Here is a 144179-nt window from a genome sequence, read left to right on the forward strand (position 1 = left end):
ATAGTATAAATGTCAGGAAATCAAAAGTTCCGTATTCTTGGAACAAAAAACAACAGTAAGCATCAATGAATTTGTGTACTGTGATCTTTGTTGTCTAATACCCGATGAATTTGTACGTGCATACACACATACATATATAGAAATATAGATATATGTCCATGAAATTTTAATTAATCTTTTTGTGCAGCATTCACCAGTGTCAAGTTTTGTTCCACTTCAGGAGATCGGTTTGCAAAATTTGGTTTGACACAAATTTAATCCATAATTTAAGTATGTTTCACTATATTGTTCAAGGTAATAAGGAAAAATTAAATTAAGCTCCTCGTGCTGCAAATTTCACAAGCCGCAAGGATGGTGCTGCGTGCCCAAGCGCGAAGGAGCGATGCATGCAGACATCGCAAAGGTCGCACTGGGCAGTTTAAAAATGCAGTTTACCCTTTGCACTTAGCACGAGTATCATCGGTGCAAATCTGAAATTGTTGGTAAAAATTGTCACGTGGTATTGATCGAGCTTTTCTAACATAAATATTCATAACAATTAAATCTATCCAAGTTGTTCGATATTACCGCAAGTTTATGTGTCAAGTTTTAATATAGTGTAACATGTACGAGCATATTCATCCTACGTATATTGATACATGGCAAATTTACTTCAAACACAAAATCTTTAATGAACTTTAACGAAAAGCTGCAAATTTATTAAACTAGATTAAAATTCGAATAAAAAGATGGAACAAACTCAATATAAATAATTTAAATTCAAATGATAAATAAACCTTACGATTTCAGATCACTTATTTTTTAATGATCTCAGATGATTGAATTTCAATTCTAGTCATGTTTATCATGGAATTGCCTAATTTATCGATATACCTTGTCGAATTATATTAAACTAATTAAAGAAAATACGGTAACCAAGTATAATTGTGTTATTTAACAATTGCAATCAAGCACATTAACAAACTATGGATTTTTCTAGCTTTCGGTATATTGGACTATGACTATCGATATGTATATGCAAGTTGTAAATCCATGAATTATGTTACCTTATTATAAAATATCATGTTGATCTCAATTATAACACATAAAATCAATTAGAAATTTAACATGCCCCAAAGATACAATAAACACACTAACATAATCAAGGGAGCTCAAAATAAAATCCTATAATAAATTCAATTGCAACTGAAACATTAGTTGATCACTTTATTTTAAGTTTAACTTAAAAGACAACTCAAAACACATAATTATTCACATATAATCTAATATAAATAAAATTGATCTAATAATCTCTCACTTGGACTATATGTATAACTTTATAATTACGTTTGTGAAAATAATCTTATGAGCTAAAAGATGTTGTCATTCCGAAATATATCTATAACCAATATGGATCCATCAATCACATCAACATATAATCAAAGCAGTATTCGCTACACTCAAGGTAACTAGACCCATCAATGGTCATATATGCCGACACAATTGCATGAAATTGATCATGAAGTGGATGTGTGTAACAAGGAAATTTCATGCAATGCTATCATAACATGTCTATTTCCAACTGGTCATCACTCATGGATTTCCAATGTTCCACTCATGTAAACATGTAATATTTTGTTCTATGTAGGTACCGTAAAAACTCTTTTGATTGATTTCCAATGTTCCACTCATGGATTACTTAAATATCGTCCCAACATTCATGTCACGTACGCAATATCCGAACATGTACAAATATAAGCATATATCAGACTCCCCACTACAGATGCGTAGAGAATTTCTACAATTTTTTTTCCTCAAAATCATTCTTGGGACATTTTGTGAGACTAAATTTGTCTCCCTTAGCCATAGAGATATCTATTGGTTTACGGTCTTGCATCCCATATCGCTTGAGAACTTTCTCAATATAGCATTTGTGAGATAATCCAAGAATACCTCGAGAATGATCTCGATGTATCTGGATATCCAATACAAAATATGTATCACCAAGATCTTTCATCTCTAAATTCTTAGCTAGAAATCTCTTAGTGTCATGCAACAATTCTATATTGTTGCTAGCAAGTAAAAATGTCATCAACATAGAAAACCAGAAAAATATGATTACTCCTACTGAATTTATTGTACACACAAGGAACGACCAAATTTATCTCTAAACCAAACGAGATGATCATTTGATGAAATTTAAAATACCATTATGGAGATATCTGCTTGAGCTCATAGATGGATTTCTTTAATTTGCAAACCATATTATTTGTCTTTGGACACAATTTTATGAATGCATCATGTAAATTGTTTCATCAATGTCACCATTTATAACGCAATGATGAAACTCAAGATCGAAATGCGCCACCAAAGCCAATATAATCCTTAAAGAGTCTTTTGAAGAAATCGAAGAGAAAATATATTTATAATCAATGTATTCTTTATGTGTAAAGTCTTTAACGACAAGACGAGCCATATATCTTTCCACATTACCTTTCGAATCTATCTTGATTTTAAATATACATTTGCAACCAATGGGCTTCATACCTTTAGGAAATGAGACAAGATCTCATACGTCATTATTCATGGAATTTATCTCCTCATTCATGTCATCATTCCACTTTTGAGAGTTAGAACTTTCCAAGGCTTGACAGAAGTTGATAGGATCACCTCCATTGGTCCAATGTCTGTCTCATATTCTTGAAGACATATAATGTAATCATCTGACATTTCATTTCTCCGCTCTCTAGTGGATCTCCTTAATGGCATAGGTTCTGAAGGTTCTTGAGTTTGTTCATCTAGAATGGGAGGATCTCTAATATTTTATTTATCTATCGTGTCTTGGTCAAAATGAGATATGTGATCATGATCAATGTCCAAGACACATGTGAGAATATTTACATTTTTCTCTTCAAAAACAATATCCCTTGCTTTATCTCCCCCCGCAAACTCAACATCCTCAAAGAACTGGACATTTTCTAATTCAAAATTTGACTTTCCTTGTGAGACCATAAAACTTGTACCCCTGGATCTTTCACAATATCCAATAAAATAACAGTTAACCGTTCTTGAGTCAGTTTCTTTTCATTAGGCCTACAAGGCCTTGCCTCAACTGGACATCCCCAAACGTGCAGATGTTTAAGACTAGGCTTTTTGCTTGTCCAAAGTTCATAAGGGGTTTTGGTCGATTCCTTATTTGGAACCCTGTTAAGGATATATGTTGTGGTCTTTAATTCTTCTCCCTAGAGTGATTCTGGTAAGGTAGAATGACTAATCATACTCATCATCATGTTCTTAATCGTTCTGTTTCGTTTTTCATCAACAACATTCATAGTGGGCAAACCCGACATAGTGTATTGTTGGACGATACCGCATTCCTCTAGGAATTAAGCAAAAGGTCATGGACGTTGTTTACCTAAACCGTTATATCTACCATAGTATTCACCACCCCAGTCAGATCTAATGCTTTTAATCTTTAAGCCAAGTTGATTTTCAACTTCAGCTTTTATAATTTTTGAATGCATCCAATGACTGTGCATTTTATGAATGAGATAAATAAAGTCATATTTGGAAAAATCATCTGTGAACGTTATAAAATATTGTTGACTATTCCAAGAAACCGAAGAGAATGATCCACAAATATCAGTATGTATGCATGAACACTTGTTGGCTTCAAATATCATTTTGCTGGTTTGTTTCCCCTTTCTACAATTATTAAAATCTTCTTCATTTAAAGGTTCGAGAATTTCCGTCTGCCAAAAATCTTCTTATTTTTTTTAGATATATGATCTCATCTCTTGTGCCATAACGCAACTGAATTTTCACTGATTAATTTTCTTTAAGTGTCTCTACTCGTTTTTAAGTAGTGTGGAGTGATTGTCGAACAATACATCTTGGCCCGGTGAAGTCTTCTACTTCTTGTCATTCTTCCAATCCTCACCACTTCACGCTACTCTTTCTTCTCGACTGTCCACATGTCAAACAAAGACATTACAATTTTTCTTATATTCACGCATATTTTCGAATACATGATGCATAAAAATTTGAGGAAGGGTTGACCACCCTATTCGCTCATCTAACTCCCACAATTGAAAACGACGGCTCAATATCCACAGGTGCTTGTGCCTAGAAAGATGGAGAAACATTACGCCAGTGCAGAACCTTTCGAATTTAGTATCTTGGTCTTTCAGATTGTCCCAGCTCATTTGTAAGGAGTTCTTTTTGTTGGAACAATATGTGTCAAAGTAACAGTGTGGGCGATGAAGAAGATGTGGGAGAGGCAGCAGAATAAGATGTGAGGGACTCAATGTCACTCTCGAACATATGATTGAAGTGCTCTTGAAATTTTTCGAAACTCGTCTTTCCATTATCTTATCAAACCATGTAATAGAAAATGAACATAACACCATGATTTAGCTAAGCAATTGATAAAATAAAGTATTTCCCGTTGGTAACCAAAACATTGTCGGAAAATTAATGCAGTGGTTGGGGGAAATCATTATTGTAATTGTTGGGGGGAAACGGTCTCTTCAACTCATATATCCCAATCGAATCTGCAATCATTGCTACATTAAAAGTTGCAAATGAATTTGATAACGATGTGATATATGCACTTTTGAGTAATAATAGTGAAATTGTATATGCATCTAGGAAAACAATTTTTCTTAAAACACATGTCATGCTCTGTCTAGAGACTCATTGCATTATTAACTCATCAGATTACATAGGATATCTTCACCTATAGATGAGCAATGAATCCCAGACCACAATGCATTGGCTCCTACGTATTTCAAAACTACATCCAACATCATTACCTGACGACCCTCAGTAGATTTTGTAAGCGAGTAAAAGTGTCCTGGGTCAAAAAACTAATAATGTACAACCATAACCACAGACTAATTCACTCGATAAGTTATAAACACTTGGAAAGTTTGAAGGAAGGTTGTTCAGTGTCTCATCAAATGAGTATCATCAGTATGAATGGACATTTACACGCTTTTACCAATTAAACGTAGAATTTACATTATATATTCTAGTCTCGAGCTCGAGTAACATTTATCCTTACTTTAGGCAGCTGAATCGAATAAAACTACTTTAGAATATACAGTACACTTCCTAATTGTAACGTCCGAAAAATCAGTTCACGTAAACCGCATGCATGCAAAATTATTTTAATTGCTTAATTGTTTTATTTAATTGCTTTTAAATGCTAGCATGATATTTATTACACGATTAAATGATTATATGACATGATTACATGAAATTAAGGATTTTACCCTGAATATTCTATAATAGGCAGGGGAAAGGAGACCGGGGACGACCAAGACAAGAATATTTATTTTTCATTAAATAACGGCAAGGCTTCCTAATATGATTAAAAATGATTTAATTTTACTAAAAATGTTGGAGTTCGAATTATTTTACTAGTCGAGCTCGATTTTTCCCCAGAAGCCGATTTTGGACAAACAAAGAGTTTTAAAAGATCAAAAATATTATTTTTGAGAGACTAATTTTATAAAATTTTATTATTTAATTAATTAAGTGTTATTGCGCTCAATTTAATTAATTTAAGTAGGCCCAATTATCCTTAAGCATGCAAGCCCAAAACCAAATCCCATTTAACTTGTTAATTTATTTATAAATAAGTTACTTAGGTCTTCTAAACCTCAAAAATCATCACCCATCAGCCGAAATACACCTCAAGCACACACATCAGATTTTCGAAATTTAGGAAGAAAGAAAAGCTTGTGTTCTTCGCCGTCCGGTCGTCCAACGTCGCACCCTCGCCGAAGATCGTATATTCGAGCGTTATAAACGCAAAGGCACGTTCCTAAACTTTTTTTAAACATAATAAGAATCATAATATGTGTGTACTAATTGATTATAAATGAAAAATAGGTGGTTTCTATTATTTTACGGTATGATACGTATTTTCAACGTTTTTACGATTTTACGCTTGTTTTAAAGAAATCGTTATGAACCCAACGGACACGCTGCCAAAACATGATAAAATATGATTGAATATGAACAAAACATGATATAATTAAAGGGAAAACCAAGCTGGACAAGCTTGGGAAACAAAGTAAGAACCGTAAGTTTGTGTTGGCTTGTGTGTTGTCTTCATGAGTTCGATTTTAATGCATGGGGCTTAGGGGCTTGACCAGGTCTTGAGGAGGGCTCGTTTGGGACGTGGCTAGGTCCTAGAAGAGTCCTAGCATGGCTAGGACTCGTGTGCCAGGCTAGAGAAGAGTCCACGCTGCATAGGACTCTTCCCGTAGGTTGTTTGTGATCGGCCGAGAATTTCAGGGGGGTGGCTCTGTTGAAAGCTGGGCTAGGTGGTCTGGACGGTGGCCAAGGACGGTCCAGTAAGGGTTAGGAAGGGCTGGGCTCGGTGGTGGCCTGGGTAGAAGCCTCCACGCCAAGTTGACAGCAGCAGCACGTGAGGAGAGGCGCGCAGCTTGCTCTGGCTTCAGGTGGTTCGCGCGCGGGTACCCTAGGTCCTAGCCACGTCCCAAACGAGCCCTCCTCAAGACCTGTAAGTTTGTGTTGGCTTGTGTGTTGTCTTCATGAGTTCGATTTTGATGCATGGGGCTTAGGGGCTCGACTAGGTCTGGAGGAGGGCTCGTTTGGGACGTGGCTAGGTCCTAGGAAGATTCCTAGCCATACCAGGCTAGGGAAGAGTCCACGCTTCATAGGACTCTTCTCGTAGGGCATTTGTGATTGGTTGAGAATTTCAGGGGGGTGGCTCAGTTGAGGGCTGGGCTAGGTGGTCTGGACGGTGGCCAAGGACGGTCCAGTAAGGGTTAGGAAGAGCTGGGCTCGGTGGTGGCCTGGGTAGAAGCCTCCACGCCAATTTGACAGCAGCAGCACGTGAGGAGAGGCGCGTAGCTTGTTCTGGCTTCAGGTGGTTCGCGCGTTGGTACCCTAGGACCTAGCCACGTCCCAAACGAGCCCCCCTCAAGACCTGTAAGTTTGTGTTGGCTTGTGTATTGTCTTCATGAGCTCGATTTTGATCCATGGGATTTAGGGGCTCGACTAGGTCTGGAGGAGGGCTCGTTTGGGACGTGGCTAGGTCCTAGAAAGAGTCCTAGCCATACTAGGCTAGGGAAGAGTCCACGCTGCATAGGACTCTTCTCGTAGGGTGTTTGTGATCGACCGAGAATTTCAGGGGGTGGCTCGGTTGAGGGCTGGGCTAGGTGGTCTGGACGGTGGCCAAGGACGGTCCAGTAAGGGTTAGGAAGGGCTGGGCTCGGTGGTGGCCTGGGTAGAAGCCTCCACGCCAAGTTGACAGCAGCAGCACGTGAGGAGAGGCGCGCAGCTTTTTCTGGCTTCAGGTGGTTCGCGCACGGGTACCCTAGGACCTAGCCACATCCCAAACGAGCCCTCCTCAAGACCTATAAGTTTGTGTTGGCTTGTGTGTTGTCTTCATGAGTTCGATTTTGATGCATGGGGCTTAGGGGCTCGACCAAGTCTTGAAGAGGGCTCGTTTGGGACGTGTCTAGGTCCTAGGAAGAGTCCTAGCCATACCAGGCTAGGGAAGAGTCCACGCTGCATATGACTCTTCTCATAGGGTGTTTGTGATCGGCCGAGAATTTCAAGGGGGTGGCTTGGTTGAGGGCTGGGCTAGGTGTTCTGGACGGTGGCCAAGGACGGTCCACTAAGGGTTATGGTGGCCTGGGTAGAAGCCTCCACGCCACCAAGTTGACAGTAGCAGCACGTGAGGAGAGGCGCGCAGCTTGTTCTGGCTTCAGGTGGTTCTTACGCGGGTTCAGGGGCTTGGGCTGGGTCTGGGCATGGTATAGGGATTGTTAGGGTCAGTTTGGTTGCGGGTGGCTCGGCTGGAAGAGTCCTAGTGGGCTAGGAGTTCATGGGTGTGAGTTTCCTTCCATGTACAGATTTTGTGTTCGGTTCCAACAGGGTTTGGGCGAGCTAGGGCTAGGTTCTATGGGCTGGGCTTGGTCAGGATGGTGACTAGATGGGTTGGTGGCTCGAGTTTGGCTCGAGGTGGCTCGGGTGTGGCTCGAGTAAATTGGGAGATGGCTCGGTATGTTCCTATAAGGGTGAATTTTGAATTAATAAGACTAAAATTGAATTCATGGGTCCACAGATGTGGCTCATAATTTGGAAGGGTAGAATAAATAATAAAAATGTTATGTTTAAAATTTGAAAGCAAAATATGGAGTTTTGGATTTATCCGGGATTTAATCGCCGCACGAAACGCTAATTAAAGAATTAATTGAAAAAAGCCTAGTTTTAAACTTCATAAAATTATATTTAAACTTAAATAATTATTTAGGATAAGCCCATGTCATTAAAATTGAGAAAAAGATAAATTCGAGAATTTTTACGTCCAGGGACAAAACGATAATTTTACACTTAAGAAAATATCTAAATGCTTGGCAGCGTCCCAAAGGATCATAATGCTTGTAAAATAATATTCTATGATTTAAAATGATGATTTTGATGATAATATGTATTTTTATGATTTATGGTAAAGCTTTGCAATTTTTACTGTCTAAAATGCTATTTTTGGAAAGTTATGCTATTTTATCATTTAAAGAAAAGGAAAAATATTTTGAGGGATGTAAATTGACTGCTGACAAAAGATATGATATATGATTTTGTAGGGATGACGTGAGGGCCAAGGCCCTAGAGGCACCCCGTTTACTGGCCAAGGCCCCAGAGGGACCCCGTGTATGGGAAAAAACCCTAGAGAGACCCCGACGATCATACTTCCACGGTGGAGACTAGTGCACACCCCCATGGGCTATGTGAAGCTAAGACTGCAGTCGACCAAAGGATAAAAGCTAGTCACTTTCAAGGATCAAACTTCACCCAAAAATGATATATGATTGAAAGCTTATGATAAAAATGATTCTTATGATATATGATTTATGATGATGATTAAATCTATTTTTAAAATGATTTATTTATGTTCAAAGCTTATTTTAAATGATTTTTAAAGGATTTATTTATGCTTAACATTATTTTAAAATGATTTTACGATTTATGATTTAATTTTGCTTAAATGATTTTAAATTGTTTATTTAAGTTCAAAACTTATTTTAAATAAAAATATGATTTTAATGCATGTGAATATATATGTATTATTTGTTATCCATGTTTAGAACGTGTTGAGTCTTTAGACTCACTAGGTTTGTATGATGGAGGATTGAATGATTTATGGGAGGTGCTGACACTCGAGTGGATCGAGTGCAGCAGTACACACCCGAGGACCTTTATGTTTTCGCACTAACTTGTTAGATAAAAGATTTAAAGATTTTGTTAATGATTTTATTAGAGATATTTTTATGCTTCATTTTATTGTTTGTTGATTTTTTCAAAGGTAAATTTAGGAAGTTTTGGTTAGTTGATGGTTTAGGATTTTATTTTATGCACTTGAGATTTAAATTGTTAAACTATTATGATTCATGATTATGTTAAATTATTTTATTTAGTAATTTATAATTTATGATTTAATATTAGAAAAAAAAATCGAGGTCGTTTCACTAATGAATTTCATTATCTACGTTGAGAGAGGAAGACCTTATGTACTTATTATATATTCAGGGATTTTATCTATACAGCTTGCATGGGTATACAACTAAAGTAAATATCATAATTTGATAAAATTGTAAAACATCATTAAAATAAAGATCGTTTTTACATAAGATTTAACAAAGCTCAAGTCACAAGTTAGATTGTTGGGCACCTTCTCTAATACCATTGGAATTTATGTGGAAGCATAAGCAAAAAAAATTCTAACCGCCTCAAAGAAAATTTGGAATTTTTGTAGAAGCATAAGCAAAAAAAAAATAATTAATTGCCTCAAACCTGGCTATTGGTGCAAATTTTTCATAAAAGCCTATGCCTTCTTCTTATCTAAATCCTTGTGCAACTAGTCTTGCTTTATTCATAATCATAATTTCATTTTCATTCAGTTTGTTTCTATAAACCCACTGAGTTCCTATGACTAATTGATGAGTTGGTCTAGGTACCAAGTACCAAACATTGTTTCTATCAAACTAATATCATTCTCCGTGCATAGGTTCTATCCAACTACTATTTAAGAGAGCTTCGTTTATCTTTTTAGGTTCTAATTGCAAAATAAAATCAACATGCAAGTATCCATTAAGCATTTGTTGTCTAGCTTTGAGGGGTGTTGAAGGGTTACCAATTACCCGCGAGGCTAGTTGAGTCTTAATCCATTTTTAGCATAGTCCAAAAATTGTTGTTATCAATGTTCGGAGTAGGAACAGTTTGGTTCTCTTCAGTTGGTTTCCCACCAGCTTGGATATTCATTAAAAATAAATTAAACATTTAGAAAAAAATATAATATTCTTATTAAAATTTGTCAATTTATTATAATAAATAAATTTAATAGATTTTTCTATATATTTCATAATTAATGTGTTAAATCAATAAATTAAATATCAAAATTATTATTTTTCATCTAAGATATTACTTATGAATTTACTAACGAACATGTTCACAAGCTAACGACCCGAATATTGTAGAGCTTGAACTTGGTTCGTTTATCTCAACGAGCCTCATTAAACAAGCTCAAACGAGCTTTTATCGAATCGAGCTTCGAATATCTCATAAATGGTTTGGTTCATTTACATCCCTAATCATATCATTGATTACTTCTGCCCAATTCTTTGGGAAACACCAGCATCAACAACCATTGTCCGAGTAGCTTCCCTCGGGGTTCTGTTTCTTCATTCAAAAACGCCATTTTGATGAGGTTTCCTAGCTTCAGAATACAAATTCTGAATTATCTGTTCTGATAAATATGCATCCATTGCTTTGTTAGTAACTTCAGTACAACTTGTTAGGATCAGGAGCTTAGTTTAGAGAGAGTAAATAAACAATCTCAACAAATTCGGAAATTGATTTGGTTGGGTTAACAACACTAAATTGTAATCATTGTTGGTTGGGTATCAATAAGTTAGTGGTTGTGTACTGCGCCAAGCCAAAAAAAGGCTTCACTGAACTTTCAAAAAAATGGCCAAGTAAAATAACACATAATCAACTGAAATTCAAAAGGTAAAATGCATGTGATTGTTTTTAGATGTTCAGATACTTAAATGACTCTTATGTCACACTTTCTTCTACTTAGGAAGGATTCTATTGAAGGCTTTGAAAATTACAAGCAATTTTCAACAATCAACTTCAACAGTGCTTATCTCTTGTCTACTGAAACTCCTAGAAATCTTACAACTTAAACAAGATTATTAGCAAGACTCTTGATATCAATTACAAGTATTTCTCAAAAGAATATACTAGCACGAATTGATCATCAATGATCAGATAAAAACTTTTAAGTGTGTGCTGTAAAAATACTTCGATCAGTTTGGCTATCAAGAACTTGATATTCAGAATAGTGCGCGAGAATTGTAGGAGGATTGAAAGTTCATCCATCTTATCTATTTATATGGTTCGATTACAACAGTCTTCTTTTTTAATATGATATCCTTTTTCCAAATAGAGATGTCTTTGTGCCACATCATCGTTCTTTCTGACGGATAGTATGCTTTGGTAGTTCATTTGGACTATGATATATTAACAATTCAATAAAGCTGTTAAGGTACAAAAGATTTTATCTGCTATGTCAGTTGTGCTAAGATCCTTAAAATGTATGATCTGCAGATGTTCAGAGACTAGTCCGTTGATGTGCATGATTGATTCAAAAGAATAATCGGTAGCGCTTTTACAGTGACACTTGATCTGTTATCTTCCATCAGTTGTGCTTTGAGACCGGTTGGATTAGGGAGATCAGTTTTGCTCGAGAAATCAGTTATGCATGATTGTTCAGTTTCTCTTATGAATTCAGTTCAACCAGGCTCTATAAAAAATTCACTTTAAATCATTAGCCTTGTTAATTCACCAACATTTAATTGATCCAACAAAGTTTCATGTTTTTTGGATATGAATTTTTAAAAGAGATAATTACATTTTTTTTCTTTGTAATATGCACTTTTTCTATCATACAACTTGCACCTATTTTTTTTTTTTTCATTTATAATCATGTCAACAAGAAATTGCACTCTTAGTTCTTAGTTCTACAACTTATATATTAAAATTGATTTGGTAGACACCGGTCGTAATAAATCAGTAGTAGTAACTCAAGTTACTACATTTCATTTATAACTTGTTTTAGATAAGCTTTTCAGGTTCTGTTGTGGATTCAACAAAGAACAGGAAATGGATAATTCGTTTGCTTCAGATCGTACGAGACCAGTTCCAGATTAACCATATCAATCGCTTCAAATTATTATCTGTTCAAGTTTAATCAGTTATGCCTTGATGAAAATATATAGAACAGATTAATTCAATCTCAACATAATATTTAATTACTATCGATCATGAAATCTATTCAAACTCCTTGATATGAATAAACAATTTCGGCTTGATCATCGGAAGAATTCCACAAGATCCGAACATAATGGGTAAGGAAGCTTATCGGAAATTATTAGTTCTGACAAAGCTGCTTCGGATCAGTTTCTACATCGAAGATATACGCAAAGAACTTATCAGTTTTGTCAAAGATGAAGAACATATCTTTGTTTATATTTTTTAAAAAATGGAAAAATGATAGGAAACTTGGTTTTGGTGTAAATAAAAGAAATTAAGTAAAACTTATTCATCTGTTATCAAGGGATATAATCGAGTCGAGCCGAGCCGAACTTTTGAATGTTTGAGCTTGGTTCGTTTATAATCGAGCCGAGCTCGAGCTTTATTTAACGAATATATGCATGGCTCACGAGCTTATTCAAGCTTTTATCGAGCCTAAACAAGCTTAATAAATATGAATTATTCATTTAAATTTTCATTAAATTAATTAAAAAGTAAATTATATATATAAAGAAAAATATATTATTCTTATTAAAATTTGTAAATTTATTATAATAAATAAATTTAATAGATTTTTCTATATATTTCACAAATAATATGCAAAATCAATAAATCAAATATCAAAATTATTTTTTTTTCATCTAAAAGATTACTCATGAACTTATCAACGAACATGTTCACGAGCTAACGAGCCGAATACTGTAAAACTTGAGTTTGGTTTGTTTATCTTAACGAGCCTCGTTAAACGAGCTCAAACGAGCTTTTATCGAATCAAGCTTCGAATAGCTCACAAACGGTTTGATTCGTTTATATCCCTACAGTTATCAAAAGATCTCATTCAAACCCAAATTCGAAACGACAAATTCATTTATTACAGTAAATGTCAAACCGACAAATTCATCCCCCAAAACTAATATTTTATAAATCGTTTAAATAAGAAATATTTTATTATGGGGAAAACCAAGTCAAACGTGTACACCTGCACACCACTTGGATATATACACATGTTTAAGCAACCATTACAAGTTCATTGTTTGGTGGATGGTAGATTCCCAGTTGTTAATTAATGGGGACCCTTCCCCCTCGCTCAAATCTTCGGCATGCCGCATGCAGTATAAATTAGCCTTTTACGCAATCTGGGCAATGGACATTAATGATCTGGCATTGAAAATATTAGATATTATTGACATGTTCGACATCATATTCTCTGTGTATAATATTTTTTTGGTGTTAAGTAAGTCTCTGTTAAAAGAAATTATATATTTTATCAAATTAAAAAATTTAATAATAATTTTTAATTTTAAAATTACTATGTTTTATAATTATTTTTTGGCCATTTTAGATAGGGTACGTAATAAACGTGTAATGCTCTGTATAAAAATTATATGGAAATATTATTTTACATTTCAATATTAATTCTCAGAACAACTATTTTCTTTGCATTACACTCCGAAAAATAATTTCTTATATTCACACTTTTGTATTATATATAATATCACACGCATCATTTGTTACATAAATTTATTTTAGAACACACATTCAAAATATATCTAAGATATCAAACTTATATGTATATAAATCAAAGATGACAGGCCGACTTCAATTATCATAATATCTATCATACATACCCCACATCTCATTATTGTTTTTAAAATAAAATAATGTAGTAAAGCAAAAATTTGTGTGAGACGGTCTCACGAGTCGTATTTTGTGAGACAGATCTCTTATTTGGGTCATCCATGAAAATGTATTACTTTTAATGTTAAGAGTTTTACTTTTTATTATGAATATCAGTAGGACTAACCCGTCTCACGGATAAAAATTCGTGAGACCGTCTCACAATAGATCTTGCCACCAGTAGTCATCGCTTGTTTCTTGAACGATCACTTACTTTATTTGAATCGCTTCAAAATTTAAAATAATAAATGACAGCATTTTAATCCTGTATCTAATTATTTATATCTCGATATATGAATAATATTAATATTAATAGTGATAATGTGGTATAAAAAAAAGACATTATATTGGATTTAATGGTTATGATAATATCTTTACAGTAGGTTGAACTCAACACGATTTAGAGTTGAGATGAAATTTATTACAATGAGTCTCAAATTCGATATTTAGTTTCAAATTTGAGATATTGATATCCGATAATCTTAGACATTATATCATATAAAAAAACTAAAATTAATTTTTAATTTTAGCTAAAACATATACGTTACTCTCTCCTCGAAAGTCATAGACATAATAATAATAATAATAATTATGATGGATCTAAATTTGGACACGACCAACTTGTCATGAATTATTTATTTACAACCCTTTGATTCTTCGATTCGAATTTACGCAACAAATGAGAAAACAAAAGGTCAGAAAACAAAAAAGACCACGTGGATAGAAGCAAAAGCCACGTGACATCGGCGACGTGGCGACATCCGATTAGTAAATGGCCAAAATCCCACGTGGTGAGACCTTGAATTTCACGTGGCCTTAGGTTAAGGGGGCCAGCACGTACGAGACAGATAAGATGAGAATAGTGGGCAAGTCATTAATTCAACAACTTTTATTTTATTTCCCCAATTTTTATATTAAATTAAAAGGAAATGGGTTTAAATATCTCGTGTTGTCGGGTTGTGATATTGTCCTATGTTTGGTGCCAGCGTTTCCCAATTCCCTCTCTTTTTCCATTCCACATTTCCACTCATGGATTCATGTGGAGCAACATCAACCGCATATACACACTTTAGCTATTCAAAATATTATTAAATTTTGGTTTTATATATTATTTTAGTTTTTTTTATAATTTTAGTTTTTTTCTCCGATGTGACGTTTATGCGTCAAACTATATAATATCTATGTGGTTGCCGAAACAACGTGTAAATGTCATATTTCGATGAGAATTAACCAAAATTGTCAAAAATTGAAAGATAAGTACATCACTAAACCTGAAATTAGAAAATATAGAATATCAAAATCGTAAAGCAACTTATATATATGACCAAAACTTCAGTTTTCACTGCTAACAAATTTTGATGTCATGTTTCGTTTCTATGCAATACTATATTTATCGCGAATTTCTTTTAAGTTTGTTATTCAAGGAAAAAGCCTGTCGGCTTAAATTTATCCACACACAAATCTATTTGAATCTTATGTACATATAGTCTAGTAGTATGTATATTACACATTTGAAAAGAAAATTAACTTGTTTCCCGAGGGGGAAACCTTCTTCTTCAATTCTAAAGTTTCCAGATGATTCTTATTTTGGCAAATTTACATTCCAAATACTAAGATCTTTCCTTTTCAATTCACTCATCTAACGTATAGGAAATATTCCATAAGACAACTTTCATTATTGAGGAAGAGTGGATCTTTGTCATCATACCACTTAATGTTGGAATATAACTGAATATGATTAGGCCAAGACCTCTCTAGACAAAATTAGGCATAAAAAGAATTCAAGAAGTTCAAACTTTGTACAACTAAAAAGCATGAACGAATATCCTATTTTATCGTCCGCGAAAAACCGCGAATATGCTTATCAAATCAATATTCTCGTAGTAACCGATCGACTTCTTTCAAAAAATATCATGTGTCACAACCGTAAATTACTTCAATATCATGATATGAATCATAGTTTGTTGGGTGCAATAGTTGTCTTTGTTGGAAGAGCGATCGAACCGTTGTTTGAGTTGATGTGCGGTTTAAAAGATTTGAGTTGCATCCATTACCACCAACTATAGTTTTTGGTTAAACGACAAACGCTCGGTCTTACATAATTAATAAAGTTATAAGTTTTTTTCCGTGGATGTCTTGGAATAGGGTTGGCCGGGTACGGATTCACTTTACACTAATTAATGGATTTCTTAGTTTGTGGATCTCCAAAAATTCAAAAATCATGCAAAGAAACACATCGTTTTCCATATTCGTACGTAGATGAATGCATATCTTTATAATAATAATGATAATAATAATTAAAATAATATTCATCTCCATGTATATTTAATTTAAAACAGAAAACATGAGATATTGAGAGAATCAAATACCCTGGTCTCCGATTTGGAGCCACATATCTTGATTTGCTCCGACTATATATTTTGGGTGAGTGATGGCAAACACAAGTCTTCTTTACATTCACATGCAAACCACTACGGAACTGCACCGAAATAACATACAGTTTGCTAGCTGAGTGAGGCGCCAATTATATGTAACGGAAAAGCCAAGATGTTGCTTTTATCTGCATTTGCACCTGCACCTTCTGTATCCCGATTTTCTTCATTCTTTTTCTTTAATTTCGTCACATACCCGTCATTCGTTCTATCATCCACGTATGAACGCGCATGGACGAGAAAGAAAGTGAATGTTAGGATTGATGGAAAAGAAGGTGCAGATGCAAATGCAGGTGAATGCCACTTTGGCAAATTTTTTCAGAGCTGGCTTGTAAGCTTTTACTTGATCTTGATTTCTCGTCTGATTTTCAACACACACGCATCACGTTATATTTAGTTGTTAATTGAGGTTGGTGTGAATGGCTGCTGTTAGATCTCTATATCTTCACCAGATCAGCAGAATTTAATGAAGATTACTTGGTCCACAGTAACTTCTGCTGATGACGAGTTTCTGAAGGTACCATCTTCCTGATCTACGCCTCATTCCCTTCTCATTGTATCAGATTTTGGGTTTATCAAGATTTTCTCAAACTTACCAATATTTAAAGATTTCAGCCCGAAGTCAGCTGCAGGTAACCTAAACAATGGAGCCCTAAGTTTTACCCTTTTGCTAGTTCAATAAATTCATGGAGATTTCGAGGAAAAAGGAACGGCCTTTTCTTGCCCTCGTACGTAGAAGATGCTTTAATGGGTATAGTCCATTTGGTTAATTTGATTTGATTACTAATTGGATGAAATATTTTGCAGTTTTAATCAGCTGGTTTCTTTATTATGTGATATTTTCTTTCTGAAATGGGAAAGGCTCCTTCAATTCCTTCCACTTACCCAAATGGCAATAATTCCCTCCTGATCTATGCATATTGTTGGTTGTATATATACACAATTTGAATGGGATTAAGATTTTCCATTTAATATGATCAAAGCAAAATAAGATTTTCCATTTAATTGGATCTGCCTGGAAACTTTTCTTTACAAAAATCTGAATGGGACTTGCCATTCTTGGCCCCAAGAATTTGAGGTCGTGCTCATATTTTATGGCGCCCCAAACCTCGCCACGTAATCATGCAACATGTGACGTCATATGCATAAAATTTTTTCTTTTCGACGACGTAATAATATAATGCATATAAAACAAAAAAGTGCAATCACCACACTATCTACGTCAGTGTAGCAGAAACAGTATAATAAATACACACATACAACTCAAATAAGACAATAAGCTATACTGTCTCTATCTACTATCAACTACAAGACTGTTTGACTAGACACACCTAGTCCTTCACCACTATCCTGTCTCACGCATAGTCCTGTAACATGCCTGAAAGTTCTGTTTCCACAGTGTATGTGTGAGTTGAGAGTGAGTGTTGTGTGTATCAGAATGTAGGTGTTGTGCGTAGGTGTTGTAACACCCACGACAACATGCAGCGGAAATTATGATTTTAACACACCTACATGTAGCTGGAATAATGATAATAATACTAGATACGAGATGTAAATTATGCACAAGTATAAAATACTTGTGCGCTGCCTCAGGGCAAAATAATTCACTAGAAAAACTTGTAAGTTTACAAAAACCAATACTAGTGAAAGAATAAAACAACTCCCTTATTAAGGCGAGTAACAAATTGCATCCTAAACCTCTAACAAACCTTATAACCAAAATACATAGGATGCATCAACTGAGAAGTGAAAAAAATCTTCAAAACTCCACACACTAATCAACACGGTGATTAGGTGTTGTCTTCGGATGTTGGCAACACTTCACAGCAACAAGTTATCAATCACGAGATGGCTTCAATCAGAAAACCTTTTCTTCGTACAAATGCATCTTTGTCTCTCCGAAAGTTTTTGCTCTGTATCGTCACTCTCTCACCCTTTTTTTTCTTCTCCTTTGAGTCCTATTTAACATAGAAAAATCAATTTCATTAGGAAACAAACTCTTTTTAAAACAAGGATAATATCTTAAAGATATTGTGATATCATATCTTAAAGATATTATGATATCATATCTTAAAGATATTACGAGTCATATCAAAATATAGTCTTATATCACATATTGAATTTATAAGAGATCATATCATCAATTTCGAGATTATCATCATGTCTAGAAAGGCAAAATATTAAAGATAAAAAAGGAAAATATATCAAGGAATAAAATTCCTTTCAATCTCCCCCTTTTTGCCTTTCTGGACAAAACAACCCAAAAATGGTTGTACATCTCAGCTCCCCCTGAGTTAGCAAATCAGTGACTCAGCCAACTTTAGTTGACTCCCCTTGAATTAGCAAATCAGTGACTCAACCAACTTTAGTTGACTCCCCATGAATTCTACCGTTAAGCCTTCCCCTGATGAAAAATACAGTTCACACAGGTGTTGTATGTTAGATGTTGCAACATTCAGATCATAACACCGAAATAGTTCATTAATCAGGAGGGACAAAGATCAGAGAGAATAAAAGGACAACTAAAATACTAAAACCATCAAGAGAGAAAAAAAAACTCAAAATCCCATTATCCTTCATTACTGCCATCATCATCAGCCATTTTTGCTCCACTGGTTCCAGCTATATCTGTATCTACTCCCCCTTTTTGTCCAGAGTGGACACTTTCACCCAGCAGAAGCTCATAGTCAGCCACTTGATTTTCATAATGTTCAATGGTTTTCTTGGCATTTTCAATCTGTTGTCGACCATAGGCAATCTGAGCTTGAATGTAGGAGATAGACAGTGTGACATAACCAGTAGGAGGAACATCTGTAGGTGGCTGTTCAGCTGTCTCAGGCACATGTTCAGATGTTGTATCATCAGTGTTGCCAACATCCGGAGCAACACTGGAAGTCACCCACGGCAGATCAATCTGTCTGTTGCCTTTAAAATACACAGGAGAAATTTTCAGGGAGTCTCTAACAAGGCAGAGATCTTCATCAATGTCCCTAATGAACCCTTGAGACTCCAAGATCCCATAGATCAGTGAGGGATATGGTAGCTTAGTCTTCTTGAAGTCCCCTTCAGCATATTGTAATGCTGTCCTGAACACCAACCTCCCAAAATTAAAGGCCCTTCCAGTGCCAATATTAAACAAAACCAGGGCTTGAGATCTGGTCACAGTGGTGGAATTTGTTGACGGGGTCCAATTCCAAATGGAGGTCTTATGTAGGACAGAGTAGAAGGACGTGAGATTAGCAGCGCTCAGCTTCTTGGGATAGTCGGGGAATACTTGGATCACACCTCCAGTGAGCACAGAGGTGACAGCATGTATGTCAAGATCCTCGTCAGCTTCCTCAAGATCCGGAGTGTTGTAGAATTCATTGATCACCGACGGGGAGAACTTGTAGATATGATCCCGAACAAACACTCTCCCATACTTCACCGATTCCTCATGTCCAACACTGCGCAGAAGATTACAGTAGAATTCTAACACCACACGGCGACAGTAGGGCATAACAATGGTGACTGTGGATAGCAACTTTCTGTTTTTGAGAAACTCAACCAAGTTGTATTTCCCATAGGCAGTGACATCAATATTTTTCTCCTCAACCAACTCTCTCTGAACAAACAGCGGCCATAATGCCAAGGCATCCTCAGAATAAAATTTGGGGGAAAAAGACTTACTCACATCATAGTCAGCAGAGTCAATGTTGTGCTCGGTGTTGTCAACATCCACCTCAACACCGACAGCAACATCAGTAGCATCATCTTCAGAAGACTCGCTAGATTCAGAGTCAATGTCCTCAGATGCATCATCACCTTGTTCCTCAGATTCAAAGTCAGATACAGACGATGAGGAGGAGTCATCAGAGGCATCAGGCCGGTTTTGCTCGAATTCCTTCATGATTTCTGAGTCAGGTTCATTCTCCTTAGCCATTTGTTTTCGGGCGGCCTTATCTTCTTTGAGCTGAGCAAGAAACTCTGCCAAAGATTGTTCATCATCTTCAGGTTCACCAGGAGATTGTTCTTCTGCAGCTTCATGAGAATCCGTGAATGGGTTTGGCTTTAGACTACCAGAAGTAGAACCAGATTCCTTAGCAGCAACAGTTGGTTTGGGGCGAGCCACCAACTCAAAATCGTCATCATTGGAGTCGTCTCCAGATGAGAAATCAGGGTCCAGAATAAATGGGACGGTGGATGCCCTTGGTTTCTTGGTATGGACAAAGTCAGGATCGAACCCTGCTTGACTCTTTGACTTACGGCGCATAGGAGCAGGGGGAAAGGCTCTATTCACGGCCTCAAAATTTGGGGGATTCTCGACAGTGATTTCGTTCCCAGGTTCACCAGGAGCGATCATTTCCAGCGGGATTGGTTCTTCTGGTACACCCACAATTTCCATGCCCACAACATCGGTTGCGGCTTTGGGTGTTGTGTCAGGTGATTTGTCGCCCATGCTCGCAGCCATTTCACTCCTAATGTCTTGAGGATCAAAGCCAGCCATCTGCGAAATAGAGAATAGAAAAGTAGGGAAGTTCGAAGAAGACAGAAATTTACGAAGAACACAGATACTTTTGCGTGAAAAAGAAAACAAATAGTTAGGGTAGGAGAGATTTTAGAATATGAGGGAAAATAGTAAGCCGTAAAGTTGTTCCTTATTTATCCCTAAATATTTAAGCACACCTCTCCAACGGTAACATTCTGTTGAGCCGCAACTTCAGCACCTTTTCAACTCAATTTTTACTCTCACCCAACGGTAACTTTCTGAAACAGTGCCATCATTATTTCAAGAAATCAGGCAGGATAAAACACCACGTCGAATTAACCCCACAAACAGTTAGAAATCAAGAAATTTCAAAATTAAGTCGGTTAGGGTTTTCTTCATATTTCATGAATTAAAAACTGATAGCCCACTGGTCATGATGAATTCACATAACAGCAGTATGAATGACTTAAATTTATGCCTAAAGTATGATCAAAAATGAAATGCACACGCATGTGATCAAACTGTGATCAGTCTGTACTTAGGTGTTGGCAACACCTCTTGGCAACACTCACAAGTTGGACTCAAATTTTCTTGAACATTTTTTAATTCAGACATGGTAGCTCCCACTCTAGAAGAACGGTCTTCATAGGACTCCTCTAGGTAGCTTTTTCCATCTGTATTTTGACTTAGAAGTGGTAGCTCCCACACTAGAAGAACGGTCTTCATTGGACTCCTCTAGGTAGCTTTTTCCATTTTTTTCTAAACATTTTTTTTGTTCTATTTTATTCTCTTTTCTATTTTTCACCATATTGCTCAAGAATTTTCTAAGTCATTATCTACATTGGACAAGATCATGTGGTACACGATCATCCTCAACAGCTTTATGACTTAGATTGAGCACACACCATTCTTTGGAGAATATTGATGGAAAGTTTGATTCACAACTGAGAGCACGCCATTCAGAATCCTACACTTGTACAGGCTTCACACAAAGCAGGATGTATGCAATATGTCTAGCATCCTAAAAATAAAATGCACATGCATGCTGGGTGTTGTCCACAGGTGTTGTAACACCGAGGACAACATCCGTGAGTGATCATTGTGTACACAAGCTGAGAGACTTCCTAAGATTGGAAAATCTCTCAAAATCCAATGGTTTTGTAAAGATATCAGCCAGTTGGTTCTCAGTTCCAACAAATTCCATTCGAATTGTACCATTATCAACCAAATCTCGAATAAAATGATGTCTAATGTCTATGTGTTTCGTTCGAGAGTGTTGTACTGGATTTTTTGAAATATCAATTGCACTTGAATTGTCACAGTATACAATTAAGGTGTCACTTTTGAAACCATAGTCTTTAATCATTTGATTCATCCACAAAAGTTGTGAACAACAGCTAGCAGCTGCAACATATTCAGATTCAGCAGTGGACAGAGATACACAATTTTGCTTTTTACTATACCATGACACCAAATTGTTACCAAGATAAAAACACCCACCCGTGGTACTTTTCCTATCATCTAAGTTTCCAGCCCAGTCAGCATCACTAAAGCCCACTAAATTGGTGTTTGTTTCTTTGGTGTACCATAAACCTAAGTCAACTGTTCCAGATATATATCGCAAAATTCTTTTGACAGCCTTTAGATGAGTGACTTTAGGATCAGCCTGGTACCTAGCACACAAACAAACACTAAACATGATGTCGGGACGACTTGCACTTAAGTAAAGAAGACTGCCTATGATGCTGCGATACTGGGTGTTGTCAACACCTGCCGCAACATCGTCTTTGGACAATTTTTCAGTCGACCCCATTGGTGTTTTCATGTGCTTAGTGTTCTCAGTAGAGAATTTCTTCACCAAATTCTTGGCATACTTGGATTGACATAGAAAGATATCATCATGCATTTGTTTAATTTGCAATCCAGGAAAGAAACTTAATTCTCCTACCATGCTCATTTCAAATGTGGTAGACATGCATTTAACAAATTCATCAACATGCTTTTGAGAAGAAGCACCAAAAATGATGTCATACACATAAATTTGACACACAAGAATATCATGCTTCGATTTTTGAATAAAAAGGGTTTTATCAACCTCACCTCTTTTGAAGCCTAAGTCAAGCAGATATTCAGTAAGCCTTCCATACCATGCTCTTGGAGCTTGTTTAAGTCCATAGAGTGCTTTCTTCAACTTGTAGACATGGTTCGGGTGGTGTGGATCTTCAAATCCTTTAGGTTGGCTTACATAAGCTTCTTCTTTCAAGATGCCATTCAAAAAGGCACTTTTCACATCCATTTGTTATAATTTTATGTCCATGTAACATGCAATAGCAAGTAAAAGTCTAACCGATTCAATCCGGGAAACAGGGGCAAACGTTTCATCAAAATAAATTCCTTCAATTTGAGTATACCCTTGAGCCACTAGCCTAGCTTTATTTCTCACAACAATTCCAGATTCATCAGTTTTGTTTTTAAAGATCCATTTGGTTCCAATAACATTCACATTATCGGGTCTGGGAACCAAATCTCACACATCATTCCTAACAAATTGTTCAAGTTCCTCATGCATTGCATCAACCCAAAATTCATCTTTTAAGGCTTCATTTATATTTTTGGGTTCCATGAGTGAAACAAAACAAGAGTGACTTACTTGAGAGTATACGGAAGTCATGCATACTAGTCCCATCATTTTGCGATAGTCTACCTTCTCCTTTCTTCTCGTTTGCATTCCTCCAAATGTTTCTCCAATGATCTGAGATGATTGATGATTTTTCTGAACCTTGCTGGGAATATCAATCTCTTCATTGGTTACACTGTCATCATTCTCAGTATACTTTCCTAGTTCATCATTTGATTCTGCCAGTGCAGGTGTTGTCTCCGGTGTTACAACACCGGGTGCAACATCTGTGTTAGGCAGTGTCTCACTTTCGTTCAACAGCCCATCAATATCATCCTCGATTGTTTTTCCCGTTAGATCTGCAAGATCATCAAAAACAACGTTAATAGACTCCATAGTCGTTCTTGTTCTCAGATTATACACGCGATAGACACGACTATTAGATGAATAACCAACGAATAAACATTTGCCACTTTTAGAGTCAAATTTTGCAAGATGGTCTCGGTCATTCAAAACATAACATACACATCCAAAGACATGAAAATACTTAAGGTTCGGCCTCTTTCCTATGATGATTTCATAGGATGTCATAGTAGAACCACTCCTTAAGTACACACGATTTGAAATATGACATGCTGTGTTCAAGGCCTCGGCCCAAAATCTCTTGGAAATATTCTTTCAACTTAACATGACCCTAGCCATTTCTTGCAGTGTCCTATTCTTCCTTTCGGCTATTTCATTTTGTTGAGGAGTCTTAGGGGCCGAAAATTCATGAGTTATCCCTCTCTTTTCACAAAATGATATAAAGTGTGAGTTTTCAAATTCTTTACCATGGTCAGTCCTTATCTTACCAACCCTCAGATTATGTAGATTAGTAATCTTAGCATGTAATTTCTTGAAAACATCAAATGTATCGGATTTTTCTCTAAGAAATCTTACCCAAGTAAAGCGAGAGAAATCATCCACACAAACGCATGAATACTTCTTACCTCCAAGACTTTCCACTTCCATTGGACCCATAAGATCCATGTGCAAGAGTTCAAGACACCGTGTTGTCCCAAAGTGTTGCAACACTTGATGGGGAACACGTGTTTGCTTACCCTTTTGACATGCACCACAAACATACGGAATTCCAGAGGATAAATTAGGCATACCTCTCACAGCATCGTACTTACCAAGGTTCTTTAATGTCTTGAAGTTTGCATGTCCCAATTTTTGATGCCACAAGTTTAATTCACTCACCTTTGAATGATTGCATACTAAGTCTTCTCCAAGTTGATAGCAATTATCAGCAGACCTTGTACCTGTCAAAATACGAGTATTAGAATTATCAAACACTTCACAATTGTCTTTATCAAACTTAACATGCAAACCGTCATCACAAAGTTGACTTATGCTTATTAAGTTTGAGTTAAGCCCTTCGACATAAAGCACATTGTGTAGATTAGGCAGTCCATCAACATTCAAGGTTCCTTTGCCAGCAATTCTTCCTTTAGCACCACCACCATATGTCACATGACCACTCCTCAGTTCAACATAGTCAATCAAATGGTCTTTAGAACCTGTCATGTGGCGCGAACAGCCACTGTCAAAGTACCATATTCCTGCAATGTTAGTCTTTAATGAAGTATAAATAACGGAACATTGAATCTTAGCCTTTGGTACCCAAACCCTTTTTACCGTCGGTTTTCTGTTGGCAGTGTTGCGTCGGGTGTTATACAACACCTGTGGCAACACCTGTTCTGATTCCCATCTCTTGTAATCATCTCTCAGTTTAAAGCAGTAGGGTTTGATATGACCAGGTCTAAAACAATAGTGGCAGATAAAGTGGCGTTTTCTGGATTTGGACTTCTTGGTAGATATTTGCCTTTTAGATGGAGCACCTTTTTCAGTTTGTGTAGCATTTGAGGTTTCAACACTTTCTTTGACAAAAACAGTTGGTTTTCTCTCAGTATTGGAAGATTCTCCAATTTCGAACAGACTGTTCGGATAACCAAGTCCAGCTTTGTCATTTTGTCCAATTATCAAAAGTGAATCAAGTTTGGATGAACTTGAATTCATCTTGGCAAGAATCTGAGTTGCTTCTCCAAGTTTCTCTTTGACTTTGCATAATTCCAAATCTTTCTTGCTTAAGATTACTTCAAGTCGTGAAATTTGTGACTTTAACTCAGCATTCTCTTTGGAGAGAATTGCATTTCCTTTAGTTCTTTTGATCCAGTCTTCATATAATTCTTCGTACATCGTCTGCACACTTTCTAGAGTGACTTCATCATCATCTACCTCTTGAGTTTCAGACTGACTTGCCTCCGCAAGGGTTGTAGATTTAAGACATACTGAATTCGAAGAGGTGTTGCGGCCAGGTATTGCAACACCTGTGGCAACACCCAAAGGATTGATTTGCATTGAGCGTTTTTCCTTGATCACAGAAGATAACGATGTGTGATTTTCAGATTCACTTGATCCTTGATCATCATCAGACTCTTCATCACTCAAAGTGACAGCCATGCCTTTGTTTCTTCGAAGTCGATTGGCACACTCATTGGCATAGTGTCCAAATCCAGAACACTCTCTGCATTGTACTGAGTCCAAATTTCTGACATTTGATTGGATTTGCAATTCAGTTTTTGGTCGAAATTGTCCTTTCATAGGAGTTAACTTTTGAGCTTTTGCAAAAGTGGTGATATTGGGCAACACAGATTTTTGTCCAATTTTCTTCTTTTCTCTCATTTTCTTCAAGTAATCACCGAATTTTTTAGTAATTAGAGAGATAGAATCTTCACCTAAATCAGATTCATTCAGTTCTTTAGATATTTGAAGGATTTCATCATAAGAGTCAGTTGAAACTTCAAGGGCTATTGTCTTCCCTTTATCCTTCTTTTGTAAATCAAGATTCATCTCAAAAGTTCTGAGGGAACTCATTAATTCATCCAGGTTGATTGTTGAAGTGTCTTTAGATTCTTCAATTGCACAAACTTTGACATTAAATTTCTCAGGTAGAGATCTTAAAACTTTGTTCACCAATCTTTCATTGGACATGGGATCTCCAAGACTGTGAGCTTCATTAGAAAGTTGTCTCAACCGGCTATCATACTCAAGAATAGACTCCTTGTCCTCCATTCTCAAACTTTCGAACTTTGATGTCACCATCCTTAGCCTAGTTTTACGCACACTTGCGGATCCTTCACAGTGCTTCTGGAGTATCTCCCAAGCATCTTTGGCGCATACACAAGTGGTGATTAAATTAAACATCCTTGTGTCAACAGATGAAAATATAGCATTGAGAGCCTTGGAATTAAAGTTTGAAGTTTGCACTTCATCGACAGTCCATGTACTTTCAGGTTTGAGCCGTGTGTCTCCATCAGCATCCTCGAGTTTTGGTGGACTCCAACCATCAAGTACACGTTGCCAAGCTCTTTCTTCAATGAATTTAATAAAAACCCTCATCTTTACTTTCCACAATGCATAGTTTGATCCATCCAACACGGGAGGCCTAAAAACAGTATTTGTTGATCCTTCCATAATTCCTTTTCACTCTGAATACAAAACAAAACAAAATCTCACTTAGTAGCGTCAAGTGGAAGCTCTGATACCAATTGAAAGTTCTGTTTCCACAGTGTATGTGTGAGTTGAGAGTGAGTGTTGTGTGTATCAGAATGTAGGTGTTGTGCGTAGGTGTTGTAACACCCACGACAACATGCAGCGGAAATTATGATTTTAACACACCTACACGTAGCTGGAATAATGATAATAATACGAGATACGAGATGTAAATTATGCACAAGTATAGAGGCTTGTGATGTATCTAAATAATTCAACAATAATTATCAGATCATTGTCTCTGTATCAACACAGTTATAACATCCTCAATATATAACATCAAATAGCCCAACAACAATTAATTCAACAAAATATAAAACTCGATTATAAATTTGTATTGTTCAACAATTTAATATTGTGGTGTATTTAAATCACAATACTATCATCAAATACACCCTAATTAATTTAACTTCAAATAATAGGCTATTTTATAACATCCGTCAAATTACGAAAACTTTATATCAGCGTGTAGCCTATACTTCGTAGATTCCGAATATATAATCAGAATTAATAACAACTGACAAACAACTCTCCAATCTCAATCCAATGATTAAAAATCCCTAATTATAATAAATTAGGAATAATTCAAAACAACAACACAATAATCTTCTCTACTTCGTTAAAATCATACACTACTCAACAATCTTCAATTTCAGTATGATTTAACAATTTATTGGATTTATTCCAGAAATCGACGAATTTCAAACATCACCAAAATATAAAATTTATACCTCAAATCGAAGACCTCGTGTCAACGATCCCAAAACTGAAGTCGGTTAGTCGATTAGATAAATCGATAAATCACAAGATCGAAAAGAAAATCTCAAAACCCTCTGTTATTATTTCTCTGGCTTCGTTGCTATCTCTGTTCCTTTATTTGGAACAGTTCGGTGGAATTCAATATGAATTCCACCGATTCAATGTTTTCTTTTTTTAAAAATTTTTTTTAAAATAAAATATTATATTATATTAATAAAATAATATAATATAATATAATATAATATTTAACATTTTAACACCGGTATATTTCTTTGGACCAGTCAAATGATCAAATTTTTCAAAACTCAAAACATGAAACTTCTATATCTTTCAGTGTTCTATGTTATATCCAAATTTCAAATCATTTGGACTTCATATGACCAAAATATGTCATATTTCCCTCTTTAAAAATCGTCAAGTATTTAGTAATATCACATTACTAAATCAACAAATTGTGATATTTACTTCAGGCATTACATTTCTACCCCCCTTAAGTGAATTTCGACCTCGAAATTAATCAACAACAGTAATAACATGCACAAATAAAAGATACGTCATACCATCAGAATAAGTAGGGGTAGAGCTCCCTCATATGCCGCTCTGTCTCCCAAGTGGCCTCTTCGACACCTCTATGTTCCCACTGAACCTTCACCATCGGTATAAGCTTACTACGAAGCTTCCGTTCAGATCGATCCAAAATACAAACTGGTCTCTCAACATAAGACACGTCAGGATCTAACTGAACCTCAGAAATATCCAACACGTGTGAAGGATCCGGCTCATACTTCCGCAACATCGATACATGAAACACATCATGAATACCAGATAAAGATGGAGGTAGAGCCAATCGGTAAGCCAAAGTGCCTATCCGCTGCAATATCTCATACGGACCAACATACCTCGGTGCCAACTTTCCTTTTATACCAAATCGCACAGTGCCACGAAAAGGTGAAACTTTCAAAAATACTCGATCTCCCTGCTGAAACTCTAAGGCTCTTCGTCTTTTATTGGCATAGGCGGCCTGTCTATCTTGAGCTGCTTTCAATCGTTGCTGTATCAACTTTACTTTCTGTTCCATCTCATGAATCATATAAGGACCGGTAACTGCAGCTCGATCAACATCATCCCAGTATAACGGAGATCTACAACGTCTCCCGTACAATGCCTCAAATGGAGCCATCTGAATACTACTCTGATAACTATTGTTATACGCAAACTCTACCAATGGAATAGATGACTGCCAAACAGATTTAAAATCCATAACATACGCACGCAACATATCCTCCAGCGTCTGAATAGTACGCTCAGTCTGACCATCTATCTAGGGATGATAAGCTGTACTCAATCTCAACTCTGTCCCCATCGCAGTCTGCAATCCTTCCCAAAAATGAGAAGTAAATCGAGGATCTCTATCAGAAATAATAGACACTGGAATCCCATGCAACCGTACAATCTCTCGTATATACAACTGTGCCATTGTCAAGTACGTACTACTCATGCTATAGGGTATAAAATGTGCAACTTTCATCAATCGATCAACAATCACCCAAATAGCATCAATAGTTCCAGTGCTTCTTGGCAAATGAGTCACAAAATCCATCGATATGTGCTCCCATTTCCAAGTCGGCACTTCTAAACTCCTCAATTCACCTCCCGGCCTTCTCCTCTCAGCTTTGATCTGTTGACAATTAAGACATCGACGTACAAAATCAATCACATCACGTTTCATTCCCTTCCACCAAAACTGAGAGCGTAGATCCTTATACATCTTCTTGCCACCAGGGTGGATAGAATATCGACTACAATGTGCACGCCGCAACAGGCCCTGGCGCAACTCAGATATATCAGGAACTATCATCTATCATTCATCCTCAAACTGCCATCATCAGCCACTCTAAAACGAGTATCTTGTTTCTGAGAAACTAACTCCCTCCATCGCTGAACTCTCTCGTCTGTCATCTGTGCATCACGAATACAACCATATATATCAGGTTCAGCTAATAAGGTAGATACCTGGATAGGAGTCGTCGAGATATCAAAATCATATCCCAAGGAACAACAAGACATCATCATAGCTGATAAACGACTCACATCCTTTGCAGTACAACTCACTTTACGGCTCAATGCATCAGCTGTAAGATTGGCTCGACCAGGATGATATTCAATCTCACAATCATAATCCTTCAGCAAATCTAACCATCGTCTCTGTCTCATATTCAACTCTGTCTGGGTAAACAAAAATCTCAAGCTCTTATGATCAGTATAAATCGTAAACGAGGTACCATATAAATAGTGTCGCCATATCTTCAAGGCAAAGATAATGGCTGCCAACTCCAAGTCATGCACAGGGTACCTTGTTTCGTGTGGTTTCAGCTGTCTCGAGGCATATGCCACAACATGTCGATCCTGCATCAAAACACATCCCAAACCATGTAATGATGCATCAGTATAAACAACAAACCTCTCATTTTCTGTAGGAATTGATAACACCAGTGCAGTCGTCAGTCGGTGCTTCAACTCCTGAAAACTCCTTTCACATGCTTCAGACCACTGAAATCGCACACCTTTCTGAGTCAACTGTGTCAAAGGCCTAGCAATCTTTGAAAATCCCTCGATAAATCGACGATAATAACCTGCTAAACCCAAGAAACTACGAATCTCAGGTACAGATGTAGGTGCAGACCACTGTAACACGGCTTCGACCTTCGTTGGATCAACAGAAATCCCATCTCTCGATATAACATGACCCAAGAAGACCACTCGATCCAACCAAAACTCACACTTACTGAGTTTGGCATACAACTGTCTATCTCGCAACACCTGTAACACTGAACGCAAATGCCCTGCATGCTCAGCCTCACTCCTGGAATATATCAATATATCATCAATAAACACAATAACAAATCGATCGAGATAAGGTTGAAATACCCTATTCATCAAACTCATGAACACAGCTGGAGCATTCGTCAACCCAAACGGCATAACCAAAAACTCATAATGCCCATATCTGGTCCTGAATGCTGTCTTCTGGATATCCTCCTCTCTAACTCGTATTTGATGATATCCTGATCTCAAATCAATCTTCGAATATACCGAGGTTCCCTGCAACAGATCAAACAAATCATCAATACGAGGGAGGGGATATTTATTCTTAATCGTTACCTTATTCAGCTGTCGATAGTCAATACAAAGCCGCATCGTTCCATCTTTCTTTCTCACAAATAAGACTGGTGCACCCCAAGGTGATACACTAGGGCGAATGTATCCCTTGTCCAGCAAGTCCTGCAACTGGGCTTTCAACTCTCTCAACTCTGCTGGTGCCATTCTGTAAGGAGTACGAGAAATAGGGGAAGTATCTGGCATCAACTCGATCCCAAACTCCACCTCACGGGCTGGTGGGAAGCCTGGAATCTAATCAGGAAATACATCGGCAAACTCAGCAACTATAGGTATCTCCTCTATTCCCACCTCCTTCTTCTTTTCTGTCACATCTACAGCATAAATAAGATAACCCTCATGCCCATGCTCCAATAACCGAGACATCCGGATGGCAGATACCAACGGAACACGGGGACGAGAACCCTTCCCATAAAATGTCCAACGCTCTTTCTCATCTGTATAAAAATATACCACCCGCTGATAACAATCAACTGTCGCACAATATCTCCTCAACACGTTAATTCCCACAATACAATCAAAATCAGTCATCTCTAGAATAATCATATCAGATCTCAGCTCATAGCCCTCATAAGAAATAATACCATCTGATATCATAGATACAACTGATATATCAACTCCAGAAGGTGTCGAAACAGAAAGAGGCATAGACAATGGAGACGAGCGCATATGAAGCTCAACCACAAACCTCTTCGATATAAAAGTATGCGAGGCACCAGTATCAACAAGAATATAAGCAGGATAAGAACATAAATAACACTTACCCGCTATCATCTCCTCTCGTGCCTCCTCTGCCTGCTCTCGTGTCAAAGCATACACCTGTGCTTGAGGCGGACCAGCTCCCTGCATACGTGACTGTCCTCCAGAAGGTCGTGGTGTAAACTGCTGAGGCTGTCGTCCTCCTCTCTCTGAGGATCTACCTCTAGCACTCCTAGGCTCTCGCTGTCCCTCACGACTAGGACACTGTCTCGCCAGATGACCAACACCGCCACACTCAAAACAGGTGATCTCGGTCTGTGTACACTCTCTGATCAGATGAGGTCCCCCACAACGATAACATCTCACTGCTCTGGACTCTCCTCTCTGCCCCTGAACAGACTGAGAACTGCCCCCACGACTCTCAACACGTCGTGAATCAAATCGACGCTTCCGAGATGATGCTGAAGAAGAAGATGAACCCTTCTGATATTTAAAAGACTGTCCCTGAGGTCGCAATGACTCCCTAGTCGGCTCTGATAATCGTCCCTGAGACCCATACTCCTGCATAACTAACTCAGCCATCTCAGCCCTCGTCACTGCATCCTCAAATGATACCGGGTTGTTTGATTGCACACGATCAAGTAACTCTAACTTCAACCCTTTCAAGAAATGCCTCATCTTAGCATGAACATTCGTAGCAATACGTGGCACATATTTCAACAATGCAGAATATCGAGTCTCATACTCAGCAACAGACATACTACCCTGTCTCAAATCCTCAAATTCTTTCTCTTTCTTTTGTCTGGCTGCTATAGAAAAATATTTATCAAGAAAACGAGACCGAAACACATCCCAATCAACAATACGGCCCTGAGCTCTCAATCCGACCTCAGTCATCTGCCACCACAATAGTACATTCCGCGAAAGCTGAAATGTAGCCAATCGTAACCAAGCAGACCTAGCACACGGTGCAGCCACAAATATCTGCTCTATCCTCTCAATCCACTCCTCTGCTCGCTCACCGGTCTCAGAACTATCAAATCTCGGAGGAAGATAACTGCTGAACTGTGCCAAAGTCAACTCACCAGGCAATAAAGGCTGATCTGCTGGTGCATGTCCCATAGGAGGAGGTGGCAATAGATTTATCTGTCCAAATCCACTGTCAACCTCGTCTGTTTCCTCGTGTGGATGTACCTGTTCTCTAGCTGCCATCACCGGAAATCAAATTGTTAATCATAACATTTAACAATTACAATCCAGCAATCATCATCACACCTTTCGCACGAAAGTACACGCAACTAAAGAACAATCAATCATATCGAGAAATCATCAATAACAAGTCAAATGCACAGACACACGCAGATAATATAGTCATCCAACTCCCTCATCACAAACCCAACTCTTAACCATCTCAGACATCTAACATATGCTCTGATACCACCAAATGTGGCGCCCCAAACCTCGCCACGTAATCATGCAACATGTGACGTCATATGCATAAAATTTTTTCTTTTCGACGACGTAATAATATAATGCATATAAAACAAAAAAGTGCAATCACCACACTATCTACGTCAGTGTAGCAGAAACAGTATAATAAATACACACATACAACTCAAATAAGACAATAAGCTATATTGTCTCTATCTACTATCAACTACAAGACTGTTTGACTAGACACACCTAGTCCTTCACCACTATCCTGTCTCACGCATAGTCCTGTAACATGCCCAACAGAAACAGCCCTCAAAGGGTGAGCATATACAACAATCATCATCGTAATACATAACAGTTATATTAACAACATAAAATATAACTGAAATCATAATAGAAATACCCCCTTTGCCGTTTCTGGACAATCAGCCAACAACAACCTCAACAACATCACAATGCAACAACATCGACGATACGTCGCACCCCAACACCGGCGACAGCAATATCGTCGAACGAACAACAACATCGACGATACGTCGCACCCCAACACCGGCGACAGCAATATCGTCAACGAATAACAACATCAACGATACGTCGCACCCCAACACCGGCGACAGAAATATCGTTGAACGAACAACATCAACGAGACGTCTCCCAACAACGATAACCAACAACATCAACAATAATAAACAACAAATATAATATCAAATCACCCAAATCCAGTGATTTATCGTCGTTCAACACAATAGTATTCATCAATACTAAACAATAACAACATATGCTCGTACGTCAACACGTACCTGATAATCGAGTATATATACAATCTAGCTATTTCTTTGATCCTGAGGCTTGTGATGTATCTAAATAATTCAACAATAATTATCAGATCATTGTCTCCGTATCAACACAGTTATAACAGCCTCAATATATAACATCAAATACCCCAACAACAATTAATTCAACAAAATATAAAACTCGATTATAAATTTGTATTGTTCAACAATTTAATATTGTGGTGTATTTAAATCACGATACTATTATCAAATACACCCTAATTAATTTAACTTCAAATAATAGGCTATTTTATAACATCCGTCAAATTACGAAAACTTTATATCAACGTGTAGCCTATACTTCGTAGATTCGAATATATAATCAGAATTAATAACAACTGACAAACAACTCTCCAATCTCAATCAATGATTAAAAATCCCTAATTATAATAAATTAGGAATAATTCAAAACAACAACACAATAATCTTCTCTACTTCGTTAAAATCATACACTACTCAACAGTCTTCAATTTCAGTATGATTTAACAATTTATTGGATTTATTCCAGAAATCGACGAATTTCAAACATCACCAAAATATAAAATTTATACCTCAAATCGAAGATCTCGTGTCAACGATCCCAAAACTGAAGTCGGTTAGTCGATTAGATAAATCGATAAATCACAAGATCGAAAAGAAAATCTCAAAACCCTCTGTTATTTCTCTGGCTTCGTTGCTATCTCTGTTCAATATGAATTCCACCGATTCATTGTTTTCTTTTTTTAAAAGTTTTTTAAAATCAAATATTATATTATATTAATAAAATAATATAATATAATATTTAACATTTTAGCACCGGTATATTTCTTTGGACCAGTCAAATGATCAAATTTTTCAAAACTCAAAACATGAAACTTCTATATCTTTCAGTGTTCTATGTTATATCCAAATTTCAAATCATTTGGACTTCATATGACCAAAATATGTCATATTTCCCTCTTTAAAAATCGTTAAGTATTTAGTAATATCAAATGATTACTAAATCAACAAATTGTGATATTTACTTCAGGCATTACATATTTGTAGGCAGATTTTATTGATTATGAACTGAAGAAATAAGAATAAAGATTAAAAGGGGCTCAAATTCTGTTGTTTTCGGGTAAAATATTATATATTTTTTATCCGATTTTCTATTCTTTTGCTTACTTTTCATAACTAGCTCAATTGAAAAATATAAAACCAAAAGAAAAAATAAGAACACTGACAATTTTAACGTGGTTCGGTCCAAAAGACCTATATCTATGGATCACGTCCAACTATCAAACAAATCCGCTAAATATAAACAATTACAATAATACAAGGACTTATAAAAAAATATACTATTTTCTTTTCTAATGACGTCTCTATGATGAATAGATTCAGTAGATTTCACTAATCGAACATCACTCGTCTTCAACTCCGTTTTGACCGAACTCTTTTCTAAATTGCGGATTGTTTTATCTCGATAATTTCATCTTCCTCTCCTGGGGAATGAATCACGAGGCTCAGAGTATATGTGTACTGTCAGCAATTGAAAAGCTCTCAAAACATAATGATAAATGTGGTACTGTCAGAAGCATGTCGCGGCATTAGAATGGACAGTTCCGTTTTGGCTAGCTCGTTAATTTAGCACCCAACCAACCTGAAAAATTCACAACATAAAGTATGATCTATGCAAAAAATATCAATGTCTCCCGATAACTCAGTTTCTTCTCCCGAAGAATATCTGAATGAATATAGTGCATAAAACAATAAGAAACAATCAACAAAATACTCTAAAATATATTCGACAATGAAAGCACATCAACCTCCCTTGGCACACATGGCCACCCTCGTCAATCTTCAAAATGAAATAAAACTCTTATTTTATTAAAGACATGATCATTTCCAAGATATACATTATATTTTTAAATCTTGCACTATATCTTTCATGATACTGTTATCCGATATCTTCAACATATCTTCAACACATCACTAAACATATTCAAATATTTATCCTCTGCAATTATCTTATTATCTCCAAAAGGCTCAATATTTAAATTTTCTTGACAAATAATCTAAAAAATAAAGATAACCAGAAATAACATCTAACATTATTCATATCCAACCCCTTCATATATGGGTTATATTCTATCTAACTTTGAATTAGACTCATTAGTAGATGTTCTCCTTACTTCAATAACGTGCTTACTTTAGTTCCCAATTTTAATCAATGAATTCTGGATTTTTCATCCATTAATTAAAATGCACGAGAGTGATCACTCGCCTAACAAAATTTCATTCAGCCCTTGTGCTCATTTACTGTTAAACTTCATTATTTTCCGACAACATTATTGGTGCTATTTTAAAGAGTACTACAAGAGGTGGTACGTAGGGAATGAAGGGCTAGTTTTAGGTTACTCTAGAATGGAATGATTTGGATTTGGTTGAAGAATTTGGTGTATGACTAATTGTATAACAATTTAAACTTCATCATATTCATATGTAAATAGGCTAGAATAGGATGAGACTGCTTCAAAATCCATGAAATCCAAGCGCATCCGATCAAATCTAACGGATTAATTAAGGTCATGGATTTGAAATATTTGGACAAGTGATTAAAGACGTTTTTAATGTTTTATAAGTGGAAAAAAAATTAGAAAAATATGTGTTTGGACAAGATTTTTGTATAAAATTTATGAAAAAAAATATTAAAAATTGTTCTCCAATTATTCTTTGTAAAGAATAACTAACATATGTTTTTTTTGTTTTCGAAAAAAAAAAAAAAAAAAATCGGTCAAACATGTAACAAATCGGAAACAAGAAAAAAATGATAAAAAATAAATTACAATTAAAAGTTTTTTGATAAAATAGTCGTAAAAACACGTTTTTGATTATTTTTAACTATAAAAGCATTTTTATAGATAATTAGTTGTCCAAAGCATATTAATTTAGTCTTAAAACAACTTTTAAAACATTTTTATAAAACTTTTGTAAAAAAATATTTTTATAAAAATGTTTTATAAGTACTTGTCCAAACCAAACATAAGATTTCTAACATTACAGTTCAAATAAATCATTAAGTTGTGAAAGGGTTGTTTAACATAAAAATTCAAAAACAAATTAATTTGCGTGTATCAAATTTTAGTGTTGTGCATCGGTATTGACAATACATGTTCACAACATGCAGGGGAATGTAGTATTTATTACAAGCATAAACTTTAATAACCAGAATAGGATGAAATAAATTATATACAAGTATTTACTTGTACAATGCCTCATGTCAAAATAATCACCAGAAAACTTGTAAATCATTTACAAAATCCAAAACTAGTAACACGTATAAAAACTGCATTCCTTGACAACCCAAGGAAACAAATTGCATCTAAAATAACCCAAATCAAATCACAGATGCAAGTTATTATGTTTCTTAATTAAAACAATAATCACAAAGAACTCTCAAACCAACACTTCACACAAGTGTTGTTCTTCGAGTGTCTTCAACACCAGTTGGCAACACAGGAAAACGATGAGTTTATCACCAAAATTCTTCTGCTCAAAAGCTTTTAGCACTTCGTTTTTCTTCTCACCAAAAACCACACACAGCGGCCGTCCATGTTCTCTATAGTTATACTCTTTACTTGACTTAGAGTTTATTCCATAAAAGAGTCCTACAATTGATGGAAACAAGAGTTTCATTTGTTTTATTAGGAATAAAACTCTTTTAATCAAAGATACAATATCTAGGAGATAAATACCAAATTAAAAACAAATATTGTTAGTACAGAAATGCAAAACTCTATATATAATATTTCCATACAACCGAAAAAATAAATAAATAATAAGATACTCCTTTCAATCTCTCTCTTTTTGTCTTTCTGGACTTAACATCAAGAAATGATTATCTTGATTATCTCAGCATTCAGTTAAGCTCTCCCTGAGTTAGAGTTTATCTCCTCCTGAATTAAAGTTCGTCTCCCCCTGAATTTACTACGTTGGCGCAGTGTTGTGAGGTTGGTGTTGTTGACAGTGTTGTCAACACGAACCTAGAACACTTGAAGACATAAGAAAAAAATTCATATTACTGGAATGCTAACAGATATTACACCCGCATTAAAACATCTAAAGCACATCAAGTATCACAGATGACGGAGCTTATTCATCTATTCTTGATCTTCATCTCTATCTGTAAGCTCGTCAGTATCGTCAGCTCTAGTCGCTTCAGCATCACCATTATCCATTTTCATTTTCATTTTCATTTTTGGAACTACTCCCTTTTTTTTACCAGAATGTATGCCGACTTCCAAAAGAAATTCGTAATCAGCCACTTGGGCTTCATAGAAGGCAATAGTCTCTCGAGCATTCCGAATCTGTTGGCTGCCAAAGTCGATTTGGGCTTGAATGTGGGTGGTATAAAGCATCATATACTCAGAGTGTGTCTCCTTCGAAACAGATTCAGCGACTCCTAGTGTGGTTCCAGATGTTGACGCACCCGTGTTGTCAACATCCTGGGTAATACCAGAGGTAATCCAGGCGAGATCGACCTTCCGGTTCCCCTTAAAGTATGGCGGTGCAATCTTCAGTTGGCCTTCTATCTCAGTGAATTCTTCATCAACGTCCTTCATAAAGCCTTGGGATTCCAATATCCCATAAATCAATGACGAAAACGGCAATTTAGTGGATTTAAATCAACAATCGGCAAACTGTAGCACAATACGAAGCAACAAACGACCAAAATTGAAAGTGGTACTCCCAGTACCAATCCTATAAAGAACTATATGGCCTGTGGTTTGGTAACCACCGTGGTGTTGGTCGAAGACATCCAATTCCGAATGGCATTCTTGTGCAACACAAAATAAAAAGAAGTCAGATTCGCCGCAGAAAACCTTTTAGGGTGGTCTGGGAAGACATTGATTAAACAGGCAGTGAGGATAGCAGCAATAAGGTTGAAGCCAGGTGTTGCTTCCTCGTCTTCATCTTCTGCAAGGGTATTGTAGAAAGCATTAATCACCTTGGGATTAAAGCTAAAAATCATGTCACGGACAGACACCCTACAAAACTTCACAGATCTTGCATTTACAACACCAGATAAAAGATTGCAGTAGAACTTCATAACAGGTCTTCTGGCATATGGAATTGCAGTGCTCACAGTGGCAAACATCTCTCGATCTCGGAAGAAGACATTCAGATTCTGTTGTCCATAAGCTCCACATCAATATTTATTTATTCTATAAATTCTCTATTGATGTATAGAGGCCATAAGGCTAAATCATCTTTAGAATATAACTTCTCTGAGAAGGACTGGCTCACTTCATAGTCCTCAGAGTCAATGTTGTCTTCAATATTGACAACATTGGATTCAACATCCACAGCAACATCAGCATTGGATTCTCTCTCATAACCATCAGTTCTTTCGGATTCATCATCATGATTGTGTTCTTCTTATTCAAAGTCAGATTCATAAGAGGAATTGTGATACGACTCTGGTCGCTTGTCATCAAACTCTCGTATCATCTCCTCATCAGGTTCATCGTCATCAGAGGTGACTTTTTTCCCTTTTTTCTTCTTTTAGGCGAGAAAGAAACTCAGCCAAGGATAGTTCATCATCAAAAGAGACAACATGATCACTAGGTCCTGAGACATCGTTTGGCTCTTTTGCGGAGAAAGATCAAACAACAGTGGAGGATGTTGTTGTGTTCTTTGCTGCAACAGTAGGTTTAGGTCTTGCGACCAATTCAAAGTCTTCATCATCGAAGTCATCTTCGGATAAGAAATCAGGATCCAAAAGATTTGAGGTAGAAGAGGAGGCTCGAAAATTCTCGGAGGGCACAAAATTTGGGTCACACCCCCCCTGTCTTTTTGAACGTCTGGGTTGTGGAGAAACAGGGAAATCACGATTCAGTTCTTCGAAATTTGGTGGATTATCAACATCTATTTCATTTCCCGGTTCTCTAGGGGCAATGGTTTCAAGAGGAATCATGTCCTATGTGACCGCAACTATCTGCCGTAGACTGTCAGTGGAATGTTCTGTAGGCGGTGTTGTCACACAGGGTGAAACACCAGCACTTGTAGCCATTTCGCTTCGAATATCCTGAGGGTCGTATCCGGTTTCAGCCATCCGAAAGATTTAAGCGAAAATTACAGATAATACCAACAATTAAACACAATATATCACCAGGAGAGAAAGGAGATCAAAGAAGATTTTTGAGAAAAATTTAAAGTAATTAACAGGTGATGAATCGAGCATTTAATGATAAAAACATATATATACTCTCAATCTTAACAAAAACAAAGTTCTCATCGATTTATCTCTTCTGTAACGGTAATAATTTTCTAGAACGGACTCAATTTGCTAAACACAATGTTCACCCTAATCCAATGGTAAAATAAATTTAAATTAATGCAGTGATATCCTACTAATTTAGTTATAATTCCACATCTAATATAACCCACTGATGTATACGCAACCACTCTAATTCAAAATCAAGAAAATCAAGGTTTTCTTCGAATGTCATGGGTTAGAAGTTGAGACTTTACTTACCACGATTAATTCACACAAAAAATGACGCATGTCTTAATTATGCCTTAAAATATGATGAATTATTATAAAAATCAGGCAGTGTACAAGTTGTGGTATATCTGAACTTGGTGTTGGTAACACTTAAATGGCAATACCTCTGAGTTTGAGTCAATCTTCCATGAAATTTCTTTGATTCAGAAATGGTAGCTCACACACTAGACGAACGGTCTTCAATAGACTACTTTAGGTAGCTTTTCTATTACCATTTTGACTTAGAATTGATAGCCCCACACTAGAAAAACGGTCTTCAATGGACTCCTCTAGGTAGCTTTTTCATTTTCTTCTAAGCTATATTTTTATTTTCCTCTTTTCTGTTTTTCTCCTTGTTGCTCACATTTTTCAAGTCACTTTTTCACATTACACGAGATCATGAATTCCATGAATATCCTCAACTATTCGATGATTTAGATTGAGCATAAATCACTCTTCAATACTCAATTGGAATTTTGAACACTTAGCAGAGAGTATCTTTCAGAAATTGTCATCACTGTTTAGAATTTACAAAAAAAAACAAGATGAATGTGAATATGCAATATATCTAGCATCCTATAAACGATCATGTACGCTTGGTGTTGTCACAGGTGTTGCAATGCCCAAGACAACATACGTTAGTGATCATTGAGCACACAAGCTGAGAGACTTCTGAAGGTTGAAAAATATCTCAAAATCTAAAGGTTTCGTCAATATATCAGTCAGTTGGTTCTCAGTCCCACCAAAATCCATCCGAATTATACCATTTTCAACCAAATCTCGAATAAAGTAGTGTCTTATGTCAATGTGTTTTGTTCGAAAGTGTTGGACTTGATTTTTTAAATATCAGTGGCACTAGAATCATCACAGTAAATAATCATGATATCGCTGCAAAAGCCATAGTCCTCAATCATTTGGTTCACCCACACAAGTTGGGAACAACAACTACCAGCTGCCATATATTCAGACTCAGTAGTGGTAGAGACACACAATTTTGCTTCCTATTGTACCATGACACTAGATTATTCCCTAGGTAAAAACAACCGACAATTGTACTCTTCCTATCATCTAGGTCCCAGTCAACATCAAAAAAGCCTACCAAATTTATGTTGGTCTCTTGCGTGTAAGTACAATCCTAAATCTACAGTACATGCAATATATATTAGAATGCGTTTAACATCTTTTAAGTGCGATATTTTAGAATTTTCTTGGTACCTGACACACAGACACACACTGAACATGATATCGGAGCGACTAGTAGTTAGATATAAATTACTACCAATGATGTTGCGGTAGAGAGTGTTGTCAACATCATTTCTAGACAGTTTCTGTAATGCCCGAGACTTAATTACTGGAATCAGACGTTGATTAATTGACAGAATTGAGATTAGAGAAATATAATGCCCGAGATTTTGATTCTGTTAATCTGAGATTATTGATTAAGAATTGAGGTGATTATAGCCGGGCCATTTTGAGACCAGATTGGGCAAAGCATATGAATGGTACAAGTTTTGGACAGAACTAGTGGCGCCCGAGCGGTAGAAAGTAACCGCCTGAGCGCCAATGTTCAACAAAGTGTGCTTCGGACAGAAGATGTGGCGCCCGGGCGGTAGTTTTTGACCGCCCGAGCGCCAATGGGTATTGTGGAGGACAGAACCTCCTGCGCCCGGGCGGTAAGTTTTAACCGCCCGAGCGCCGAGCAAGCGCCCGAGCGGTAATTCTCGACCGCCCGAGCGCGAGACGTGTTGCGTGAAGAATGTGCCATTTGCCTTCTTGCATGTTAGTGTATGTATATATATATATATATATATATATATGCACGAATTCTTCAGGAAAAAGGAGGAGTGAAGAATCGAGAAAGGGCCGAGGAAAGGGAAAGAAAATCCTTACGCCTTTTGTGAGAAATCCGTCCGTCCGATTTTGAATCCGACTTCGGTATTGAGTTCCTATCGACGTAGGCTACAACTAGGCGTAAGTTTTGCTACGTTTTAATATGTTCTGGAATTATGGTATTGTCAGAATCTGATATGATTCATATATGATGTTCTTGACATGTTAGACATCGTATAATCGAAACCGGACTGAAGAATAGATACCATATGGAATTGTTATGATTTTCAGAGTTGAGTTGATTGAGATTGGATATCAGAATTGAATTGTTATCGATTATGAGGTGTTAGAATTGATATCTGACTGATATGGTAGTGCTGGATATATTGAAATGATGACATCATATTGTTGAAACAGAATTTGATTGAATTCTGATTATATCCAGTATTGATTGAGTGGTGTATTGATACCGTACCCTCAATATTGTTATTGTCAGATTGAGTATTGACATGCTTTGAGTTCGAGACTTCGACAGAGTCAGAGTATCAGAAAGAAAGGTATAAACTAATGTTGAGTTGGGATTGCACAACTCGAGTGAGGTTTGACTCGAGTCTCCCTAAATCACATACTTAGTTTATTGCATTGATATTTGTAATTGATGAGATTGATGTTTGTAGTCTATTGATTTATAGCCACTGCATGTTTTGACTACTGATTCGTTTAGTCATAGACTGATTCGTCTAGCTATCGGCCGAGTTGCCTAGCTACTGGCTGATTCGCCTAGTCATCGGCTGATTCGCCTAGTCATCGGCTGATTCGCCTAATTATTGGCTGATTCGCTTAATCCTTGACTGATTCGTCAATTCTGTGGCTGTTTCGCCCAGACACTGGATATAGGAATTATATCGATGCCGTTTAGGGTTGAGTCATTTCTATCGACTGAGATTCGATATAATTCTCAATATTCAAAACCGGGATCCCTAGATTAGGAATGAGTCGAGTCTGAGACGACGCGTTGTTTGAGTCAAGTCTGATACGACTAGTTGATTTACAGTTTTGATATCATACATGTTTGTTGATTGGCTGCATGTGAATGATATTTGTTATATGCTTTTGTATATGTTTTTATATGATTGCATGTTTATATTGTTTATACTGGGATTTATTCTCATCGGAGTTATCCGGCTGTTGTCTTGTTTTGTATGTGTGCATGACAACAGATGGGACATGCTCAGGGTCGAGGAGATGAGGAAAGATCGTGATTAGAGTGGAGACTCCGGACTTGGATTAGAGATAGGGTTAGACACTTGATATTAGCTGTTAAACCTTAGTTGAATAAATGTATGTGGTACAGGATTCGTACTTTTATACTGAAATGTATATATGTTTTATGTCACTACGTTCCGCATTTTAAAAAAATTTTAGACCCTGTATTACTAATTGATTAATTAGTCCCAATGATGATTAAGAACTTGATTAGCGTCCGGGTCCCCACAGTTTCTCTGTAACGTCTCGCTCATTTTAAAAGTGCGGAAATATATATATTTTTTAAAGGCTAGCATTTATAAATCTACATTTAAAATAATCATATTTATTTGACCACAAAAATAGCGCGGTTTAAAATAACCAAACTCGTCCAAAACCACGTAAACGTAAACGTGTAAAAATCATAAAATCATCATCGTAAGAAAATGTGCATCTCCTCTCAATTGCATAAATCGTAATGCGGAAAACATGTGGTCCTCAGGTTGTGTCACCGCACCAGGTCTGCCTACTCAGAGTTCGGCACCTCCAGTCTCCTTAAAACTTTTAGCTCACCTGCATCACACACGCCTAGTGAGTCTAAAGACTCAACACACCTGTACCAGGAATAACAAGTACATATACATAGCACACAGCAGTGAAAAATATCATACTCAACATATCTTTCATGAACTTAAAAGCATAATGTAAACGTGTTCTGTAAAATCATATCATGTCAAAGCATGTCATATCATGTCATCATATACGTAAACGTGTCGTATCCTTTCAAAACATGATAATAATCATAGCATGTATCATCGTATCAACATATACGTGTTAAAGCATGTCAACTCATGTCATCACATACGTAAACATTTCTTTTTTAATTGAATTCAGTTCATTAGATGTGACTTTCGTAACAGCTCTATCGTATTAGCTCTATCGATGGATCCATCTACATGTAACCGTGGTACCCAGCGGCGAGGGACATCAGCGACAGTATTACCCGTCCACTGAGCCCGGGCCTCAGCTCATCATATCTCATATCATCGTATACATATACATCGTCAGTCATAACCAAATCCCATCATTCAAAATAGAATCATAATCATCACTTAATAAAAACATGTATATACATAACTTTTCCTTTAAACCAAACATGCAATGTATTTATCGTAATTCCATAAAATTCATGAACGTGATGCATAAACATTTAAAAACATGATAAAATGTGCTCAGAGCGCTGCCAGGACCAACATCTCACCCCGGGTGCAAAATGAGCATTTTGCTCCTGTAAACCCAAAAATTATCATTTCACCCCTGGACCTCTAAAATTGACCCGAAGCTTACCAAACTCCTTAAAATGTCCCAAGGCTTTTTTTTATAAATGTTTCTTAGACGTAAACTCTAGTCCGTTTCAAAACTTAATCGATTCATTTTAAAAGTTGGACCGGGGTCTAGATTTTAACCCGACTCGAAACTAAACCAAATTTTTCCCACATTTGTTACCACTCTTAAATCTCGCATTGCAGCCTTTAAATCCTTCATATTAAGCTCCTAATTCTCGGTCTATCCTACTGCCTTCCATAAATTCTCGGCCACCCCCACTTGCCACATCTTTATCCAACACATGACTCCACCCCTTCATTCCGTCGGTCCACTCTCCTACCACCATAATTAGCCTTTATGACTCACCAAGGACCTTCATGAACCTCCTAAACCAAGCCTAACCGATACATTTGCTGCTGCACAAAGCCATTTACAGAAAATTATCGAATATTGCCTACACAACTCGATCGAGCTACCCTCCCAATGATCGAGCTCCTCCCTCAACCACACACCCATGGCTCACTCCTAGCATCTTACTAGACCCTACTGGACCTACATGAATCACGGTTACAGCCCGCTGCAGCCTAGACTCTACCAACGGCCGCAAGTCTCCGAGGAAGCACTACCCGCGGCGGTTTTCTACGATACCCGATCGGTTGGCTTTGTGGGCAGTTCCAGCAACGTTTGAGTCGTCCTAAGCCATGTCTCATACCCACCAGGGTCTGGTCTAAGGCTCGGCGAAGTCCTTGAGTTGTTGGCCGACCCTTGCACGCTCAAAACCCAAAGAAACGAGCCACCCTAAAGGAAACTCTCCTCTCGTCTTTCCCTTGCAGCGTCCAGTAACCCCTCTAAACCTCAAGACAGCATCTTGACATCGCCAGCAGCCCCTAAACAATCCAGAGTCGCAGCCCTTTGCACCAAGATCCGAAAACGTGAGTGGTAAATGTGGAAATGCATGAAACAAAACAAAACCGACACATCCTCATGTACAGCTATTGGATCGAAAGTTTCTACATGTTACAACACACATTAAACATAAATATGGCGTGAATGATGCAGAAACGAAAGTACAATGCGTGCCTGGATGATTTGATGAACAAGAACGAGAAGAGGAGACGCCGGATGAATTTCTCCTTGCAAGAAAAGAGAAAACCGAAGCTTTCTTGATGAAAGCTCTGAAAACCGAGATGCTCAACAGCTGGGGTACGCTGAAAATGGAGAGAATAGTGATAATTGGAGGGGAGTGTCGGTTGCTTCCATTTATTAGGTGTCGGGTAGGTTTAGGTTTATTTTAAGTATAGTTTAGGTTAATTAAATTGTCAACTAACGGGCCTAAATTAAAATAAAAAGGGTTTTTAGCCCAATAAGATTAAAAGTAGGTCCATTAAATCCAAACACACTCCCGAAAAATATTTCACGTTGAAAAATTTTGAAAATATTAGCCGAACCCTCAAAAAGTCTCTCAATTCAATAAAATTTGCTGTACTGATAAAAATTAAAATCTTGCGGTTAAAAATACACAATAAATCTCAATTCTTGAAATTAAAAATACCTTTAAAACATCTTAAATTAATATTTAAAAACAAATCATGTAATTAAAATAATTTTCCTGAAAATTCTCCGGTCTCCGATCCTCGTTCGAGCGTGAAATGAAACTTAAAAATCTTTAATACATATACCTTTAAAATTTCGTGAAATAAATTCTATCATGCAATAGTAATGCATAAAAATAATTAAACACAAATTAATAAAATAAATATGCATTTTATGCTTTAAAAGAATTTAATAAAATACCAAAGAAATTTAATAACTTGCATGCATGTGGTTTACGTGAACCTTCAAATTTTTCGGGACGTTACATTCTCACTAGACTCCATGGGAGTTCTCATGTGCTTAGCATTTTCATTTGAAAATTTCTTGATCAAGTTCTTGGCATACTTGGATTGACATAAAAATATATCATCATGTAGTTGTTTGATTTGCAATCCAAGGAAGAAATTTAACTCGATTGTCATGCTCATTTCAAATTGCGATGACATGCATTCAACAAAGTTATCAACAAGCTTATGTGATGAAGCACCAAAGATAATGTCATCTGCATAAATTTGACAAATCAAAATATCATTATTTGATTTTTGAATAAATAGGGTTTTATCAACTCCACCTCTTTTAAAACCCAAGTTAATCAGGTCAATTAACCTATCATATCATGCTCGTGGAGCCTGTTTCAATGCATATAGATCTTTCTTCGGCTTGTAAACATGGTCCATGTGATGTAGATCTTCGAATCCTTTTTTTAACTTACATAAGCTTATTCATTTAAAATCTAATTTAAAAATGTACTATTTACGTCCATTTGATACAACTTAATATGCATGTGGCATGCTATGGAAAGCAGTAATCGGATAGACTCAATTCCGGCTACATGAGCAAATGTTTCATCAAAGTCCACCCCCTCAACCTATGTATATCATTGAACAACCAATCGTGTTTTGTATCTAATGATCCTACTAGATTCATCAGTCTTGTTTTTAAATATCCATTTAGTTCTGATTACATTTATATTTTTAGGTCTTGGAGCTAAATCTCACACATAATTGCGAACAAAATGTTCAAGTTCTTCATGCATAACATTGATCAAAATTCGTCTTTTAATGAATCACTTATATTTTTTGGTTCAACTTGTGACATGAAGCAAGAGTGACTTACCTGGGAGTATATAGAAGTTATGCATACTAACCCAATCATCTTTCGATAGTCGATTTTCTCATTTTTCCTTAGTTTGCACATCTTCATGTACTTCATCAATGATTTGTGACGTGGGTGATTCTTCTGAATTTTGCTGAGAATATCTTTCCACCATTGATTACCCCATCATCATCATCTTCATTTTCCAATGTTTCTGTGAAATTTAGTAGCAGTGTTATGCTGGGTGTTGCAGCACTTGGTTCAACACCGACCTCAACACCCGATCTGGTCAGTGGCTCGCACGTGTCCAGCAATATTTCTACATCATCCTCTATTGTTTTACTTGTCAGATATGCAAGATCATCAAACACAACGTTAATGGACTCAATAGTAGTCATGGTTCTCAGATTAAATACACAGTAAGCACGAATGTTTGTAGAATATCCAAGGAATAGACATTTGTGACTTTTGGAATAAAACTTTGCTAGATGATCTCGATCATTTAACACATAACATACACGTTCAAAGATATGAAAAAATTAAGGTTTGGCCTCCTTCTCATGATAATTTCATAGAAGGTCATTGTTGAACCATTCCTTAAATATACACGATTTGAGATATGGCATGTCGTGTTCAAGGACTCGACCCAAAAATGTTTTGAGATATTTTTAAAACTTAGCATTACTCGAGCCATTTCTTGCAAGGTTCGATTCTTCCTTTCAGCTATACTATTTTGTTGAGGGGTATTTGGGGCTAAAAATTAATGAATTATCCCCATCTTATCACACAAAGATGCAAATTGAAAATTTTCAAACCCCTTACCATGGTTGGTTCTGATCTTACGAATAGTCAGATTGTGAAAATTTGTAACCATAGCATGTAGTTTTTTAAAAGCATCAAATGTGTCTTATTTCTCTCTAAGAAAACTTACCCAAGTAAAATGTGAGAAATCGTCAACACAGAAAAATGAGTATTTCTTACCACTCTGGCTTTCCACTTGCATTGGACCCATGAGATCTATATACAAGAGTTAAAGACATCATGTTGTCCCAAAGTGTTGAAACACTTGGTGCAGAACACAGGTTTGCTTAACTTTTTGTCATGGTCCACAATCGTATGCAGTTCCTGAGCTTAAATTGGGCGTATCTCGTACAACATCATATTACTAAGGTTCTTCAAAGTCTTGAAGTTTTCATGTCCCAATTTTTGATGTCATAAGTCCAGTTCACTTATTTTTCTATTTCGGTAAGCATGATGTTCACCTAGTTGGTAGCAATTGTCAGCAGATCTGGATCCTGACATAATACAAACATTAGCTTTATCAAATACTTCACAGTTATTTTATTAAACTTAACATGTAAGTCATCGTCACATAGTTGACTAATGCTTATTAAATTTGAGTTAAGTTCCTCGACATGGAGCATATTGTGGAGTTTAGGAAGTCCATTCATATTTAAGGTTCATTTACCGATAATGCTCCCTTTTGCACCACCTGCATAAGTTACACGTCCATTTCTTACTTCAACATAGTCAGTGAGGTATTCCTTGGATCCAGTCATGTGGCATTAGTAACCACTATCGAAATACCATATACCTGCAATGTTAGTTTTGAATCACATATAAATGACATTGCATTGAATTACAACTTTGGGTACCCAAAATTTCTTCACGGGTGGTTTCTTGACTACTGTGTTGCTCTTGGTGTTGGGAAATACCCGATTTTTATGCCAGTTCATGTAGTCATCTCTCATTTTAAAACAAAAAGGTTTGATGTGACTTGACATATGACAATAATGACAAAAAAAACGACGCTTTCTTTGTTTCATTTTTTGCACTGAATATGTCCTCTTGGTTGGAAGAGTCTTCACCACAAGATCAATTTTCGAAGGGATCGGAGTGACTTTCCTTTCCTTTACAAAAATAGTTGATTGTAATCCAGAGTTGTAAGATTCTCATGTTCATATGTACTTTTTACGTATCCAAGACTAGCTCTACTGTCCTTTCTCATTATTAAAATTGAATCAAGTTTTGTTGAACTCGAGTTGAATTTTGAAAGTGTATTTGATGTCTTCTCGAGATTATTCTTGACTTTGCAAAGCTTAAGATATTTTTTAATTAGCACAACTTCAAGTCGAGACACACTCTTTTATATCTGCATTCTCTTTTGAGAGGATCGAATTTTTCTTATTTCTTTTGAAGATACATGGTCTGCACACTTTCTAAGGTAAGTTCTTCTTGGTCGACATCCTGCGTTTCTTGATTGCTCGAGTTACCATGAGTTTTACCAGTGAGTCGTCAAAAATACAACAATCTTCCATATGTCTCTTTTCTGTAAGTCTAGATTCACCTCGAATGTTCTAAGCGAGCTTATCAAATCCTCCAGGTTAAGCTAGAAGTGTCCTTAGACTCGTCAATAGCACATCTTTTAATGTTAAAGCGTTCTGGAAGAGATCTCAAGACTTTGCTAACCAGTCTTTCATTTGACATAGGATCATCGAGACTAAAAGCTTCATTTGTAATATTATCACGCAATCTTCGATCATATTCAACAATAGTCTCATTTTCTTCTATTCTCAAGCTTTTAAATTTGGAGGTCGACATCCTTAGTTTGGTTCTCTGTACACTCTCAAATTATCGCAGTGCTTCTGAAGGATATCACATGCCTCTTTGGCGGAGGTGCAATTGATTATTAGGCTGAACATGTTGACATCAACAGAAGTGAAAATAACATTAAGCGCTTTCGAGTTGAAATTTAAGGTTTGGACTTCATCGATTGTCCACGCAGTTTCTGGTTTGATGCGACTATCTCCGTCGGCGCCGACAATTCTAGGAGGAGACCAACCATCCAAAACTCGTTACCAAGCAAGCCCTTACTTCAATGGATTTAATGTAAACTCTAATCTTGACTTTTCAAAGCACATAGTTGGATCCATCTAGAATTGGTGGTAGAAAGGCAGAGTTAGCAGACAACACGTCCATTGCACTTTTGCATATATAAACATAAAAATAACTAGAATCAACACTTAGTATATCAAGAGTTGACTCTGATACCACTTGAAAATGTTTTTTAACATAAAAGTGCAAAAACAAAGTAATTTGTGTGTATCAGATTTTGGTGTTGTGTATCAGTGTTGACAACATATATTCATAACATGCAGTGGAATGTATTATTTATGATACCCATAGACTTTAATAACTAGAATAAGACGGATTATGTACAAATATAAATATTTGTACAATGTCTCATGACAAATAATCACTAGAAAAATTCTAAATCATTTACAAAACCCAAAAATTAAATAAGGAATAAGATATTTCTTTCAAATTGAATTTGGATTTGAGAAAAAGAATTTGTGAAATAGATTTTAAATTACTTCATTGTGCGAGAACGTGATATTGCGTCGTCCAAGCTAACGATACTAAAAAAGTTCAAAACAAATAAAATAAATTGAAATACTTACATTTCATATTTTCATCGGTAATGAACTTTGTAAAAAAAAAAAAAATTAGAGTAGATAGGGATCATAACTAACTCGAGAGGCATCTCCCACCTACAATATAAAGTTTTCTGATATTCCATCCAAATTATATCCATATTTGAATCTATTTGGACTTAATTTTCTTCCGATAAATAATCTTACTTTGTAAATTATTACTAAGAGTAAGGTTACCTTTGTTCAATTTCTTAAAAATAAATTTGAGAAATATGAAGAAACATATCCATATTAATTTTAAGCTCTTTAATAAAAAAAATGTTTTGATTAAACTTTCATTTTTCTCGATATAATTATTATTTACTTCAAATTTTCACAATTCTAAAAAATAATTATAGTATATAATATATAAAAAGTTAAAACATTTAGTATAATTGATTCTTTTAAAAAAATTAATAACCAAACAAATTCTATCATGACATGATATTTACAATAAAAAGGTAAAAACTTGTGTGAGACGTCTTATAATAAAAAAAGGTAAAAACTTGGGTCATCCATGAAAAAGTATTTTTTTATGGTAAAAGTATTACTTTTTATTGTGAATATCGGTAGGGTTGACCCTTTTCACAGATAAAGATTCATGAGACCGTCTCACAAGAGAACTATTCTAAAAAAAACTATTCTCAACAAAATATAGTTAAATATGCTTTGAGAAAATGATACATTCTTGCAATGTGATGCATCGTTATTATATTTACTCTCAAAAAGGTCCATTTTTATGAAAATATGAATAAAATGCATACAGTTTTAAAAAAAAATGAATAAAATGCATACAGAATAGTTTAAAACACGTGGAGACCAAAAAATTTCAAATATCAAAATATTGAAAAATAACCTGACACGTGTATTTGAATGTATTTAAATTAAAGTATAAACGAATTGAGTTGATTCACACATACTTTTCTAGCCGGCTCACAAAATATTTGATTTCTATTTGAATTTATCGAACTCGAATCGAATTCAAACATATTCAACATTTTTTTTAAACGAACTCGAACCAAATTTCAATTGAGTCAGCTCGAATCGAGCGAAAATTATTTATTTTGAGTCAGTTCGCAAATTTTAATATTTTATTAATAAAATTATATATTAAATATGTATATATTTTCAATTGAGATTTTGAACATTAAATTTCGAGCAATAGTTCAAAAAACTAACAGATAGATTTGAATATTTAGAGTTGAACTCGAGTTAAAAAAAATTAAAATTTGTTTGCTTCAAATGGAGCTCAAATTCAAATATACTTTATTTTAACCGAATTCTAGTCTGAAATTTTTACTAAAATTTATCTCGATTCGATTCGTTTGTACCCTAAATTCAAACACACATAAAAAGCTTAGTTTTTTTTAAAAAAAAAATGTTTGACCAAGATTATTTTTTTAATGCAAAACAAGTAATGGGGTTCCCAACCCTAATTAGCCACAAACACAACATTGTGTTCAAGAGAAAAAGACACAAGAAAAATAAAAAAGGGAAATATCCCATATATATTACAAAGGCATTGAACTTGAAAGAAAACAGAAGACCTTTTCAGAGGGCAAAGTTTATCAAGATTCAGAAATTAAAATACTCGTCCACTGTATAATTATTTTCAAGGTAATACAAACATTGATCCCAAACTCACTGAAATCGGATACATTACATTCAAGTAACAACGGGTTGAGCCACGACGAAGCACGCGTATCTAAGTTTGAATATGTGAGCAGGAAAAAATATGAAGAACCTATAGTTTTGATCGGACCTTCTCAATAAGTTGTCTTCTGAGGATTTTCCCAGATGCTGATTTCGGGACACTATTTACGAAACTGACTCTCTTCAATCTCTTAAACGGAGCAACCTGAAGTACGTAATTAAAAACGTGTTAGCTCTTCAAAGAAACGATGTTCAAACAGCACATTTGGTTTGGTTTCTTTCAGATCAATCGACTCCTAACCATAGCAATAACAAAAATGATCTGGGTTTCTGTTGTAATACCTGATCCGCTATGAATTTCTTGATATCTTCTTCGGACAGAGAGCTAGTAGCGGACCGGACAACGTACGCAATCGGGACTTCACCAGCTTCGGCATCGGGACACCTTAAAGGGGCATAAACTCGGTATGTGGTTAACAGAAACAAAAAAATGTTTAAATTTCAACTTGTAAAGATGAAACAAGCAGATAGTTTGTGTGAGTGGCATACGGGATGACAACTGCATCTAAAATCTCAGGGTGAGAAATGAGTAGCCCTTCGAGCTCGGCTGGAGCAACCTAGCATTAAGTTAAAATAAGTTATTACACGATAGACCCGTTACGTTTTGGCCAGGGAAAATATAACACCAACCCCGGCGATAGGAAACATAAACTGAACAAACTGTCGAAAGACTCCAAAGAATAAAAATTTAATGTGTTTCTTTGTTTCATTTGTGTTTTTGTTTCACTTCATTGATTCGAATAGTTCATTTTTAAGTAAGGGAATCGGAAAGCAAACGGATCGAACAGGTTTATAACCTTTTCAAGCAGGCTCAAATTTCTTTGATTCGTGTTCAAAACTATCAAAGTTGAACCGAACTTGAACACACTCTAATATATTAATAGCTCATTCTTAAAATTACACAAGTTCATAAACTCAAACTCGTATTTAAACCTTTCTCAACAGAGTTCGTTAACTAAGTTATAACATAGAAGCAAATAAATCAAGCCCAATCCAAACTCCTAGTTGAGCGAACTCGATGCAAAAATAGTTTACTTCACGTGCTTTGAATTGAGTTTCGAAAAAGTTAAAAAGTTGAGCCCCAACTCAAATTTGAAAAAATGAGTAGTATTCAACTGGATTCGTTTCTAATTTAAAGTTTAAACTCATCAATCTCAACACATCCCAAACAATGGCTCAAAAACTAAGCTTGAATATGAAATATTTGGTCATCAAATTCGAATCAAGCTTGAGCATGTTTAAAAATCTAACTCAGATGTCAACCCAGCTCAGTTCAATAGTCTTGTTTATATTCTGCTCCATTTAGTTAGTTTTAAACTCACTGACTTAATTCCAACATAACAAAGCCTTATTTCATACTTATCTTGTTGACCGCATGATCCTCGTTATTCCTTTCAACTCTATCTCTATCCAGCATCAGCCAAACGGTGAAATTATAAAAATCAAAATCCATCAAAATTAATGTCGTCAACTGTGTTGCTGACAAGATCCAAGTGACCAGTGCTAAATTACATAATTGCAATCCATAATCATCATCAACAAGTATCTGAAACATCATGCATTATTCAACATAAATTGCTTCATTACTAAACCTTCCAAGTCGGTCAGCAAGGCTAGCAAAATTGTGGACTACAATTGATCGCCTAAGTTGCTGCTTAAATTATCCAACTGGGTTCAAGAGATATTAAGCAAGTGCATCATCTAAACTTGGAGAATAAACCTATCGCCAAGAATGAATGGAGTGGGCCAAATTTGATGCAAAAGGAAGAGCCATGTACACATGATGAAAAATCAAGTTGACCGCCCAAAATTTATAGATTCTTCTTTTATATATGAAAATTCCCAACATAAATTTGGTATCAGAGCCACCCCTTGGCCTGATAATCCAATACACATACAAAGATGGCAGTCAACAAGTAGCATCGAACTTGCCTTCGTTTATTCCCAACAAGGCGCACCGATCTTTGTTGGTCAAGATTATGAGCTACGGAGCGTCGTTGTTCATGACCCATGAACTCTAAGATATCGTTTAAGAGGGGTATCAAATATATACTCCAGCAGAAGAAGCCGCATTGACAACAGCCAAAAGAAAAGAGCACAGGGAGAATAAGACCAAAGATGCAAGAGCCTTGTCCTTTATGCACCAAGAGATTAGCCGCTCTATAATTCCGAGTATCACGGCGGATAAAACATAAAAAAGCGCATGAGAAATTTTAAAGAATCAATTTGGAGGCTATGAGAAGGTGATTTCCATCAAATTGCAAAATTTACGATGAGAATTTAACAACTTAACCATGAAAGACAATGAAAAAGTCCAACAGTTCTCCTCCAGAGTGTCTATAATGGTAATCAGATTCGAGGATATGGTGCTACTGTTGAGGACAAAAAGATAATAGAAAATGAGTTGTGGAGCCTGCCAGCAAAATTTGTGCACATCATTGCAGCCATTGAAGAATCCAAAGATTTATCAAAATTGTCTTTGGATGAACTTTTGGGATCCTTGGAAGCACATGAGAAAAGAATGAGTCGCTTTAACACTCAAAATTTGGAGCAAGTTTTTCAAGTGAATGCTAGAATTTCATGGCAGAAGAATAAAAAAGATGAAGAGAACGAAAAAAAGAGCAATTATGTTCAATGAGGACCAACAGGAAGAGGTCATGGCAGAAATTCAAATTTTCGAGCATGAGGTCGAGGGAGTAGTAATTTTAATCAAAGAAACTTCAATTAAAATTCAGAATCCTACCGCCGAATTTGCAAAAGAAACGGTCATGACACCAAAGATTGCCACGATTAAAGCAAAAGATGCAGAAATGCAAATCATGCAGATAAAGATTGCTGGTACAAGGAAGAGAAGAACAAAGCAAACTTCTTAGAACAAGAAAAAGTCATGTATTTTATTCCTGCCTAAATTCTCAACAAAATTATCAGAACATTTGGCATGTGGACAGTGGGTGCAGCAACCACATTGGCAAGAATAAACACATGTTCGTGAAATTGGATGAGTCATACTAATCTGAAGTAAAGCTCGGGGATTGCAAAGCTCACAAAATTGATGGAAAAGGAGAAATTGCAGTCCAGACAAAAGATGGCCAAAGAAATATTATCTGCAACGTCCTATATATTCCAAATTTGGCTCAAAATCTTTTGAGCGTTGGCCAGTTGCTGGAGAAAAATTACAGAGTTGATTTCAATAATGATCATTGCAGCATTATTGACAAACAGAAGAATCTTGGAATGGCTAAAATTAAGATGAGTTCAAACAAAGTCTTTCAACTTAATTAATTTACCACTGTCCGAGAAAGTTGTACTGCAGAGCACAACAGATGAAGATCATGATCTCTGGCACTTAAGGTATGGACATCTGGGCTTTAAAGGTTTGAATTTATTAAAGAAAAAGAATATGGTTGTTGGCTTTCCTAATATTCCAGACAAAGATAAAGCCTGTGAAGGATGTATTTATGGCAAAATGCATCACCAACCATTCCCAAAAATAGCTTAGAAAGTCAAAGCACCTCTTCAAATAGTTCATGCAGATATTTGTGGACCAACACAACACCATCTCTCAACGACAACAGGTACCAGAATGATGTGGATCTATATATTGAAGCAAAAAATCAGAATCATTTGAAAAGTTCTTGGAGTTCAAAGCAAGAGCTGAAAATCAGAGTGAAAAGAATAAAGACTCTCAGAACAGACCGAGGTGAATTAATTGGAAAAGCCTTCATGAACTATCGCAAAGAAAAAGGAATCCATAGGCCGCTGACTGTTCGATATAATCCACAACAAAATGGAGTAGGAGAGCGAAAAAAATCGCACTATTCTTGAGATGGCTCGAAGTACGGTGATCGGAAAAGGACTACCAAAAAGTTTCTGGGCAAAAGCATTAAATGCACCAGTCTATATTGTGAATCGCTTACCAACGAAAGCGGTTCCAAATAGGACACCATGTGAAGCATTGCATCGTAGAAAGCCACAGGTAGCCAATCTTGAAGTATTTGGTTGCATTGGTTATTCTCAAATGCCTTCCCAAAAAAGAGATAAATTTGCTGACAAAGGAGAAAAACTTATTTTTGTTCGCTATATGACGAATCCAAGGGATATCGTTTACTAGAACCAAAAACAAATAAGCTTATTATATCTCGAGATGTTATATTTGATGAAAGTCAATCATGGAATTGGGTAGAAGAAAAGAAGGTGAAGACAAAGGTTAGACATGTGCCCAGTCCAACTGTGCCTAAAGTTGATTTAAGAGATCAGCCGAGCACGAGCACGAGTTCAAGTCCTAGCTCCAGCTCATTTTCATCATCAGAAGAATTCTATCCAGAATCAGAAATCCCAATAAGAAAAGTAAGAAGCCTCAGAGAAATATATGAGTCATGTGATATGGCATTCTTTGCCTGTGAGCCACAAAATTTTGAAGATGCTGAAAAAGAAGAAATCCAGATAAAAACAGTATGATTGACAAAAGCAGTCACTGCAGAAATATTTGAGCAGCTAAGAAATGAAGCGGATTACAAATTAAGAGGAGGTGTTAAATTAGATGATTTGAAATTCAAATCATCATCTACAAGCAGCTGAATCATCATGCATTAGGCAACATAAATTGCTTCATTACTATACCTTCCAAGTCGGTTGGCAAGGCTAGCAAAATTGTGGACTACAATTGATCGCCTAAGTTGTTCCTAAAATTATCTAATTGGGTTCAAGATATATCAGTGTTGTCAAAGGCGTGCCTCAGAGCTGCAGCGCCTTGTGGACAACCAGGCGACGTGTATGGCTGGGCGAGCGCCTTTATCGCCTTGAAGCCGCTTTTCTCCAGGCGATGGGCGTTCCAGGCGTTCCGCCTCTGTGCAGCGCGTTCCACCTCTTTGCCGCAGGTTTCTCCTTTATTTTTTAATGACCCAAAGCCCAACTAAATAAGCCCATAACTAATTTGAGCCCATAAGTAATTTATTTTTAACAAAAGCCTAGTTTTGCATGTCGATTTGTCGATACGTATTCTCCTCCCCTGCCGATTGAAGCTTCTGCCTTATCTGCGCACACCACTCTCCCCTACCGATTGAAGATTTCTTCTCTGCCGCAGGCTTCTTCTCTTTTGCCTTATCTGTTTTGCATTTATTTTAAAAAAATAGCCTAGTATGGCTTCTCATCCTCAATCAGAAAACACACAACCAGATGGGGATAATAAGAAAGACCCCGGTTAGAAGCATTGTTATTTGAAAAATCCAAATGATACTAATAGTGTGACGTGTAGGTTTTGTGGCTTCACGTTCAATGGAGGAATTTTTCGAGCCAAACAACATATTGCTGGGAATTCAAAAAATGTCAGAAAATGCAAAGAGTGTCCTCAAAGTGTCCGTGATGAGCTGTTGAATTATATGAATGAAAAAAATAGCAAACATTGAGAGCTTGCGGTGGAATGAAGCAAGATTTTTCCTTTCTTGATATCGATGAAGATGAAGACGATGAAGAAGATGTACAACCAAGCAAAAAGAGAAATTTGACTTCCATACACGAGACTGGAACTGGAAGTGGCAGTGGCAGTGGCAGTGTTAAAGGGCCGATGGATCTCTTTATCACGAAAAAGAAAACCAAAGGGGGGAAATTGAGGCAAACAAACATAAACGATGCTTGTGATAAAGAGCTTAGAGATCGAACAGTTCAAAAGATAGCTCGTTTCATGTATCAAGCTGCGATTTCTTTCAATGCTGCCCATTTAGATAGCTTCAAGGAAATGATTGAAGCCATAGGTCAGTACGGGCCGAATTTGAAACCACCAAGTTATCATGAATTGAGGGTACCACTTTTACAGAAAGAAATTGCCTACACAAATGAGTTGTTGAAAGAAAACAGAGATGAATGTGAGAAATATGGTTGCTCAATTATGTCTGATGGGTGGACTGATAGGAAGCATAGAACATTGATCAACTTTTTGGTCAATTCACCCAAAGGAACAATGTTCTTGGAATCTGTGGATGCATCCGCCCATGTCAAGACTGGAACCCTGTTATATGAGTTGCTTGATAGATTTGTAGAGTGTGTGGGAGAGAAAAATGTCGTGCAAGTGATTACAGACAATGGCAGCAATTATGTTTTAGCGGGTAAGTAAAGTATTGAAATCTTATTTCCTTGCATATTATATTACATATAACATAAATTGATTCTTTTTTGTTTTGTACTCTTTTTTTTGTAGGTAAACTTCTACAAGCAAAAAGATCGAATTTGTTTTGGACTCCATGTGCTGCTCATTGCATTGATTTGATGCTAGAGGATATTGGCAAAATTGAGGTGGTTCGGAAGACTATTTCGAGAGCAATTGCTCTTGTTGGTTACATTTAGAATCATGGAGGTGTTTTGCACATGAGAGAATTTACTGGAAACAAAGAGCTGGCAAGACATAGAGTCACCCGTTTTGCTACTACATTTCTCACTTTGCAAAGCCTCCACAAACGACAAAAGGCTTTGAAGAGAATGTTCATATCAACACAGTGGATAGAAAGTAAATGGTCAAATGATATAAAGGGTAAGAAGGCAAATGATACTGTTTTCAAGCCTTCATTTTGGAATAATGTGACATACACCCTTAAAGTGATGTGTCCTCTAGTGATGGTTCTTCGCATTGCCGATAATGAAACAAGGCCAGCGATGGGTTATATCTATGAAGCTGTGGACAGAGCAAAAGAAACAATTCTCAAGTCCTTTGATAACAACAGAGAGAAATGTAAAAAAGTGTTAGAATTTATTGATGCTAGATGGGATAATCAGCTTCATCATCCTTTGCACGCGGCAGGACACTACTTAAACCCATATTTTTACTATCACAATCCGAAAGTTGAGACGGATGCAGAAGTCACAAATGGGTTGTTTGCATGCATACAAAGATTGATTCCAAGCCATGACGTGAGGGATAAGATTATTATGGAGGAGTTGCCGGTATATAAGAACTCGGAGTCATTGTTCGGCAACGAATTTGCCATTAGAGCAAGGAATAATAAAGACCAACCAATGGCGCCTGGTATGTGTTTTTTTTTGCAAGAAGTTAAATAGTTAAATACTTAAATATCAAATGAAAATGATGAGATACATTTTTTTTTCAGCGGATTGGTGGAAAATGTTTGGCAATGGTACTCCAAATTTGAAATAATTTGCTATCAAAGTTCTTAGCCTCACATGTAGTGCTTCGGGTTGTGAAAGGAATTGGAGCATATTTGAGCATGTGAGTAAATACTATTACGGTATTACATGACTTCTTTCACTTTTCTTTTCAATTTATAGTTTATGATGGTTTCGTCATTCGTGTCACAGATACATTCAAAGAAAAGGAATAGACTAGATCACAAGAAACTAAGAGATTTGGTATATGTGAAGTACAATCAAACACTCAAGGCTCGTGCGGCTAAGAAGGATAAAAGAGATCCTATAGTTTTGAGGAATATTGATGATTGTAATAATGAGTGGTTGATTGGAATGATGGAAGCTGGAAAGGAACCTGTTTTTGATGATGATGATGATACTTTGACATGGAACGTTGTAGCAGAGGCTGCTGGACTAGAAGAAGAAACCAGACATACTAGACAACAACAGACCTCGAACCCTATTTATAGGGGAGCTTCAACTTCTAGAGGCAAAGGTAGGGGAGGACGAAGAGGTCGGGTGACAAGCCAAACTACTCATGCTCTACAATCACCAATGGATGTAGATGAAGAATCAACTGACGAGGGAGAGTTTGATGATGATGTGTTGAAAGATGATTATTCAGACATTGATGAAAATGTGGAGGATGGTGATGTGGATGAAATGATTGAACTAGAAAGTGATTGATCTGAGTCTAGATTGTTTTGGAAAAATTAAATTGTCTAGCATAAGATTTGAATGTGTTGATTTATCGACAATATTGAGATATTTTTGTTTTTTGTTACTTGAAGCTTTATATATTTAGGTTTTCATATAGTTCATTATTATTAATAGTTGATTTTTAGTAGAACATAAATATATAATACATTCTCTCTATATTATCGCCTCGTGGCTAGGCGATCGCCTTTTGTCGCCTAGGCGTTGGGGCGCTAAGCAGTGGCTCGTCGCCTTGACGTCGCCTAGCGCCTTGACAACTATGAGATATATTAAGCAAGTGCATCATCTAACCTTGGAGAAGAAATCCCACCGCCAAGAATGAATGGAGTCGCCCATATTTGATGCAAAAGGAAGAGCCACGTACACATGATGAAACAATCAAGTTGATCGCCTTATGTGCCACTTAAAGCATCCAAATATATCCTTTGTTATTTTGCTTTAATATTAAGTATTTCTATTATAAATGTCTCTAGTCATTTGTAAAAAAATAATAATATGTACATACTGTATGGTCATAGTAAGACTCTACTGCATGAGCATGGAGGGAGAGTTCGAGAGCACCTATTTAGAATAGTTGAGTGTATTTTAAAATCAATAGAATTGTAATGGAAGAATTCTATTGAAATAAATTGCATTTTAATATACATTAGCCTCCAAATTTATAGATTCTTCTTGTATATATTAAAACACCCAACAATCGGAACAGACAACTCTGTTAATCACAGCTTTGAAAAATGGCCTTGCCCAAAGAAAATCAAAAAAACAATCCATTACCGTACATACATTGATCTTTGAATCAAATGATGTTCAAAACTTGTAGGCATAACGGAATCTGTAATTTCTAGAGGGTAACTCACCTGAAAAGCTTTGTATTTGATGAGTTCTTTGATACGGTCAACCACATAAAGCTGTCCATTATCATCGAAGTATCCAAGATCTCCGGTATGCACCCAACCATGTTTATCTATTGTAAGCTTTGTGGCCTGTGGATTGTTGAAGTAACCTGAAATTGAAGTGTATACCTTTAAATAAAGGGAAATCCAAGATTCCATCTCCATGAATGTATGAATACAGCAGTGGCAAGAAATTTCTTTATTAAATAATAATTAGAACATCTTCATAAATATCTATTGAAGATTGATGAATATATAATTAGCTCGATTAAAAAAAGGCATATCTATTCATAAACAATAATTTATAATACTTGACTATGAGGCAATAGACATAAGTCATAACACAAGGCTCACTCAAGCCACTGATAAAATACAGAAATTTACAGCATGTAGAAAATTCATAGATTTTGTTGCAGAAAATTCTAAAGGGGAATTTTTCTTTCTGAATGTCAGGACAAAGACAAAACACAATGAAACAGATTATTAATCTAATTTGAACTGTAGATTAGGTTCAACCTCTTCTCAGTTGAAAACAATCACACTAAACTAAATTATACTTAAAGTTCAAAAAAATCAAACTAAAACTAAAATATACTAGAAGTTCAGAATAATCTAACACTCAAAGTCAAATTTAATCATGTATGGAGTGACCTAAAATGATATCATTTACGAAACACTTGAATGAGCAAAACATGTATGAAACATTTCTAGGAGATGAAAAACTTCAAATGGAGAACAAACCTCGCATCATGTTGGGTCCTCGTACCCATATTTCCCCCACCTGGCCTGGAGGAAGAGGCTTCAACTTATCTACAGTAACTATTTGGCACTCCACTCCCGAAACAAGAGTTCCAGCAGAACCAGAGTGTCGAGGCCCTGCATATGCATTCTCAAGCGACACAATTCCACAAGTTTCAGTCATACCATAGCCCTGAAAATGAGGATTCTGCCGTAAGTACTGGACAAACTTAATGGCAACTGTGACAGATGCAAAATTATTTGTAGTTAATCTACATTATGGTGCAGCTCAGACAATAGCTTTCAGAACTTGGCAAAAAATTATGAGTTTTTTGGCATCATGATCTCAAGATGAGCAGAAAAATTCATAATCATCCAAGTAGTTTGAGCCAAGAGCAAGGTCTTGTCTCCTTTCAGTTTATTATAAGCTCCCAAAAGATAAAATATGTTCTTTATATCTTAATGCTATTACGTGCGTTAAATCAGTTGTCCAACGCATCATCCTTCAGTTATTTTCTTCGAGTGCTATCAAGTGAGTGGAATTTCACCACTGTGAACAGATTTATTCTTCCAAATTAGTCCCATGAAAAACAGGCTTAGTAGAGTCGCCCAATTCTTAAGCTCTCCATCACAAAATCTACAAATGCTTTACAGATTTTACATAAAAGTAACAATGTTAACCAATTCTACTATAAATTCCACAGGGTAACAATAATTACCTGGCAAACAACAGCCTGAGGGAAGTTCTTTGCACATTCCTGCATCAGTTCCCTCCCTAAAGGAGCGGCCCCTGAACCAATCTGCTTCAAAGACGACAAATTATACTTCTTGATCGTACTATTTTTAGCCAACGCTAGTATAATCGGCGGCACAACCCACATATGCGTCACCCCATATTTCTCCACGAACCTCAAAATCATTTCCAAATCGAACTTGGACATGGAAACAATCGCACTACCACGCTGCAGCTGCGTGTACATGATCACAGCAAGGCCAAAAACATGGAACATAGGCAAAACACACAAATAAACATTGTGGATGTCACCGGCCAATTCTTGATCAGCAGAAATCATCAATGATGCACATATGAAATTCCTATGGGTAAGAACAACACCTTTGCTCGTACCGGTCGTACCCGAAGAGTACAATAACGCAGCAGTATCATTTTGCTTGACACCATTAACAATACCATCCAAATTCACAGACCCTTCATTATTTACTAGCTGGCTGAAAAGAGTAACCTTTTTAGGAAAATTAAAATTCTGTTCTTTCTCAATTTTTTCGTCCTCCAAGAGAATTACCGGCAAATCAAAATCTTTAACCTTAGGCAACAAATCTTGAATAGTAACAATAAGCTTGGGCTTTGAGTCTTTAACCTGTTTAGATAACTCTGAAACAGTGTACAGTGGGTTGACAGTCGTAGCAATGGCGCCTAAAGCCACGATCCCAAAGAAACAGAGAGGAAACTGAATGCTATTGGGGGAGTAGATGAGCACGACGTTGTTTTTCTTGATGCCCAGTTCGAGCAAACCATGAGAGACCTTGGAAACCATGGATTTGAACTGGCTGAAAGTCAAAATCTTTCCAGTGTGTGAATCTATAAGGGCTGGTTTATCCGCAAAAGATGAACAGTTTCTGAAGAGAAACGAGACCATGGAGAGGTTGGGATCTTTGGGAAGAAACATTGGTGGCCGCAAAGATCTGTAGATTCCATCGCGACCATACCCAGATTTCTCCATCTTTTCTTCTGTTGATGATTTTGCAATACCAAGGAAAGGGGTTCGAGTTAGTTCGGGATCGAATATTTAGATATTAATTAATTAATTAATAACAGCATATTTTTACATCATTTTTTTATAAACTTACAAAATTTATTGAAAAAAATTTGTTTTAATACACAAATTATTGAAAATTTTATATATATATTATTGTAAATAACTTAATACATCAATTTATAAATTAGCAAATTGATCTTGATCGAGTTAAAAAGTCAATTTTATTATTAATTTAAATTATTATTAATTTAAATTGTTTTTAAGTCCAATTATAAATTCAATTAAGTATGTATTTTGATTAATTTTTAAAAAAATATATTTATTTTAGAATTATATTATGATAAATAATTATCAACTCAAATCTACAACTATTTTTTTATAATATTAATAAAAATGTAATTAATAAAATAAGTGATTGGAACTTGAAGATACTGTGCCGGGATGAACAAAGAACCGATCACAGGTCTAGTTTGGACATCGCCCAAACACATTTTACCGGTCAAAACCTAATCGAGAATACCAGTCAAAAATCAATCAAGAATCGATCGGATCTGTATTGAACCAATGAACGAGTTCGCAATTTTTTTATTTAATTTTAAATTTTTATTTTTTGTTATCTATATATATATATATAATTATTTGGATTTTGAAATTTGTTAAAAATATTATTTTAATATTATTATAGCTTATCTGATTTTCTAAACTCCGGAAAATATATTTTTTTATTATTTATATACATGTTTAAAATATTTAGAATTTAAAATATATTATTTACTAAATTATATTACTATTTTATATGATATAACAGTGTTCTGGTGTCCGAGCGTTCGGTTGAATATGTCCGACCGGTTGAATTGCTATTTTAAGATAGATCGATTCGATTATAGGTCTCGTTATGAAAACATTATCGAAAACAAACCTCCAGACTCTAGTCACATATATTTATTTATTATATTTTTATCAATATGATAAAAATAAATAGTTGTATATTTGAGTTGATAATTATTTATCATAGTTTTTTTATTAAAAAAATAAATAAAATTAAATAATCTTAAAAATAAAAATATATACATAATTGAATTTATTAATAGTATTTTGACTTTGGCTTGAGGGTAAATTGACATTTTCAACTTGATCATATTAATGAATTTATATATTGTATTAAATATTTGAAAACAAATATGAAATAAATATATAATTGTTGGGATCGGGGATATGTTTAGAGTGAGTGAATAAACAATTTAAATTTTTTCTCTAAAATACAACCAAATAATGCGATCTGTCTTGATATGGTTAGTTATATAAGACCTGATTTTCTCAACTCTTAAGAAACGGTCGGACCACAAATATTGCGAAAAATTGTCTAATGATTCTTATGAATATTATATGACTTAATATAGAAAATAAACAAGATAAGTAAAAGCAGTAAATGAAATGACACAAGAATCTTATGATGTTCGGAGATTCAAGCTCATATATTACCCCTTCCTCCACTTACGAAGAATTTCATTAGAAGATTTTGGATGACTTTGGTTTTACAATTCTTTGTAACAACTCGATTCAACTTTAGGACTTATCAACTACCTAAGTCAAAACTCCTAGTTAACTCAAACGGTTGAGACACGCAGTCCGACAACCGATATAATACAAATGAAGTAAAAAAGTTAACCCTTATATTCAAATTATTGAACAACTCTTCAAACGTTGTAGATAGAAACGGTCGAGTAGTTTGACAGAAGCACTTGATTATATTTTATGATCTAATATATGATATTTGATGTGAGGGCTGATGAGTGATAGTTGATATCAGAGTTATGAGTGCTCATAAATCTCTTCAGAGAATGTTTCGAGTGCATAAATCTCGTAATGTTAAGGTTCAAGTCCTCAAAACTCTTCTTGACATTTTCCATTTATAGTACTTCTTGTATATTCTCATTCAACGTTCGACTGTAGCTCATTAAATGATCATTAATTCAGAAGCATTGTTGTCATCATCCTTTCTTGATTTATCGTACACCTCAATTAATGGGCAATTTGACATTTTCAAATGTGATAGGAAACGACCACTCACATAAAAAGGTAACTAACTTTGCGCATAAACTTTTTAAAGAAAACAATATGATCTTCTAATATTATGTTTGTCATGCATGATCAGGTCTACCAACTTTTCTGATAAAGTAGGTGATATACTTGTAAGACATATGGCTTGTATCTGAATATGACTGTACTCAATTGTTTGTATATGTACTTCAATACGGTGAACGGTCGAGTAATCTTTATGCTACAGACTTGAATGCTTAAGCGGTTGAGTAAATCAAAGACTCTAAGAGATCTAAAAATTTCCACTTTTTGTAGTGACAAAACCTAATCCCCAGAAACATAAGTTATAAGAAAAATGAATTTCATTGAGATAATGAATTTCACTGTTACAATGTAAGAGTGAAAACAGTAAATCTTAATACACCTACGTGCATAAAAATATAAACATCTATACTACCTCCTAAACTAGAAACTTCCACTACCTCCTAATCATCAACCTCTCTTGTGTTGTTCTCTATTTATCTTTTCCTCTTCTCCTATCTTCATCTTTTCTTCGTCTGACCTCTTCTTGCCGCTGATGTTCTTCTTCCCCATTTTTGGCATCACCTTTCAGAAAATGATCCAACATTTCTTGTAGTTGGGTGTCAAGGATAGCCTAAAGACCGTCAATACGAGCCCCAAGTCTTTGTTCGATTTGGGTTAACTATCAAGACAAAGTGATTGTGGCATCTTTGTGTGATTTTTTAAATTCTTGAACTCATTCATGCAAATGTTGATATCTAATTTGAGTTCAGACACATTTATCATAAGATCTTGGCGAATACTGTAGATACCGATATTGGAGGCCATCAGACAAGAATCAAAGTCGACCATGAGGCTTCGGACCTTTTCAAGATGGTAAGTGACCTATGCAAAGTGTGCATTGACCGCAATTTGATTAGTTGTGTGTGATGGGTCAGTCTCACTTCCATTAGGTTCCGACCAGTCGTCTTCATTATCAATACCCATCTCAACATTCTCCATCTTATCAGCTCCAGAGGTTACTTCGTGATTGGGAAGAATGGCAAAGACATATTTTGGTATGTCGGACTCTACCGATGGAGGACAAAGAGTTGGAGATTTAGCATTTTCAGCTATCTTCTGAGAGAGTGGGGACGTCAGAGGTTCTTCTTCAAATATAGTATTAGAAGATGCACTCTTAGAAGCGATGTCTTCAGTGTCCATGTGAGTGGATCGGTTACCGAAGAGATCGAAGTCTGACATAGACTTCACCATTTCATCCACTGAGGTCAGAGAAACCTCATGTAGTGGTGCACCCATCTCAGCAACTGTGGAAGGACTTGTTTCAGGGTTAGTAAAATTAGAGAAAGAGAGAGGTACATCCAATTGGGTTCCCCAATAGTTGAAGCAGGATCAGTGGTTGCATTGTCTGTAGCTGTTGAAGAGGGTTCTTCAACCGCCCCTTTCTCAGCTTCAGAGATTGTGGAAGGGCCACTCTCTGGTATGGGATCCGTTGTTGTTTGGGACAATTGTTTCATTCTTTTTTTTTCCTCTTCTTTTCTAACTTATTCTTCTTCTACGCCCATTTCATTTAGCGAAAATTCTGCAACAGTCACATCATTGAACCATTTCTTGGGATGCAGCAGCTCAGTAATACCAAACGTTACCTTCAACTGTCGAAGTAGATCTGCAGAGTGAACCCTTCACATTGACCTTTTCCCTTGGTCATTTCGTCAAGATTCCCGAACTGGATGTCCAACTAGTTGACACTAATCTTTGATGTAATCACCGCCATGCATTGGAACTTCTCCTGAGTGATATTTTCATAGGCCCTTGCTTTGTCCAGTAGGGCTTTGGAGACGATGGTGGCCAGAAAATTGAATTCGGCCTTCAGATTATGCTTCTCTGGGGATGACAAAGTGAAATGTCTCTTCTTTTTTAAACTTTAAAACACTACTAATTTTTTTCATAAATCATGAAATTCGAAATCCTTACTTAAAAGTAAACTCAACGTTTCAAAAAAAATCTTTAACTGCATAAAATCTCGTAAAACGTCAAGCGTAAAATCATATGTCCATTTAAAATAATCCAATAACTAAACTTCAAAACAAAACGTAAAATATTTAATAAAATAATCCTCAAAATCTTTATTTTAAAACTTTAAATCTTAAGCTAATGAAGAAACTAAAAGTCTCTCGGAGTCTACTGCCGGACCCGAGCCACTCAAACATCAACGTCTCCTTCAAAATCATCCTCACCTGCAACCATTCAAACCTAATAAGTTTAATGACTCAGCACGTTAACTATACATATCAAATAATATATATACAGGCACGTACAGCTTTAAAATAAATTTTGTAATAAAATAAGATGGTGTAAGAACTCGTAAACATATTTAAATATGTAATATCATTCAGCTTCCTCAGCGTAAATCATTTTAGCATATAACATCATAAATCATTTTCTCATATAACATCATAAATCATTTCCTCATCATATATCAATTTGGGTGAAGTTTGATACTTGAAAGTGACTATCATTTATCCTTTATCATTTATCATTCATCTTCTGATCGACTGATCAGTCTATATACACCAAATACCTGGGAGCGAGGCATCAGCAACTCTCAGTCACTGGGCCTTGGCCAAATATGAAAGTACGATTCGTCGGCTCCCTCTGGGCCTTCTCCCGTAAACGGGCTCCCTTTGAGGCATTTTTTCTCATGATATTCTCATTTTATCATCAGTATCATAGTCCATTCACATCCTTCAAAATATTTTTATTTCATTTATTATTAAATATCGTGTCCTTCAAAAATCGAAAAATATCATTTTCGGGGAAAATCGTTCAGCCTCAGCAAATATCGTAAAAATATCATATTTTCATCATAAACCTTTTAAAATATCATTTAGCATGTATTATGATTCTTCAGGACACTGTCAGACCTCTCGAACTACCCGAGACGTAAAATGACCATTTTACCTCTAGACCTCGAACTTCCCAGTTTTGACTTTTTCTTACTTCTCTTGACTTGAACTTATCCCGAACCATCATATAAGCTTAAATTTGACTAATAATATTTTTCTGAGACGTAAACTCGAGCCTTTTGATTTAATGACTTAATAGATAAACCATGAAGTGTTTTAAATCCGAATAATTTCAAAACTTAATATTTTCTTCCCAAATTTTAAACTTAGACTTTTCATCTCTAAACTACCCCCGTGAACCATGGTTTGAGCCTATTCTCTTTCCCTAGCCAAAATCGAGCTTACTTCCTCCCTCGAACCATTCGCATCACCCAAACCACGAGCCACCCTGGACCAGACCTTGCCCAGACCCTCCTGCACCCTAACTGAACCAGCCCTGACCAGCGTACCATCCACAAGCCCTCTGCAGCCAGTCGCGCGCACGCACGCATGCGCAAAGGCTCCTAGGGCTCGCAGTTTTGTTCTCCTCCGAGCCATCCTATCATAGCCGCTTAGGAACCCATCTAGGACTCTACCGGACTCTACTTGGCCAGCCCTAACCGAGTCGCGCCCCCATCCGATCACTACAATCCAAAACAAGCAAGGAAACCCTAGGTTCTAGCCTCTCCCAAGCGCGACCCCTTCTAGCTTCTGTCCAGCCTTCATCGTGTCCTTATACAACCCTTTTCTCGTCCCTTAAATCTCTTGTATTGGCAGCGTGTCCCTTAGAACATATAACACGACTCATACATGTATAGAAACGTCAAAACATTGAAAATATACGTCCAACCATTAAGTAATTTGATCTAAACACTCTTCATGCTTAAAAACGTAAATCATGCATAATATGATCTGAATGGTGCAAATGAAAGTTTAGAAGTGTGCCTTTGCGTTAAAAACGCTCGAATATTCAATCGTTGGCTGCAGGTTGCGAAGGGGAGTGAACGGGAAGCGACTTGCCTTTGATTTTTTTGACTTGACATTTTCAAAATTTTATTGTGTGTTGTGTGTGTTTTCAGCAGCCAACTAAGAGTCTTCGAAGCCTAGTCTAGGTTTTATAATTTTCGAAATTCATGTGTTAAAAGTTAGGGTTTCGAAGGTTTTGGTTTAAGAATAATTTGACTCATCAATCCTAGGTAAATTAGGCCCATTAAGGCCCATATAATTGGAAAATAAAATTTTATTAAAGAAAATTTTGAAAATAAAAACTTTCGGGCCCTTAAAAGTCTTTCATTTGACTAAAACCGACTTCTCAGATAAAATGAGTATCGACTCGTTGGACTCCGGTATTTTTAGAAATTTTTAATCTTATTTAAGCATGTTATCGAGCCTTAAAAATATTTATCGAAAAATATTTTAATCTTGGTTCGTCCTCAGTCTCCTTTCTTCGGCCTAATATTGAATATCCGGCCAAAATATTTAATTTCTTGAAATCATATAAATTATATCATTTAAGTATTTAAAATTAATTGAATAAAATAAACAAGCGATTTAAATAATTTTCATGCATGTGGTTTACGTAGGCAGATTTCCAGGCGTTACACAATGGGTCTGGGTTGGGACGAGTTTGACCAAACCTGAGACCCGCCCTTGTCTTCCTTTCGACCCGTCTCGTCCTTTGAACCCGAGGGTCCAATTCGGGTTGGACCTGTTAGACCAATCAAAATTATATAATTTTATATTTATTCAATAAAAAAATTTCAAAATTAACAAATCATTAAATTTATATGTCCATATTTATATTAATAATATTCAGGACGAAAAAAATATTATCACAAGTTAAAATATATCCAATTGAATTCAATTAAAAGCTAAAAAAAATTGTAATGATATATTTTCATTTAAAAATATAATAATAAAATAATATAATTTTAATTCAAAAATTTTGTAAACTAAAATTATAGTTAAGGTATTAATTATTTGTTCTAAAAAATATAATTATATCATTAATAATAATAATAATAATAAATTATATTTTAAATATATAGGTATATTTTGATGGGGGCGGGTCCGGGGCAGGTCCGACCAAACCCGAGACCCGCCCCGCCCCGGACCCTCTCGTAGACCCGCTAGGCCGGGTTTAAACCGGCTCTGCCGGGGCGGTTTTAATATGAGTCTGGGTTTAGACTAAACCCATTGTCATCCATATGCTTCTTTCTCGGAGTAGAGATAGAGCTTCCAACCAAAGAGAACCCAGCACTCCAGATATCGGCATTTCGACCAGGAATATCTGAAACTTCCGCCAAACAAGTTGTAGGTAGTTCCAGGGCATCTCCGAAGTTCTGTTGGGAAATTATATAGTTTGTCCCACTGATGGTGCAAATGATACTTCCATGCTCCATCCTAGGGAAGGCGGAAAGCTGTTTCACCAGAGATAGGTTCAGAACAAACCCACAAGTGAGGAACTTCCACATACCGAAAGCATCAAGTATCTCCAACACAGATGAAATGGAGTCAATCTTCGGTTACATAATGGCACCTAGATGTTTTAAAATAAAAATTTGTGATTAATGGCTTTAATCACGTGATAATTGCATATAAGAGCCTGTTGGAAATCATTTTAAAGTCAATATGAATCTTTTTTTCTCTCAAATCAATATTTAAAAATAATAATGAAGTTATTAAGTGTCGGCGGTTAGATAAGTCACAGCTTCAAAAAGTCATTCAACTGTTTTAATTGAAAATATATGTACCGGCTGGACAATTGTTTCATCAAGCTTGACACATTTTTACTTCATTATAATGCATAAATTTCAAGGAGTATTCCCCCTAAGCATGTGCACTAAGCTAAATTTACCAAACCAAGAATATTTATAAAATAAAAAAACTTAAAGTTCGGTAACGGTGTGGTGAGAATACGGTTTGGTGAGAATATCTACTGCCTATTTATCAGTTGATATATATTCTAGTCGAATATTTTTCTTCGTGACATGATCCCTTATGAAGTGATTATGTCAATATGCTCTGTTTTTTAATGCATCACGAGATTGTATGTTATTTCAATAGCATTTTTGTTGTCACAGAAGATGGTAGCTTCATTCGACCGAATCTCATAGTCTATGAGTTGTTGTTGAATCCCTAGGATTTGTGCACAACGATATCTGACTGTGAGATATTCCGATTCAAAGGTTGAAGTGGCTGTGGATATATGCTTCTTGCAGAACCAGGAGATCAGTCTATATCCAAAGAATTGACATGATTAGTTGGTGCTTTTCCTTATCAATCTTGCAACCCGCATAATCAACATCAGATTATCTAATAAGGTTAAAACTTGAATATTCGAGTTACGAAAGACCCACATTGATAGTATCTTTAAGATATTTTAGGATACATTTAGCTACAGTATAATGAGATTGTTTGGGAGAAGCTTTGAATCCAGCACAAAGACAAACTGCAAACATAATATCCGATCGAATAATGGTTAGATATAATAGTAATCCTATGGGACTGCGATACATTGTTACCTCGACGGTAATCTCCCATTCATCTTTATCTAACTTAATTGATGCGCTCATAAGGGTTGAAGCAACCGAGCAATTATACATTCTAAACCTCTTAATGAGCTATTTGGTGTTCTTAGATTAATTGATGAAAATGTCTTTTTCAATTTATTTGACTTACAACCCAAGGAAAAATGTAAGCTCATTGATCATATTAATCTCAAATTTTTCCTACATAAGCTTAAATAATTTCTCACAAATTTTGGGGTTAGTAGAACCAAATATTATATCATCAACATATATTTGGACTAACAAGCTATGATCTCCATTGGTAAATTTGAACAAGATCTTATCGACCATTCCTATCACAAAATCATGATAAATTAAAAACTTAAGGAAAATATCATACCAAACTCTAGGTGCCTGTTTTAATATATTTTAAAAACATAATTAGGACCAGAACTATTGATAAAACCTAGAGGTTGTTCAATATAAAATTTCTCTTGCATAAGACCTTTTAGGAATGCTGACTTCATATCTATCTGATTGACTTTGAAGTCCTTTAAAATAACAAATGCAAGGTAGATTCGGATGGCCCCAAGTCTTGCAACCAGTGCAAATGACCCATCAAAGTCCATGCCTATTCTTGTATGTACCCTTGGGCTACAAGACAAGCCTTTTTCCTTAAAACCAGTCCATTCTAATCCAGTTTGTTCCTGATCACCCATCTTCTCTCAATAACATATTGCGTATTCCATCGAGGGACTATATGCCAAATTTTGTTGTGCTGAAACTGGTTGATTTCCTCTTGCATGACTTCTATCCAGCTAGATTTTATAATGCTTTGTCGAACATCTTTGGCTCAAACTGAGAGATAAAACATGCAGGCAAAAACTCATCAATTATTTGCTTCCTAGTTCTAAGAGGTGCAGAAATGTTACCAATAACCAAATTGGATGGATGGCTTCTACTTCACTGATAGTTTGGTCCAAGAGGATGTGGATATTTTTGGATTTGATCTTCTTCAGTATAACCTCTTCTTCTCCTCTTCCTGGATTAGTCTCAACGACTTGTTCCATGAGCTCTTGATCTGGTCTGGTGAGATTGTTTTCTGTAATCACTGGACCGTTTTCAGGAGCATCTTCTGTGGAGCCCTTAGCTCCTAATCGTTATTACAATGCAATCTGATTAGGGTTAACTAATTACAGCGGAAAACGAGTTTAACTTTTCTTTACAATGAGCCCAAATCATTTTATTTGAATACTAAAAATAGTATTTAGTCTCACATCATAAACATGCCCACACGTAATCAAAACCAATCACATACAAACATCTCATATCCTCGGGACATGTCCCGGTATATAGATACATATACATATATACTGGGAACAAGACATAAACATAAAACCTCAGCCCAAGCTGTGGCTCCCTCCAGAAGTACCCTCTTCGGTCTCCTGATATCCTGGAGTACCTGCCATTGTCCACACACAAAGACAACAACAGCCTCCCTTGGGGGTGAGCAAAGCTCCGTATGGAACAACCAATCATATATAACACAGATATCTAAACAATGATATATGGTATGCAATGCATGTATGTCGTGGAGGTATCGGGTCAAATGCCCATCCACTGAGCACATGTCAGAATCAATCGAATCGCTATCAAATCAATGCTCGAGCTGGCACACCGGCCTCAATAAGGGATACTCGTATGATAGCGTCGACAAAGCGCCATCAAATCCCCAAATCTCATATCCAATCATCGGGGCCACAATTGTCTATGCTTTACGGGTCATATAATACCAACATAGCAATTGTGTTCACAAACCCCAGAATCCAATCAAATCATATCAGGGTATCCAAGGATCATAGCTCAATGTGCATGTCATGTATCGATGTATGCATCAAACGATGTGTGTTAACAAAACATTTATTTTATACATCGATATCTCAATCTCAATGTCATGTATGCCACATCAATCAAGAAATAAGGTATATAGACATGTATTCTCATTCCAATCAATCAAATCAATCCGACATATATCATATAATACAGAAACCTGTCATATGTTATCCGATCGCAACATACCTCAATTCTTCGTTTCCAGTTGATGTAGCCTGAAGATATCGATAAAATACTTTATCTAAATCAATAACATACTCATTCCAATGAATAACATAATTCAAAATCATTAATATGAGTTTCAAATATCATTTGAAACTTCAAAAATTCATATCAAATCCAAATCATAATATAATTCAATTCCGACTTCGAATATGAGTTTATTGTCGGTTATTGTACCACATATAGGAATTTCAACTTCAAATACATGCTATTCCAGCACTTTGATATTTAGAGCTGCTGGAACCAGAAGAAAATTACCTCAGTCAGAAGCCCTCGACGCGACAATCACAAATATATAATTTGTTTCGCGTTTAGACAGCGTTTCGAAGTCGATTCGAACGAAAGAAATTCGAATTCCCTCGTATTCTCTCGAAGCCTCTGAAATGAAATGAAGAAAACGAACGGCAAAAATTGTTCTTATCTTCCCACCGCTCTCGCGCTCGGGCTGTAAAATTCTCGCGCCCGAGCGCGAGACATTCTGCCCCGATTGTGAGTTGTGCCGTGCTCGGGCGGTCAAACATTACCGCTCGGGCGCGGAGTGTTCTGCCCGAACACTAAGTTTACATACCTTGGCGCTCGGGCGGTCATTTTCTACCGCCCGGGCGCCACACGTTCTGTACAAATATAAATTTTTGTACTATATTGGCGTCCGGCTTTTCCACTCGAGCTCTTACAACGTCAATTCATATTCAATATTCATTTTCTCAATTTCATTGTCATGATATACATCATATACATAATCACATGACAATTTCATAATTATCGATAATCAACATGGGATTTTTGATAATATGATACACGGTCCTTACATTTCTCCCCCTCTTAAAATATTTCGTCCTCGAAATCTTAAACATCTCTATATACATAACATTGGCAAACATATATATGTCACCAGTTATAGTACATATCAGAACTAAAATCAGTAAACGGATCAGAATACATTGAATACAATGGAACAGGTGGAATAGAATCAAATAAATGCGGATATGATTCTCGCATCTTGCTCTCCAATTCCCACATCGACTCTTCCACACCATGTCGTGTCCATTGTACTCGAACCAACGGAATCGATTTATTTCGCAATATCTTCTCATTTCGATCCATAATGCAAACAGGTTGTTCAACATAGGAAAGAGAAGGATCAAGTTCAACCTCATCAGGTGCAAGTACATGCGATGGATCTGGTTCATATTTCCTCAACATAGACACATGAAACACATCATGAATAGCAGATAGAGCTGGTGGCAATGCCAATCGATACGCAAGATCACCAACTCGATCAAGAATCTCGTATGAACCAACATATCGAGGAGATAATTTCCCTCGCATGCCAAATCGAACAGTGCCTCTAAAGGGAGATATTTTCAAAAACACTCTGTCACCTTTTTGGAATTCCAAGGGTCGTCTTCGTTTGTTCGCATAACTCGTTTGACGATCCTGAGCAGCTTTCATCCGCTGCCGAATCAACTGAACCTTATCGTTCATTTCCTGTATCATTTCAAGTCCAGTCAATTGTCTCTCACCAATCTCATCCCAGAATAACGGTGATCTACATCGTCTCTCATATAGAGCTTCAAACGGTGCCATACTGATAGCTCGTCTGAAAGCTATTATTATAAGAAAATTCAACCAATGGTAAGACATCTTGCCATCCCATTCTGAAGTCCATCACAACAGCACGCAACATATCCTTCAACGTTTGAATCGTACGATCGGTTTGGCCATCAGTTTGAGGATGATAGGCAGTACTCATAGCCAAACGCGTACCCATCGCTTCTTGGAAACTACCCCAGAATTTAGAAGCAAATATGGGATCACGATCAGATACAATTGAGACTGGCACACCGTGCAGTCTCACTACATTCTCGATGTATAAACGGGCCATTCTTTTATAAGAATAAGTCCGCTCATACGGAATAAAATGTACAGATTTCGAAAGCCGATCAATAATGACCCAAATAGCATCACGGGGCGAACGAGGTAAATGAGTCACAAAATCCATAGCAATATGTTCCCAATTCCATTTCGGGATTTCAAGACTATGGAGTAATCCTCCAGGTTTCATTCTCCCAGCTTTCACTTGCTGGCAGACAAGACATTTAGAAATAAACTCAGCAATGTCCTTCTTCATACGTTTCCACCAGAATTAAGGTCTCAATATCAAATACATCTTTCGACCTCCAGGGTGAATACTGTATTTACTACAATGTGCTTCTCGAAGAAGGGCAGATTTCAAATCAGAATCATTAGGGACTACCAGCCGACCATTAAGTCGTAAAGAACCATCAGAAGAAATCTGGAATCCAGACTGATGTCCTGCAGATACAAGTTCTTTCGACTTTTGGATCTGAGCATCACTTTGTTGGGCCTTTCGTATTTTCGATATCAAGTTCGGCTCAATTTGCAATGCTGAGACAGTGACAGAATTCCAATTCGAGTGAAAAGTCCAGCCAGAAGTACATATATCCTCATGTACTTTGGCGACACAAACAGAAGCTAGAACAGAATCATAAACTTTTCGACTAAGGGCATCCGCAGTAACATTCACCGATTCAGGGTGATATTGAATCTCACAATCAAAATCCTTCAGGAGATCCATCCACCTGCGTTGCCTCATATTCAAATCAGATTGAGAAAAGAGATATTTCAGACTCTTATGGTCCGAATAAATAACAAACTTTTCTCCATACAAGTAATGACGCCAAATTTTCAAAGCAAACATAATGGCGGCCAATTCAAGATCATGAACAGGATAACGTGTTTCATGAGATTTCAATTGACGAGACGCAAAAGCAACCACTTTGTCATGTTGCATCAGAACACAGCCCAAACCTTTACCAGACGCATCTGTACACACCACAAATCCTCCGGTACCTGAGGGAATAGTAAGCACAGGTACTGTGGTCAATCTCGTCTTCAATTCAAGAAAACTAGCTTCACATTCATCTGACCAAATGAATCGCTGATTCTTCTGTGTCAGTTGAGTAATAGGTTTAGCTATTTTCGAAAATCCTTCAATAAAACGACGATAATATCCAGCCAAACCCATGAAGCTACGAATCTCAGGAACATTCGTAGGTCTCGGCCAATTCAATACAGCTTCGACCTTAGCAGGATCAACAGATATGCCATGTCTCGAAATGACGTGGCCCAAAAATACCACTTTGTCCATCCAAAATTCACATTTGGACAATTTAGCATATAAATGACTAGTACAAAGAGTTTGTAGTACCAGTCTCAGATGTTCAGTATGCTCCTTTTTCGATTTCGAATATACAAGAATATCATCAATAAACACGATAACGAATCGGTCAAGATAATCTCGGAAGACACGATTCATTAAATCCATAAAGACAGCAGGAGCATTCGTGAGACCAAAAGGCATAACCAAAAACTCATAGTGGCCATACCTCGTACGAAAAGCAGTTTTGGGCACATCTTCGTCTCGAACTTGTACTTGATGATACCCAGAACGAAGATCAATCTTCGAGTATACAGAAGTACCCTGAAGCTGATCAAACAAATCATCAATACGAGGAAGTGGGTACTTGTTTTTCACAGTAGCCCGATTCAATTGTCTATAATCGATACACATTCGCATAGTACCATCTTTCTTCCGAACAAATAAAACTGGAGCTCCCCAAGGCGATACACTCGGTCGAATATATCCTTTATCGAGAAGATCCTGCAATTGTTCTTTCAATTTTTTCAATTCCAATGGTGCCATGCGATAGGGAGCTTTCGAAATAGGCGCAGTCCCCGGCACCAGATCAATACTAAACTCAACTTCTCGATGAGGAGGAAAATCAGGAACCTCATCAGGAAATACATCCGGGAATTCTTTCGCAACAAGAATCTCAGATAAAGAAGACTCCTTCTTCGAAATATCAATAGCGTAGATAAGATAACTCTCATCTCCGCTAGTCAACAATCGGGACATTTCCAAGGAAGATACCAATGGAATTTTGGCTTGGGAACCCTTGCCATAAAAATTCCACTTGGGTCCATCAATCGGTCGAAATCGAACTACTCCATGACCGCAATCCACAGTAGCTCGATTCGTCATCAAGATATACATGGCAACAATACAACTCGTGTATTGGGAGGACAATCAAATTCAGAAATACCACATTATCCTCATATATCAATACAAAATTATGCACAACTTTCTCAGACAAAATAATATTCCCTGCTGGCGTGGCTATCGACGAAGTATCATACAACGGGGTACACTCAATATCGTGAGATGCAACAAATGCATGAGATATGAATGAATGAGATGCTCCTGTATCAAATAAAACACGTGCAGGATAATCGCAAAGCGTGCAAATACCTGCAATCACTCCACCAGGAGCTTCTCTCGCCTGATCCTCAGTCATGGCATACACTCTCACTTGAGGAGGAACTTGGGCACTCTGACCACCCAGTCCTCGATATCGTGGGACACTCGACTGCTGAAAAGATGGAACAGGAACATTAGGTCTCATCATACTGGGGCCACCTCTAAATCCTGGCTGGGGTGGAGCAGAAGTCGTACCCCTGTTCGGACATACTCGAGAGAAATGGCCTTCCTGCCCACACTGATAACAAGTACCAAACATACCTCGACACTGCTCGATAGTATGTTTACCCCCACAATGGCTACAGTAGGGAGCAATCACAGGACTCCCTCGCTGTGATCCACTAGAACTCGAAGAAGACGAAGAAACAGTATCAGTCTTCTTGAACTTCTTACCTCTCGGCCGCAAAGTAGGCTGCTGAGCTGACACCGGAGGTAGAGGAGTATACTGTGGACCTCCCCGCCTAAGTCCAGCCTCGGCTGCCTTAGCTCGTTCAACTGCCTCTGCGTAGCTGGTAGGCAATCCAGAAACAACATAAGTATATATAGCAGGATGCAATCCATTCACAAACCTGTTATATTTTGCCTTCGCATTCCCAGCTACGTGAGGTGCATACTTCAACAGAGTAGAAAATTTTGAAGCATACTCCGCAACAGACATCGTTCCCTGCTGCAGATTATTAAATTCATTCTCCTGAGCAGTATAATAAGAAGGAGGAGAGTACTGCTCCAAAAACTGGGCCTTGAAGACATCCCATGTAACTTCAATCCCGGCCTCTTTCAATCCAATCTCAGCGGCTTCCCACCAAGATTTAGCTCGGTCTTTCAACTGATAGAGAGCAAGTTTCAGTCTCCGAGCCTTGGAATACTGAACAATATTAAACAAGTGCTCGATATCCTTCAACCAGGCCTCTGCTCTTTCAGCACTCTCAGTGCCAAAGAACCTCGGTGGTTTTAGATCCTGGAATCGAGCCATCACTACATCCATGGACAATCCTTCAAATTGCCCAACTATTCTCTCAGTACTGCTACTCGCAGTTTCATTTGTGTGATCCATCTACAAATCAAAAGATGAATATCACAAATCAATATCATTTTCATAATACCATCATCTCATATCATCAATCTCATCAGATACTTACTCAAATCAAATCAAGTAAGAGCAAGTAATACAAATAAATCAAACACATACGCACAATTCATTTGTGCCTATTCAAGTGTACACAAAACTCAATCGAGCATTCCCAGCTATGCTCTGATACCACTCGGTGTGGGGCCCTTAGTTCCTAATCTTTATTACAATGCAATCTGATTAGGGTTAACTAATTACAGCGGAAAACGAGTTTAACTTTTCTTTACAATGAGCACAAATCATTTTATTTGAATACTAAAAATAGTATTTAGTCTCACATCATAAACATGCCCACACGTAATCAAAACCAATCACATACAAACATCTCATATCCTCGGGACATGTCCCGGTATATAGATACATATACATATATACTGGGAACAAGACATAAACATAAAACCTCAGCCCAAGCTGTGGCTCCCTCCAGAAGTACCCTCTCCGGTCTCCTGATATCCTGGAGTACCTGCCATTGTCCACACACAAAGACAACAACAGCCTCCCTTGGGGGTGAGCAAAGCTCCGTATGGAACAACCAATCATATATAACACAGATATCTAAACAATGATATATGGTATGCAATGCATGTATGTCGTGGAGGTATCTGGTCAAATGCCCATCCACTGAGCACATGTCAGAATCAATCGAATCGCTATCAAATCAATGCTCGAGCTGGCACACCGGCCTCAATAAGGGATACTCGTATGATAGCGTCGACAAAGCGCCATCAAATCCCCAAATCTCATATCCAATCATCGGGGCCACAATTGTCTATGCTTTACGGGTCATATAATACCAACATAGCAATTGTGTTCACAAACCCCAGAATCCAATCAAATCATATCAGGGTATCCAAGGATCATAGCTCAATGTGCATGTCATGTATCGATGTATGCATCAAACGATGTGTGTTAACAAAACATTTATTTTATACATCGATATCTCAATCTCAATGTCATGTATGCCACATCAATCAAGAAATAAGGCATATAGACATGTATTCTCATTCCAATCAATCAAATCAATCCGACATATATCATATAATACAGATATCTGTCGTATGTTACACGGTCGCAACATACCTCAATTCTTCGTTTCCAGTTGATGTAGCCTGAAGATATCGGTAAAATACTTTATCTACATCAATAACATACTCATTCTAATGAATAACATAATTCAAAATCATTAATATGAGTTTCAAATATCATTTGAAACTTCAAAAATTCATATCAAATCCAAATTATAATATAATTCAATTCCGACTTCGAATATGAGTTTATTGTCGGTTATTGTACCACATATAGGAATTTCAACTTCAAATACATGCTATTCCAGCACTTTGATATTTAGAGCTGCTGGAACCAGAAGAAAATTACCTCAGTCAGAAGCCCTCGACGCGACAATCACAAATATATAATTTTTTTCGCGTTTAGACAGCGTTTCGAAGTCGATTCGGACGAAAGAAATTCGAATTCCCTCGTATTCTCTCGAAGCCTCTGAAATGAAATGAAGAAAACGAACGGCAAAAATTGTTCTTATCTTCCCACCGCTCTCGCGCTCGGGCGGTAGAATTCTCGCGCCCGAGCGCGAGACATTCTTCCCCGAGTGTGAGTTGTGCCACGATCGGGCGGTCAAACATTACCGCTCGGGCGCGGAGTGTTCTGCCCGAACACTAAGTTAACATACCTTGGCGCTCGGGCGGTCATTTTCTACCGCACGGGCGCCACACGTTCTGTACAAATATAAATTTTTGTACTATATTGGCGTCCGACTTTTCCACTCGAGCTCTTACAACGTCAATTCATATTCAATATTCATTTTCTCAATTTCATTGTCATGATATACATCATATACATAATCACATGACAATTTCATAATTATCGATAATCAACATGGGATTTACGATAATACGATACACGGTCCTTACATCTTCATTGTATCTTCTTAGTTCAATTTCACTGTCATTTTCATAGATGAGATTTGTATTCTCAAATCTTTGACTTAGCTTACTTATATTCACTTGTTCTTGAGCTCCACAAACAGTAAATTCATCAAATATAATGAACGACTTTTTCAACGGTCAGAGACTTATTATTAAGATTATATGAGCTTTATTGACATATGAATAACCAATAAACGATCTTTCATCAGCTTTAGCATCAAAGGCAAATAAGTGAGTTTTGTCATTTTGTGAATGAAACACTTGCATCCAAATATTTTGAAATAAGAGATATCTGGTTTGATGTCATTCCAGATTTCATAAGGAGTTTTTCTATGTCTTTTGTTAATCATAGATTTGTTTTGAGTGTAACAAATTGTATGACTGCTTCGCCAAAGGCCTTTGAGAAACATTTGAATCAGCAATCATTGTTCTAGATAGTTCTTTTAAAGTCTAGTTCTTTTTGTCAGCAACACCATTCTATTGAGAAGACCGGGTGGTTGAGAACTCATGTTTGATTCCCTGATCTAGAAGATAGAATCCAATGGTTCTGTTTGTAAACTTGGTACCCTTGTCACTCCTTATCCTATCTATCACAATATATTTTTTTCATTTTGCAACCATTTTAAAAGCTTTGATCAAATTTCAAACGGTAGGGAAGATTACCCAAGTGAATCAGGAGTAATCATCCACTATTACTAGAGTATACCTCATTTCCCCTATGCTCTTTACTGATATAAGGCCAAATATGTGCATGTGCAGTAAATCCAAGCATTTGGTAAAAGAGTTACAACTTTTATTTCTAAAAGTATATCTTTCTTGATTGCCCAACTGGCATGTGGCGAAGATCTTATTTTTATTGCAAACCTTTTTGGGCAGACCGGTCACCAAATCTTGTTTAATCACATTAGAAATTGATTAGAAATTTAAGTGATTCTGTTACTTGTGCAACAACTAATGTTTATCACTATTTTGAACAACAAAATAGGTAGGAGAGAGAAGTAGATCATCTTTCCAACTTATTTTGTTGGTTTTTTATTCTCATAGTCCAGATAGCATAATATAACCAATGCTAAAGCTTTCACGGTGTAAGTGTGTTGTGAATTTCAACCAAATAATCATTAATACAAAACTGGCTAACACTGATCAAATTATAGCATAAGTTTTCAACTAACATATCATTTTTAATAATGATTTTACCAAGGATAATTTTACACTTACTCATAGTTCTATCTTTTGAGTTATTATCAAATGTGATTATTGATCTTTTGTATTCAATCACTTCTGAGAGAAGTTTTTCGTTTCCTGTCATGTGCCTTGAGCATCCACTATCAAGGTACAGGTTGATTATTCGACCTTTTTCCTTCTGTACTTGTCAACAGCACAAAACATTTTTTTATATCTAGTTGGGTCCAGATCATATTAATCCTTTCCAGGCCCACGCTTTTATTACCCTTATGGGCCTATCAATGTGTGTTTCAAGAAATTTAAGCGGTCGAGTAAAGTTGTGTGTAGTGTTATGCGGTGTTCTAGATTTAACCAGATGTTGTTTAGGTCGTTTTTCATTGCTAACCAATTTGTACCTCTTTTGAACTAGCATGCAATTAAAGTAGTGTCTTGATTTCCCATTTTAAATTCTTGTTTCTAGATTGAAACGGCTTCTTCCAAGACCGGTTAGAACTCGAATGGTTACCTTGTCCAGTTCCATTTGATATTTGATTTAGTCATTTCTTTCGAGACTTGGAATCCGTAGATTCAACGTATCTCAGTCCTATATGCTTAGCCTTGTTCTCACATAGTACTTTCTAATTTGCTTGGATTTCATGCATATCATGTTCATATATTGTATTGGACCGAACAGGTTTATCATTTTAGACTTGTCTTTTTTCCATATACGATTTAGTGCATGTTTCAGTAGAGTTGTGGTCATCATTACCTAAGCCTATGCCGATTTTATCCCCATCTTGTTATTGTTTTTCTTGCATCTTACTTAATGAACTTGAAGATTTGTCCCAAGTGTTGATTACATTAAGCAACTTTTGATTTTTATTCACAGTGGCTTAGAGCAATCTCCGCATATTATCATTTTCAGTAGCTAATATACTTAGTTTCACCTTGAGACCTTCGAGTCCATTTCGCTGCAATCTGCTAAATTCATTCGACTTATCTTGTAGTCTTACTTTCTCTTATTTTACTTCTCAAATTATTGAGACAAAATCTTGTACTCTTTGGTCATATCATGAAGTGCATTAACAATGTATGCTCGTGTAAATTCAGTAGATCTAAAATCATATATCTCATCATCTTCTTCTGATTCAGAATTTGTCATCAGGCACTCGACCGACTCATCATCACTATCACTTGAGCTGGTTTATGATCCAGAACACCCACTCTCTGAGTTTGTCCACTTGCTCATGTTTTCCTTAGCCACAAGTACTTTCTGATCTTTCTTCTGCTTGAAAGATCTTTTCTCACTCTTTGATTGCCTCTTCTCAAATGGCTTCTTCTCATCTTTATTGTACATGTTACAATATGCAATAAAGTGTTCTTTCTTGCCACAGTTAAAATAGGTTTGGCCATCCTATGTCTTGTCTTTTTTATGATACAATTTAGTAAATTTAGAATGATTCTTGCGCATAAATCTACCAAAATTCTTAATGAATAATGATATGGTTTCATTGCTCAGTTGCTCAGCAGATTTCTTCTTGCTTGAAATTTCTTCGACCGGAGCTTCAACAATAGTCGCAACCTGAAATTTCGTCAGTTGAGATGTAGATGGCTCTTTTTCACTTTGAATCCATAGTTCTAACTTATAGGGTTTGAGGTCGGCAAACAAGTCATACAACTCAAGTTTTCTTAAATACTTGGATTCTCTCATGGCCACCATTTCTACGTCCAACATTCCTTATCCAGGGATGCAAGTTCAATAATGATACTGCTAAATCATTCATCAAACTCATTGAAATTCTATCCAGGCTTCATCTTTGCACTATCAAACTTCTGGATAGCCACAGTCAATTTGTTCTCTTTTGACGGGTCATTTTCCTTACAAAGTTGGGTCAACTTCTCCCAAATATCTTTAATTGTAGAATAAGTTTTAATTTTAATAAACATATTTTATCAAGAGTTTTATGAAAGATATTTTTGACCAAATTGTGACAATTGGGCTTCTTCGTATTCTCGGTGGTCCACTCGGACCGGTGTTTTTCCACTATCAGTGGAGAACCCTCAGAAACTGCAATAGTTGTGTTTGTTTTTAGGATCTTCATAGGACCATCAGTGATGATATAACACATGTCATCATCTTATGCAGATAAATGTGTCTGCATACAATTTTTTCAATCGTCATAATCTTCTTTAGAAAACACTAGAATCTTGTTGAAAGATGTCATTTGAGTATATGTATGTCAGGGGTCGATAAAAACTTGCTCTGATACCACTTGTTATGATCATAATGTGTTTAGAGGGGTGAATAAACAATTTAAAAAAATTCTCTATAAAACTAACAAATAATGCGATCGGCATTGATAGGGTTAGCTATATAAGACCTGATTTTTTCAACTTTTGAGAAACATTCGGACTAAAAATAGTGCGAAAAACAGTATGATGATTCTTATGAATATTATATACTCAACTATAGCAAATATACAAGATAAGTAAATGCAGTAAAGGAAATGACACAAGAATCTTATGGATGTTCGGAGACTCAAGCTTCTACGTCAATCTTTTTTCCACTTAAGAAGGATTTCAAAAGAATATTTTGGTTGTACAATTCTTTGTAATAACCCGATTCAATCTCAGGACTTATCCACTGCCTAAGTCGAAAATCATAGTTAACTTAAACGGTTGAGATATACAGTCTAACAACCAATACAACATAAATAAAGTAAAGAAGTGAATCCTTGGATTCAAACTATCGAACAACTCTTCAAACATTCTAGACCGAAACAGTCGAGTAGTTTGACAGAAGCCCATGATAATCCTTGATTATATGATAAATGATCTTCGATGTAAGGGCTGATGAGCAGTCGTTGATATCAGAGTTATGAGTGTCGGAAATCTTTTCCAGATAATGATTTGAGTGTGTAAAATCTCATAATTGTTAAAGTTTAAGTCTTTGAAACTCTTCTTGGCATTTTTTATTTATAGCACTTCTTGAATCTTCCCATTCAACATTTGACTGTAACTCATTAAATGAGTATCAATGCAAAAGCACTATTGTCGTCGTCGTGTTAATTTATCATACACTTCAATTAATAAGCAATTTGACATATACCAAATACGATAAGAAACGACCATTGACAACAAAAAGTAATTAGCTCTGAGCGTAGACTTGTTAGGAAAGCAATATGATCTTCTGATATCATATTTGCATGCATGATTAGTCTACCAACTTTTCTGATAAAGTAAGTGAGATACTTGTAAGAGATGTGGCTTGTATCTGAAGATGACTTTACTTTTATAGATGTACTTCGATATGGTGAACGTATCCTTATGCTACATACTTGAACACTTGAGCGGTTGAGTATATCAAACATACTTTGATGATAAAACTTTGGATAGATTTGCATCTTGAGACCGGTTGAGCGACTATTTCTAAATGTTCAGTGGGTTGTCAAGTACTTGTAATATATTGCAAATACAGCTTGATCTAATATAATAAATATTGTTTGTTATCACCAAAGTTAAGGGATCCAACATTAATAAATATGAATTCTTATCAATTTTTTTAATTCGAATTTGAATTTGATGTCCCTTGAAATATAAATATGTAATTAAATATGAATTTTTCCAATTTATTTTCGTGTTATTTTTATATATTTAATTCTGACTACTCTCTATCATATTAAATAAAATATAATTTTTAAAATAATATTAAGTTTTTAACTTTTTAATAGAGTGTCGTCGTGAATTTTGGGTATATTGATTGTCAGTAAATTACTATTACTATTTGATGGGATCAGTTCTAGGCACCTGCGATGGTGCTTCAAACACAATATTCTCAATGAGCTACAATAGCTTGTGTTCTAAGAATGTAAACACCGATGAATTAAATCTAGTTTTGTTTTAAACCAACCGGAAAAATACTCGAAGTAATCTTTTGTTAAGAAAGCTGATCAATTTAGAGCTTTTAGCTTGTGTCAATTGATTAACTGAAATAAGGGGGTTCAGTTCTTGTTTGTATCAGTTCAGTTATGGTAAAAACTGAACTGATATCAACTCGAACTGATCAAATCAATTTAAAAACAAAAGTTAAACAGTTAAATACACACGATATATTTATGGATGTTCAGAGATTGCAACTGCTCCTACGTCACCAATTCTACCACCTCGTGTAGAATCCACTAGAAAACTTTGATTTATACAACACCTTGTACAAACCCACTCAGCTTAGGACTTATGCTATTACCTAACTGAAATCCTAGTATAGACTGAAGGTAGCACTTTTCCAGCCAACACTTGTTTAACGTCTATGTGTCAAAGACTACATACACAGGTTTAATATCTTTGTGCAAGACTCACTCAGCTTTTCAATACGCTCAATTCTCTGTGTATATGTGAGTGATGGTGTGTGCGTGTGTGAACTGATCTATGAATACAACACAAAGTGTTCTCACACACTGAGTGAATTGTGCTTCTAATCTAAGCTGATAACACGTTGAAATGTTCCATCAAATCTGGGCTGGTTGCTTCTTGTAAGCTGATATGCATGCCTTATCTTCCTCTCCTTTCTATTATTCACACTTATTTGTTGATGGTCTTGATCTCGTATTTAGAGAGGCAATGTGACCGTATATCAAGACTCATCAAATGTGTTCGTTGCAGTTTGAATCTGTTCCTCGAAATTTGTGTTTTGTCCTTTCTGACAAGCCATTCTGGAATGTCTCGACTTTAAGCTTTGCTGCAACGTTCATTATTGTCCTTTGATCGTACAGTTGCTTTTATACCCTTGTGCACAGCTGGATTCCACTTAGATAAGCTTGTCTTGTTCTGCAAACTAATCGGCTCCTAACCGATGCTTTGAACTGGTCAGCTGAACTGGTCTTCATCTGATTTGGTGAAATCACTTGGCTCGTCAGCTAAACTGATTTCACTAATTCAGTTGAACTGGTCAGCTGGGCTCTTCATCAGTTGAACTTTTCATCAGCTGGCCGGGCTCCTGAAGATCTTCTGATGTACCACCTATCAGCTGAACTGTTCTTTGATATTTCAGTTTGGGCAATCAGTTGGCACTTTCAGTTTGCGTCTCGATAGCTTCAGTTTTTGCTCGTTAACTTATTAGTTCAAAGCCTGATCACTTTCAGCTTTCTGCGCACTTAGGTAAATTCGTTAGAAACAAAACAACAAGTTTTGTTAACACCAAAATCAAGATTTCGAACATAAAATGTTCCAACACTATTACTACTATTATTGTTGTTGTTGTTCTTATTATGTATCTTAATTATAAATTTAATACAAATAGTTTTAATATATCTTAAAAATCAATAAAAAAAATTTTAATCAAAATTTACTCATCTAATAATAGATAAAATTTTGATTTTTTTGAAAATATTTATTCAAAATTTTGATAAAATAACATTTGATTTTTAAAATATTTTTCTATTCATTTTATTAATAACAGCTTCAATCGTCAAGATAAAAAAATCGATTTAACGTTAGAATATTGTTATTTTCATTTGAGCTTTATCTCAAATGTTATAAACATTTTTATATAATAATATTTTAAATTTAAAAATATCCATTATATTGTATCAATAATTTTAAATATTTATTCAAATACTAATACTTACTAATCTTAATAATTAATTACATAAAATTTTAAATATTAAATAATCAATAAATACTTAAAAATAGTTTTTAAATTTGATTGTATGATCAACATGCTATATACTATCAAAATGGTCGACATGGCCTTCAACTGATGTTTGAGTTGATAAAATATATGAATGTTTGGTCAATAGTCATGAATTATATTCTATCTGTCGACACCTTTTTGAGCGAGTCTTTTGCGCAAGGCTTGTTCATTGCGATATACATGGTTAACATAGTTTGCAAGTTATTGCGTTAGCCCGAAAGTTTACTTAGTGTACACTAAAAAATAGCGAATGCAGATTTTCACGTCATAAAAAATGGTCGACATGGGTACAAGATATTTTTCTAAAGATACGTGAATAAAATGATTGAATATCGAGTATAATACCATATATGTTATTTAATTATGATTATGATATGAAAATTGGTTGTAATGTTGCCGGAATTTAAAAGATAATAATAAATTATAATTCAGAGTTTTATTTGAAATGTACGTATTATTTATTTTGCAAATATATGTGTGACAAATTCTAAAATTGCTTTTATCGAATCCAGCACAATAATTTTATTTTAATTTAAAAATAAAAAGTTGCAAGTGTAGAGAAGCTAACATACTACTAGTGTTATGTGGTATGAATAAATTTTTTGTGTATGATAATTTTTATGCAAAAAATATATATTATTTTATTATGATATGATACTTATATTAGTGATTAGATAAGATTTATTGAGATAGTTTAAACTTTTAGATAAATTAGAGAAAAGTTGGAGAAAAAATCAGAATAAGATAGAGAGATGTACAAAAACTATTAAAAATTCATACCAATAAAATTAGCTAATATTATGAGGATAAAATTATAAAGAAATTTTTGTGACATACTGACATATTAAAGTTAATTAGTATGAGATACTAAATTTAATAATATAGTATATATATTGGTAAACGATGATTAATACAACTTAGATTGGGTGAAAGGGTTCTTGGATTTAATGAAAGAAACAAATATAAATCGTGGATTACCATTAAGTTTTGAGTAGGTCTCTTGTGAGACGGTCTCAAGAATAGTTATTTGTGAGACGGGTCAACCCTACCGATATTCACAATAAAAATAATATTATTAGCATAAAAAGTAATAATTTTTCATGGATGACCCAAATAAGAGATCCGTCTCACAAAAGACGACTCGTGAGACCGTCTCACACAAATTTTTGCCTTAAGTTTTTCAATCAAAAATTAAATATTGTCATCTGTCAGAAGAATTATTTCTAATTAGGCATAATAATATTGGGATCAGATTAGAGTTTAGATATAGATGAATAAATTCTTATAAAATATTCTAAATTTTATAACATTTTTTCGATTGTCAAGAAATATTATTGAACGACAAGATTAGTTGGACCACTAAAAAGTGAGTAAGTGTGGAATGATCCAACTTGACTAGTGATGAACTATATTTGACAGTTTAATGAGAAATAATTTGAAATATGATTTGCAAGGATGTGAAGTGCCTACTAAAATAACACATGTATTTTTATAAATGTTCGAAAATAAAATTCTTACGTTACTCATTCTTTCACTTAGGAAGATTTCCAATAAAAAATTATAGTTTTACAACATCTTGTAACAACTCACTTCAGTTATTACTTATCACTACTTAGACTAAAACTCTTAATATCACTTTGTAAATCTGGATGTTTAAGAACCTTCGGTTCACCAAGAAAACAATACAAAAACCCAACGGCCGGTTTAACAGCGAGTTGTTGGTGTAGCACAAAATGATCCTTGATGAAATTATATAAACTGAAAAGATGTTCTAAGTGAGTAACTTGGTATCGAAAGATTAAGTGTGCTAGAAGATCTTGAAAAATGCAGGCTTGAGAATAGTTCAGTTTATGTAAAAATGATCGGTAGTCTTCTTTTAAAAAATTCTGCATATTTATAGTTGAAGAACTCCAACTAGCGGATTTATTTTAACAATAATATGTACTATCACTCGACAAAATGGACATATTGCCTTCAATCATCTTACGTATCATTAAAGCTTATTTAATGCTCCTTGCGCTCTCGCGACTCTAAGATTTTGCTTTTTATAAACATAACACACCATATCTGAAATATGTAACTTTCTGTCATTTAGGAGTTGGTATGATACTTGTGTAATCATTTTAAATAGGGCAGCTGAACGGCTTGACTTCTAGTATCATATTTGAGATAACTAATTCTGAGCGGTGGCAATGCGGTTGGATCTCCAACGCATTGAACACGTGTAATGCTAATCAGTTTGACACGGGTGGGTAATGGTCGGTTTGGTCCGGTTTTACTCTATAACAGTTTGGTTTTTCTGTTTTCGGTTTTGAATATCTCTAGTCCAAAATCAAACTATGTTATTACGGTTCGGTTCGATTTTTTTGTTATACGGTTCAGTTTATACGGCCGGTTATATACGGTTAGCTAAAATTTGTTAAGAAATAAAATTATACGTCACTTTATGTCTTTAAATTCAATGGAATATTCAATAATAGGGAATGATAACAAGGTATCAACCTGCTCGAATGAAACACCAATCATCTTACGAAAAAATTAAACAAATATATACAAAAAAGAAAAGAAAACGTCGACTGGTGAGTGGTGAGAAAGAAGAGAAAACGATCAGATTGAAAATTGAATGTTAATGGTACTAAGTTCCTAAATCTTAATAGGCTCATTATACATAAAAATTCTTATACTTAACAATAATATGACCCATTATACATAAAAATATACTTAACAATAATATGGCCGGTTCGGTTATTCGGTTTTTTGGGGGATTAAAACCGAAACCGAACCGAAAAACCGAATTTCATAAATTTTAAAACCATAACCGACCGAAAAACTAATAAAATCGAATCATTTAAACCTAATTATTCGGTTCCGTCGGTTTTTCGTTTTTTCGGGTTTTATGCTCACCCCTAAGTTTGACAGATAAGTCTGAAAGTCTTGAACTGATCCAGCGATCTGAAATTCCGAAAAAACAATTAAGGAACGTCTAGACCTGAAACAACTCAATATTATTATTTTATTAATCACCAAAAGTTAGACTTAGGGTAATAGAAATATTCTCATAGATTAGCTTTTAGACTCCAAAAGGAAAAAAAATAAAATACAAGAAAAACCATATGTCAAATTCGATTTAATCAACAGAATAAAATGAATTTGGACTCTTTTTTTTTTTTTTGTTTAGAAAATCAATCACGTCTCATCAAAAAATAGTGTAATACAAACTTTGTTTTCCTTGAACATATAACTAATTTGTTAGCTTTGGGTAGCTATCTGTCGATATCGTGATATCACGGAAATAAAAAAAGTCATCCCCGAGGAATAGTGGGATGATGGTAGACGTACTTGGGATATTTTTGGATAATAAATTTTATTTTATAATTTATTGGATTGCCTTTTCTAAATATATAAAATAAAATTGAACAATTTTCTATCTAATCTAACTATCAATATTTTTAAATGGGATTGGTCAGCCTAAGTGACCAGTTTAAGCAGGAACTGGTCACTGATTTGATTTGGACCAAGTCTAATAAGTGTTTTTACTAGAAATGACAAGTGATTTGGGTTTGAATATAATTTCATATCATCCGTCTCCGTCCTCATTTATTATATTCATCATCATATCACTTCATCCTTATTACGTATTCAATTTTATCTTTATACTCATAAATGCTTAGGATGATTGAATATACATATTATACTCAAATGTCTTATTATCACATATAATTGTATTTTCTCACATTTGAATTATTTTGAGTACGCTATGTATATTTACTAAATTGAATAATAAGGAACACAAACTAAATATAAAAATTAACAAATTAAATATTATAAAATAAATAACAAAATATTATAAATAATTTATCCAACATTATTCTACAAAAATGAAATTAACTCTATAATTATAATTTTTTTCATTTCATTCAATTAATATCATTCAACAAAACATATTAGAATTAACATCATAGTCGCAATAATAAGTAGGATTCTTTAAGATCGGATTTGAGTAGGATTCTTAAAGATCCGTCTCAATTCTCATACCCGATAACCTATTTATTTAATCAACTAAAAAATCATCTTCATACCCTCTTCTATTCGAGCCAGATATTTGAGATTCCGTCAGATTTGGAGAAAATTTCCATCATTGGTTTTTATGGTCACGCTTATCGGAACCAATCAGACCGATCTTGAACCAGCTTTTTAAATTTTTTTATAATTTGATTATTTTCTTATACTCCTTCAAAAAAAATATTATTTTTTATATTTAAAATTTTATTTTTAATTATGTATATCATTATTTAAATTTGAATTTTATCAAAAGTATTATTTCAATAATATTAAAGATTATTTTGATTTATTTTTTGTCTAAAAATATATATATTATTATATTTATTATATCTATATCGTTTAGATTTCAAATTTTAATAAATATTATTATTATTATGTATATAAAATTTTAGATATTTAGAATTTAAAATATATTATTTAAAATATTATATTATTATTTTATATGATATAATAGTTTTTTATCCGATCGTTTGTTTGAACCGGTCAGACCAACTGAACAATTTTTTAAAGTTGATTGGCTCGATTACCGATCCGATCATGAAAACATTACTTGCCACTACTCATACAAATGGTATCTGAAATGAATACCATATTTGTCTTGGAAACTTACTTTTGTCACTAGACCAAGTTAGCCAAGGGATATGTGGATATTGAATTATCTGTTTGATTCATCGTTCACGTCATTTTCGTTTTGGTTTTGTTATTTTTGAAAACCAAAGCCGAACCCAATTTAATTGCCAAATAAACCGAATCAAGCAGAACAAAACGAAACCACCAAAGCCGAACCCAAATTAATTGCCAAATAAACCGAATCAAGCCGAACGAAACCAAACCAAACGAAACCAAACGAAACGAAACGAAACGAAACTAAACTAACTAAACTAACTAAAAGTTAAGTTGGTTTTGATGTAAATTGAAAAGAAGTATTCTATTTTGTTTTATTTTTTCAATTTGGGATTGTGGTTTTCGGCTTAAGACTTGCATTTAGACACCCAACCCAACCCAACCCAACCCTAAGCGGGGCTCGGCATCTCACCCAGCCCAAGATTACCCAGAAAGGTACACGGAAGCAACTCTCTGGAAGAATCGTTGATTTGACCTTTTCCTGTCTTCCTCTTCTTTCAACTTTGTTCAAATCAGCTATGGCAACTAAAGAATCAGCTTCCAATAATCCTGGGCTCCACGCTGCTATTGATGAGGCCACCAAAGGGTATTTCTTGCAACAAACTGTAAGCTCCCCAGTAATCCATTATTATTCTTATTGCGAAATTTGTTCTTTTACAATGTTAGGATTGAGTGGCCACGAGTCTTGGTGTGTACTGCTGGCGCCACGAATTGAATATTATGTTTTTAAAGTAGGCAGTTAGATTGGTCCTGCACTACATCTGAGTGAAGAAATCAATTCAAAAGATTCTGTGATACAGTTAGAGAGCTAAATGTATGCTCAAATGTAAATTCACATTTTAAAAAACGGAAAAAGAAAAAAGTGGTGCCTACGGGGGTGACTTGTGACAGTGTAAATTGTAAACATTATGGTGGAGCAATCTCACGTAAACTTGAACTTTAGAGAAAGTGGTTTAAACCAACACTGATGATACTTTCATTTATGCATATGATACTTTTGTTTAATTGAAGTGTATCGTTTCCTTCAGATGCTTCGGACAAAGGACCCCAAAGTTAGTCTTGATTTCTACTCTCGGATAATGGGAATGTCGTAAGTGTTCAAAAATTTCCTTGTGTGATTGTCACACAGAATTTATTTTCTTGCATCATGATACGAAAAATAAATTGGGTTTTCGAAAGATGGTTCAGTCGTTACTCTTTTTTCTAGTGGCTCAACAATCTTTGTGGTATTGTTAAGGGAATCTTATCCAGAATTTTCTTTTCATGGGCGAGTATGTGGATTATTAATTATCAGTATTTGATAATTTATCTTCGGCGACGATGCATTTTTTACTATGTAAGGATGGTTTAGGTTCAACCGATCTTATTAAGTTAGCCTGCTCCTGATCTACATTTCCCTTCTTTCAAACTTTTGATTGGAAAGAGAGACGGGATTCATTCTTTTGGGCCCTTTGACTGGTGTCAGGTTGCTTAAGAGATTGGATTTTCCGGAGATGAAGTTTACTTTATACTTTTTGGGATACCAGGTATAATATCTCGGCTTTGTTATGGTAGGCTTTTCTAGTTCTCACTCTCTGCTTCAAAATGCTGTGGTTTTTTAATGAATTTGTGGGTGCTCACCATGTGAATGCATCTTGGTATTTGGAGATGATGATCTTTTAGGGCGTCTAACTTAATATAACAATGAATGGATGGTTTAGGATACATCATTGGCTCCCACTGATCCTGTCGAGCGCACGTCTTGGACGTTTGGTCAGAAAGCTGTTCTTGAGCTCACTCAGTAAGACTTAGCCTCTTTTGACGCTACAGTGTACCCCTCTTATGAGATCTTTTATTATACTAAAGTATCGGACTTTTTTCACAGTAACTGGGGTACTGAATCTGATCCTGATTTCAAGGGTTATCACAATGGGAACTCAGAACCTCGTGGTTTTGGTGAGGGGAACACATTACCTGTAACATTCTATAGTTTGTGTGCCATTTTATATCTCCTATAAAGTCTCGACTCTTTTGTTCATAGGCTTGCGAAGTTTGCATAAGTGGTGAAAGATATAAGAGAGTTATTAAAGACAATTTTTCAATAATAAGCTCTTACAGTGAAACTATCAAATCTGCAAATTCTTTACGTTATCTAGCTAATTTTGGATGCTTGTATTCTCTTGGACTCTAGTGCATCAGATGTGATACGTTGTTCAAAAATGTTTTGAACTGTCAGACTGGTGTGAGCTTGATTATGTTGTCTTCTTGGTCCCATGGTCCAGCATTCCACCTTCTTTTGTGGTGGCTGGAATTAGTGTATTTGTTGGGAACCCTGTTCACCATTTATATTTTTTCAGGTGCAGTTTTGCCTATAAAAAAAAAAAAAAAACTCGTTTGCTTTATATTAAATCACGATTTACATCTCGTGGTAAAATTGTTAACAGGTTTGACACTGAATTAAGTCAGGAAAAAATAACTGGTCATGTGTTTCAACAAGCTCTGTAAATAAGGGAATCTGTTTTTTGCCCATAGGGACAAATTATTAATTTCCCCATTTAGTTCATGTTTGGATTCCCCTCACTATCATGCCTTATCATGCTTTCAGGACACATAGGTATCACCGTCAATGATGTGCACGAGGCTTGCAAAAGATTTGAAAACTTAGGAGTGGAGTTCGTGAAGAAACCCATTGATGGTAGCTTATCCCTTTTAATACTTGAAATAAAGTGTATTATTTTTATTCCAATTTGTGCATTACCTGTAACATGAAGCGTCTTATCGCAATATTAGCTTCTTAATGTTGAATTTTCGGTATTTGGCAAGTCCTATCATTGCATCTAAAGGTGTTTTTTGCTTTTCTCTCTCTCTCTCTCTCTCTCTCTCTCTCTCTCTCTCACAATCTCTGGCCTAGATGAACAAATTTATCAGCATGAGAACCTTAAATGAGATAGAGGTAGTTTATTATGCTTGAATTTCATTTTCTTGTACGAGGTGGCTTCTCATTTTTGAGTATCTAATTCTCTTTTGATTTGTTAATGAAAATTCTGTTTTCAATTATCATATGTATCATTTTGGTATGAATGTGCTATTCTTTTTCATCGTCAAAGTTTGCTGTCACAATCGAAATACAAGCTGTGATTATGTTTCTTCAACTTGAAAAAGGGTGACACCACCTAATTCACACAGGGCTATGACATTAGCATTAACTTTAATAGGCCAGGATAGGGGGGAGTATTTTTCTGAGTACTAGGTTGATTCTAATCCTTTTAACTTTGGAAATCATACAAAAAGTACCTGAACTTTAGTTTTCAAGCATGCACTGTTATTCCATCGGGAGATGTTGAATCAAGTCTTGTAATTGTGAATTTCTTGTAGAAAGACTGCCTTGAAATTTTATAATATTATATTATAATGATGTAAAAGAAGCCAATCACAATCAGAATACATCAGAAAGTTTAAGCGACAAGGAAAAGGATTTTAACAATTTAGGATTGTTATTATAGTAGTATGTGTATTTATATACATGCTTAGTCATTTGAAGAAGTTGAACTGAGTTCAAATCATCTTTCTTTTCTGCATACAAATGACGCCAGCTGTGAGCTTGTTTCAGGAAAAATGAAGGATATTGCTTTTATTAAGGACCCAGATGGCTACTGGATTGAAATCTTTGACACTACCACGATTGCAAATTCAACTGCTAGTGCTGCTGTTTGATCCATTGCTACCTATTTTCGGGTAACTATTTTATTTTTCTTTAATATATATTGTAATTGTACCGTCATGATCTAGTCTGGGAATTTGGCATGCACAATTGTAAATTTTGAATTCTTTCCAAGCACCTTCCAACATTGTCGAAAATTTTAAGACTACCACAAGCTTATACGTTTCCTTTTTTTTGTTAACAGGGGTGCACCCAAATGCTCTGTGATGGCTCCGTTAGTCGGTGCTATTTATACTCCATCCGTGTTTTCTTGAAATAATCACAGGTTTTCATGTGCTCTGAGTTTCGTCGCCTGAAATCTATTTGTTGGAGAATGTTTTTGAATCTTTTGGCATGTAATCTTGGATGCATGAATCCTTGAAACAACTATTGGAATAAAAAAGATAACTGGAATCTTTGGCATGTAATCTTGGATGCATGAATCCTTGAATCAACTGTTGGAATAAAAAAGATGTTATCTTTAATATAGGTAATCGAATGATATATAATAAAGAGATCCTAGGGCTGGATTCTGTTTGATTGAATATTTTTGCTTATGCTTTCTTCTATAAAACCTGGAGAATATCATCCTTGGTTCAACAAATTTTGTACCAGAAAACGAAATAAACCCATTAATTCTGAATATTCATTTGGCTTTAACCAAATTTTAAAGTTTCAAGTTGTAATAATATAAGATCGAGCTTTTGTCGTTTAACAAAAAACTATAGTTGGTGGTGATGATGTAATTTAAATCTTTTAAATTAAATTTAAATTGCATAGCAGTTCAAGTTATTGCACCTCAACAATTTTCTTCCTAATAATTGTATTTCTTATAATCAATGAGAATCAAACGCATGATTTTGGCTTTAATACTAACTATAAGATCGACGTTTATCGCTTTACTAAAGGTTACCTAAAATAAAAATGAAAAGTTTCCTGTATATCAATTAAATTACTTATTTAATAATTATATTATTAAACAGTGATTCAGTTTAATTTTTATATGTATAAAAAAAAAACATGCATCATGGAGTATTCTATAAAAATTAAGTTCCAAAATATTTGATGTGAAAACTACTATATATCCATTAATTCACATATATAAAGAGAAACAAATAGTCAAAATTTGGTGATTTAATAATTTATAGGGTCGTTTAGCGAGATAATCTTTTTTTTTAACATTTAAATAAGCTTAGTTGAATATTTAGAAAAATAAAGGCATAAAATGTTTGAATACTTGGATCAGTAGTTAAATGAAGTCATGATGACAAAAGTAGAAGCCCGAATTATATTTTCTGATTTCTGGGAAGTGTTTTCAAATATTCTTAAAAAATATTATCAATTTTTTTTATAATATTGCAAAATTCGTAAAAAAAGAATTAGTATTTATTTTTAAAATATTTGCATACACTAATTTACAATATTTTTTTCCCTAAAAAAATACTTTCATGTTCCTGATAGGAAAAAATTACCCCCCCTAACAAATATAAATCAAATATTTTCTTCAACTTCATACGGCAGATAAGTGTGAAATTTATGTTATCTTTTCTGTACAAATATTAAAATTTAATATATTCTCAAATATCAGAGTGTCCTTGTCTTTGAAAAACAGAAATTACTTCTAAGCTTGGAATTTAGTGTTACATCATAAAACTGTCGGTAGGGCATGCGCCTCTAATCTAGTAATTGATGTTTATCGACTTTAGGTCATATTTAACAATGGTCACCTACAATCATTGTACGATATATTTGAATTTAATAAACTTTATGATTTAGTCATTTATTCATATTATTATTACACAAAATACTCAAACGATCTCACGAATCAATTTTATGAGATATATATTTTATTTGGATAATTAATGAAAAATTACTTTTTTATAGCAAAATTATTATTTTTTATTGTAAATATGGATATGGTTGACTCGTCTCACAAAAGATCCGTTCTTATTATTATTAAAATAATTGCTTATCATTTATGACATAATTTCTAGATTTTATGTCGATTTTATATGTATAGTCCCATATATACATATGAAATGATTAAACACTAGGAGGATAACAAAAGTCTTGGGGGTTCGAATCCTCCCCACTCTGCGTCTTAAAAGATGAAATTATTTTGAAAAGTTGGTCATATTTTGAAGACAATTTAATTTGGAATACAAGTGCTTGGAACTTCTACTCTCAATGTATATAAATTATGATCGTATCTAGATTTATCTGTGAGAACGAACCAGAGAGAATAACATCATCTCTCAGGACTAGTCAAACAAAAAACCAATGTATATAAATTATGATCGTATCTAAATTTATATGAGAGAACGAACCAGAGAGAATACCATCATCTCCAAGGATCAGTCAAATAAAAAGCCGGAGCCTAGGCTATATATTAAACATATACTCATCAATTAAATCTTTTTTTTTTCCCTAACATAATGAATGTTTTATGGCTATAATTTCTCAACACTTCATAGTTCAACACCATAAAAAAAGTATCTTGTCATCTGTGAGTTGTTTTCGTAACGTAGAATTATAAAACTTAAATGTAGATCATATTTTATATATTTATTATCGTTATTGTCCCACTTCCACTGTTTGTTTACCTATGGGGCATAATTAATAACTAGTCATGTAAATATGCATAATAAATGATGTTTTATTGAGTTTGAATTTTTTTCCTATGCATATATTAAATAAATTCCAACTCTATTTCAAACACATGTAATTATAGAGATGGGAAAATAGCGTTTTTTTTCTTACATGTTCGTTTGTTTGTTTTTTCGATTTTGGTATTCTATATTGTAAAATTTCACTCTTAATCTTATGTCTTTCGATTTTTGCTAATTTTTGTACTTTCTCATCGATAAAACTGATGTTGCATTACAAATCTGCATATACAAGTCATCTCATAGGTTCGATACAGTTCAAAAGGATTACCGAACTTTAGAGAAATGAATTGATTTTTAATATAATTCCTTATTCACTAATCTAAATTAATATTATTTGTTATAAATTTGAGATTAGTCTTGCGTCACACACAGTGTATTGTACCAATTTTTGACCGCAGGGTTTCTAAAAAAAAGTAATTAAAAAACTTATCAACTGAATTTGTAACCTCCATTACGCATTCATATAAATAAGGACAAATTTTAATATAAAAAATTTTATCAAGAAAGTTCAATTCTTGTCCTTTGATCGTTGTTGGGCTAGGTCGACCAAGAATCTTTTCTTTTTCCTCTCAAGGAAAATTATAAAATATTTAAATATATACATGAACTTGAATAATTCTCTTCCTTGAACTAGATTTTGTAGCTTAAGGGTCACCCCGTTATGTGTTGAAATACTCTTAAAAGTTATCCGATAACGTCTTGTAAACTTTATGATCCAATTGTTAATTAATGAGTGTGAGTGAGCGTGTTGGTTGCCTCACATCGCCTAAAATAAGTTTTTGGAAGTTGTATATATTGACTTTGACAATCCTTCTCTGTATGTTACACTCAAATCTATTACCTTGACATAAATGTACCAAAATAAGAAATATTGTAATAATTAAAATTAGCTAAATGAATTGATTTTATGTAATAAACTATATGTGAAATTCTTTTATTTAATATAAATACTAAAGGATACAATATATAAGGTCGGGTTGAGACTATGTTACATCTGCAAGTCTAATCATAGCATGTGGGGGTTCACATCGATACACAGATCGTGTTGGCGTGATACACCAGATGTAACACACTCGGTGAAACTTAATTAAGATTACTATTGTTTTGTCACGCTTGTCGTGACGAGCCCGTGCATGAACCTAAGACTTGCCCTTCGTTAATTCGCTGTCTGACTTCTCCAAAGTGAATGAGAAATAGATCAAATGTCTCTTTTAAAACATTTACAATTGATTATATATGATGTCGTTTTCTTCTCTTTTTTTCTGGTTAGAAAGTATCTTCACATAATTATTCATTAAAATCATATCACAATAATATCTCGAATTATATAATTTCCTTGTCATATATCTCTCTCTGTGTGTGTGTGTGTGTAGGCCAGGTTTCTCGTAGTTTCCCGACATTGAAAACTAAAGCGTAGAAATAATAGCCTATCTAATATTTGAAGGTCCTAAGTCTAATTTATAGTGATAAGATACCCAAAACATTGCAAAGTTAGGGAGTGTCGGCAAATAGGCCCCATTTCATGTACAGAAGCCGCCAACCAAACCCATTTTGTCTCAAATTCAACAATTTTATGACATTCCATATGTGTGTGTGTATATATATATATATATATATATCTTGTTTCTTGTCAAAATAAATAAGATTCAATAAATAAATATATATGATATTCAAGGGATGCATGAATTTTGAAAGTCATTGCCCACCAAATCATTCATTTGTTGTTACATGGTTGTATGACAAAAACTTGTGTGAGATGGTCTCATAAGTCGTATTTTGTGAGACGAATCTTTTATTTGGGGTCATATATAAAAAAAATATTACTTTTTATTGTGAATATCGGTAGAGGTTGACTCGTCTCACAGATAAAGATTCGCTGAGACCATCTCACAAGATATCTACTCTTATTGCATATATATATCCGTATCAATTTGAACAGAAATTGATTTTGTAAAGATTTTGTGCTACGTCTTTTTTTATAATTAATATATAATTGTATTAAATTATAAATGAGATGACAAATGAATGGGGAAAATAGTTAGGACGGAAAAAATAAATGTAGAAGGATGCAATCAAGTAAATGTGGCCAATTCTCACAATGACAATGTCAACGAGTGGGGAAAAACAGAGATGTAAGTATTTAATTGAGAATCCAATAATCAAGAAAAGAGGCTGTCTGCAGATTTTCGCAATTGTAAATGTTTATAAGTACGGAAAATTTCATCATGTTATCCTTGTAACGAGCTTGAGTCTACCTTGGCATACCTCTCCCTTATCGAGGGACATTCTGTTATTGACATATCGAAGAATTAAACGAGTTAATATTGCACCAAAATATCAGAAGTAATATAAAAAATTGAATAAAATTGACACCAATGTTTATAGTAGTTCACTTCAAAATTAGACTACGTCCACTCAAAAACTCTCAAGGAGATCACTTCTTTATTAATAACTAGGGGTGGGCATAGTTTGGTTAAAACCGAAATAACCGACCGAACCGAAAAATTCGGTTTAAATGGTTTGGTTTTATCGGTTTTTCGGCCGCTTACGGTTTCAAAATTAAAGAAATTCGGTTTTTCGGTTCGGTTTACGGTTTTGATCCTCAGAAAACCGAAATAACCGAACCGACCATATTATATTTAACTATAGATCTTTTTGTATAATGGGCTAATAAATGGGCCTTAGTCATATGACAAGTCCAATATTGACAATTGAAATTTCAAATTTTTATTGAAGCTCATATTGTTAAATGTATTGAGATTTGAGATGCAAAATCTATGTGCATTTTGGAGTTGAAAATTGGAATTTAATGGCTGTTGGTGATACCCCAATAAGGATCTAGGTCATCATTAACCCGGTTTGGTACTTGGATAGCCCAGATCATTGCTAAATGTGCCGGTTACTTTCCTAAAGACCCGGGCAAGTCTTCTCTTCCCGGGCACTGTGGCTCTTCCTGGGCAATCATCATCGTAAGCCCGGGCTTTCCGCCAACAACTCGGTACTTTATTACCCTGGGCCACCTCGAAACTTGCACCATACTCGAGTATTATTGATACAGGAAGTCTAATCTGTCAGAACAACTTGGGTTTGGAGTGTCCTAGAAGTCATCAGAAGCTACAAGTATGGGCAGCCGACTTGCCATACTTAGTAGGTGGCACGAGAATCGAGGTACCTACCCCATTCTCTACTATAAATAGCAGGTATTAATGTCATTTAAAGGATTCTGAAATCTTTGAACTCTCAAAGCATTATACATATTTTCTCTCAAATATTGCTTGTGTTCATCTTCCACCTGCTGAATTTAGCATCGGAGTGGCTACGTAGGACACCCCTCCGGCACCCATTCACGAGTTATTTTCTTGTTTGCAGGTGTCAATCCAAGCCATTATCTTCACTCAAATTCCCAAACACTATAAATTGTTGATTTGATCCGTTGGAGCTCTTAACTCGGCTCACCCATTTCAGCGAAATCGCATCATTGGCGCCGTTTGTGGGAACCTGAGATTAAGATGTTGATATGGCTCGTACAAGATGAACCAATCAAGATAATTCTCGGGCCCAGGATGATGAAGGGCAGACTTCAAGACAAGTTGGTGTTAATAACACCAGACCAAATCTCATTACCATGACCCCGGAAGAACTGAAAAAGATGATATCCGATGCAGTAAAGCAAGCTATGGCCAGGAAAGAAGTTTCTCAGCATGTTACACTGCCCGAAAATATACATGAACGTGAGCAGGAGCAAGAGCAGGAGTTGGAAGGAGAGGAGGAGAGACGGGAGGCCGAGGAGTCTAGTACCGGGTCCAAATCTCCTACTGTGGCAGAAGAGTTGTTGGAATTGAGGCAGAAGATGAAGGTGTTGGAAGGGTAGTTGGATAGACGGAGTACTTCCCCGGATGTCACCAAGGGATGCCCGTTTACTGAAACAACTGTCCGGGAACCTCTTCCCGGGAATTTCAAATCGGCCAAAGTGAAAGATTATGATGGTAACGCAGACCCGGAGGAGAACCTAGCTAGGTTTGAGAATATGGCCATGTTACACTGTTATAATGATCGAATTAAGTGTAAGGTGTTCCTGACAACATTTGTAGACTCGGCTCAAAGGTGGTTTGAGGGATTGGCTTCTCAAAGTATTAGTTCTTTCAAAGACTTCCAAAAGGCGTTCTCACACCATTTCAGCAGCAGCAAAAAGTACAAGAAGACTGTTTTTAGTCTTTTCGAAGTCAAGCAGAGCCCGGAGGAAGAGTCTGAGGGCTTATATCAGAAGATTCAATAGAGTGGTTCTTGACGTTCCCACTTGTGCCACTGAAACAAAGACTACAGCATTCACCCAGGGCTTGAGGGAGGGTGAGTTTTTCAAATCATTGACCAAGAAAGTGTCCGGGGATTTCGAAGACTTATTGTCTCGAGCAGAGAAGTATATCAATATGGAAGAATCTCAGAAGCAGAAGAGGAAAGCTGTAAAGAAGGAGAGAGGAGACCGGGTGTCTAAGCCCGAGGAGAGAGGACAGAAGAGGAGTAATCCAGGGCACTTTTTTCATCACGTGCCTCTAAAGATTTTCCGGGAAAGGAAAGTGCAAGAATGCAGTAGAGACCTGGCCCAGGACCATCAATTGTCCCGACCAGAGAAAAGAGGATTTTGCACTCTCCACAGAGTGTGTTATCATAACACCGATGACTGCAAGACACTGAAGGAAGATTATGTCTTACCTTCCTCCCCGGGACCCAGTCACGACAACAAGAGATCGAGATTTCCACCTTGGACATCTCGACAGCCAGGATCCAGTGCCCGAGGAGGAGGTATGAGGAGTACTCCGAGGAGTGAGCCCGGGAGAAGAAGAGAGCCCGAGCCCGAGCCCGAGAGAAAAAAGAATTTGCCCCCTGCTACGGGGTTGATTAAAATGATATCAGGAGGCTCCACTGATAGAGACTCCAATCGGGTGAGAAAACCAAGGAGTAGGAGGGAATGTATGGAGATAGAGGGGACGAGGAGGGATGAGGCGGTCATCAGTTTTGGCCCGGAGGATTTGAAGGGGGTGAATCTACCCCACAATGATGCCCTGATTATCCAAGCCCGGGTGGCAAATTATGACATTTTGAGGGTCTTTATTGACTCAGGCAGCTCAGTAAATGTAATTTTTAAAGATGTCTTTGTACAGATGGATTTGCAGAGTTTTCACCTGGAAGCGGTGGAAACTGCCCTATTTGGCTTTGCTGGCCATGTGGTCTACCCAGAAGGGGAGATTGTCTTACCACTAACCCTGGGCTCTCAGGATCTCAAAAAGACAGTGATGACCTCTTTCACTGTAGTGGACTCCCCATCTTCATATAATATCATTTTAGGGAGGCCGGCTATGAATGAATTAAGAGCCGTGACATCCACTTACCATCAAAAAATAAAATTTCCTGTTGGTACCCGGGTAGGAGAAGTCCGGGGGGATCAGCAATCTTTTCGGAAGTGCTATGTGAAGGCAGTCCGAGCTGATCAAAGCAAAACTAGGAGGGAAGGAAAGAAAGCAAGAGTGGACGAAGAAGGATGAAGAGTAGTTGGGAAGGGAGAGGTACATTTTGTGGCAGAGGAGGAACATGAGATGATAGAAATCGGACCAGTGCAGCAAATCCGGGTGGCTCGGGACCTCAGTACATCCACTCGGGTTAGTCTGATCAATTGTTTAAAAGCTAATATTCATGTGTTTGCCTGGTCCCAACAGGAGTTGACAGGGATATCACCCCTGATATCGGAGCATCAATTGAACATTCTCCCGGGCTCTCACCCGGTAAAACAGAAGAAGAGACACTTTGGTCCTGAAAAAGACAAAGTTATGAATGAACATGTGAAGGAGCTGATGAATGCCGGCCACATTCGAGAAATTCAATTTCCTACATGGCTTTCGAATGTGGTGCTGGTGCCTAAATCTACCGGGAAGTGACGAATGTGTGTAGACTTCCGCGATCTTAATAAAGCTTGTCCCAAGGATCATTATCCCCTACCCAGGATTGATTAGCTGGTGGATTCTACCTCAGGTTTTGAACTACTAAGTTTCATGGACGCATACCAGGGATATCATCAAATTCCCCTGGCCAAGAGTGATCAAGATAAAGCCATCTTCATCACCTCGGGAGGTACATTTTGTTATATTGTAATGCCTTTCGGGTTGAAGAATGCAGGGGATACTTACCAGCGTCTAATGAACAAAGTCTTTGAGAAGCAGCTTGGAGGAAATGTGGAAGTTTATGTGGATGATATTTTGGGCAAGTCCAAGGAGGTTGCGGATTTCATTATTGATCTGAACGAAACCTTTGCCACTCTAATGTGTTACGGGATAAAGCTCAACCTTGCCAAATGTATTTTTGGCATAAAGAGTGGCAAATTCTTGGGATTCATAGTGACAGATCGGGGGATCGAGGTGAATCAGGAAAAAGTCAAATCCGTGCTGTGTATGCCATCTCCCCGATCTCTCAAAGAAGTACAGAAGCTGACCGGGAGGATTGCTTCCCTGTCTCGATTTATATCTCGATCAGCACACAGGAGTTATCTTTTCTTCCAGGTTCTAAGGAAGGCCCAACAATTCGGGTGGGATGAGAAATGTGAACAGGCCTTCCAGGACTTGAAGATTCACCTTGCAGAGCTCCTTGTGTTGGTAAAGCCGGAGCCCGGGGAAAAACTATTTGTTTATCTTTCTACTACAGAGCATGCTGTCAGCTCGGTTCTAATAAAAGAAGAAAGCTCTGATCAAAAGCCTATCTACTATGTCAGCCATGCTCTAAGAGGCCCCGAGCTCCGTTACAGTGAAATAGAGAAAATTGTTTTGGCCTTGATCATGACCGCCCGGAAGCTACGACCTTACTTCCTGTCACATCAAATCATTGTTCTTAACAATAGTCCTCTTGGCAGAATCATGACTCAATCAGAAGTATCCGGGCGGATGATCAAGTGGACAGTAGAGTTGGGAGAATATGACATAGAGTACAAGCCTCGGGTGGCCATCAAAGCACAAGCCTTATCAGATTTCTTATCCGAGATGATTCAACCCGAGAAAGAAGAAGTATGAAGGGTATTTTTGGATGGGGCGTCTAGCCTTACAGGGTTGTGGGGTATGGGTTGTAATAATATCTCCCCCGGGAGAAAAATTAAATTAGCATCAAGGATCGATTCCCAGGTGACCAACAATGAGGCCGAGTATGAGGCTGTTCTGGCTGATATCCGAGCTTCCCGGGAAGTCGGAGCTTCCCGGATTATTATATACTCTGATTCGCAACTAATCACTCAACAGATAAAAGGCGTGTATGAAGCTAAGGATGACAGGATGCTAAAATACTTACAGCTCATCCAAGCCTAAGCAGAAGTCTTTGCTGATTGGAGTATTGAACAAATACCTAGGGAAGAGAATGGTGAGGCAGATGCTCTGGAAAAAATGGCTGCTTCTTTATCAGAAGTAAGCACCCGGGAAGTCCTGCATGTTTCTCGACTGATCCTGTCCACCGAGGAAGAAATATTACCATTACCCGAGGACTCCTGGATGACACCTCTGATTAAGTTCATTGTAAATAATGAACTACCCGAGGACAAAACCCGAGCTCAAAAAATTAAGAGACAAATTTCTAGGTTCGTTCTCTTAAATAATATCTTGTACAGGAGATCATTCCAGGGACCTCTTTTTAAATGCTTATCTGAGAAAGAGGTGGATTATGTCCTCCGAGAGATTCATGAAGGGTGTTGTGCTGAGCACCTCGGAGGAATATCTTTGGCCCGGAAGACAATGCTTGCCGGGTTCTGGTGGCCAACTCTTAGTCAAGATTTTGCTCGGGTGGTCCAGGCTTGCGAGAGCTGTCAACATCATTCAAATTTTCGACACAGCCCGGCCACTCTTATGAAGCCTATTTGGGCATCTTGCCCCTTTGATCAGTGGGGCAGTGGATATTGTAGGTCCTTTCCCGATTGCCCGGGCTTCAAAAGAAATTTTTGTTAGTAGCTGTCGATTATTTTTCCAAGTGGGTAGAAGCTAAGCCCTTGGTTAAAATCATTGAGCAGGAAGTTTTAAAATTTTTGTGGAAGAACATTGTGTGCCGGTTTGAAGTGCCCAGAAGACTTATCTCGGACAATGGAAGACAGTTTCAGGGCAAAGAAATTATGTCCTGGTGCCGGGAAATGAAGATCACTCAATCTCTCACCTCTATTGCCTATCCTCAAGCTAATGGTCAAACAGAAGTTGTCAATAGAATCATTGTACAAGCACTGAAAACAAGGCTACAAGGCAAAGGAAAGGATTGGGTGAAAGAATTACCAAGTGTTCTCTGGGCATACATAACCACTCCTTGAGCACCTACCCAAGAAACTCCTTTTAACTTGGTATATGGTTCTGAAGCAGTTCTTCCAATGGAAATTGGGCAAACATCTTCCCGGTTAGAATCTTACCCGGACAACAATGATCAAGGCCGGGCTATGGAGTTGGATTTGGTGGAAGAAAAAAGAGATCGAGCTTTCATTCGAATGGAAGCATATCGGAGCCGGGTTATGAAATCATAGTAAAAAAGGTACGGATCCGAGACTTCCAAGTAGGGGATTCAGTCATGAAGAAGGTCAACCCTGCTGGGGATGTTGGGAAGCTGAAAGCACGGTGGGAAGGACCTTATAAAATCACCCGAAAATCAGCTCGGGATCCTTTTATTTAGAAGATGCTCAAGGACATCTCCTCAAAAGACCTTGAAATGTATTTAATTTAAAGAAGTAACTATGCATGACAGATGCAATTATTTGATGGAAGAAATAACTGAAAGACATATTTTCTCAAAGAATGTTATTAATGTTTCTGTTATCTTATGACGGGAGGTACTAAGCCCCGGTTGTTAACAAAAAGCCCAGGGCACTACACCCTGGCTCGGGGCACCACACCTCGACCATTCCCAAGTCCCGGGACATGATCCCCGGCCCAAGGCCCCGCACCTTGGTTCTGAAAAGCCCAGGGCACTTCACCCTGGCTCGGGGCACCACATCTCGACATTCCCAAGTCCCGAGACATGATCCCCGGCCCAAGGCCCCGCACCTTGGTTCTGAAAAGCCCAGGGCACTACACCCTGGCTAGGGGCACCACACCTCGACCATTCCCAAGTCCCGGGACATGATCCCCGGCCCAAGGCCCCGCACCTTGGTTCTGAAAAGCCCAGGGCACTACACCCTGGCTCGGGGCACCACACCTCGACCATTCTCAAGTCCCGGGACATGATCCCTGGCCCAAGGCCCCGCACCTTGGTTCTGAAAAGCCCAGGGCACTACACCCTAGCTCGGGGCACCATACCTCGACCATTCCCAAGTCCCGGGACATGATCCCCGGCCCAAGGCTCCACACCTGGTTCTGAAAAGCCCAAGGCACTACACCTTGGCTCGGGGCTCCACACCTCGACCATTCCCAAGTCCCGGGACATGATCCCCGGCCCAAGGCTCCGCACCTTGGTTCTGAAAATCCCAGGGCACTACACCCTGGCTATGGGCACCACACCTTGACCATTCCCAAGTCCCGGGACATAATCCCCGACCCAAGGCCCCGCACCTTGGTTCTGAAAAGCCCAGGGCACTACACCCTGGCTCGGGGAACCAGACCTCGACCATTCCCAAGTCCCGAGACATGATCCCCGGCCCAAGGCCCCGCACCTTGGTTGTGAAAAGCCCAGGGCACTACACCCTGGCTCGGGGCACCACACCTCGACCATTCCCAAGTCTCGGGACATGATCCTCAGCCCAAGGCTCCGCACCTTGGTTCTGAAAAGCCCAGGGCACTACACCCTGGCTCGGGGTACCACACCTCGACCATTCTAAATCCCGAAGATATGTTCTCTTGACCGATTTTTCCATGTTTATTATATACATCAAGGTTTTATATCCGAGTTTAAAGGTTGCCTACACTAGGATCACTGGCTGAATATGAAGCATTTTATTCATTACAAGGATCAAGGTCCCGGGTATTTATTTGAAGTTACCGGTTAATCTACAACACTTAGAAAAATTTCCTGATTATTTTGTACACCAGCAATCATGTCACCCGAGTTGTCGAAAATTTACCAAGGATACGATTGCAAAAAAGATAAAGGGAAATGGAAATTTTCATTAATAAAAGCCCGAAGGCCGAGAGATTACAAATAAAAACGGGAAAAGAAAAATACAATCCTAGTCTATATCTACATGTTCGGGCCCTGGCTGCTTGTCTTGGGTTGCCTCCTGTAATGTCGAGATTTAATTACTGTAATCAAACGTTGATTAATTGAAAGAATTGAGGTTATAGGAACTCAAATGAAGAAGCAGGGCATCGTTACAGTATAAGCCAAGATGTTGGACCGAACATCTGGTGCCCGAGCGGTAGAAAAAAACCGCCTGAGCGCCAATAAACTCATTGGACAGAATGTTTGGCGCCCGAGCGGTAGAATATTACCGCCCGAGTGCCAGGAGATGATCAGCTGAGTATCTCGATAGAAACTTCCGCGCCCGAGCGGTAACTTGTGATCGCCCGAGCGCGATTGTTAAATTGCGAGGGCCGAGAGTTCCGCGCCCGGGCGGAACTTTATGTCCGCCCGAGCGTGAAACGTGCAGTGTGAAAAATAAGACGCGTGGCTTGGCATGCACTTGGGATATATATACACACATATACACGTTGATTCTCAGAAGAAATCGAGAAAGGAATTCAGAAGAATGGTTTTATTCCTTCGAAGAGATTAATCGTGATTCGGTACAATCCGCCCGTCCGAATTTGAATCCGAGTACAGTACTGTGTTCCTAGCGACGACAGCTATAACAGGACGTAAGTTTCATTGAATTTTGATATGATTTGAAATTTTGATACTGTCAGAATTAGATAAGATTGATATATGTTGTTCTTGCGATATCAGACATCGTATAATTGAAACCGGATCGAAGAACAGATATCGTATGAAGTTGTTATGAATTTTCAAAGTCGATTTGATTGTGATTAGTACCGATTTGATATCAGAATTGTGTTGTTATCGATTATGAGATTTTGGTATTGATATTTGATTGATACTGTATTGCTGGGTATATTGATATTATTCAGAGTCAGATCAGATAAGTTGTTGATTCGTATATACTGATATTGTATTGCCGGTATCGCGAGCTTGTACAGATTTGAGATTATGATCTGTTATTGTTGAGATTATGGGTTGTACTGATATTAATTATGAGCTGTGTTATTATATCGGTAATGTTCAAATTGACGGGGTTATTGAGATTGTATCATCGCATCGTTGACATTGATCAGATTATGTTTGATTTGAGTATTGATCAGAACAGGTCTTGAATTGAGTTATACATTGATACAGTGTATTCTATATTGTTATTGCCAGATTGATTTGACAGGCAGTGAATTTGAGACTTCGACAGAGTCAGAACGACAGAAAGAAACGAAAGGTATAAATAAATGTTGATTCGGGATTGAACAACTCGAGTTAGATTTGACTTGAGTTTCCCAAAATCACATACTGAATGATTATTGCATTTGATATTTGCAATGCTTGATATTGATATGCTTACTCTATTGAATTGTAGCAAAGCATGAGTTAGAGTTGGGCAGATCCGCCTAGTCTTTGGCAGATCCGCCTAGTCTTTGGCAGAACCGCCAAGTCACTGGACTTTTGGATATATATCGATAGACTGAGGAGAAGACCGAATCCTTTTGCAGATCTTCGATATAGACCGCCAAAGTCTTGGACTAAGAACGTACCACCATCTAGTTCGAGTAAAGTAGATGGGAGAACGTTGCGTTCTTATTCAGATCGGGATCCCTAGATTAGGATGAATCGAGTCAGAGTCTAGGAGTCACAGAGTGTGATTCAGAGTTTGTATTGATACATGTTGTTCAGATTTGATACTTGTTATTGATATGTGTTTCATGCTTCTATACATGTTTTTATATGACTGCATATTTACATTGTTTATACTGGGATATATATATCTCACCGGAGTTATCCGGCTGTTGTCTTGTTTGTATGTGTGCATGACAACAGGTGGGACAGGATCAGGATCAGGAAGAGGATGAGAGATTATAGTTAGCGTGGAGATCCGGGCTTAGAAGCAGAATAGGATTCAGCACTGGATGTATAGTAGTTGAACCTAGTTGAGATAGAGACATGTAGTACATAATTTGTACTCTAATTTTGATATGTATATCAGATAGATTACTATTACGTTTCCGCATTTATAATTTAAAAAGAAAAAAAAATAGTCTCACTTTTCTTAATTGTTATATTTGACATTAATAATGATTAGGATATGAATTAGCGTCCGGGTCCCCACAACAGGTGGTATCAGAGCGATAGATCCTTTAGACGGAAATAGGAGCTAGTGAGCGGGGTAGAATGAGTTTCTTTCCTTGCTTTTGAATGCTAACATGTGTTACTTCTTTATATAATACATGTTTACTTGCTTATCTGATTTGTTTATAAACATGTGTTATTGAGAATGAATCAGAACCGATTCTTGATCAGCAGTAAGATGATCAGAGGAGGACTGAAACAGGTTTGTTGTATTTGGTTACTAATTCTTTTGGTAATCAGATATACCTCCTCGAAGAATTAAAGAATCAGGTGGTACTTCAGTTTATCAGATGGATGTGTCAGAAACTTCGATGGAACCAATGTTGAAGAGGTTTCAGTCATTTCAACCGCTGATTCTGAGGGATATTGAGACGTCTGACGATTGTGAGAGTTGGCTGAAGGATATTGAAATGCTGTTTGATTCACTTGATTACCCAGATGAACGCAGGGTTAGATTGATTGGGCATCAGTTGCACGAGGTTGCAAGGAGTTGGTGGATTGAAACCAAGGAAGCATTAGAACAACAGGGTACCGTGATTACGTGGGAAATCTTTAAGGTTGAGTTTCATAAAAGATTTCTTCCAGTATCGTACCGACAAGATAAGAGTACAGATTTTGTCAACCTGAAACAGGGCCAGTTGAATATTAATGAATATGTGGCAAAATTCTCTACTTTATTACGCCTTTGCAGTGGCTATGGATGATAAAGCTGTAGTTGATCAGTTCATCAACGGATTGAATCCTGAAATATCTGCATTGGTAAATGTGGAACGACCCCATTATTTTGCTGACGCCTTGAACATGGCAAAGAGAGCTGAGGCAAGAGTGATTCAACAACGAAGAATGTTGTATGTTGCTCACCCACCGAAACAACAACCTCCAGCTCAATTCTTACAAGCACCGTTTCGATTTGATAGTGGTAGTAGTAGTAAGGGGAAAGAAGATTTCTTGAAAGCTCGCAAGAAACAGTTTAAGAAACTATGGAGTGGTTCGTCTAGCTCCAGTAGTTCTAGCCCGAGTTATACAGGAGAGTACTGCAGAACTTGTGGCGGAAGACATTCCACAGAGCAATGCCGAGGTGTGTTCGGTAGTTGCCGGATCTGCAGACAATCAGGACACTTTGCTAGAGTATGTCCACAGAGAGGTTCCCGAAGATTTCAGGGAGCAGAACCATCTGGACCAGTGGCACCGCCTGATAGACAATCACCGGTTGTTCACTCATTCCAACCATCGACGACTCCTCAATCACGACCAAGGCCAGGACACACCTGACGAGGTAGTGGCAGGTACTTATTTACTGTATGGTTATTTTGCATATGTATTGATAAATACTAATGCATCCCATACGATTATCTTTGAATGAATTGCATTGATATATGGATTGTTTATTGAGCTATTATCTACTGTAGTATTAATCTCTTCTCTGTTTGGGAGAGGTTTTGTACCAGTGATGTATATTAGACATGGTCTGCTACAGTATGACAGATATGAGATTGAGTTAGATGGTATAGTACTTGGGTTGCCTGCTTTGACTACGTTATCGATACTGATATGTTGACCAAGTACAGAGCTGATCGTAGACTGTTTCCAGAAGATGGTAAGACTCGGAACTTAAACGGCCGAAGCATGAACATTATACGGTAAGAATTCTAAATCTAGAATTCCTTTGATATGTGTGAAGTTCATGATTTGATGATTGTCGAAAGAAATAGAGGAATGCCTTGTGCATTCAGTTGATTTACTGAGATTGAGCTTAACCCTGGATGATTTGCCAGTGGCATGAAAGATACTAGAATTGCTAATATTGTTTCAGATTAGATTCCGGGTTGCCTCTGATTTGAGAGATAGATTCCAGCATTGAGTAAGTGCTAGGTACTGTTCTTATTTTTTAAAACTTTGTACAGAATGATACTGATTGAATTGAAAGAAGTGAAATATCAGTTAGAAGATTTACTGTCAGAGAGTCACATCTGATTGAGTGTTTTTCTTTGGGATGCTTCAGTTATGTTTATGAGCTGATAAACTCTGTGTTCAGAATATTTTGATGATTCTCTGATTTGTTAATCTATGATATTCTGGTATATTCGAAGATTATGATTGATTTTATTGAATATCGGAGTATTGTATTGAATATTCTGGGAACTGAAAAGTTGTATACAGAAATTGTTCAAATGTGTAGCTTGACTGAGACAGATTGTATTCAGAGCTTGTTATATCTGAAGATGATATATCTGTTGATCTAGCACAGTGAAACCGTGATTAGTTGGCTGAGATTGATATCAGTGTCAGAAATTTGTAATTGCATGAGTTTAGCAAGCTATTATATCTGACTGTTGTTTTAAATCTGATTGAGAATTATTATTTCTGGAGCAGTATTTGATACAGATTGTATACAGTTGAGATTCGATACCGTACAAACCGAACCAGAGCTGATTTTGAGAGTTAAAACTGGTCAGAAAGTTGATCAAAATGGGCAGAACTTGATTATCGATAGTCAGAGTAAGGTATCGATCAGAATATCAGATAGGTGATAATGCAGTGTATGTAAATAACCGATGGGTTGTACCAGATATTTCAAATTTGAAATGACTGATGTTGTCAGAAATACACAGTAGATGATTCAGCATTCATTCTGATAGCAGAGAAATGAAAGATAATTTGAAAAGACAGTTTGATAGAAACAGGTGAGATTAGATGTGGCAGAGTTTGTAATGAAAGGTCTGAATTGCCGATAGATAAAGACAAAAAGAAAGAAACCAGGAAATTGGTTATATAGCTTATCGATTCCTAAATGGAAATGAGATCACATTTCCAGGGATATCGTAATAAAGCTATCATATTCTTCCTGAGATTGCGATGCGATTTGAGTGTGATTGACAGATCGACCAAAGCAGCATGTGTTATTTGTACAAGATGACGTACAGATATGACTAGATTATTGAGATTTCTGTTAAAAAAGTGGTCAGATTACACAGAGTACCGAAAGGTGATTATATCAGACCATGACTTTGGTTAGCTTTGCACGTTTGGCAGAATGTATAGCAGATTCTTCTATATCTCACCTACAGACTGAGGAATAATCAGAGCGGACTATCCAGATATGAGAAGATATCCTTGAAACTGTAGTGCTTGATTTTAGCACCAGTTGACAAGATTCATTGTATTGTGTGAGTTTTAATACAACAATAGCTATCAGACGAGTTTGAGATGACTCCTCTGAGGTGTTGTATGACAAGAAGTGCAGATCCCCTCTTTATTGAGATAATATCTCTGAGGTTCCTGAGATTGAACCTGATATAATCAGAGATACGACTGAAGAAGTGAAGTTGATTCAGAAGAAAATAAAGACAGCTCAGAATAGACACACTAAATATACCAACGTCGGATGATGACCGTTGGTATTTGAGACAGAAGAGTACATATTGGAATTGACTGGGATTGAACAGATTGATAGCAGATAATGGTGTTGATTTGTTATGAGCTGTTGATGGGTATATACGGATGCTGTATAACCTGTATTTGAGATCGATTCTATCAAAATTATTTCAAATGGTATTATGATATTATACTTCTTGAATTATTATTTCAGATTGAAATCAGAAATCTGTGAAAGAGAGATACTTCAGAATGAAGACTATTCTGCTGTTAAAAGTACAACAAAGTAATATGAGACAGCAAACTTCAGAATTGTTTCATTAGGGTGAGTTTTCTCTTGGCTTCTGTGTATCTCCTTTTTGTATCTGATTTGATATCTAATTTGATTGTCTGTGATTTCGGGGACGAAATCATATCTAAGGGGGGAGAAATGTAATGCCCGAGATTTAATTACTGTAATCAGACGTTGATTAATTGACAGAATTGAGGTTATAGGAATTCAAATGAAGAAGCAGGGCATCGTTACAGTATAAGCCAAGATGTTGGACCGAACATCTGGCGCCCCAGCGGTAGAAAAAACCGCCCGAGCGCCAATAAACTCATTGGACAGAATGTTTGGCGCCCGAGCAGTAGAATATAACCGCCCGAGCGCCAGGAGATGATCAGCTGAGTATCTAGACAGAAACTTCCGCGCCCGAGCGGTAACTTGTGACCGCCCGAGCGCGATTGTTAAATTGCGAGGGCCGAGAGTTCCGCGCCCGGGTGGAACTTTATGTCGGCCCGAGCGTGAAACGTGCAGTGTGAAAAATAAGACGCGTGGCTTGGCATGCACTTGGGATATATATATACACATATACACGTTGATTCTCAGAAGAAATCGAGAAATGAATTCAGAAGAATGGTTTTATTCCTTCGAAGAGATTAATTGTGATTCGGTACAATCCGCCCAGTCCGAATTTGAATCCGAGTACAGTACTGTGTTCCTAGCGACGACAGCTATAACAGGACGTAAGTTTCATTGAATTTTGATATGATTTGAAATTTTGATACTGTCAGAATTAGATAAGATTGATATATGTTGTTCTTGCGATATCAGACATCGTATAATTGAAACTGGATCGAAGAACAGATATCGTATGAAATTGTTATGAATTTTCAAAGTCGATTTGATTGTGATTAGACCGATTTGATATCAGAATTGTGTTGTTATCGATTATGAGATTTTGGTATTGATATTTGATTGATACTGTATTGCTGGGTATATTGATATTATTCAGAGTCAGATCAGATAAGTTGTTGATTCGTATATACTGATATTGTATTGCCGGTATCGCGAGCTTGTACAGATTTGAGATTATGATCTGTTATTGTTGAGAATATGGGTTGTACTGATATTAATTATGAGCTGTGTTATTATATCGGTAATGTTGAAATTGACGAGGTTATTGAGATTGTATCATCGCATCGTTGACATTGATCAGATTATGTTTGATTTGAGTATTGACCAGAACAGGTCTTGAATTGAGTTATACATTGATACAGTGTATTCGATATTGTTATTGCCAGATTGATTTGACAGGCAGTGAATTTGAGACTTCGACAGAGTCAGATCGACAGAAAGAAACGAAAGGTATAAATAAATGTTGATTCGGGATTGCACAACTCGAGTTAGATTTGACTTGAGTTTCCCAAAATCACATACTGAATGATTATTGCATTTGATATTTGCAATGCTTGATATTGATATGCTTACTCTATTGAATTCTATAAAAGCATGAGTTAGAGTTGGGCAGATCCGCCTAGTCTTTGGCAGAACCGCCAAGTCACTGGACTTTTGGATATATATCGATAGACTGAGGAGAAGACCGAATCCTATTGCAGATCTTCGATATAGACCGCCAAAGTCTTGGACTAAGAACGTACCACCATCTAGTTCGAGTAAAGTAGATGGGAGAACGTTGCGTTCTTATTCAGATCGGGATCCCTAGATTAGGATGAATCGAGTCAGAGTCTAGGAGTCACAGAGTGTGATTCAGAGTTCGTATTGATACATGTTGTTCAGATTTGATACTTGTTATTGATATGTGTTTCATGATTCTATACATGTTTTTATATGACTGCATATTTACATTGTTTATACTGGGATATATATATCTCACCGGAGTTATCCGACTGTTGTCTTGTTTGTATGTGTGCATGACAACAGGTGGGACAGGATCAGGATCAGGAAGAGGATGAGAGATTATAGTTAGCGTGGAGATCCGGGCCCAGAAGCAGAATAGGATTCAGCACTGGATGTATAGTAGTTGAACCTAGTTGAGATAGAGACATGTAGTACATGATTTGTACTTTAATTTTGATATGTATATCAGATAGATTACTATTACGTTTCCGCATTTATAATTTAAAAAGAAAAAAAAAATAGTCTCACTTTTCTTAATTGTTATATTTGACATTAATAATGATTAGGATATGAATTAGCGTCCGGGTCCTACACCTCCTCCTCCTCGCCATCCTTGGGAAGGGATGCAATAGCCAGGCCAAAATCAGGAATGTTTTCCTTATCTTGGGGCAAGAGTCTGGCTTCCTCAAATTGTTCCCGGCATTTTTCAAAGCCGCTCTGAAAAAGAGGGTAGGCCTTGTCTACCACGGCCTTCTTAAACTCGGGAGATTGGAGGAAGGAAGCCTGTCATTTGCCTTTATTGTACTCAGCCAGGGCCAGAGCACTCTCAGCTGTCTCGACCCGGTGTAATTGCACCTCTACCTGTTCGGAAAGGCATGGATCCTCGATTCCGAAACAGACAGAGAGCCTTGCAGACGTTCCTCTCGGACAAGGCCTTCATTGAGGTCCTCTTGGGCCTTGTCCAAGGCCGAGCGCAGATTAGCCACTTCCTCCTCGTGAGTGGCTCGAGCCCGGGCTAACTCCTCTTGCAGTCTCTCCTGATTATCTTGGAAGTGCCGGGCTCGATTGCCAGAGACAGTGGTAGCCCCTGCAACCTACTCGAAGGCCGAGATCAGGAGGTGAGCAGCCTGTTCAAGAAAAAAGGTCAGCAAGAATAAACAATAATCAGAGCAAGAAAAGATTAAGGAGAGAACTTACCGCCAAGAGCTTGTTCGATCCCTCAAAAAGCTTGGCAAGAGGCTCAGGAATTCTTCAGGCTGTCCTCCTCATCAGGAGTGAGGAGCAGCTCTAGAATCTTCAGCCCCCTTGCCGAGGATCCCTCTTCAAGGATATTGGCTCGGGGAGGCTGCTCGAGGAGGGGAGGCTGTTGGTCGGGTTGCTGCTGGGGAGGGGTGGTTGACCGGGTCGCTTGAGAGGAGCTTTGACACACCTCCCGATTATCCTCGACCAGAATCTGTTTCGGGCTTGTGATAGCCTTTCGCTTCCTCTGGGTCAGAGGAACGTGATCCTCAGAATCCTCCAGGGATTCATCTCGGGTGGCCTCCTCCTCTTGTTGGGCCTCCGCCCGATTCAACTCAGCTTGCCGGGCCGCCTTCTTCCTCGGCCTGTTTCTTCTCAAGGCAGCTTTTCGGGCTGCCAACTTTTTCTCTTTGGCCGCCTTTTCAGCCGCCCACTTCTTCATAAAGGCCTCCTGCATTCTTGAGTTACCTGCACAAATAAGGAAAAGTAAACAGTCAGTACAAATTGCGAATTTATATAAAAATAAAATTAAAGGACAGGTTTGAAAGAAAATGTACCAGGTTGAGCACCCGAGCCAGCAACCTCGTCGATCACCCTGTCCAAAGGGTCCTCAACCCGGGCACTCAACCCATAAGCTTACAGATTCTCATTCGAGATAAGGACGGAGGAGGAGTATTTATGGCCCTCCACCAAGGCTTGACTCATGAGGAAATGTTCCTCAAATTTGTAGGCTTGGGGAAGGGCAGGTTGAGTAGGAAAGGAAGGAAGAAACCCGGTCAGACAAGGAAGAGGACCGGGGAGTTGAATAAAAAAATATCTTCCTTTCCATCCCTTCGGAATCGGGCATTTTGCCGGGTGGTCAGGGAAAATGCATTATCCCCGAGCCGGCAAGAAAAATAATACTGAAGAACAAGGTGGTTGATAAGAAGATTATTCATTTTGAATAAAACATAGGCCGAAGCCATGATTCGAAAGGAATTGGGATGAAATTGGTTGACAGGCACGCCAAAAAACTTGGCGACTTGAATATAAAAAAGAGGGAGGGGAAAACGAAGACCATTTCTGACTTGGTCTCGGAAAAAGGTGGTATAACCCGGGGGAGGACTGTCTGCCCTGTCAGAAACCCCGGGAATTATGATGGAATAGGAAGAAGGAATAGACCCCAGAGTTCTGAGTTCCTCGTCCGCCCCCGAGCGCAGAGAACTGCTCATTGAGGAGAACCAAGGAACTCCAGGGGTCTCCGTGGAAGGGTGGTCAGAAGTCCCGGCTTTTCCCTTACCCTTGTCCTTTTTGGAGACGCGGGAGGTGCTCGAGGAGGAGGGTTTGGAGAAGGAAGGTTTTGAAGAGGAGGGTTTGGTTTGAAGAATTTTTTATTTTTGAGAAGTTTGGGTAAGGAGACGACGGAAAGGGGGAGATGAGGAGGAGTTGGAGCGCATCGCAGTGGACTCATCACTGGGAGAGCCTCGCGCATTGGCTCCAGAGGTAGAAGAAGTAGAATTAGACATGGTTGGGAGAGAGAACTTACGATTTTAAGAAAAGGAGAGATTGCTGATTGCAGCGGCAGAGGATCGTCGGAGGTGGAAAAGCTTGCGCGGAGGAGCTTCGAGAGAAAAATTTGCAAGGGCTTCGCCGAGTTTGTGAATTTGCAAGTGTTTTTTCGAAATAGGAGGCCTAATATATATAGGCGGTGGGGGGAGATCTCGACCGTTGATGTAAGCACACGTGGACGATCAAGATGCGCCTCGTAAATTGAACCGGGCATATGAAAGGACGTGCACGCGTATCGATGTGTCAGACTTATCAGATTCTCGGAATATGAAATGATTTTCGGCGGGAATTTAATGCTAATGCATGCGTCATAATGACACCCCTTGGACTTCCCGAGGATACTAAATGACAAATATTCGAAACCCGGGTTGTATCAGACCCCGATATCCCATTTCATCTATGGATATATGAAGCCCCCGGTGCTCTTACACACTGAATTATGTTCCTACAAAGTAACAAATATGACTGATCGGGACAGCGAGTCAAGCTCTAGCCCGACTATTTTAGGGATGAGTGGTGATACTCCCATAAGGATCTAGGTCATCATTAATCCGGTTTGGTACTTGGATAGCCCAGATCATTGCCAATGTGTCGGTTACTTTCCTAAAGACCCGGGCAAGTCTTCTCTTCCCGGGCACTGCGGCACTTCCCGGGCAATCATCAGCGTAAGCCCGGGCTTTCCGCCAACAACTCGGGTACTCTATTACCCGGGCCACCTCGAAACTTGCATCATACTCGAGTATGATTGATACATGCAGTCTAATCTGTCATAACAACTTGGGTTTGGAGTGTCCTAGAAGTCATCAGAAGCTACAAGTATTGGCAGCCGACTTGCCATACTTAGTAGGTGACACGAAAATCGAGGTACCTACCGCATTTTCTACTATAAATAGCAGGTATTAATGTCATTTAAAGGATTCTGAAATCTTTGAACTCTCAAAGCATTATACATATTTTCTCTCAAATATTGATTGTGTTCATCTTCCACCTGCTGACTTAAGCATCGGAGTGGCTACGTCGGACACCCTCCGGTGCCCATTCACGAGTTACTTTCTTGTTTGCAGGTATCAATCCAAGCCATTATCTTCACTCAAATTCCCAAACACTATAAATTGTTAATTTGATCCGTTGGAGCTCTTAACCCGGCTCACCCATTTCAGCGAGATCGCATCAACTGTGTATCCTTTTATGGAAGAACTACTGTTTGAAATTGTATTTCAAATTGTTATTGAAGCTTAGATTGTTAAGTCATAAGTGTATTGTAATCGTATATGTTCTACTCATCTACTATCATTTTTTTTTATATGTGTTGCATCCATCGAGCATCAATTGATGTATAATTTTATTTCTTAACAAGATATTATAAAATCGTATATAACCGACCATATAACCGAACCGTATTACAAAAAAACCGGATCGAACAGTAATAAAATGGTTTGGTTTTGGACTAGATATATTCAAAACCGAAAACCGAAAAACCGAACCATTATAGAGAAAAATTGGAATGAACCGACCGACGCCCACCCCTAGCAGAGAGACAAAAGAATTGAGAATATAAAATATTTCACTCTGAATATTTTGATTTTAACATTCATTTTTTCTCTATTAATCATATTCTTTCCAAAATAAAACACTCCTTAAAACTCAAACACCCCATACTTCTCGAAAATGAGGGAAGGTTTGTGTTTGGACATTTAAGGCAAAAACTTGTGTGAGACGGTCTCACGGGTCGTATTTTGTGATACAGATATCTTATTTGGGTCATACATGAAAAAATATCACTTTTTATGCTAGAGTATTACTTTTTATTGTGAATATCGGTAGTGTGTCTCACATGTAAAGATTTGTGAGACCGTCTTACAAGAGACCTGCTCCATTTATAAAGAGAAAAAAAAAGACCATTGGATGCATACTTGTATCAAATTCCTAGAGGTAACATACAATTAACCCAAATTAGATACATTTTTCATTTTTCTGTCATTCTGAGCCATGAGTTTGACATTTGATTTTAAAATAAATAAATATTACAAATTAAAATTTAAATTTTGAAAATAATTCTATATAAAAATTTCGATTATACTATGTTCTATTTGCATCCCAATTGCTTCAATTCTTCAACCATCCACATGTTTAAAAATTATTACTTCATATATATTGTCACAAGTGTTCTTTTTATCTCGATTCAATTTATATATATATATATTATATAGTTTCTTTGACGAAAAATATGTAGGCATAACCATGAAGTAATTAGCTATCCATATAAGTTACAAATTAGAAATTATTTGTATACCCAAAAAATAAAAAAATCGAATTTTTTTGAAGAGCAAATACGAAAAATTAAAAGAAAAATAAATAAATAAAATTGAAAGATTTATATACTGTTTATAGTAGTTGAAAATCCGCCCAATATATCATGCTTTGATTAGGATATATCAACCACAAAAAATATTTGAGTATCAGTTTAGCTAGCCTATCAGCGTAAATATTAGAGATCGAAAATCGAATTTTTTGGTTTTGTGTGTTTGCTTTTCTGTAATTTTGGTCATATATATTATCGAAATTTAGTTTTAATTATGTATTTCTCGATTTTTGACTATTTTAATTTTTTCATTGAAAATGCTGATGTTATTCGTGATCAATTTAACACTTCTCAATTTAACTATTTCAAGCGAAAAGATTTTGTTATCAAAATTGTATAATTAATCTTCCCAATCAGAATTGCATCATTGTAAACGTAGTCGAGCAACTTTGAGGTCGATTCAAAATTATGACAAAAATCACATTAAATTCAAAAAACAAACTATGCTCCCCTTTGTATAAATGGCCGTGAATATTTTATAACTTGTCCTTTGTTTTTCAAAAAAATAAAATAAAATAAAACCCAAATGGGACCCCATGCATAATCTTTTTGTATATATGTATATATATATATATAGACTAACAATATACACTAACCGATCGAGCCTTAACCGACCCCCAACACCCACCCCCCCCCCCCCCCCCCCCCCCAACCAAACTCTCTCAAACTACTAAATAAATCAGTTCCACCAACAATTAATTTAATACACATTTCCTTGGAATTAATTTTTTCCCCGATGGCTCTCTTTCTTTTAGCGTGGATCGGCTTTGTTTTCATGCTGAGAAGTAGCAATGCACAGGGTCCGCCTTCTCCAGGCTACTATCCCACCACTATAATAGGATCGATCGGTTTCGACCAAGGGTTCAGGAATCGCTGGAGTCCTCAGCATCAAAGTCTCGACCAAGGCACACTCACTGTTTGGCTTGATAGGACCTCAGGTACGTACTAGCTAGCTAAAGCTCATTTACCTATCTTCTTCTTTCTCGGGTTTTATGCTTTTTCGATATTTCACATGGCAAATATTAAATATATATAACACAGTCACCACCATCTTGTATCAAATATACATCAAATATATATATGTAAATTGATGGTAGATAGTTCACTTTTTTCATAATACACAACAAATTTTGGTGGAATATATATGATTTCCCAACATTTTATAACAGGCTGATACATTTAAATTTTTCATGGCAGGAAGTGGATTTAAATCACTTGATTCTTATTCATCTGGTTATTTCGGTGCCGCAATCAAGCTTCAACCTGGTTACACGGCTGGAGTTATTACATCTTTCTACGTACGTGAGATAAATTCATATATATATATATATATATATATATATATATATTAAATTTTTTATGATCTCTGACTGGTGGATTAATGAATGTTGAAAATGGCAGCTTTCAAACAATGAAGACCATCCAGGGGATCACGATGAAATCGACATCGAGTTCTTGGGAACGACGCTGGACAAGCCTTATGTGTTGCAAACAAATGTTTACATGAGAGGGAGTGGGGATGGCAACAATATCATAGGGAGAGAAGTGAGATTTCACCTTTGGTTCGATCCCACCAAAGCCTTCCACAACTACGCCATTCTCTGGAACCCATCCGAGATCATGTACCGACTTCACTCCAACCAGAATTTCTTATACAAATTTGATCAAATGCTATATAATTTTTGTTGGTATTTTACATGCTTAATTATAAACATATAATCAATCTGATAAAAAGATGATATATTGAAAGAACTTGAAATAAAAAAAAGATTCTGAAAAGACATGCATAATGGTCACCAGTCATTCTCATCACAAGAAAACAGCCAACTAGATAGCTCTTTAACTTTTCAAGAATATTATTTAATCATTCCCGTCATTGTCCAATTGATCATTAATTGATTTTAGATTTTCTATGTCATTTAAACGGAATATGTATAAAAAGTAAGAAATAAGACGATTTCTAGACATTTTTTCTGTTGAAATGCAGATTTTTTGTGGATGATGTGCCCATTAGAATGTATCCTAGGAAAAGTGATGCCACTTTTCCATTAAGGCCAATGTATGTATATGGATCCATATGGGATGCTTCTTCATGGGCTACCGAAAACGGCCGGTATAAAGCGGATTACAACTATCAACCCTTCGTCGGAAAGTACAATAACTTCAAGATAAGTGGTTGCAAAGGGGCCGCCTCGTGCCGCCTCATCACCGCCACGCCCTCCGGTTCTGGCGGGCTGAGCAGCCAACAATATGCTGCAATGAGTTGGGCCCAAAATAGGTACAAGTTTTATGACTATTGTGAGGACTCACAGAGAGACCATAGGCTCACACCTGAGTGTTGAAGTTTTAGGGTTTTGGGCCTAATTTTTAGGCAATTGGTGAAGAAATTAATTGAATTGTGTGGCGAGTATTGTTGTTTTCATGCTGTTTGGAGCTGTAAGTTTTGTGATATGTAGTGGAAATTATTGGACTTGTGTGCTGAAAGGGGCCAAAATTAGAATCCAATCGGCCCATTTTCTCCATTTGTTAAGGCCCAATGTTTGTTTTGGGAATGTACTTGTGAGCCAACTCCTTTTGGCCCAAATTTATATTATAATATACAGTTTGCAGTTTTCGACCTCCCCCATACTCTCTCCATTTCAGTGAAAGGATTCAAGAATTTTGGTGATTTTCACCCTTTAAAGTATTTTTGAGTGAAAATTTATATAAATTTATTTAAAAATAATCCATGACTCGAACTCGATTTCGAGTTTGACGACACATTTACGATCTTGACTCGGGATATTCTATAAAAATTTGAATCGACAATTTTTTCCACTATACTATAAAAATTATTATTATTCTATACTTTTAAATTTATTAGGGATACCAGCTAATACTAATCAATTAAAAAATATATGGCAAAACTTGTGTGAGACGGTCTCACGGGTCGTATTTTGTGAGACGGATATCTTATTTGGGTTATCCATGAAGAAATATTACTTTTTATGCTAAGAGTATTACTTTTTTTTTGTGAATATCGGTAAGGTGTATCCGTCTCACAGATAAAGATTCGTGAAACCGTCTCGCAAGAGATCTACTCAAAATATATTGAAATACATGCATTCAAATTTTTATTAATGTAATCCAACCGTAAGCCTCGTAAAGTAAACAATTCATATATAATCGAAAGCAAAAAAAAATCCTACTTTGAATTCTTATTTATAAAATTTTAATGTTAACAATCGTTGGATGTTGGCTTCTCCACTTTGCATTAAGTGACTATTTTCAAAGTATTTGATTAAATATTTCATTGACACAATCTCACATATCTGTGTCAAACATGAAATTGCTAAGCTTGAGCTTAATTAAATATTTGCATCAGGTAATAGCCACCCCTATTTCCTATGGTCTTGAACCAAAAGTTTTTCCAATTCTATGAAAATTCTTAGTCTAACCCCTCCTATTTTTTTTTATTATGTACTTAACCAAATCTTTTCAAAAAAATTTAATCAAAGTTGCTTTTAATAGTTATTATTATTTAATTGACAATTGTCCTTATCTTATTGGCTTAATCTAAATTTTCTTTTACATACATCAGATTGAACAATTATTTTTTCCGTGACTATTTATTAACTTTAAATTCAACTTATTCTTATATGAAAGGAAACATAACTTTTTTTGTAATACACAAATTATCTCCTAATTTTTTTTATTTTTTGATAAAATTGTGCATAAAGATTTTGTCTTTCTAGAATATTGATTTTATTAAACTCTAAATTTGATCTTTATTATTTAGAAGAATTTGTTTTCTAATGAAAGGTTACTTTTTTTTTTTTTTGTTGGAATATATTCAAGTCTGTCAAGATCAACACAAGGTATTACAACATCATGACAACGCTTATCTGATACAAAAAATTATTACCGTTCATGTTAAACAAAATACTTTCACTTGGTATTAGAGCCAACTCTTGATGTTACTAAGTGAGATTCTGGTTTTTTTGTTTCAAAGTAAAATGTAACGGACGTGTCACTTGTCAACGCTACACTTCGATCACTTATCTTGGATAGATCCAACTACTCTCTTTGGAAAGTCAAACTAAGATTTTATATAAACTCCATAGATAAAAAAACATGACAAAGAGTTGTCAAATGTTGGACTTCACCGAAAAGAGTTGATGAAAATGATGATAGTCTGATCAAACCAAAAAGTGATTATAAAACTGATGAAGTCTAAACACAATTCAAAGGCATTTAATGTCATGTTCACATCAGTTGATATAAACATGTTCAGCCGATAACTAACTGAGTTCCTGCTAAGGATGCATGAGAAATCCTTAAAAAATAGTGTAAATGATTTGAAAGTGTACGAAGAACAAAGTTGATAATGTTAACCTCTAAATTTGAAAGTTTGAAGATGGAATAAATTGAGACAATCATCGAATATGATCGTCGCCTGAGACAGATGGTCAATGAAGCGTTTAGCCCTGATGATCCAATTTCAAATGAAATATTGGTCAGTAAGGTATAAAGATCACTTTTGGAGTGTCAATATCAAAATCTATGCAATTGATGAAGCACGAGCACAAACACAACCAAGCCTGACTCTATACTGATTACGAGAAATGATGATAAGGCTGGTGTAGGTTTAAACAATAGTATGATTGAAGTTGGAGAATCATCAAAACCATCTGTACTTGTAAGACAAAGCAGTAACACGTCAAGTATACCTACGATTACTACCACTGCCAAAGTTTTCCCACCACAGATGCAAGTCCAACTCAAAAGCCAAAGCAAATGAGACGCCACTTTGTTTGTCTTTATTGTCTTAAATTTGGTCATATAAAACCATATTGTTTCAAGCTGAGACAATACTATAAGTACTGGGAATCTAATCAGATGTTTCTCAAAGTATCCCACAACACCTACCGTAACACATCCAACAAACGAACTTCAACTAAGAAATTTTAGGTACTTAAGGCAAAAATTAATTGTCATGTTATTTATAATTATTTGAAAAGTAACATTGCAGGTCTCCAGTACTTTGATAGTAGAGGCTCACACTATATGACAGGTTTAAGAGAATATCTCATAAATTATGTTGAATAAGAAAGTGGAAGAGTTACCTATAGAGGTGGTGCAAAAGAAAGGATAGTTGGAAAAAAAACAATGAATGTTGAAGGACTCTCCAAGCTTCACATTGTGCTTTATGCGGAGGGGCTTAACTCAAACCCAATAAGCATTAGTCGATTGTGTGATGATGACTTGCATGTTAAATTTGATAAAAATTATTGTGAAGTTTTTGATAAGACTAACACGTGTGTCATGTTAGGTATAAGATCTACAAATAATTGTTATCAATCAAAAGATGATCTGACATGCAAATATGCAAAAGTGAGTGAACTGGTTCTATGACATCAAAAGTTGGGTCATGCAAACACAGAAAAATGTAAGTATTATTATATACGAGGTATGCCCAATATATCCATAGGATACCATATGTTTGCAGAGCGTATCAAACTCGGTACAACACGCTATCTTGAACTATTATATATGGATTTTATGGGTTCAATGGAAGTAGAAAGTTGTGGAGTTAAAAAGCATTCATTTGTCTGTGTCAATGATTTTTCACGGTTTACATGAGTAAGTTTCTTATGGAAAAATCAGACTTTTTCATTACTTTTAAAATTTTATTTTAAAATATTACTAACATGTATAACTTGAAGGTAATCAAAATTAGACCAGACCATGATAAGGAGTTTGAGAACTGTCTGTTTTCATCGTTGTGTGATAAGAAGGGTATAACTCATTAGGTCTTTTTTCCCCAAACACTCCCCAACAAAATGATATTTTTGAACTGGAAGAATCGTACCTTGCAAAAAATGGCTAGAGTGATGCTTACTTCAAAGAATATCTCAAAACGGTTTTGGGTTGAGGCTCTACACACTGTATGTTATATTTTTAATCACTTATATTTGAGAAATGATTTTACCATGACATCTTATGAGATAATGATGAGAAAGAGAACAAATCTTAAATATAGTCAGGTATGGATAATCCTGATTTTACCCAAAAAATCACACCTGATCAGGTTTAGATTGGGTGTAAACCGAAAAACTGGATCCAATTGCCCTACCTTACTTCAAAGTTGAAAGAAAGCTAGAACAAAGAGAACTTATTTGTCAAGTATTAAATCGGGATTTTATTTATTCAAAAACTAAATCATGTGGTTTTAAAATCATTCAAACCAAATTAATTGGTTTTGTTTAAGTTTTCGATATAAATAAATTAAATCAAGCTAATTCAAATCGATTATGTTAATATAAAAAATTTTATGTAATAAAACTTGTTAATTTAGTTTAATTTATTTGTTCATAGAAATATTCTTCTTTTTTTTTTTTAGTTTGTACTCTAACATTAGTTAGCTTTGTAAGTAGTCCAATTATTTAAAAAATTTATTTATTACAGATTTTAATAAAAAAAAACATAACAACATCCTAAAAATTTTGATTTTTTATAAGTTGTAAAATTATGTAACTTACTAGTTTACTTATAATCATTTCAATCCATGATCAAACAAAAATGTATATTCTATTTCTATCATGTGTCAATTGCTATTTTTTCAAAACTATAATATCTCATTATTAATTATCTCTTCACATTAAAATGCAAATTCTTAAAAATGATCATTTATATCAAACAAAACTGAACAAATATTCGTGGTTTAGTTCGATTTGGCTATGAATAATTTATTATTTGGCTGGTTTGAAAGTTTTTAAAATTTATTGAATATTGTTGTCCTAGAAAAGGTTCGAGTCATCTTTGAACTAGGGAAGGAAGACAAGAAATCAGGATCAGTCCAGAGTTAGTCCCGAGAAGCCAAGAAGAGATCGTGTCGAAGCCAATTCGGATAAAGAAAGAGTAACATTTTTAAACAACCAAGAGCATACAACAACCGGGGAAGCAGATCAAAGCACTATGGACTCATACAAGACCGGGTTCATACTCTTGGTCGGGCAAGACATGGCTGAATGTACTGCCCGGGTGGAAAAAGTGTCTGGCTAGGTACAGAAGCCCTTGGTATCCCAGACACTTGCAGCACTTTGGAGTCTTCCCTGGTCGGGAAAAGTAAGATACCTGAGAAGATTAAGTTAAGTGATCTTGGACCCTGTCCACCAGCAATCAAGGGGACTGTTCCCCTCTACGTTTCCAGGCCATGACCTGGGCTTACCTTACCCGATCACTAGCATGAACCGTCTAGGTCAGTTCTTTCCTACTAAGAGCAACAATGAGGAGATTGGGGTAAGGTCCATAAGTTGAGTCAGCATACTTCGTAATCATTATCATGACAAATCAATGCACATGACAAGACGAGGGACAATATGGGTCGTCATACTTATTGTCAGAAGGCATGACATGAGTAAAGAGTTCATCCTACCCGGTCAAGAGTACTCATATATCAGGTCGGACCACCTAAGCTCATCCTACCCAGTCCAAAGTACTCACAGTCCAGTATTGGTCAGGTCATCTGAACTCATCCTATGCAGTCAAGAGTATCGCAATGAAGATCAGACCACCCGAGCTCATCTCACCAGGTCAAAATATTCACAAAGAAAGTCACATTTATGCTCGGTAGAATGTCCACTCACCTCATCCAATCGACCCAACCATCATCAAATATAATTTGATTAAAAAAAAAACCAACCTTGACCTTGATTCAAATTTTATCTAAATCGGAAACTGCAGTTGAACTAAAAACCAACCTTGCCCTTGAATTTCTCTCTTATTCATCCGAAATTTTATTAAAAAAAAAAGGACACGAAATAAGAACGAACATAAAGTAGTAGTATATTTGTGGGTGTATTATTATTATCCCGCGGTTCCCGTGACTTGTTTTGCTTCTCCTAAAAACATCCGACACATCCGAGCTGCTGCCAGCCGTGCCCCTTCTTTGTCCGTACGCAAACCCCATTAACTACAAATTCACATCGTAAAATATACTTTTATCAACAATAAATATAATATTATTATACCTCTTCAAACTTGTTATAATAAATTACAAAATTCATTCCCAATAATACTTTTTCTTCAAATTATTCAAAACATATTTTTAATACAAAAACATATATATTATATGAGATAAAATCTCTTATTTGAGACACAGATATAACTAAATTGTAAAACTGATGTCTTTATAATTCATCTAACCAAAATTGTTCCAGATTTAAAATAAAATATCATATTCGATAATCAATTATAATTAGAGTAGATCTTTTATGAAATGATCTCACGAATATTTATATTTAAGACAGATCAATCTTACCGATATTCACAATAAAAAAATAATATTTTTTCATGAATAACTCAAATAAGAGATCCATCTCACACTAACCCCTCTCCTCTCCTGTGTGAAAATATATTATTCGTTTACACATGTACAGATGCACTCTATTATCAATGTACAACCAAAACCGGGCCCACCAATCAAAAACAAAAACAACCAACCACGTCTAGCCATGTCAGCTCCACAATCCCACATGGCAAACAACAAAATACTCGTAGCCCAATTCAACTCACCCCAGCTGTCTCCCACTTTCGAGAATCGGAATATTAGCTGGCAAAGTCTACTCGTCATGACACGTGGATAGTTCTCATTGGCGGAGAACTATTGACTTTTGTGGGACCTGTGGAGTTTCTCAGATAGGGACAACAGCACCTGCCACGTGGAATCGTCTCGGACCATTGGATCGCGGAAGATCAGCGCATTCCTAATCTTTGGGTCCCACAGGTTACTTTGAATTGCTGTAAGGTTGGTAGCAGCCACGTATTCCAGGATTTTGCCGAGGTTGGCTATATTGTCCTCCGCTACTGTGAGCGATATCTCCGACCAAGGAACGGCGGAGGAGAAGGGCAGCCGGATACCGTCGGCTATTATGACCGGGACACATCCTAATACGACGGATTCAACAATCCTTGGACTCCACGGAGCCCAACCCAATGGGCATAGACAAAATGTTGATCGAAGAATCTCCGACTGGTAACCGGCGAACCTCCGCCGCCGCAAGTAAAACCTCCGGTCATTCCCATACTTCCGCCATATGAGTGTCCGCACCTTCCTGGAAGAAATCTCTGGAGGGTTAAATCGTGTCATTTTACTGTCAACAACTTCGCAGCATGAAATGGTTGGTGAGAATGATAAATGAGAAAGTACGTACTTGCTGTAAAAATGGCCGCTAACGTTTTTGGGATGGACTTCCATTTTTCCCCTGAAAAACGCAAATATATCGCGCTGCCCAGTTAACGGCGACCTTGACACCGTGTCTCGTAGGCTTTCCGGCGAAACGTAGGGTGGAATCACCACATTCTCCACTTCTTGACATGGGTGCTTGTAGGTCACCCCAAAAGTTTGCAGAATTATAGAATTCTTCAAAAATTGAGGCACTCCTTCCACCGTAGCCACGCTCTCCTATTAGCATCGGCAAAAAAAAAAATCAGAAACCAATTGCAAATAAATAATTAAAAATGGTCTTTTCTCAAATTTTATCCATACCATTGTGTGGAAGCAGGAACCAAAATCATGGGACGCGACGAAAATATGGTCAGAACCAAGGCTGCGGTTCCAAAACGTAAACTGCGACGACAAGAGACGGACGGCGGAGGCCAATAGGGAACGTGCGTGGCCAATGGCGGGGAATCCATTAACAGAGCTAAAATTGCAGGAAACATAAACAGGGACGAAGAAAAAATCAGCCTCCCAAGGATCCAATGTCCTTACTTCACTACTCATCAACGCCTTATGAATGGCCACCTCCGAAGCAAACAAATGGCTGCGGCAACGTTCGTTTGAAAGCCAGTCGGCATTATAACTCGACGGCAAATCGTAGATATACACCTTCATTCCCTTCAACAAACCCGAAACACCATGAACATGGGTAGTGGTGGTGGAGTTAGCGGACGACTCTTCGACTAAAGCGCGTGAAGCTTTGGAAATGGAAACAGTGGTTCTTGAAATAGAGGTTGGAGGATCGCCATGTGAAGCTAGAAAAGAAGAGAACAAATAGAAAGAAACGGAAAACCAGAGAATCCATTTGAAATATCTGTAAAAGAAGCCTTTCTCTGGGTTTCTGCTGTTTCTTGTGGCGTGTAAAAGCTTCATCCTCACATAGAATCCTCTGCTTCTGATGGGTCTTTGGTTATCAGATTCGTTCATCTCCCTCGCTCTCTTAAAAACCTCTCCCCAGGGAGACAGAGGGAGAGATTGAGGAATGGGGTGGTTGAAATAGAGCTTTCCGTATTCAGTATGGAGGCGAATTTGAGATTAAGAAACCAGAGGATGATGAAATATTTGAAATGGGTTTGTTGAGATATCGCTTTTTCTTCAAGAAAAATAATCAGATAAAATTGACGAACGAACCAAAACTTTGGGCTACACTCCGACGATGATCTGAATGTACAACGAATTTTTCGAATAAGTATATCGATCTTGGGTTGGCTAAATTCTGATGTATTCCACGGAAGAAATTAAAAAAAAATTTGTCGTCTTGAAGAAGTCATGCATTATTATTCGAAGATAGATAGAGAGAGAGAGAGAGAGAGACAGAGGTTGCAGAAAGGTCACATGCATGTTGATGGAGCAGAAGAGACATCGGATTTTCCATTGAATTTTTGAGCCGTCGGGCTTCCCACCTTTCTAAAATGACAATTACATCCTCTTTATTACATATTCATCTTAAAGTTTTTTTTTTTTACTTTATGAAATATACGTGATATTTCATTTTTTACAACAAAATAGATTACATAAAATTTGCAGCATTTGATTCTTTGATTTACCTTAAGTCATTACTTCTTGTTGGTCGTGACCTTCCATCTTTAACTTTTTCGTTTATGCAACGGTGAAATTCTTTTTACTATAATCTGAAATCGAACTACTCGAGGTCGTCGTTCTTCTGTACCACAAGCGGGGAGACCATCAACTTCAATTTTTTTTTTTAAGATTTAGAGTATTATTGTATTCGATTCTATGATGCATGTAGGGATATAATCGAGTCGAGTCGAGCCGAGCCGAACTCTTGAATGTTTGAGCTTGGTTCGTTTATAATCGAGCTGAGGTCGAGCTTTATTTAACAAATATATGCATGGCTCACGAGCTTATTCAAGCCTTTATCGAGCCTAAACAAGCTTAATAAATATGAATTATACATTTAAATTTTCATCAAATTAATTAAAAAGTAAATTATATATTTAAAGAAAAATATATTATTCTTATTAAAATTTGTAAATTTATTATAATAAATAAATTTAATAGATTTTTCTATATATTTCATAAATAATATGCAAAATCAATAAATCAAATATCAAAACAATTATTTTTTCATCTAAAAGATTACTCATGAACTTACCAACAAACATGTTCACGAGCTAACGAGCCAAATACTGTAAAATTTGAGTTTGGTTTGTTTATCTTAACGAGCCTCATTAAACGACCTCAAACGAGCTTTTATCGAATCGAGCTTCGAATAGCTCACGAACGGTTTGGTTCGTTTACATCCCTAGATGCATGTTTCGTGAGTGAGTCAAATGTCTATTATTTTTTTAGTTTTTAATGAGATTTTTTATATTAAAAAAATTACTTAAATATTTGATAGTCTCGGTTTATGATGGTGAGTGTGTGATGTGTTAACTTTTCGTAATCTTCTTTACTTTTCATGGATTTTCTTTGGGCTCAAAGTTAAAACCATATATTAAATCTTACTTCACATTGTTCACGACATGTATCTCACTTTTGTATATAACAATCACTTGACGAATATTTTACTTAGAAAAAATAATTTTAGGAAATAGTTAACTACCCTGCTAAACGCGCTTCCCCTGCCTCTTGAGTTGATTATACATGTAAGACGATTTGATTCGATTTTTATATGTCGTAGAAATAATAATTTTGATATAAAAATAATTAATTAGTTTTTCATTAGTTTGATCGGATCACATATTCATCTTACAAAATTGATTCGTGAGACAACTTCCTATGCATTTTTGTGTTATACAGTTAATTATTATTACAAGCTGTCGTGATTCTATGATTGAAAATCAATAAGAAAAAGTGTTTCAAGACATACCCTAAATTACACAAATGCTTAATTAGGGCCTTTCTAATTACCTGAATTTTTCCTGAATTTAGAATATTACACGCATCAATAAAGGGATTACTTTTAAAAATTTATTTTTGAGATTGAATAAAACTGTAAAATATTTATATTTTGTTCTTGCGATCTTATTATTGTATGAAATTTGGTTGACCAGATATAATTTTCAAAATTGGGGGGCATTATTATTATTATTATTATTATTATTATTATTATTATTTATTATGATCAAATAATTAATGTGGCTACGTGTGTAGATACAGCAACTTTATGCCAAGAAATAAATGCTATTTCCGAAGGCGATTAAATGGAATTGCAGCTAGCTTTTTGGTGGAAACAATTAATCGAATTTATTTATGCACGAGAATTCAGAATCCCATACCCACGACTTGATATTTAATTGGAAAATTATAACCTTGGTTATATATATTTTTTATTTATGATTATGATCATTAATATTATTGACTTTAAATATTTAAACATTATATTTGATCTTGATGCAACTTTAATATATCATACATCATGTCAATATTCACGAAAAACAATAACTGAAAAACTGGGAAAAAAAGTACTGGACTAAGAGTATGATTCATTTCAAATTCGAGTGTTCATTTCAAGAACGCGTGAAGTGTTTGTACAATATTTTTTTATAATTCAATTGAATTATATTTAAATAAGAATTAAATTTATTATAAAAAATTATAAGATATTACACTTTAATTTTGATATATAAATTTTTTAAAAAAAAAGCTAAGTAAAAATTGAACTACAACCTGACATTTAAGAAACAAAGATTTTATCTACTAAGTTACATATGATTTATATTAAAGTTTTAACACTTTATTAATATATATAATTATTAAAAAGATCATGACACTAAAAATTAGTTATTTTAAAGATATCAAATTTAATAATAAATCAAACTTAAATGTATTTAAATAAGATTGTTATTAAATAAATTTAAAAATTATATCAATTAACATTAAATACTATATAAATTAGTCGTTTAAAAGATAAAAATATACTTGAAATGTGTGGAGACCCAACGTTCGATATTGAATGAATGGAGGTACTAAAAGCCGAACCTCTGCAGTTTGCACATGAAAATATCAAAAGCTGCGCACTTGCCAGCCAGTTTCCATGCATTTTGATCTCGAAAGCTGTGTAGCTTAAATAAAAACGCTTCGGGCAATGTTTACATTCATTTTATGAGTTTTTTAAAATTTCAGAAAACACCGTGCATATGACTTATTTGGAATTTGTAAGGACAATTATTATCTCATTTTTGGTGTGATAACGAATGACAATGGAGTTCCATTACTAACATACTCATACCATAAAACGTTAGTTAACAACGAGACGATTTTTTGTGTCAATTTTGTAACACATATATTTTATTTGCGACACTCGTTCATTAATAAAGCTTAAAAAAATGCTATTATCTTGTGTAGTAATTAACATTTTCATTTCAAAAATAATGATAAACGAAAAGGTTGAATCACTTTTTGGGAATCGACAATGCTTTGCCAGTAGATGATGGGTATTTATAATACGAAGAGAATAATAAATTTTGAAGTAGGTCTCTTATGAGACGGTCTCACGAATCTTTATCTGTGAGACGGATCAACCCTATCGATATTCAAAATAAAAAGTAATACTCTTAACATAAAAAGTAATATATTTTCATGGATGACCTAAATAAGATATCTGTCTCACAAAATACGACTCGTTAGACCGTCTCACACAAATTTTTACCTAAACGTGGATGGTTTGATAGTGGATGCTATGTGGTTTTTCTTGATGAAATTGGGTGAACCAAGATTCGGTGACACAAACATAATTTTTTTTATTATTGCCCACAAACATAAAAATTTAGAAGAATCGTCATTAATACAAACAATCAAACTATCACGTAACATTTTTTTTAATCTATCTACACTTTATTAACTTATAATTATATAAATAATCACTCCAACTAAGCGGTGTCACAACCTCAAGTATATAAGATTTTTTAATTTCAAACAGATTAAGAAAATCATTATCATTAGAATAACATATTTATTTATAAATTTTCTATTTTAATCATATTTAATTCATTCAAATATAGTTGTTTAATTAATAGAGATATATTAGTAATTTATATTATATTATTAAAATCTAATTTTGCCAATATAAAAAATCAAAAACTCAATAAATAAATATACAGGACTACATCACAGATTTTCCTTAAATTTGATTTGTTGTACATAGCGGTGAGCATTCGGTCGGTTCGGTTATCGACTGAACCGAATTAGCCATAACCGAACCGAACCGAAATATTTATTTATAATTTATCCATTTATATTTGGCGTCGAAGTGGCGATAATGTTACAATAATGTCACTGTTGTGAAAAAGTAAAAATTTATGATAAAAAGTAAAAATCTCAAACTCTCAAAATTTACCAAACTACACACTTTATAATATTTTTCTCTCTACTCAATTCTGATTTTCTTCACAAATGAGAGATCTATTTATAGGAAATCTTTACAAATAATCCAAAAATAAAATACATCATTACCTACATCATCACACACTAATTTTCAATATTTACAACTCTTATTTTCAACATTCAAATATTCAATATTCAACATTCAAATATTCAGTACACACATTTTAAATATATTTTTCAACACTCCCCCTTGTGATGATGATCATAATGATTGTCTTCATTACGTGTTTTTATACTGCCTCGTTAAAAACCTTACTATGAAAAACTCATTAGGATAAAAACCATAGCAAGGGAAAAAGAGTGCAGTCACGTAAACTCCCCCTCATGTTGACACGAACAATTCTTCACAAATTTCGTAGATTGCGCATCCCAATATTATATATATGCTTTCTGAATATTGACGTAGGAAACGCCTTTGTGAAGAGATCTGATGAATTTTCACTTGATTGAATGTGACGAACATCAATACATTTATTCTTCTCAAGCTCCTTGGTGAATGCGAAGAACTTAGGAGGAATATGTTTAGTTCTGTCGGTTTTTATGTATCCTTCTTTCATTTGAGCAACACATGCAGCATTATCTTCATATAGTATCACAGGCTTCTCGTCGAATGATAATCCGCATGAGATTTGGATATGTTGGGTCATTGATTTTAACCACACACATTCACGACTTGCTTCATGTAGTGCAATAATCTCGGCATGATTTGATTGAAGTTGTTACGAGCGTTTGTTTCTGTGAACGCCAAGAAATTGCAGTGCCTCCACGAGTAAAAACATATCCAGTTTGGGAACGTGCCTTGTGTGGATCAGATAAGTATCCAGCATCGGCATAACCAATTATACTTGGATTAGCATCTTTTGAATACAAAAGTCCCAAGTCTGTCGTTCCTCGTAGATAACGGAATATATGTTTAATTCCGTTCTAGTGTCTCTTTGTTGGATATGTGCTAAATCTTGCCAACAAATTTACGGCAAAAGATATATCAGGCCTTGTACAATTTGTAAGATACATAAGGACACCGATAGCACTTAGATATGGTACTTCTGGACCAAGAATATCTTCATCTTCTTCACATGGTCGGAATGGATCATTTTCTATGTTTAATGATCTAACAACCATTGGAGTACTTAAAGGATTTGATTTATCCATATTAAAACGTTTAAGGATCTTTTCTGTATAATTTGTCTGGTGAACAAACATTCGACATTCTTTTTGTTCAATTTGTAAACCCAGACAATACTTGGTTTTTCCAAGATCCTTCATTTCAAATTCTTCCTTCAAGTATGACACAACTTCTTGAATTTCCTTATTCGTTCCAATGATGATTAAATCATCAACATATACAGCAATAATTACGCATCCGGATGTTGTTTTCTTAATGAAAACACAAGGGCATATTGAATTATTTACATATCCCTTTTTCATCAAGTGATCACTTAGTCGATTATACCACATTCGACCAGATTGCTTTAATCCATATAATGATCTTTGTAATTTCACAGAATAACATTCTCTGGGTTTTGAACTTTGTGCTTCAGGCATCTTAAATCCTTCAGGGATTTTCATATATATATTACTATCAAGTGATCCATATAAGTAAGCTGTAACAACATCCATAAGACGCATTTCTAAATTTTCAGATACCGCCAAGCTAATCAAATACCAAAACGTAATTGCATCCATCACGGGAGAATACGTTTCTTCATAATCAATTCCAGGCCTTTGAGAAAAACCTTGTGCAACAAGTCGAGCTTTATATCTCACTATTTCATTTTTCTCATTTCGCTTTCGAATAAAAACCCATTTGTATCCAACAGGTTTTACACCTTCAGGTGTAAGGACTATAGGTCCAAAAACATTAAGTTTATTTAGCGAATCCAATTCAACCTGGATGGCTTCTTTCCATTTTATCCAATCATGCCGATTTTTACATTCACCAAAAGATTTTGGTTCATGATCTTCATTATCATTTATGATATCGATTGCCACATTATAAGAAAATATATCATCAATTTCTTCTATATCTTTTCGGTTCCATATTTTTCCAGTATTAATGTAATTGATAGAGATTTCATGATTCTCGTCAGTTTGTGGTTCTGACAGAATATTTTCATCATCATGTGTTTCTTCAGGAACACCATTCTCTATTTTGTGATAATCATGTGTTTCTTCAGGAACATCATTCTTTATTTTGTGATCATCGTGTTTCTCTATAAATTTTCTTTTTCGAGGATTTTTATCCTTGGAACCAACTGGCCTTCCACGCTTCAGGCGTTTAATGACATCATGAGTATTTTCAATTTGTTTCTTTGGAATTTCAATTCGAGCAGGGGCATTTGCAGCATGTATATATGATTTAGTTATCCCTTTTGTGTCAGCAAATGCATCTGGTATTTGATTGGCTATTCTTTGCAAGTGTACAATTTGTTGTACATCTTTTTCACATTGTTTTGTTCTTGGATCCAGATGTAACAATGATGATACATGCCATGTAATTTCCTTTTCGGTATGTTTCTGTTCTCCCCCTAACATTGGGAAGATTTCCTCATTAAAATGACAATCAGCAAAACGTGCTGTGAACACGTCGCCTGTCTGAGGTTCAAGATATCGAATGATTGATGGACTATCATAACCGATATAAATTCCAACCTTTCTTTGAGGTCCCATTTTCTTTCGTTGCGGTGGTGCAATAGGCACATACACCATACATCCAAAAATTCTCAGATGAGAAATGTCTGGTTCTTTACCAAATGCAAGCTGCAATGGGGAGTATTTATGATATGCACTTGGTCTGATGTGAATTAATGAAGCAGCGTGTAAAATTGCATGTCCCCATATAGAAATAGGGAGCTTTCTTTTCATAATCATTGGTCTAGCAATCATTTGCAGACGTTTAATCAATGATTCAGCCAATCCATTGTTTGGATTTTGGCTGGTGATGGTCTTATAATAAGTTTTCCAAGAGAACATGCTTTACATTGAAACTTATTATTCTGAAAGATCTTCTGGTCTTTCAGCGGATGACCATGTGTATTTTCTATAATTCTTCGCATCATTGTTGAACCAGGATGTCCCAATCGATCATGCCAATTGGTTAATATTGAAGAATTATCAACTACCATGTTTGATTCAATCGGACTTATATGTGTATAATGCAATCCAGTATGGAGCATTGGTAGTTTTTCAATCACATATTTCTTTCCTGATTTATATGTGATAAGACACATATATTTCTTATTCCCTTCATTCATTGTTTGAGTATCATATCCATGGGAATATATATCATTAAAACTCAACAAATTTCTTTTCGATTTTGGTGAATATAAAGCATCATTGATCAAAAATTTTGTACCATTAGGTAACAAAAATTTTGCTTTACCACATCCTTTAATCAAGTCTACAGGTCCTGATATTGTATTCACCGTTGTTTTTGTTGGTTTTAGTTCCAAGAAATATCTTTTATCTCGGAGGATAGTGTGCGTTGTACCACTATCGGGTATGCAAACTTCAGCTTTGCTCATAGTATTTTCCATTTTTTGAACTTCAAAAAAATATGCAATGAAATAAAATTACTGGCAATATATATTTAAATATAACACATATCATAATTATACAATAAAACATTATATGGATACATGAAAAATAAATTATTGTACATTTATATTCTACCACTATATTGTTCATTTTCAGAGAAATCATTGAGAAAATCTGCAGCATCAATATTGTTCATTTCTATCCCACCAACATATTGATCATTTCCAGAGAAATCATTCATAAAATCATCAGCATCAAAATGAGTTGAATCACTCAAATGGTCACTGCGTTCAGTGAAGTTGGTCTCCTTTTCTTTCCCCTTTAATGATTCTTTATAAAGTTTACAAAGGTGTTCAGGGGCTCGACAAATTTTGGACCAATGTCCTGGAGTACCACATCTGAAACAAGAACTTTCATATCTTTTTGAGTGATTCTCATTAACACTTGTATTCTCATGATGCCTTTTCTGTGGATGGTTTGGGACGCTCTTTTGAGATGAATTATAAAAATAACTATCTCTATTGTTTTCAAAACCACAGCCTCGACCACGACCACGGCCAATTCCACGTCCACGACCTCGACCTCGACCTCGACCAAAACCTTGTCTTTGAATTTGATTTTGGTTTCCAGGTTTAAATTCATTTTTACTTACAGCATTTACTTCTGGAAATGCTGTTGATCCAGTGGGTCGGGACTGATGATTTCTCATTAATAGCTCGTTGTTTTTTTCCGCCACAAGAAGACAGGCGATGAGTTCAGAATATCTCGCAAATCCACGTACTCTATATTGTTGCTGTAGAGTAATATTTGATGCATGAAACGTGGAAAATGTTTTTTCAAGCATTTCCGATTCTGTGACCTCATGTCCACAAAATTTTAGCTGCGAGATTATTCGATACATCGCTGAATTATAATCGCTGACTTTCTTAAAATCTTGGAATCTTAACATATTCCATTCATCACGGGCGGTCGGACGTATAACTTCCCTTATATGTTCAAATCTTTCTTTCAATCCTTTCCACAAAGCCATGAGATCTTTTTCAATTAAATATTCACATTTCAATCCATCGTCAAGATGTCGACGCAAAAATATAATGGCATTTGCCTTTTCTTGTGATGTCGATATGCCATTTTCTTTTATTGTCTCACTTAGACCCAATGACTCAAGATGCATTTCTACATCGAGAGTCCATGACATATAATTTTTTCCCGTGATGCCGAGCGCAACAAATTCGAGCTTTGTCAAATTTGACATGGTGGTACTAAAAAAATTACGATGCATTTTATTAGTTAATGAATATTGCAATACAAAGTAATGGATAAACAACAAGTACAAGCATTTGTAAAAATAAAAAAACACACGAGGAGGATATTCTCCAATAAATAAAAGACTCGTGAGTATGATAACCAAAATAATTAAAAATAACCTTGAGAAAGCCATCTTCTTTTTTCTTCGAAAATTTAGTGAAGAATAATTTTTAGAGAAGAAGAGAAAGTTGGAGTGATTGAATGTGTTTATGAGATCATATTTATAGGGCAAAAACTAGCCGTTTTGTTACCGTTTATGACCGTTGGTGTATAAAAAAATAAAGGTATGTATTTGTATAATTTTATGGTAATAATATGGTGTATATAATATTGGACATATTTAAATAATTATGTATATCATATCATATTATTATAATGATGTGTCATAAGATATTTTATTTAAAAATCTTATAGGCTTTTATACTTGTCGTATCCCTTACCGGGAGTATGGGATGTCGTCTTAACATCCTCTCAGGATTTATAACAAGTTTTTGAAAAATTTATTTTTATTATTAATAATAACATTATATTATATATTAAATATATACACAATAAATAAATAACAGTAAAATAAATATTATTACTTTTGTTACCTTTTTCTTCTGTTTGGAGCTTGGAAAAGGATGGAGGACTTTTAGAGCTTCGTGCTGATAACGTGTTGTGAAAAAGTAAAAATTTATGGTAAAAAGTAAAAATCTCAAACTCTCAAAATTTACCAAACTACACACTTTATAATATTTTTCTCTCTACTCAATTGTGATTTTTTTCACAAATGAGAGATCTATTTATAGGAAATCTTTACAAATAATCCAAAAATAAAATACATCATTACCTACATCATCACACACTAATTTTCAATATTTACAACTCTTATTTTCAACATTCAAATATTCAATACACACATTTTAAATATATTTTTCAACAGTCACATCGGTATTTATTTATAGAGAGGATTGTATCACAATTTTGTCATAAAGTGAGAATTAGTAGCCGCTATCATTCAATGTGTATTAGGTTGGGTAATATTTTTTTTTCGCTTGAAAATGTTTTAACAAAGCGAATCGAACTTCTGATCAATGATCAATCATCCATGTGGATCAAGTGAATTTGGATCTATTTTTACACAACCCATGGTTAGCAGCGTAGTGGTATTTTAAAATATTGAAATATAATAGACAATATTAGAATAAAATTTTAAAAAAAAAAATTTTTGGAAACAATGAAAACTTAAATTAATAGTAAGAATTATGGCAAAGAGAATGAAAATTGGCTCGAAATGCTTAATCGTATACTACATTAGGATACACAATTAGGGATGTAAATGAACCAAACCGTTTGTGAGCTATTCGAAGCTCGATTCGATAAAAGCTCGTTTAATGAGGCTCGTTAAGATAAACGAACCAAGCTCAAGCTCTACGATATTTGGCTCGTTAGCTCGTGAACATGTTCGTTAGTAAATTCATAAGTAATATCTTAGATGAAAAATAATAATTTTGATATTTAATTTATTGATTTAACACATTAATTATGAAATATATATAAAAATCTATTAAATTTATTTATTATAATAAATTGACAAATTTTAATAAGAATATTATATTTTTTTCTAAATGTATAATTTATTTTTTAATGAATTTAATGAATATTTAAATGTACAATTCATATTTATTGAGCTCGTTTACGTTCGATAAAAGCTTGAATAAGCTCGTGAGCCATGAATATATTCGTTAAATAAAACTCGAGCTCGGCTCGATTATAAACAAGCCAAACTCAAACATTCAAGAGTTCGGCTCGGCTCGACTTGATTACATCCCTATACACAATGATTCTGAGAAACGAAAAACTAACTTTGCAATGGAATGGATGCTTCAGAATTTTAAATGACTTACAAATCCCCATATTATTTTTTTGCAAAGTTTTATATCAATGAATTTCAAATTAATCAATTGAATATTTTGAAATATCTACCTCTTTTATCAAACCATATAATTTTTGGGTAAAATCTCAAAAACCATTCCAGTGTTATTCAAAATTAACCCCA

At 36.1% G+C, this 144179-nt stretch overlaps 7 protein-coding genes and 2 long non-coding RNA genes across 11 annotated transcripts; 5 read left to right on the forward strand and 4 right to left on the reverse strand.

The window, feature by feature from the left end:
• The first annotated feature begins 16351 nt into the window (after window positions 1-16351).
• LOC142538787 (uncharacterized) lies at window positions 16352-17325 on the forward strand. 2 transcript variants are annotated; one of them, XR_012818737.1, is made up of 2 exons: window positions 16352-16437; window positions 16879-17325. It is a non-coding gene; the product is annotated as an uncharacterized LOC142538787 (long non-coding RNA). The 2 variants fall into 2 exon arrangements; XR_012818736.1 differs by having other exon boundaries at window positions 16364-16738.
• Window positions 17326-23447: 6122 nt separating this feature from the next.
• On the reverse strand, window positions 23448-27049 carry LOC142538258 (uncharacterized). Its single transcript, XM_075643617.1, has 3 exons — window positions 24631-27049; window positions 23564-23889; window positions 23448-23453 (listed from the first exon to the last, which is right to left on the reverse strand). Exons 1-3 carry the CDS (start codon window positions 27047-27049, stop codon window positions 23448-23450), a joined length of 2751 nt encoding a protein of 916 aa, XP_075499732.1.
• A 16893-nt stretch (window positions 27050-43942) lies between these two features.
• LOC142538788 (uncharacterized) lies at window positions 43943-46157 on the reverse strand. The gene is made up of 2 exons (XR_012818738.1): window positions 46019-46157; window positions 43943-44185 (listed from the first exon to the last, which is right to left on the reverse strand). It is a non-coding gene; the product is annotated as an uncharacterized LOC142538788 (long non-coding RNA).
• Window positions 46158-52647: 6490 nt separating this feature from the next.
• On the reverse strand, window positions 52648-64089 carry LOC142539196 (putative CoA ligase CCL7). The gene is made up of 6 exons (XM_075644475.1): window positions 63014-64089; window positions 62298-62487; window positions 61521-61666; window positions 53302-53369; window positions 53095-53197; window positions 52648-52957 (listed from the first exon to the last, which is right to left on the reverse strand). The coding sequence occupies exons 1-6, from the start codon at window positions 64031-64033 to the stop codon at window positions 52844-52846; spliced, it is 1641 nt and encodes a 546-aa protein (XP_075500590.1). The 5' UTR covers window positions 64034-64089; the 3' UTR covers window positions 52648-52843.
• On the forward strand, window positions 58048-59166 carry LOC142539197 (uncharacterized). Its single transcript, XM_075644476.1, has 2 exons — window positions 58048-58913; window positions 59006-59166. The coding sequence occupies exons 1-2, from the start codon at window positions 58232-58234 to the stop codon at window positions 59149-59151; spliced, it is 828 nt and encodes a 275-aa protein (XP_075500591.1). The 5' UTR covers window positions 58048-58231; the 3' UTR covers window positions 59152-59166.
• LOC142539198 (uncharacterized) lies at window positions 59158-60360 on the forward strand. Its single transcript, XM_075644477.1, has 2 exons — window positions 59158-59827; window positions 59910-60360. Exons 1-2 carry the CDS (start codon window positions 59173-59175, stop codon window positions 59954-59956), a joined length of 702 nt encoding a protein of 233 aa, XP_075500592.1. The 5' UTR covers window positions 59158-59172; the 3' UTR covers window positions 59957-60360.
• Window positions 64090-93954: 29865 nt separating the features above from the next.
• LOC142539199 (lactoylglutathione lyase) lies at window positions 93955-97753 on the forward strand. 2 transcript variants are annotated; one of them, XM_075644478.1, is made up of 8 exons: window positions 93955-94194; window positions 94618-94679; window positions 95055-95115; window positions 95290-95369; window positions 95454-95524; window positions 96174-96263; window positions 97179-97303; window positions 97474-97753. In XM_075644478.1, exons 1-7 carry the CDS (start codon window positions 94108-94110, stop codon window positions 97280-97282), a joined length of 555 nt encoding a protein of 184 aa, XP_075500593.1. In that variant the 5' UTR covers window positions 93955-94107; the 3' UTR covers window positions 97283-97303; window positions 97474-97753. The 2 variants fall into 2 exon arrangements, with proteins under 2 accessions (XP_075500593.1, XP_075500594.1); XM_075644479.1 differs by lacking the exon at window positions 96174-96263.
• A 25571-nt stretch (window positions 97754-123324) lies between these two features.
• Window positions 123325-125289, forward strand: LOC142538789 (putative xyloglucan endotransglucosylase/hydrolase protein 32). The gene is made up of 4 exons (XM_075644085.1): window positions 123325-123620; window positions 123880-123980; window positions 124084-124304; window positions 124670-125289. The coding sequence occupies exons 1-4, from the start codon at window positions 123419-123421 to the stop codon at window positions 125022-125024; spliced, it is 879 nt and encodes a 292-aa protein (XP_075500200.1). The 5' UTR covers window positions 123325-123418; the 3' UTR covers window positions 125025-125289.
• A 5700-nt stretch (window positions 125290-130989) lies between these two features.
• Window positions 130990-133354, reverse strand: LOC142539200 (putative glucuronoxylan glucuronosyltransferase IRX7). The gene is made up of 3 exons (XM_075644480.1): window positions 132212-133354; window positions 131877-132127; window positions 130990-131777 (listed from the first exon to the last, which is right to left on the reverse strand). Exons 1-3 carry the CDS (start codon window positions 132869-132871, stop codon window positions 131327-131329), a joined length of 1362 nt encoding a protein of 453 aa, XP_075500595.1. The 5' UTR covers window positions 132872-133354; the 3' UTR covers window positions 130990-131326.
• Window positions 133355-144179: the final 10825 nt, after the last annotated feature.

Source organism: Primulina tabacum, chromosome 3 (genome assembly GCF_025594145.1).
Source record: "Primulina tabacum isolate GXHZ01 chromosome 3, ASM2559414v2, whole genome shotgun sequence".
Classification (NCBI taxonomy): domain Eukaryota; kingdom Viridiplantae; phylum Streptophyta; class Magnoliopsida; order Lamiales; family Gesneriaceae; genus Primulina; species Primulina tabacum.

Bases quoted from the DNA above. Each gene is read 5' to 3' on its own strand.
- LOC142539197 (XM_075644476.1), top strand. From the start codon at position 58,232: ATGAAGCAAGATTTTTCCTTTCTTGATATCGATGAAGATGAAGACGAT. The intron at 58,914-59,005 runs GTAAGTAAAGTA...TTTTTTTTGTAG, and splicing joins CAGCAATTATGTTTTAGCGG to GTAAACTTCTACAAGCAAAA.
- LOC142539200 (XM_075644480.1), bottom strand. From the start codon at position 132,871: ATGAACGAATCTGATAACCAAAGACCCATCAGAAGCAGAGGATTCTAT. The intron at 132,128-132,211 runs GTATGGATAAAA...CGATGCTAATAG, and splicing joins GTTCCTGCTTCCACACAATG to GAGAGCGTGGCTACGGTGGA. The intron at 131,778-131,876 runs GTACGTACTTTC...GATTTCTTCCAG, and splicing joins AGCGGCCATTTTTACAGCAA to GAAGGTGCGGACACTCATAT.
- LOC142539196 (XM_075644475.1), bottom strand. From the start codon at position 64,033: ATGGAGAAATCTGGGTATGGTCGCGATGGAATCTACAGATCTTTGCGG. The intron at 53,370-61,520 runs GTGAGTTACCCT...ACTTAATGCTAG, and splicing joins TCAAATACAAAGCTTTTCAG to GTTGCTCCAGCCGAGCTCGA. The intron at 53,198-53,301 runs GTATGCCACTCA...TGCCCCTTTAAG, and splicing joins TTAGATGCAGTTGTCATCCC to GTGTCCCGATGCCGAAGCTG.
- LOC142538258 (XM_075643617.1), bottom strand. From the start codon at position 27,049: ATGGAAGGATCAACAAATACTGTTTTTAGGCCTCCCGTGTTGGATGGA. The intron at 23,890-24,630 runs GTAAGCAAACAC...ATGATCTTGCAG, and splicing joins TTGTGGTGCATGTCAAAAGG to ATCTAACGGGAAAAACAATC.
- LOC142539198 (XM_075644477.1), top strand. From the start codon at position 59,173: ATGAGAGAATTTACTGGAAACAAAGAGCTGGCAAGACATAGAGTCACC. The intron at 59,828-59,909 runs GTATGTGTTTTT...TTTTTTTTTCAG, and splicing joins AGACCAACCAATGGCGCCTG to CGGATTGGTGGAAAATGTTT.
- LOC142538789 (XM_075644085.1), top strand. From the start codon at position 123,419: ATGGCTCTCTTTCTTTTAGCGTGGATCGGCTTTGTTTTCATGCTGAGA. The intron at 123,981-124,083 runs GTACGTGAGATA...TGAAAATGGCAG, and splicing joins GAGTTATTACATCTTTCTAC to CTTTCAAACAATGAAGACCA. The intron at 124,305-124,669 runs GTACCGACTTCA...GTTGAAATGCAG, and splicing joins TGGAACCCATCCGAGATCAT to ATTTTTTGTGGATGATGTGC.
- LOC142539199 (XM_075644478.1), top strand. From the start codon at position 94,108: ATGGCAACTAAAGAATCAGCTTCCAATAATCCTGGGCTCCACGCTGCT. The intron at 94,680-95,054 runs GTAAGTGTTCAA...GACTGGTGTCAG, and splicing joins TCTCGGATAATGGGAATGTC to GTTGCTTAAGAGATTGGATT. The intron at 95,116-95,289 runs GTATAATATCTC...TGGATGGTTTAG, and splicing joins TATACTTTTTGGGATACCAG to GATACATCATTGGCTCCCAC.